Raw genomic sequence first — 102,903 nt, 5'->3', positions numbered from 1 at the left:
GTGGTTGGCCTCCAGGTCATTGAGTAAAATTCCTGGTACTAATCTCTGCCATTCTTAGGTGTTAGTTTCCTATTTTGTTACTTTATGTTCCCCAGATGAATGCAATCTTTCTATGTCTATCCCTTTCTTTCTGAGTCATTTCGCTTAACATGATACTTTCCATGTAGTACCACTTGTATGTAAATTTCATGACTTCGTCTTTTCTAACAGCTACATAGTACTCCATTGTGTAAATGTACCAAAGTTTCTTTAACCAGTCACCTGTTCTCGGGCACTCAGATTTTTTCCAAATTCTGACTATTGTAGAGTGCTGCAATAAACAGACAATTGCAGATGTCACTTCGGCTATACTTTTTTGCCTCTCTGGGATATATTCCCAGGAGTGGTATTGCTGGGTCAAATGGGAGCTTAATTTCTAATTTTTTGAGAATCATCCATACTGTTTTCCAAATCCCTTACTCTTTTTTAATGACCAAATAATACTCCATTCGTGCATTGTGAATTAAAATGGGGCACTACCATCACTTTTCACAAGTTTTCCATTTTCATAGAGTTGTTCACAACTATTGATTACATTCAATATTTCAACACCAATCCCGCCACCAGTATACCTTCCCACCACCATTATTTTGAATTTTCCCATCACCACTCAAGCCTGCCCCACAGGCAGATACTAGATAATTTTGTATTATTATGAATAGCATGAGATGTGGCTCCCGGAATTCTAGAATTTGAAATAATTGGGGTCCGGAGACATCTCTGAGGCGAACTCCTCAGTTCCAAGGTTCATTTATGACTCTGGATCATAGTCTCTAATGCACTTCAATGGCACCTGGAGGCAGTTCGTGGCCATGGCAGCCAGAACCCCAAAGGGGCGGGGAGACGGGAAGGAGCGACCCATCTCTGACCCCTTGAGGCTGGAGTTTTCAGTCACGGGTCCCGGTTACCTGGGTTTTTCATAGGATTCTGGAGGTTTATGGCTGCCGGGATTCATGTGGGGCTGGTGGAAGGACGACGCCTGCTTATGTCTGAGGCACGCTGGTGAAATCGGCCTGGTGCAAGTTCTAGAACATCTCTGGGTGAGTTTCTTGGTTCTGAGATTCATTCGTGAGTCTCTGGATCATGGCTTTCCAGCCACACTGCATGTTAAAAGATCTGTAAACTCTGTGACCTACAGTACAGCCCTAGGGGATTGTGTGTGTGTGTGTGTGTGTGTGTGTGTGTGTGTGTGTGTGTGTGTGTGAGCACCCAACTGAAGTGTGAGCCCCTCTTAAAACTCTGCTTAAAATAGTAATTATGCATTGGTTGGTTGGGGGGGGGGGGGCGGGCACACCCACTTATGCTCAGGGATCACTCCTGTGGTACCAGGGACCAAACAATGGTCAGCTAAATGCAAGCCAAGCACCTTACCCACTGTACTGTCTTTCTGTCCCTGGATTTTTTGGGCTTACTATAAAGTTTAGGTTGACCTTGCAACCACTCACTACTTTCGGACTAGCGATAACACAGCAGGTAGGGTGTTTGCCTTGCACACAGCCGACCCGGCCAACTGGAGTTCATTTCCTCCACCCCTCTCAGAGAGCCCGGCAAGCTGCTGAGAGTATCTTACCTGCACGGCAAAGCCTGGCAACCTACCCGTGGCATATTCAATTTGCCAAACACAGTAACAACAAAGTCTCACAATGAAGACGTTACTGAGCCCACTTGAGCAAATTGATGAATAACAGGAGGACAGTACAGTGTTACAGTGGATCATGGCTGTTAGTACGCTTAAATGGCTTACCATCACTTTAAAGTAACGGCAATACATGTGCGTAGCTGACCATTAGTGGTGATTATCTTAGAGCACCATTTACATCCCACTGATGAAGGTATAGTAGGTTGTGATGTGATTGCCTTTTGCCGATAAAATAGCTGAAAGATGCTGCCCTCATCTTTGCGGCATATCTGAGACAGCCTCTAACTTGGGGTTCCCCCAAACACACTCATCTCCACACTGTTGAATTCTACTTGTGCTGTGAAATGCATTTGTGTGCCCCATCAGTTCTGTGTGTCGAAAGCCCCACTGTGGTATATTTGGAGATGGAGTTTGGAGCTTCTCTCTGTGGTGAGAGGATCCTTGAGAGAGGCCCCAGAACTCTTTTTTGGGGGGTATGTCATACCAGGTGATATACAGGAGTTACTCCTGGCATTGCTCGGGGGGACCATATGGGATGCTGGGAATTGAACCCGGGTTGGCCGTGTGAAAGGGAAACGCCCTACCCACTGTGCTATCTCTCCAGCCTCAAGAGACCCCAGAACTCTTGCTTCCTGCAGCTCTCCTCCACGTGACAACTTTGAGAAGATGGCAGCTGAGAAGCAGGAAGCGAGGTCCCGCTGGGTTCCAGAGCTGCTGCATCTTCATCTTGGACTCAGAGAAATGTGCACAAATATTGTTGTCTGGGCCACCCAGGCTAGGTTGTTTCATTACAGCAGCTGGAGTGAAGTTCCCTCTCTCTCTCTCTCTCTCTCTCTTGCCCATCCCCTCCCTCCCTCTCTCCATCACCCCTTCCCCCAGGACAGTTGATAGTTGATAACTGTTGAGTGTTGAGTGTTGATCATTGTATTGTCGGTGCCAGGACTATGTTCCCATGAATGATTGCAGTCTTAGCATTTACATTTTCACTGTTGGTTTGATAACTCTGAAGAATGTAATACCTTTAAAATATTTATCCAAATGTTTCCCAAATTATCAACAGATTCATGGGTTGAAAGAAACATGTACTGAGGCAGCTTGGACAAAATATCCCTATTGAGATTTCCCTGTTAGAGCGAGGGGTGGGAAGTGGTTAGGCCATAACACTCTCCGTCCTCTGCTGCCCCAGGGTTTCCCCAACCCCCCGCCTGACCCTGACTTGTGCCAAGGTGGGTCTAGGGAGCAGTGGAAATGGGTCAGAGCATATTCATTTTCCAGTTCCTTAACTCGCTGGCACCAGGAATGAGCCCATACTTTTTTTTTTTAATTGAATCATTGTGAGATACAGTTGCAAAGCTTTCATGTTTGAGTTTCAGTTATACAATGATCAAACACCATCCCTCCACGAGTGCACATTCTTCACCATCAATGTCCCAGAATCCAACCCCTCCATTTCCAACCCTCCTCCTGCCTCAATAGCAGACAATTTCCCCCATACTCTCTCTCTACTTTTGGGCATTATGGTTTGCAATACAGATTCTGAGAGCACATCATGTTGGGTCCTTTATCCACTTTCAGCACACGTCTCTCATCCCAAATGATTCTTCCAACCATCATTGACTTATTGATCCCTTCTCTATCCCAGCTGCCTTCTCCCCCCAGCTCATGAGACAGGCTTCCAACTATGGGGCAATACTTCTGGCCTTTGTGTCTACTGTCTTTTGGTGTCAGACTCATATTATGTTATTTTATATATCCCCTCTTGGAGAGCCCAACAAGCTACTGAGAGTGTCCCACCCATATGCCAAACACAGTAACAAGTCTCAAAATGGAGACATTACTGGGCCCGCTCGAGCAAATCAATGGACAATGGGAGGACAGTGTTTTGTTTTGTTTTTATATTCCACAAATGAGTGCAGTCCTTCTATGTCTGTCCCTCTCTTTCTGACTTATTTCACTTAGCATGATACTCTCCATGACCATCCACTTATAAGCAAATTTCATGACTTCATCTCTCCTGACATCTGGATAGTATTCCATTGTGTAGATGTACCAAAGTTTCTTTAACCAGTCGTCTGTTCTCGGAGCCCATAATCTTGCTTAAATACGGCTCACTCTCCTCACCTTGCCTACTTGTGGTTTCCTTAACTCTACCCACACCTTTGTTAGAAATCCTTTTGTGCAGCTTCTCCGTGCCCTGAGTTGCATATGCCATGTTTCCAAGCCCCCAGGTCCCAGGAGAGGCTGATTGACACCCCTTGGTTCAAGGGTGCCACATTCACCAGCCCGTGCCTTGGGGCATCACCACACCAGCTCGTGACCTCCAAGAGAGAACCCTTGGCTTGGAAGGTCAGCTCACTGGTAACTGAGCTGGTATCCACCTGAGTTTCCCCCCCCCCTTTTTTTCATTCAGTGTTGCCAGAGATTGAACCCAGGTCCTCTGTGCACGAAGTATGGGACTTACCATTGAGTCAAATCCTTGTCACCCCAAATACATTTATCATTACTGTAGTGGTATAATGCACATAAAGTATCAACCTTAACATTAACCAGTTAAAGAGTACACAATTCAACGGGCTCAAGTACATTTACGAGGTACATTGTACTTTATGTTGCAAACACCCCTGGACTTTTTCATTTTCTCAAGACTGTAGCCATTAAACATGAACTCATTCCCCGCTCCCTGCAGCGCCTGGTAACCATCATTCTCCTTCCCGTCGTTGAATCTGATTAGGTGCCTCATTAAAAATAAATTTCAATTAGACAAGAGCTTGGTGCATAATATCTCCGCCTCTCCAGATCCACCCTCTACTCCCCTTCAGCTCTGTGCCTGGGAAAGTCGAATTTCACAAACTGCAGGGGTCAGTTCCCTTGCCAGGTCAGTGACCTGTGCTGCAGAGAGAAGGGGTACTCTTTCTCTGTAAGGCTGAGCTAATGAGACACATCCCCCCTCCCCTGCCTCTGTTTCCTTCCTCCCCCACCCTCCCCCATATGCAATCATGTGCAGAGATCACCATTATTATTATTTTGGAGTTTGAAGTCCTCCAATTCTTCCTGACATTGCCACACATACAGATGTAATTTTATATTTTACTTATTTATTTTATATGTTGGTTTTTGGACCACACCTGGTGAGGCTGCAGGCTGACTCATGGCTCTGCACTCAGGAATCAATTCGTGGCAGGTTCAGGGGACCATATGGGGTGCAGGGACTGAACCGGGTTGGCTGTGTGCAAGGCAAACACCCTACCAGGACTGACCCCTAAGTGCAGAGCCAGGAGTAAGCCCTGAGCACTGCTCTGTGTGGTCCTCTTCCCCCCGGAAAAATCCCAGTTTAGGCAAAGTAGAGAGGATTTAAATATATGTGCACTTTATTAAGGGGCCACACCCAGCAGTCCAGGTAAGGAGGTGCGTAGTTAGGCTACTCCTGGGTTCAGTGCTCAGGCCTGGTCAAGGGTGAGGGTGGTGGTATGGATCTGGTATGAATCTCAGACCTCACACGTGCAAGGCCTGTGCACTGAGCTGTCTCCCGGCTCAGCATAGACAGGATTCTCACATATGCTGTTTACACCCTCATGGTTGATTTCATGTGTGTGCTTAGGAAGTCGGCTCTCCAAGATGGGAAGAACTGGTGTCTACACAGGTGGAAGTGTCTTTGGGGGAAGGATTTTGTTACTCTTCTTTCAGACTGGGCGCTCGGTGCTGTGCACACGGTTGGCTGCATTTGACAAGGCATTGGCATGTCCCATGGGATTTGGATTATGGCACTTAAAAATTGGGGGATAGTTGATGGGGGAGATAAAGCGAGACAGTTCAGGAAGTTACAGGGGCAACAGAGCAAACAGCAGTTCCCTTCACCAGGGACGTTGTGTGAAAGGAGAGAGAGATCCAAGTAGGCATCAGGACCAACCAAGTCCCTTGTATTTCCAATTGAATATCAATGGAGTCCAGGTCTATTTCCAGTTAGGCATCAGAATCAATTGACCTGGAGCAAAGGAGCAAGAAGGATCAAAGCACAGTAAGATGCTTGCCAATGGATTTCTAGAAGTTTGTAACTCAAATGCCTCCGTGCCAGAGTTGTTAGATTAGTGCGGAGTCTGTCCATATCGGCCTCTTAGTAACCATATGAATTCTGAAGAATGGAGAGCCCATGGCAAGATGGACTCAAGGGTCCCCAGTGGCCCTTTTCCCCTCTGTGGAAAGGTAGGTATGCTCAGCATCTGGGTACAGTGAGTATGTGAGTGTAATTTGTTGGTCTTGCTCCATTTTGCTGCATTTAGAGACGAAGGCACGTGGCACCAGAGTGCCGTCCCTCCGTCCGTCTTCCCATTTCCTCTTACCCTCACCAGCCTCTTTCCAGGGCAGTGCCAGTTCCTTTCCGTCAGTCTGGAAAGCAGCCACTAGGTGCCATCCTTGCTCTGTGCAAACCTCCTGACGTGGCAGCCAGGAGGCGGCTGGTTGTGCCCTGCCCCGGGGAAAGCCCCACTGTAGTAGGGGTGTCTTTGCACCACTCCTGGGGCTGTGCCCACTCTGGGGTGCTCCCAGCTCTCTGTGGCATGTCCTCACCCAGCAATAGGCTCTCATGATGGGCACAGAAATGAATTCTGAGGGCAGAGTGGGTGGTGGCAGAGGCAGGGACCTCTGACTAGGTGTCGGCTTACTGACCATTGATTGGGCAACTGGGTGGGGATTGAATGACGGGTCAGGGGCTACTCTGCAGTCCTCCTGGATGCAGCCACCACCAATTGGACACAGTGCCCAGCTATGGGAAAGTAGGAGCTGCTTCTGGTCTGCATCTTGGGAATGACTTTTCCCTGGCGTTGCTGTTCCCTGACTCGGTTGCAGTTCCCCGACTTGGTTGCAGTTCCTGGCTCAGTGGGGACAGGCACAAATGGAACCTTTTTGAATCCTTGACCTCAGGTGTCCTCAGACATAAGCAAAGGTTAAGTGTAGCGTCCTTGCTTTGCGGGGGAGCTTCCTTTCCTTCTGAGTTGTACCTGCAAGTCCGTTGTCGATTGTGCGGCCACTGAGACCTAAAGGGGTGTCTGTTGGGGTGTCCCTGGGGCTCTTAGTAGGCGGTGGAGCCAATGGCTGAGCCCTTTCTGGGTGGGGCTCCCCCCTGGGAATGTCTCCTACCCCAGTAGGAGTGGTGGTGTGGGCCAGCTGTGGCTGTACCACCCAGTGTGGGGTTAAACAAGCCCCAGACCCCATAACTTGTGAGTTCAGTGTGAGCTCTGCAGGGTCTCTTGGGTGTGGGGCGGGTGGGGCTGCACCAGGCTGAGCCTGTTGGGCAGAGGCGAGATTGCAGCCCCATGGGGTGTGTCTCACCTTGGGGCTGGCCACTCCCTGCTCCCAGCGTCGGACGCCACCCCCAGCCACCGGAGTCTGTACCGATGTCGAGAGCGCTGGCAGCAAACCCCAAGTGTTGTCGCCTCCTCTGTTTAGTTCCAGGCTGGAGTTTTCTGTCTGGCGCCAGTGTTCTGGGCTGCTGGTCCCACTTCTCTTCCAGCCTCTGCTTCTCTCATCCCCTCCCCCAAGGGAAGCGCTCCTGAGCTCTGGAGGAGCTGCAGTTCATCCCGACCCAACCTTCCCCCAGCCTTGGCGATGCTGAGGCGATGCTGTTCTCTCCAGTGGATTTTCTCTGAGAGACCCCCGGTGGGGAGCCGCAGGTGGGGAGCTTGGGTCTCCTTCCCAGTCACCTCGCCCTCTTCCTCCATAAGCAGATCGGAGATGGATACATCTTTCTGATGACTCGACCTCCGCGTCATTAGGAAATGGCCCTCTGAATGGCCAGCAATTTCTCTTGTCATTACCTAATGTCAATGTGCCCTGTCCAGTTTTCTTGTGCTTATTTGTATTTTATATGATTTATTTGTATTTTATATGATTTGTATTTTTCTGCCCTTTTTAATTTGAATCCCTTGTAATTTGGATTTTGGAGTGGTTTTATTTACATAAAGTGTATGTGTGTGTGTGTGTGTGTGTGTGTGTGTGTGTCTTTCTCTCTCTCTCTATATATATATATATATGTATATATATATTTGGATTACTATTTTTTTTGCTCAAGCGGGCCCAGTAACGTCTCCATTGGAGACTTTATTGTTACTGTGTCTGGCATATCGAATACTCTCGGTAGCTTGCCGGGCTCTCCGAGAGGGGCGGAGGAATCGAACTCGGGTCGGCCATGTTGGCTGCGTGCAAGGCAAACGCCCTACCCGCTGTGCTATCGCTCCAGCCCTACCTTACTATTTTTTTTACCTTTCCCGTCCCTCTGCTGATGTTATGACTGCATTGGCCAAAGGCCACCCCCCACTTGCTGGGGGTGCTTGTACACTTGGTTGTTGTGCTTGTGGGGGCGGGGGGTCACACTCCTTTAGTGGAGCGCTCGAGCACTGGATGGTACCCAGATGTGTTGGTGATGTTCACACACATCTCACCAGCGGCTGTACTCCAGGATTCTTCACCCTTTTGATTGTGCTCACTGGGCAGCTCTGGGGCTTCCCAGGCTAACATCAGCGCAAGTGCTCGAGCCACCGAGCCGTCTCCCAACCCCCTTCTAAGTTGTTTCTTTTTATTTATTCTTTTTATTTATTTATTCTGTGCCAGGAATTACTCCTGGCGGTGCTCAGGGGACCATATGGGATGCCGGGGATTGACCTGGGTCAGCCACGTACAAGGCAAACGCCCTCCCCACGGTACTATTGCTCTGGGCCCTTCAATTCTTTTTTTTTCTAAGTATTTTTTCTTTTGTTTTATTCATTTATTTATTTTTGCTTTTTGTGTGACATCTGGCAATTCTCAGGGGTTGCTCCTGGCTCTGCACTCAGGAATTACTCCTGGCGGTGCTCAGGGATGATAAGGAATGTCAGGGATTGAACCCAGGTTGGCTGCGTGCAAGGCAACACTCTCTCCACTGTGCTATCGCTCCAGCCCTCCAAGTGTTTTTCTTATACGCAGTAGCATATAACTTCTTTAGAGCATAAAAATATATTCTGTTTTCCATTTTATGACTTGCTCCCTTTTGATGTTTGGGCTCCTTGCATTTAACATTGTTGTCATTGTGACTGATTAATAATTACATTTGTGATTCTGCTATTTTCTCTGTGTCTTATCTGTTCTTTGTTTCACCTTTTTCCCCTCTGTGAATTTTGGCTTGGGTATTTCTTTTAAATTCCGCTTTATCTTTGCTATGTGTCATTTTGCTTCACTCTTTAGCTCCCTTCCTTGTTTTATTTCTTGAGAACTGGCTCCAGATTCATGATACAGGCTTGGATTTGCTGCATTCTCCAGCGAATGTCCTGATTATCAACAAGGACTCTGGCTAGTTGGCACATAAATGCTGTGTAAGCTCTGGGGGTCCCAGGGACTTAAATGCTCTCTAATCTCCGCTTACTGATTCTTGGTCGCTTTGACCTTCTTGAATTTCATTCTACGTGAGACTGTCTTGGTATTCAGTAAGACTCAAGAGAACTTGGGAGATTTTTTTTTTCCCTGTGAGCCGATTTTCTACCTGTCTCTCTCCTCGCCAGAGCCCTGATTTCTCCCAACTCCATCTGAATTGGGGTTTCCCTTCCCTGATCCTAGGTCTGGAATGTGTCTTCAAGGAGAAAGCAAGGACTCAAGCAGACCCCACTTTCTCCTCATTGCCTATGCTTTGTCCAGTTCACCTGTCCTTCCTCCTCCTCCTCCTCCTCCTCCTCCTCCTCCTCCTCCACCTCCTCCTCTTCCTTCTCCTTATCTCCCTCTCCCTCCTCTTCCTCCTCCTCTTCCTCCTCCTTCTTCACCTCCTCCTCTACCTCCTCCTCTTCCTCCTCCTCCTTCACCTCCTCCTCTTCCTCCTCCTCCTTCACCTCCTCCTCTTCCTCCTCCTCTTCCTCCTCCTCTTCTTCCTCCTCTTTCTCCTCCTCCTTCTCTTCCTCCTCCACCTCCTCCTCTTCTTCCTCCTCTTCCTCCTCCTCTTTCCTCCTCCTCCTCTTCCTCCTCCACCTCCTCCTCTTCCTTCTCCTCCTCTTCCTCCTCCTCCTCTTTCTCCTCCTCCTTCTCTTCCTCCTCCACCTCCTCCTCTTCTTCCTCCTCTTCCTCCTCCTCTTTCCTCCTCCTCCTCTTCCTCCTCCACCTCCTCCTCTTCTTCCTCCTCTTCCTCCTCCTCTTTCCTCCTCCTTCTCTTCCTCCTCCACCTCCTCCTCTTCTTCCTCCTCTTCCTCCTCCTCTTTCCTCCTCCTCCACTTCCTCCTCCTCCACTTCCTCCTCCTCCTCTTCCTCCTCCTCCTCCTCCTCCTCCTCCTCCTCCTCCTCCCCGCCCGTGTTGCCACTGCTGCTTTTTGGGGCTGACTCTGAGCTCAGGGATCACTCCTGGAATTGCTCAGGGGACCACATGGGGTACCATGCAATGCAGGCATCTTATCCGCCGTTTGATCTCTCAGGCCACTGTTCATTTTTCTAATTACTGATTATGGGAAAGTAAATCTGCTCTATGTCTATTCCAGGTTAGAAGATGAAAACTCATTTCACTTTTGATTATTAATCATTTTTATGTGGCTCCAGCACCTTTATTAGAGTAATTGAAATGTATGTAAATAATCTAGACTCATAGTTGGATACCTTGAAATACAAATCGAAGTACAAAATTAGCCATAATCCATTTTTAGCCCATACTCCTTCCTTCAAGATTGAAGGGAAGTGCATCTGAATCTTTTCTGTGGGGGGGTAAGAGCTTGCCCAAGGGGCCTATCCAGGACTTATTCTTGGCTCTATGCTCAGGGATCACTCCTGGGAGTACTTGAGAGACCATCTGCAGAACCTGGGTTAGCTGCATGCAAGGCAAGCGCCTCATCCACCGTACTATCACTCCAACCCCTGCCTATGAATCTTTAAATGCAAAAATAAGGCCAGGCATTCCCTCCACAATGATTGACGGTGATTGCTGGTTCCCCGGGAATGCAGGAGAAATGGCACCATTGTTCATCTGCGTTATGACATCCCAGGGATTTCACAGGCCCCTCTACTGCCTTTCAGAAACGGTTGCAAGGCTTTGGACTTGAGTCATGTTGTGTGTAAAAGGAAATCATAGTTTTCCTTTGGTTTTTCTTGTTCTGTTTTGGGCTCCAGGGATAGAATCCAGGCTTTGTCTGAAACAAATGCTTTCCCACTGAGCTGTATTTGCCATTCCACAAATGTCAAAGTTTACAAGGGGAATTATTTTATTGAAGCAAGAGAGGAGAGTGGGGTGGTGGTGAAGGAGAGAAAAAAACCTTACGAGGAGCCCAAGGGACTTGTCATCAGATACATTGTTTGGGACAAAGACAAAGAGCTTCTTCATGAATTGTCAGGTTTCCAGAAATTTGGTCAAGTCTGGAATACTTATTATTTACATCTTATTTTTTCCTTTTGGGTCACACCCAGCAATGCTCAGGGGTTACTCCCGGCTCTGCACTCAGGAATTACCTCTGGCGGTACTTGGGGGATCATATGGGATGCTGGGGATTGAGCCCAGTTGGCTGAATGCAAGGCAAACGCCCTCCCCGCTGTACTATTGCTTCGGCCCCACTATTTGCATCTCTTTTTTTATTGGTTGACTTCTACTTTATTTTTATTTATTTATTTTTCTTTTTGGGTCACACCTGGCAATGCACAGGGGTTACTCCTGGCTCTGCACTCAGGAGTTACTCCTGGCGCTGCTCAGGGGACCATATGGGATGCTAGGAATCGAACCCGGGTCGGCCGCGTGCAAGGCAAACGCCCTACCCGCTGTGCTATCTCTCCAGCCCCTTTTTTGCATCTTTTAAAGCCAAAATGGAAACAAATAGAACACTCTGCTAAATAGGTGTGTAAATTAAGACACTGTTGTGCTTAGCCCGGACTTCTCTTCACTGGCCCTTGACTGACCGTACCTTTTCTGTGAAAGAAACAGCATGTGAGAAAACCTCTGGCATTAGAGCAGTGACCACACAGCTTCCGCACTACATTGTGGCCTTTAGAGAATCACTCACCCCCTCCCAGGCTCGATTTTTCCATCCACAAACAGACATGAAGGGCTACTCCGAGAGCAATTGTGCAAGTTAAATAAAGGGTTGTGGATGTGTGACGAGCATCACAGGCGAAACAATCCCCAGAGATGTGATGAAACCAGCTTTAAGGCAAGTACAAGATTGTGTCTTGCTAGTAAGGAAACAGCTGATGGCCAAAAGCATCAGAGCCGGGGGTTTGGTCACAGAACTGAGCTTATCTGGGCGGGAGGTGATTGGGCAGGGGGTGGGGGGCACCTCGGGACAATCGGGCAGGAGGAAATGGCTGTCTGGTAAATGTGTGGCACTGGAATGATGTAGGCATGAGAAGTATAATTAACAGTGTTTTAAATTGATGTATCTCAATAAAAATGGTTTTAAAAAAGTGGTTAAGTCTTCTAACCCTGTGAAGAGAAAGTCATTCCCCACTTTCCTAGCAAATCATAAAGAAAACAGCCTCTTCTGCATCATCGTAGTCTGTTTAGTGGCCGTCATTTCTTCCTCACTGGATAGAAACAGGGCTTGAAATAAAAAGAAAAACAGCCATCATCTGCTTTTAGCCTATAGTTTCCCCTTCCCAGACTGAAGGGAAGTGCATTAAAATCTTTCATTTACTTATTTTTTCAGGAGTGGGGTGGGGGGGGTCTTCATCCATCCCCTCCCTCTTTATTTATTTTTCTGCTTTAAACAATGAAATTGCTATTTTTCCCCCATATAATTTCCCCAATGTAAATTCTAGATGGGACCACCTTGGGTTTTATACTTAAAAGTATGCTCTGCTTTCATATTCTCTCTCTCTCTGTCTCTGTCAGTCTGTCTGTCTCTCGTATATAATATCAACCTTCTCTGAGTCCGCCCATTTTCTCAGGGGTCTGTTCAGAGAGTCATCTTGGTCCCTTCCTCCTCAGCCTCCACCTGTTCTGGGGACACGTCCTCTGGCGTGAGTCCCAGGAGAGCCACTGCTTCTGTGATCACAGTGACTGTGTCAGAGGGTCTCTTGAGTGGGGGTGACCCTACTTTGGGAGAGCTGCGGCCATCTCCAGGCAGGCCCTGAGCTTAGGGAAGAGCATCCAGGCAGGAAGCAGTCTCTGCTCCCTGATCTCCCCTACCTATTGGTGGCAGTTATGAGAAATGTGCGTCTCTTCCATGACGAAGTATGTGTGTGTGTGTGTGTGTGTGTGTGTGTGTGTGTGTGTGTGTGTGTGCGCGCGTGTGTTGGGGGGGGTGTCCTCTGGGTGCAGAGGGCTTTGGAAAGCCCTTGAGATGGCCTGAGGGGCTTTGCAGGGTTCGCTCTGAAGGCTTCTTGGGTTGAGATTTGTCATGATGATCTTCAGTTCTGGTTGGGCCCCCTTTGGAATGGGATGTTATTGGGTTATTGGGGCTGGTTGGGCCTCACAGGGACGCAGAGGCGAGGTGGTCAGCCAGCCATGACCACTTTCCGAAGTGTGGAAGTTAGAAGCTCTGGCCTTTCTGTGGGACAGAGGCAGGCCATGTCCACACGGTCGGGAAAATGAATAGACCCAGAGATCAGAGTCCTCAGGGGACTAGGTTCATGGTAATGGGGTTCTTTTGTTTCCAGGACAAATTAGGTGCAAAAGCAAATGTCAAAAACAGAGGCAGGGTGGGGTGGGATGGGGATGGGGGGTGGGAGGTATACTGGGACCTGGGGTGGTGGGAAATGGGCACTGGTGGAGGGATGGGTACTTGATCATTGTATAATTGAAACCCAAGAACAAAAGTTTGTAAGTCTACAACTGTACCTCATGGTGTCTCATTAATAAAATAAAAAAAAATCCTAAAAGCCCCAAATTTGGGGATCCGTTTGATTGAACCTTGGGCTTTCTTATTATCTGTGACATTCTAAACAATCAAAAAAGTCCCAAAGTCCCATTTGATTGAACCTTAAATTAAATTAAATTAATTAAAGGCCCTCCTGTTGATCATCGATTTGCTCAAGCGGGCCCAGTAACGTCTCCATTGGAGACTTTGTTGTTACTGTGTTTGGCATATCGAATACGTCACGGGGAGCTTGCCAGGCCCTGCCGTGCGGGCGAGATACTCTCGGTAGCTTGCCGGCCTCTCCGAGAGGGGTGGAAGAATCGAACTCGGGTCGGCCACGTTGGCTGCGTGCAAGGCAAACGCCTATCTGCGACATTCTGGACACATGGATTTCCGTGGACTCCCGACCCTTCCCCGGGAGTCAGAGACGAGCTCTTCCAGCAACAATAGCTGCTGGTGCAGAGTGGGCACTTTCCTCCTGCCCTCCACTCTCTTCCCTGTCATTGTTGATGTGCGTGGATCTGAGGCAGGGTGGGGTTGTGACACTTGGCGTGGCATCCGGATCACAGACAGCAGGGCCACCTCCGTCCCACTTAGCGCGTGGGGCAGTGCAGGGGTAGAGCTCCAGGCCTTGTGCACCTGAAGTCAGTTCTCTATCTCAGAGCCATCGGGGCCCCCTAATTTCTTTTATTTTTTCTCTTCCCTTTAATACATCTGGGTTTCCTTGGACATGATTCTTGGCAACAGTTCGAGAACAATAAATGGGGGGAAATTAGAGTTAGGGTCTCCCTCTGAGGGCTGCTCCCACAGATACCTGATCAACGGCAAATTTAGGGGGCTTGTTTGAGGGGCCACACCCTGGAGTGTTGAAAGCCTACTCCTGGCTCTGTGCTCAGGGATCACTTCTGGCAGGGCTTAACAGACCAATTGTGGAGCTGGGGGCAGGGCCTGGGTCAACCCTACCAAGGCAAATGCTTTAAACCTTGTGTTATCTCTTCCTTGTTTTACTAAAGTACCATGAGACACACAATTACAAAGTTGTTCATGATTGGGTTTCAGTCATACAATGTTCCCATACTCATCCCTTCACCAGTGCACAGTTTCCACTCCCAATGTCCCCAGCTTCCCTCCTGCCCTCTTCCCTACACTGCCTCTAAAGGAGACACTTCTCTTTCTCTCTCCGTCTCTCCCTCTCTCTCTCTTTCTCTCTCTCCGTCTCTCCCCCTCTCTCTTTCTCTCTCTTTTTCTTCCCCTCCCTCTCTCTCTCCTTCTAGTAATTATGCTTCCCAATACAGGTACTGAAAGCTTACATTGATCACTTTACCTCCTTTCATCTTTCAGCACTCAGTTCTTTCCACAGTTCTTTCTTGATCATTTCCAAGGGAAAAAAAATCACTTGATCACATGACTCCCCGTTAATTGTCGATTTGCTCGAGCGGGCACCAGTAACATCTCCATCTGTCCCTGTCATGTGCTAGTGTAGCCCAATGGCGTCTGTTCGTTCTAGGAACACCAAGAGCCTCAAACCAATCGTTCATGATCTTGATGAAGAAGTCTGACCATCTGGTAGGTGGGCGGCCACGCGGTCTTTTGACATCCTGTGGAATCCAGTCGGTAACGACTCTAGTCCAGTGTTCGTCTCTAAATCTCATTACGTGACCAGCCCATCTGATTTTTGACACCTTGGCAAACGAGACAGCGTCCCTGATTCTTGATCGTCGACGGAGGTCAGAACTCCGGATTCTTTCTCTTATTTGAGTGAAACGTGATATTCCAAGCATAGCTCTTTCAATTCCTTTTTGGGAGATCCGAATAGCATTCTCCTCCTGTTTGCGTAGGGCCCAGGTCTCTAATGTTCATTGATTTAAAGAAGGGGAAAAAAATAATGTTCCAATTTTAGAGTTTACATAAAGGGACACAGAGATATTGAATGATTGGCATGAGGTTCCAGAGACGGAACTGAACCTCATCCCTGAAGTCCCCAAAGTATGCAGGACTGCATTGGGCCTGGGTCATCTAAACCCAGCTTTCAACCTTAGCCCGACGACTGCCTGCAAGTGCTCTCCCAGGGCTCAGTTCCCTCATCTGCAAATGGGGACAGGGGCTCCCTCCACGTGGGTTGTGCAGCCCCTGGCCTCATCAGACTGTGACATCAACTTAAAAGGAGCCTCCTGGAGGCCCAGGCTCCGGACTGGTATTGGTTCTTTCCTCTGGGCCCTGCAGGAAAGAAACGACGTTTCTGCCTCAAGAGGGAATAAAGGAGGTCACGGCATTCCTCCCTTCTAGAAAAGTCATCAGATCGCTCCTGGGGGCCTGTGCCGTGTGGGCAAGTGCTCAAGCGTGTGCCCAGGGGGCGCCCCAGGAACCCAGTGCCCCCTGTGTCTGCCCATCAGCCTGAGCTTGCTGTCAGTCTGTCTCCGCACGGCTGGAGTTCAGGGAGAGCCTCTTTCTATTCAACTGGCGACTGACAGGCACCCAAAACTGATTTATATCCATGGCAACTGTCACCCAGGGGAACGCCGAGAAACAAGAGCCTTTTCTTCCCAATGACAGCAGACAGAGCCCGAGCCCCTCGGCCTGTTTCTCCCTGCTGCCAGGCCGGGACGGTCCCTTCAGAGGGGACGTATGTACCCGTTCCGCTCCCTCCTGGGCAGGCCTGGCTGGCTGCTCGGGTGGCCTGGAGGCCAGACGGAGACTCCGCGCCCCCTTTCATGCCCCCGGAGCCGGCTCCCCAGGTAGCGTGTGGGGGAGTGTTTGTCTCTCGTCTCCTAGGGGGGTTTGAGATGGTTCTGGAGGGCTCTCATCTGCAAAGGTTTGGACGGGGGCCGGGGAGGGGAGACCCAGCAACTTTCTGATGTGGGAGAGATGCTCTCGATCCCCGGCCCGCAAGCCTACTTTTATATATATTTTTGAATTCCCCCCCAATCTCTTGGAAAGCTTTTCTTCTGCTCTTGCTTCTGATGACTTCTAGAAGAGAGACAGTGATGAGTGTTGGTCTCCACAGACCATCTGGAGAGACAGATATACAACCTGACTCTTGGGGCACATGGAGGTCGGGTTTTCTCCATCTTCCTAAGAAGAAAAATATAATTTGAATAGGGGGCAGGGTGATAGTACAGCGGGTAGGCCGTTGGCCTTACATGCGGGCAACTTGGGTTTAGTCCCTGAGCACTGCCAGGAGTAACTCTTGAGTGCAGAGCCCTGAGCATTGCTGGGTGTCACCCCAAAAGCCATATATATATATGTATATATATATATATATATTTCATCATCATCATCATGGTCCTCCCGTTGTTTATCGATTTTGCTTGAGCGGGCCCAGTAACGTCTCCATCATGAGATTTGTTGTTACTGTGTTTGGCATATTGATACGTCACGGGTAGCTTGCCAGGCTCTGCCGTGCAGGCGAGATACTCTCGGTAGCTTGCCGGGCTCTCCAAGAGGGGCGGAGGAATCAAACTCAGGTTGGCCATGTTGGCTGCATGCAAGGCAAACGCCCTACCCGCTGTGCTATATATATATATATATATATATATATATATATATATTTAATAAAATAATATGATACTTTGTGTTTCTGAAGTAGTTTGGACCATGTGTATATGCGTTTGCTTGTGTGTGTGTGTGTGTGTGTGTGTGTGTGTGTGTGTGTGTGTGTGACGGAGGCTGGGAGGAGTGGTGTACCAGTGGTCAGAGGACCTCATGCATGTAAATCATGAACTCTACCATTTATCTGCATCACTTGCCTTTGAATTGCTTGTGAATTTGATGTCTTGGAAGCTTTGAGACAGGTTCAAATATTATTTTGCAGGCCATGCTCCCTAAAACTCTGGTCCTGAGAAATGATGAATGATTGAAAGGGTCTATAGTCATAATGATTTGCAAATTTCTCTCTAGTCTACCCCACAGGACCATTACAATGCACAGAACATATAGAGATATAGATATATGTGTGTATGTACTGGGGGGAAGGGGCCACACCAGGGGGGACCCATAGACCTCTCCTGGCTTAGGGCTCAGGGGTCAGGGGTCAGGGGTCAGGGGTCATGCAGTGCTGGGGAGTCAACTCAGGCCTCTTGTGTTGTGAAGCATGTTCCAACCTCTTGAGTTCTCCCAATGGCCTTACACAGAACATATGAAAGACCCCCGAGGGCTGGTCCAGTTCAGAAACGAGTTCAGCAATTTTTAAGCACATGCTTTTCATAGATTATGACGTCTTTCTTTTTTTTTTTTAATTTTTGGATCACACCGGCGATGCACAGGGGTTACTCCTGGCTCTGCACTCAGGAATCACTCCTGGCGGTGCTCAGGGGACCATATGGGATGCTGGGAATCGAACCCAGGTCGGCTGCGTGCAAGGCAAACACCCTACCTGCTGTGCTATCGTTCCAGCCTCCGATTTTCATGTGTTTTTTTTCACGTTCACATTTGTTCCATGAGCCATGGCTGGGGCAATGTGTGGACCAGAGATTCCCACCGGCCCTGAGGAAGGTTTGGCCAATTGTGTGGTTCCAGAATGCTGGGATGAAGCGGAGGCAGGGCTTATGTCACCCCTTCTGACAGCTACCTATGACTAAGAGAGCCTGGGAATGGGAGACTGGAGGGGAATGGGGGGCAGCTGGGGCCCCATTATGAATCCTGAACTGTTTCTGTGTGGCTACGCATGTGTCCCCCAGGACGGGGGTGCATGCCGCCTCCTGGGGCGTGTGCGAGACTGCTAGGAGATTCGTCCTCCTGTCTGCTGGACCCATGGGGGCTTGTTATTCCCTTGTGGCCTGAAGGAGTTCTGATTCTCCCTCCGAGCCTCTTTCCTGGTGTCTTTGTTCCTGCTTAGGGTACCCGGTCTATAGCCTTCATGTTCTCCTTTCTCTGGGTGGTCTCAACAACCTTGTCATAGTATGGTGAGAAGAACTGAACAGATGGAACGTTTTCCTCTAGGACCAGAGCCTGATTCCTACCTCTGCTCCAGAGAGGTCGGGGCTGCCCTCACCTGCTCTCTCTCCTCAAGGTGGCAACTCGTGTTAGACAAAGAGTCTGATTAGCCTGTCTGTGACACGCCAGCCCACACCGAGCTTATGATTTGTGTTCGAATGGATCGATTGGATATTGGCTTACAGGCGTGACAGGGCGACTGAAACCTCATGGGAAGGGGGGCGTTCCCGGCTCGTCCTTCACACCCTGCCGAGGTCAGGAGTTGCCCTCCACGAGCGGCTCTCCAGCACGGCCATGGCTCCAGAGCCACAGAAACCAATCTCATAATTATCTGACTCTCGGAAGAAATACTTCCAGGCTTATTAAGTAAAATAGCAGAAATCCAAAATCGTGGCCGTGCAACATCATTTGGTTCTTGTAACCAGCTGTAGAAAACAAATTATTTCACAATGCCTTTTCAGCAGGTCTGATTTGGGGGTGTAAACTCTAAATAATAATGGTGCATCTTTTGTCAAAACAATGAATCTAATCAAAGTAGGTAGAGTGTTAACTAGAATTCATCTGCCTCACAGGCATTGGGAGGGTTGGGAGGGGGAGTTTATTGGGGTTCTTGGTGGTGAAAAATGAGTTCTGGTGAAGGGAGAGGTGTTTGATCACTGTATGACCGAGACTTAAACCTGAAAGCTTTGTAACCTTTCCCACAGTGATTCAATAAATAAAAACAAATAAAAAAAGATATCGGCTTAGCGGGGAAGACTCAGGGACGATTTTTGTTTTTGTTATTCTCAGCACAAGGGTCTTTGATGGGATAAAAAGTCTCCGTGTCCCGGTTGCCTTGTAGTTTAGGAAGCTGTCAATTTAAAGTAAAAGACACCCCCTTTCAAAATATCTTAAATTATAAAGGATTTGGGGAAGGACAAGAGTTGGCTTTCAGCAATAGGGTTCGAGAGTTAATTAACCCAGGGATTCAAAATACCTCAAACTTGTTTTTTGGTGGTGTCTGATTGTGTAAAATGTCCCTGGAACTTTCAAGCCTGGAACTTTCAAGACACTGAAGGTTTGTTCAATTGTAGATGTGGGCCCAGTTAAGGACAATAGCCTATTATATTCATCCATCTTGCTTCTAGTTCCTTCTTCCTTCTTCCTGATGCTTCATGTTTTCTTTTGTGGCTTCCTTTCTTAGTGATGGCTGTCCCTTGGTCATTATTTTAGGACAGGTCTGATGGTGACACTTTCTCTTGAATTACTTAATCTAAAGATGTCTTGCCTTTCTCTTAAATTTTGAAGAAAGTATTTGCTGAGGACAGCCTTTCCTCCCAAGATTTTTTTTTTTACATTTTTATTTTTCTAAACTTTAATTATGATATGCCTTGATGTGGATTCCTTTGGATTTATATTTAATATCTTATATTAAATTCATGGAGTTTTCAGCCGTTATTTCTTTGAATATTTATTTTTAGTCCTTTCTGCTCCATTTGTAGATACTAAATTTTTTGTTGTAGTCGTACATGTCTTCGAGGCTTTGTTTATTATTTTTAGTGCATATTATCTTTGGTTTTTACACTGGGTAATTTCTATGGCTCTGTCTTCAAGACTGTGGATTCTTTCCTCTGCCACATTCATATTTGCACTGAATGATTTACTTTATTCATTATTTGTGTTCCTAGAACGAACAGACGCCATTGAGCTACACTAGCACGCGACAGGGACAAATGGAGACGTTACTGGCGTCCGCTCGAGCAAATTGATGATTAACAGGAAGTCAAGTGATCAAGTGATCAAGTGATTTACTTGTGTTTTTCAGTTTTCAGTTCTAAAATTTCCAGCTGTTTTTCTTTATGTTTCTTCTTTTTGGGGGTGGTGATGGCAGTTTGTTATTCCTTTTTCAAGCATGTTCACAAGTGGCCTATTGAGGCATTTTATTGTGGATATTTAAAAATCCCCATTCGGCAATTCCAATGTTTGTGGCACCCAGCGTTGCATCATATGATCATTTTTCATTTAACTTGAGATGCTCCTTCTGGTAGTAAGAGATCTTTCACTCCTGGATATCTGGGGATTATTGCAAGACTCTAGATCCTATTTAGTCTTTTTCACAAGAAGTGACTGTTCAGGTGTCACTAATCCCAGGGGAGATGATTGTTACACAGGGCTCCACCTTCCAGCAGAAGCTGACCAGCCCCGGCTGCTCTGCTTGACCTCATAGCTGAAGTTCGATAGCTGAAGTCTCACTGCCCACTGGATATTGCTGGGTGGGGCCTTTAAAACAAGAGACAACCACGTAAAGACAGAAATGTGCATGTACCTTAACTACGTGTTCATCACTGGTTTGATAGGCTTTCACAAACTGGACATGTGGCAACATATATTTTCTTGTTTCTTTGGTATGTGATTTTTGTGAAAATGTCATTTTTTCCCCTCTATTCATTCCCAGAATTATTCACTTAAAAATCACTTAACTTCCCGTTAGTTGTCGATTTGCTCGAGCGGGCGCCAGTAACATATCCATTTGTCCCTGTCGCGTGCTAGTGTAGTCCAATGGCATCTGTTCACTCCGGGAACATGAAGAGCCTCAAACCGATCATTCCTGATCTTGACGAAGAAGTCTGACCATCTGGAAGGTGGGCGGCCATGCGGTCTTTTGACATCCCGTGGAATCCAGTCGGTAACAGCTCTAGTCCAGCGGTCGTCTTTAAATCTCATTACGTGACCAGCCCATCTGATTTTTGACACCTTGGCAAATGAGACAGCGTCCCTGATTCTTGATCGTCGACGGATGTTGGAACTCTGGATTCTTTCTCTCATTTGAGTGAAACGTGATATTCCAAGCATAGCTCTTTCTATTCTTCTTTGGGAGACCTGAATAGCGTTCTCATCTTGTTTGCGTAGGGCCCAGGTCTCTGAGGCATATGTTAATGCAGGAAAAACAGTGGAATCAAAGAGATGTGCCCAGAGCCGGAGGTTCTTCATCCTCTTAGCTATTTCTTCGACGTTCTTGAAGGCGTTCCAAGCTGCTCTCTTCCTCCTGCGCAGCTCGGGTGCCAGGTAATTTGTCATGTTGACTTCTCGACCTAGGTACACATAGCTGTTGCATTCGGAGATGGTCGTTCCGTTGAGAGTGAATGGGGCGTCAGGAACGAGGCCGTTTCTCATAAACATTGTCTTCGTAAGATTCAGCTGTAATCCTACCTTTCCACACTCACGGTCAAAGTCGGCCAGCATTTGTGCCGCTTGGCTGATGTTTGGTGTTATTAAAACAATGTCATCAGCAAAGCGGAGGTGGTGTAGTTGCCGACCATCTATCTTCACTCCCATTCCTTCCCATTCCAGTCCTCGCATGATGTTCTCGAAGGTGGCACTGAAGAGTTTCGGTGAAATGGTATCACCCTGCCGCACCCCTCTCTTGACATCAACGATCACTTCTTTGTAGAATGGTGAGATCCTGGTAGTGAATCCGCAATACAGCTCACAGAGGATCCTGATGTATTGGGCTTGAATGCCCTGATTGGCTAGGGCTTCAATGACCGCTTCCGTCTCAACAGAATCAAAGGCCTTCTTTAAATCAATGAAAGTTAAACAGAGCGGCATCTTGAACTCCCGAGAAACCTCAATGAGCTTGGTTATCGTGTGGATATGGTTGATGGTGCTGAATCCTTTGCGGAACCCAGCTTGCTCGCATGGTTGTCCTTCATCTAGTGTTCTGACAATCCTATTTAGGATGACTCGAGTGAACAACTTGTAGATGACAGACAATAGGCAGATCGGGCGATAGTTGCCAATGTCATGGATGTCTCCCTTCTTGTACAGTAGTACAGTCCTGCTGGTTTTCCATTGGGACGGAAACTTGCATTCAGATAGGTAGCGAGTGAAGAGCCGAGCCAGTGTATTGATGAGTACTGACGGCAGGTTCTTCAGGTGTTCAGAATTATTCATTATTTTTAATTCTTTCCCTCACTTTACCTTCCATCTTTCGTTACATTTCTTTTAAATTCCATCAATTTATTTATTCACCTGACTTTACTCCCTCATTTCATCCATCCATCCACCCATTCTCCATCCATTCCTTCCTTCCTTCCTCCTTCCATCCCTCCCTTCCTCCCTCATTCCCTCTTTCTGTCCCTCCCTCCATCCCCCTTCTCTCCATCCATCCATCCATCCATCCATCCATCCATCCATCCATCCATTCACCCATTAATTTGTCCATCAACCCACCCACCCTTCCATCCATATTGAAGGAATAGGCATTTTTTCGCTCCTTTTCTGTGCCTGTGAGCATTAATCTGTTCCTTTCTCTGACACAACCTTTGCGTGGGGAAGGAATAGGGACATTCAGGGTAAGGATTTGGCTTCTCTTGGGAGAAGTCCCAGAGGAAACATAATTGGGGCTTTCTGGTAACTTCTCAGTGTCTGAACACTCCCCCCTGCCCCCAGCCTGCACCTCCCCGGCTCTCACCGGCCAGGCTCTGAGGGGACAGGAGACATGAGTGTCTTATTTGTGGAGGGTGAGTCAGCCCTGGTGCCAGTCTAGAATGGGCGCTGGCTTGCCCCCTCAGTTTCATTTCTCGGTGTGGGAGCGTGTTGGGTGTGTGGAGGGCAGGGAAACTTCCAGTCCTCCTCAGCCTGGAGTAGGAGCCGGAACAGACAGCGCCAGAGAACAAAGGGACCTCGCGGTCACCTCGTACTTATTGCCCTTGCCCTAGAGATGACAGTTGGGAAGCCCAGGGAAGACAGGGCTGGTAGGAAGACCTACAGCAAGGTTTGGGACTGGAACCCACATTCTTGTCTCTTTGTCTGGGTCATGTCGCTAGTCAAGACTCTATCCAGAGAGGGGGAGACTGAGGCAGAGATCAGGGGAGGCCCAGCCTGAGCATCTGCCCCCACCCAGAGACCTTCCTATCACTTAACCTCTGGCCATGGCTAGGGCACTCCTGGCAGGGGTGAGAACTGCCCCGAGCTCTGCTTCGTGCCATCCTGGGGGTCAGGCCTGCTGCTGGGAAAAGCAGATGAGATGGTGGGGAATGAGAATGTCACTTAACCACCTCTGTCCCTTCCTGTGGCCAGGCTTTGTCCCTCACGGCCACCACGAATACTGTCCACTCCTGAGCAGAATAGAAGTCTAGTCCGAGGCATCCTGAGACCTGAGCCTGGTGCATGTGTGAGGGACTAAGTTGCACTAAGGTGCTGAGTGCAGGAAACGGCGGAGGTGAGGGGACAGTGGTGGGGAGACTGAGGGGACGAGGGTGCACATGGAGGGAGCCCTTTGCCCAGAACCAGGAGTGGGGAAGCCTGGGCTGCCACGCCCTTCTGGGTGTTCCCGCCTGAAGCCTCTGCCTTCACCAGAACATCCAGGCATTTTACATTGGATTTGTCCTTAGGAGAGTTTGGCCTGGATGTTTCCGGAAATAGGAGCAGTTTAATTCATTACACAAATCAGCAAGGCCACGAGGACTCACGGTGACATTTAAATTCAGCAAATAGGGTCAAATGTAATCGTCTCCCACTGACCAAGTGCAGCGGTGAGTTAGAGCGGGGGGTGGGGGTGGCTGCATCCTCCCCCTCCCCCAAGCACTTCTCTGTGGCTGTCCCAGGTGCTGGGCAAGCAGTGGACTTAGTCTCTTTCCCAGAGTCCTGCACGTGACCCGTTATTCTGCGCACTCCAAAGAGACTAGCACCAAATCCCCTCATTTCTTCAGTGCTCTGGGGTGGCCTGTGCCTGTCTCTGTCCTGGGCTTTGTCTTCAGAGGACTTCCAGATGGTGGGACATGAACTTGGGGACAAACAAGACCACGGAGAGTTGGTGTGATGCAAAGAAGGGGTGATGGAGGCATGTGTAGAGGACGGCAGGGCCACCGTGGTTAGCTTCATCCCTAGCTCGGTGGGATTAGATCTAAGACCTTCCTGAGGTCTTAGCCAGGAGACACGACCTCAGGCAAAGACCCTTCAGGGGCAGGGTCCACCCAGCCCAGTGTGACTGCGGAGATAGTTGGAGAAATAGGATCCATTTTCCGCCCCGCCTCCAACATCAGGGGCCAAACCCAAGCATCTCAGCTCCCGATGGGCAGTAGAGGCAAAGAAGATGAGTGACCAGGGATATCCTCATCCCACTCAGCTGTTCCCAGGCAGGAGCCGTCAGTGTCCCCTGGACATGCTCCTGGGGCCGTCCTGACAAGGTACCGCACATGGGCAGCTCTGGGGCCCGATGGGCAGGGGCTGTCGCAGAGGACGCTGGGGAAGGATGTGCCTAGCTGCTCTCCTTACTCCGGGCAGTTCCTGGGAGCATAGTCTAGTGAGTCTGAACTTGAACCTGGGCTGAGACACCTCCTCCAGGGGGTCCTCCTCTTCCTCAGCATCTTCCTATTTCCGGAGGAGGTCTGCTGTGGGCACGTGGAAGAACCGGGGGCTGGGAGTCCACAACTCTTATCCTAGTGCTGTGCTTGAATACTAGCCTGTGAATAGCTGGGATGTGAGCCTGTGCATGTAGGTGCTTACGTGTCATGTGTGTGCATGTGTGTGTGTGTGTGCATGCATGAGGCCCTAGGTGTTGGTGGATGTGTCCGTGTGTAACTGCATTTTCCCATGAGGGTATGTCCATCTGTCTCTGTGTAGGTGAACACAGATGTCCATGTGCACACGTGTGGATCTGTCTCTGTGTTTATGCCCACAGGTGTATGTGCATGTGTGTAAGTGTGAGGTGTGTATGGGGGACCCACGTGATCCAGGTGGGGCTTATGTGCTGATACCTAGGCGTGGGTCAGGCTTTGTACAGGTACGTGCCTGGCTGCTGTGCTCTACCAGAGCCTTTTTCCTTTGGAGGACCCTTCTGACCTCCCCCACCCCATCCCCTCCACCAAGCTCGGCCCAAATTTCAAGGGTCTTGAAGCTCAAGCAATTTGGGGGTTTCTTTAAGGGAGAAGACAAAGTTGAAACGAAGGTGGGTATTGATTCTGTTTTTGTTTTGGGCCATACCTGGTGGTGTCCAGAGCTTACTCCTGAGCTCTGTGCTCAGGGATCACTCCTGGAAGGGCTCAGGGACCCCTACGGGGGTGCTGGGGATTGAACCCGGGTTGGCCGCAAGCATAGCAAGTGCCTTACGTTTTGTCCTAACTCCCCTGGCCCCTGAGTGTTGGTCTCTCACAATCAGTCCTCGCGAATTCCTGGGGCCCAGAGTCAAGTCCTCTTCTGGGATCGCCTCATCTGGGTTACCGGAGAGAGCCCAGAGGGCAGAGGCCACTCCTCCCCTCCACCCCTCCGTCCCAGGGGCCGGGCTTGGCCTTCAGCCATTCCAGGAGCTCCGCCCACTGGGCACCTGGCCAGCTGCAGGCTGATGCCACACCTCAGGGCCCTGGGCCCCTCCCCTCCCCTCCTGTAGGGGGCCTGGACAGGGGCCTGGAGCAGTGCCAGGGGGGCCCCAGCAGGGAGGGGAGCTGCCGCCCTGTCCCCAGCTCGGCGAGGGGAGCCAGGTGCTGAGAGCTTGCTTCTGAGCCCAGGTCACAGGGGCCTGCATGGCCAAGTTGGGGCAGAGCGGGCTCCGACCTTGTCACAGGAGGCGCCAGACTGTGTCTGAGCCACCTGCCCGCTTTCTCCCTGCCCTGATGTGTGTGTGTGTGTGTGTATGCATGTGTGTGAGTGTACACGTGTGTGTGCGTGTGTGAGTGTGTGAGCGTGTATGCATGCGTGAGTGTGTACACGTGTGAATGTGTGTGTGAGTGTATGTGTTTGTCAGTGTGTGCATGTGTGAGTGTGTGAGTGTGTGTGTGCATGTGTGAGTGTGTGAGTGTGTATGCATGCGTGAGTGTGTACACGTGTGAATGTGTGTGTGAGTGTATGTGTTTGTCAGTGTGTGCATGTGTGAGTGTGTGAGCGTGTGTGTGCATGTGTGAGTGTGTGAGTGTGTATGCATGCGTGAGTGTGTACACGTGTGAATGTGTGTGTGAGTGTATGTGTTTGTCAGTGTGTGCATGTGTGAGTGAGTGTGGTGTGTGAGTATGTGGGTGTGTGGGTGTGGGAGTGTGTGTATGTGTGTGAGTATGCGTATGTGAACGTGTGTATGAGTGTGTATGAATGTGTGTGTGTGACTGTGTGTGACTGTGTGAGTGTGTATGAGTGAGTGCGTGAGTATGTATGAATGTGTGTGTGTCTGAATGTGTGTGTCTGAATATGTGTGTGGTGAGTGTGTGAGTATGTGTATAAATGTGTGTGAGTGTGTGTGCATGAATGTGTGCGAGTGTGTATGTGAGTGTGTGTGAGTGTGTGAGTGTGTGTGTGGTGACCTCCTGTGTCCCCAGCTTCTGGCCCAGCGCCGGGGCAGGCAGCCCTGGGAAATGCCCCTGCTGGCCCGTCCGCAGGGGCAGGGTGGGGTGGAGCCGACGTGGCCTGGCCTGTCTGGCTTCAGGCTGAAGATCGGCTTTCCGGAGCCCTGGAAGTGGGGCCAGCACTGGCCAGGCCTCTGTTTCCCCGTCCGCCAACCTGGCTTCTTCCTGAGGGCCTTTTGGGGGTCCAGCACACGGCACAGGAACCCCTCTTCTCGCCCTGGCTGCCCTGCTCCTGGCCTCTGCTGCGGGGACGCAGGGGATAGTTTGCTGGCTGGCCCCAGGGGCCCGAGTTGAGCAGGCCGGTGGGCTCTGTGGCCTCTGGCCAGGACCGGCACTCTCTGGGTGGGGGGGGCGGATTTTGTGCTGGGCCCCATTGTCGGTGAGAGGGGCTCCTGGGAGCAGGACCTCTGGCTCTTCTCAGCAGGACCTCAGAGAAGGGGCGAGAACTCCGGGAAAGTTCTGGAAGCCAGGCAGTGGGTTTGCAGCAGAGCCTGGCCTCAGGGGCCCAGTAGACCCGGCCTCCTGGATGCTCAGCTCCTGGGGGCGTGGCGGGGGGCCGAGGGGGCAGGGGGCAGGCCATGGGGGTGGGGCATCCACCTGAGGAGTGCTTTGGGGCAAGTGGCCCTTGGCTGGACCCGGGCTGTGCCCGCCACTTAGACCCTTGGACCCCACCACGGTTGGAAGCGGTGGGCCTGGGTGCGGCTGTCACTAGAGGTGCCAGTCTGGGTCTAATCGGGGAGGAAACGGCCCCAGAGTGCTGCCAGGCTCACGGTCCCTAGAACAGGCTGTGGTGGAGCCAGGCCGTGCTCCCTGCTGCGTGGGTGTCTCCAGGGAAGGCCTGTCGGGGTCCACGGAACTGCAAGTCCCAGGCACCCACTTCATTCCACAGCCAGTGACCCAAGTCCCTCCTCCCCTTATGCCCATTTGATAGAGGAGAAAACTGAGGTCATGGCAGGTTCTGCAGAGGTGACCCCGGAGGGAGGAAGCTGACCCAGAACTCAATCCCTGCGCTGTCTGCTGCCAAGGGCCTGGGTGCGCCCACTCGCTGCCTCCCGCCCCTGGGCCGAACCAGAACAGGGTCCGAGGGGAAAAACAGTGGGCAGTGGCCAGCAGCGGCCTGCAAGGTCCCTCACTGCGGCTACAGCGCAGGGCCGACTCTCTCACTCTCCCTGGCAGTCAGGGCCCCGCAGGATAGGCCGGGGAGTCCCGGAGGCCTTGTGAGTCCCGGAGGCAACGAGGTCTCCAGGCTCCCGGCTCCCCCACGCAGGGCACAGGGCTCCTGGAGAGGCGGTTGCTATGCAGCCCTGTTTATTCCAGGAGCGGCACCGAGCAGGAGAGCCAGCCGCCGCCCGCACCGGCCCGGACGGACGGACGGGAGGCCCGCAGCCCCGGGCACTGGGCGGGCGAGGCCCTGACCTCCCCTCCCTCCCGGGACGCCCGACGGCACTGGCGGTGGAGCGAGCACGGAACCTGGAGTCCTCCGCTGGCAGGGCCCGGCCTCCGGACGGAGAGGCGAGAGGTGATGGGCTGGGCAGGGCAGGAGGGAGGGTGGCCTGGGCCGGAGTCCTCGGTCCCCACCAGGGGCCTATTTGGAGAAGGAAAAAAACGGGTGGCCCCTCCTGTGTGGCCTTCAGGGGCGGTGCCCGGAGAGTGGCCAGCCCAGGCGTCTGTCAGTGCCCTGTATAATGTGTGTGTGTGTGTGTGTGTGTGTGTCTGTGTGTGTGTGTGTGTGTGTGTGTGTGTCGACTCCAGGCGCCAGGGACCCTCCTACAGCCCAGGCCCCCAGACAGGGAGCACTGTGAGTGGGAGCTCCGTGCTACAGAAGTTCTGGGTTCAGATTCTCCCTGCGTTGGGCCCATCCTCTGAACTCAGTTTCCTCATCTGTCCAGTGGGGCTCCCCCAGGCCTCCCCTGGGGCTGCCCCTGGATGCCCCCGTCCCTCCTGTTATTACTGTGGAGAAGGGAGGTGCTGTCGCCATCCACCGCAGACCTGAACCCCGGGGCTTGCAAAACCAACCTTCTGGACAAGGGTCCATGTGGGCCGGGAACCTCTAGGGCTGTTTGTGGCATCTCAGAGGGGCCAACTCTGTGGGTGCGTCCCGGAGATGACATGCAGAGTACAGGGGTGCCCAGCGAGGGCCGGATGGTGCAGTGGCCAGGCACAGGACTAGTTCTGAGTCCGACTCTCCCCCACCCCCAGGCAGGAGGAGGCCCTGCAAGTTTTCCACCCCAGACTGGGTGGCCCTGCCCTGGCTGGACATCAGCTCAGCAGCCTGGGCTCACCAGGGGACACAGGGAAGTTTGTTTTAAAATTTTATGTAGAGAAATGTCAGAGCAATAGTACAGCTGATAGAGCATTTGCCTTGTACACGGAGGACCCGGGTTCGATCCCCAGCCCCACATGTGGTTCCCCAAGCTCCACCAGGAGTGATGCCTGAGCACAGAGCTAGGAGTAAGCCCTGAGCACTGCCTAGGTGTGGCCTCCCCCCTTAAATCCCCAAAAGTCAAACCTGAGTGATTGAAAGAGCACGTACTCCGGAATAGGGCCGAGGCTAGTGCCAAGGGCGGGAACACTTGTGCTGTCTGCAGGAGCTCAGGATTGATCCCTGGTTCTACCCGGTGCCCTGAGCACCAACAGGAGGGACCCCCAAACCCTCAGCTGGGAGTCTCTCCCGAGGACTCTAGAGCCTGAGCCAAAAGCCAAAGGAAAATAAAGCCCAACTCACAAGCAGGTTAATGAAGGGTGAGACGGTCGCCTGCAGCCCCTCGCCCCCGCCTCTCAGCGGCCGGAACACTCCCGGCTGACCTTTGCGTCACGTGGGCATCGTGCCCAGATCTCCTCTGGAGTCTGACCTGTCTGTGTATCGCTTAACCGTTACTCTGTCTCCTGGGAACTTGCCATGAACCGAACGTGACTCCAAGGAGCGTGCTCGGTCCGGCTTTGCCAGTTGAGCGTTTCCCTGCAGGGTCCGATCAGGTGTGTCTCCCTCCACCACCGTGGATTGTTCATGTCCTGACCCTGGTCCACTCTCTCGCTCCATTTCCTATTGGGCATCGGGACGGATTCCAGCTGGGGCTGCGTCTCTCTAGCCCCGGTGTCTGCAAGCTTGGCCGTGGTCAGCTTTAGAGATGACGATGCCCTTTCATTCCGTCTCTCCCTGGCATCTCCCTGATCCCCAGGAGGTCAGCACCTGTCCCTGCCCTATTTCCTCCAAGGCACCGTCTGTGCTCTGGTCTCTACCTGCCGTCAGCCCCGCGCTGTGCTGCTTTGGGACTCCTGTTGGCCCTCTGTCTGGTGCAAAAGCAGTCACACGTTCTCATCTTGGAACTGCAGACTGGTGCTCCAGCAGTCTGGGAGTGAGAGGGTGGGGGGGACGGGGACTGAAGAGGTCTGAGATAAGCACTTTGTCTTGGAGTCAAATGTCTGGTGCTCGGCCCAAGTCTTACTCCTTCCTGGACCATCAATAAAATGATAGGGAGACATAAACAATAAAGTCCTTTGTAGTTTCCCAGATAAAAACTGGTAACTGCTCCAGAGAGATCCACAGGACAAGATTCTCCCCCCCACACACACACCCGAGCAAGGGAGGTTCATTTTCTCCCGGGTCCACAGGGTGAGGAATGGTCTGGTCTCTCCGGTCTGAGGTCTGGAACCTTCCCAGCTTCTGGCCCGGAGACCTCTGTCAAGCGTTCTTTCCTGGAATAGACAGACCTTTAGAAGTGAGGTGTGGGCGAACAGGCCTGCGGAGAATCTGCTCAAAGATGTTCTACTCCTCTCCAGCCCCTCAACACTCTGCTGCCCCCCCCCCCCCCCCCCCCCCGTCCACCATGTTCCCAGACTGCGGCTGCAAGACCCAAGCTCCAGCTCCTGCAGGAGTGGGCCTCTGGACCCCCAGAGCATGCAGAAAGCTTTCCAGGGACAGGGGATCAGGCTACTTAAAACGAAGGTGACCATGATTATAGTATTAAGGCCAGGTGGGCCTCACTCCACGCCAGCCAACGGGCACCACCACCCATGAAGCTCTAGCTGCCTTTGATTCAAGATACCAGTTGGCCAAGCTCAAGGTCTGGCCCTCATTGGTGGGAAATTGGGCTGAGGGTGGGCACAACTATTTTTATTAGTGAAACACCATGAGGTACAGTTGTAGACTTACAAATTTTTGTGCTTGGGTTTCGATTATACAATGATCAAATACCCCTCCCTCCACCAGTGCCCATTTCCCACCACCACGGATTCCAGTATCCCTCCCACCCCCATCCCCCCATCCCATCTCACCCCTGTGGCAGGGCATTCCCTTTTGTTCTCTCTCTCCTTTTGGGTGTTGTGGTCTGCAAAAGAGGCATTGAGTGGGAATCATGTTTGGTTCATAGTCTACTTTCAACATGCATCTCCCATCCTGGGAGGATCCTCCAAACAGAGGGTGGGCACAACTTTCCATGCTCACCTGGGAGTACGTGAATACAGCAGCTCCCAGCCCGGCTGAGGCCCCCCAGTGTGCTGAAGAGTGAGCTGTCACTGTGGGGCAGGCACAGCTGGGGGAGGGGGTGGGGTGGGATGGGCCTCTTCCCGGGAGGAAGAGAGACCTTTCAGCTCCCTCCCTGCAGGGAACCGGGTGAGCCGTGATTCAGCCTAGGGGATGGGCAATGGCTCTGGTGGTCCTTGGGATGTCACTGGGAGTCACTCAGTTGAACCTTCCCAGGGAGCAGCTGTGAAGCTTGCTGACCTCCAGGATCCCTCAGAGGCCCAAGTCTGAGTGCAAAGATTGGGACACCATCCAGCCCCCCCATCTGGTGGGACTCAAGTCCATGACCAGCACAGGTTCTGCTTCCTCTGTTTGTGTCCAGGTCACCCCCCATGTGGGGGCAGGTTCTGACAGGCTGGGCTCTTGCAAACTGAGGTGTATGTGAGGTGCTCTTTGTCCCCAGGGTTGCTGGCTCGCTCGGGCAAGGTGTTTGCTTGAGTTAGAAAAAGATGCCTCTTCTCCCAGGCCCTTGGCCCAGCCTTGGAGGGCTGCCATGGACTCGCAGACTTGTGGGGCAATAGTATGCATGGTGGCCCCGTTACAAGGATGACCTTGTGCAGTGCCCAACCTGGCCAATCGGACAGGGCGGCCCTAATCCTGGCCTTCATTGTCTTTCAAGCACAGCCTCAATGAAACTTTCTCTTCCATCCAGAGGTTTTTGCCCAAGACCAGTGATTGTAGGTGAGATTTCCTAGGTAGTGGTCACGGGGGGGGGGGGGGGGGGGGGGGGAGGAGGTGTTGCTAATGTCGGAGCCGAGACAGGCTCGCCCTCTTCTCTTTCTGTGACAGGGAGAAATTCCCTTCTGTGGTGTTGGCGTCAAGCCGAGAGGCCCTGCGTCCATTGGTCCCTGGACTCAGGGACCGACACTGTCGGAAAGCTCATTGCGCCTGGCGGGCGCTGCCTCCGGCAGACAGTCTGACCCAGAGGGATCCCTGGGAGTGTGTCCCCGTGTGATGGTCATTGGACCGTTCTGAGTGTCCTGTCTCAGCCCGGAAAGCTCAGACGGCTGCACCCGGGGGCCACCTGGCCCCAGCTAGGCCTTTGGGTCTTTTTGTCCCAAAACACACCCCTGGAACATCCGAACACAGAGTGAAGTCATTTCTGACAATAGTCGCCTGGGGCTGCTGTCCACTGACTGGGGCAGAGCTTCTGACACACACTTCCTCTCTCTCTCTCTCTCTCTCTCTCTCTCTCTCTCTCTCTCTCTCTCGATGCATTCTCCATCACCTGGGGGTTGCTGCTGGGACTTAGAAATGTGCCTCTCCGCCGTCGCTTCTTGGTGAGACTGTAGAGATGTGGCTTCATCCGGGCCCATTCGCTGTGCCAAGGTGGCACCCGGAAATCCCTGCAGGCTGGGCGGACCCCCCCTGCCAGCCTGGACCCCAGAGGGCTGCAGGCTGCTTCTCTCACCTGCTGGAACCAGGGGCCTTGGGGGTCAGAGTGAGGGGTTGGGGACCTGTCCCCCCATTTATGGCAGAGGTGGCTCTCAGGACAGCTCTGGGGAGAGGGTGGGGGAGGCCGCTGCGACGGAGGCTTGGTCCAGGTCAGCAGGGAGGAGGCCGGGGCCAGGTTTCGGGGGAAAAAACGGCGCAGTTGGCTGTCCTTGTTCTGGATGGTGCGGCCACCCTGGCCAGTGCTTGGGTGCCAGTCTTTCTGCTCCTTCTGGCCATTTTCGCCTGCCTCATCTCTCCTTCCCGAGCCCCAGAGTCTGAGGCCTGGCCTTCTCCTCGGTCTCCTCGGCCCAGCCAAGCAGTCACACCCGGGGGGCTTGGGTCCTCCCTGCCCTCTGGCAAGCCCGTCCTTTCTCCTCTGACCCTCTGCCCTTGGGGGTTTCTGCTGGGCTCCCTGGCGCCCAGGTGGGTGGGGGATGAGGCGCTACTTGGGATGCTGTCCTTGGGGACCCAGTGGCCTCCCCTGGACCAGGCCCCGCTCGCTCGTCGTTGCCGGTCCCCTTGAAACCAGAGCCCTGCCTCCTCCTGTCTGCATTCCTGTGGGTCTCCAGGGAGCCGGTAGCCACAGCTCTGGAGCGGCACTTCCCAAGTTCTCTAGGCCAACAGGCCCCTTCTCTGGAGACAACAAAACACAGCTTAGCGGCCAGCTTGCAAATGGATCTTCACGTGAATGAGCTGGAAGGGTGCCCCCAGAGCCCCAGTCCATGGGGCGGGGTGGGGGGAGGTTCTACTACGCCCCGCGCCCACACAGCCCTGACTGGTCCAGCAGCCCCATGGCATGGGGCCACCCGCTTTAGGGGATGGACAATGGTCAGTTCCCTTGGGTGCTCCACACCCTGAGCCAGGGAAATGAGGCTGGGTTGGAGGTGCCTGGTTCCACGCACGATTCAGAATCCTGGGGAGCGAGGTCAGAATCCTGGTCCCCAGAACCTAGCGGACAGTGACTTCAGTCTCTACTTGGGACGCAGATCAGTGTCAGGTGTCTCGGACTGTGGTGGTGCACGGCTGGGGTGTGGGGGTGGGCAGGGGGTCGGTCACATGACCTTCAGAGCTTTGTCCACACATGGGTTGGCCTGTCTTCCTTCCTTCCTTCCTTCCTTCCTTCCTTCCTTCCTTCCTTCCTTCCTCCCTCCCTCCCTCCCTCCCTCCCTCCCTCCCTTCCTTCCTTCCTTCCTTCTTTCTTTCCTTTCTTCCCCCTTCCTCACTCCCACTCCCTTTTCTCCTCCCTTCCTTCCTTCCTTCCTTCCTTCCTTCCTTCCTTCCTTCCTCCCTCCCTCCCTCCCTCCCTCCCTTCCTTCCTTCCTTCCTTCCTTCCTTCCTTCCTTCTTTCCTTTCTTCCCCCTTCCTCACTCCCACTCCCTTTTCTCCTCCCTTCCTTCCTTCCTTCCTTCCTTCCTTCCTTCCTTCCTTCCTTCCTTCCTTCCTTCCTCACTGCCACTCCCTTTTCTCTCTCCTTCCTTCCTTCCTTCCTTCCTTCCTTCCTTCCTTCCTTCCTCTCTGCCACTCCCTTTTCTCTCTCCTTCCTTCCTTCCTTCCTTCCTTCCTTCCTTCCTTCCTTCCTCACTGCCACTCCCTTTTCTCTCTCCTTCCTTCCTTCCTTCCTTCCTTCCTTCCTTCCTTCCTTCCTTCCTCTCTGCCACTCCTTTTTCTCTCTCCTTCCTTCCTTCCTTCCTTCCTTCCTTCCTTCCTTCCTTCCTTCCTTCCTCACTGCCACTCCCTTTTCTCTCTCCTTCCTTCCTTCCTTCCTTCCTTCCTTCCTTCCTTCCTTCCTTCCTTCCTCACTGCCACTCCCTTTTCTCTCTCTCTCTCCTTCCTTCCTTCCTTCCTTCCTTCCTTCCTTCCTTCCTTCCTTCCTTCCTTCCTTCCTTCCTTCCTTCCTTTTTTACCACACCTGGCCAAATACCCAGAGATCATTCCTGGCTCTGTGCTTAGGAATTACTCCTGGCAGTGCTTGGGGGAACCCTACGGGATGCTGGATCAAACCTGGGTCGGCCGCATGCATTCCCTAAGTGAGTGATAACTTGGGCCCCAGGTTGGCATTTCTGATTCCACTTTGTGGTAGTTTGGACTCGGTTCTTTACCACAGGGCTCTGGGTCCAGGGGATTTTCCTGAGCAGCTGATACCCCCAGCTCTTCCTGCAGATGGAGGACATGGATGAGTCTCCCATCTGGAAGCAGAAATCACCAGTCTGGACAGGAGATACTGCCCTTTGACCCTTTGATCCTGATGGGTCAGAGGTGTTGCCCTGGGGAGGGGTGGCTGAGCATGGGCTCTGCCCTCTGGGTTGTCCTAGCAAAGGCAGACACAGTGGCTCTGAGGTCCCTTGGGGAACGGGGGAGTGAGGTGACTAAGGTGAAATTTGAGTTGTCTGGTACAGAAGGGCTTTGTTTGCTTGTTTGGGGGTGTTCAGGGCTCACTTCTGGTTCTGTGCTCAGGGATCACTCTTGGAGGGTTTCAGGGGACCATACGGGATGCCAGGAATCAAATCAGGGTCTGCGCTGTGCGAGACAAGTGTCCTACCCACTGTACTATCTCTCCGGCCCTTTCAGGAGGCACTATGGCGTGGAGGCTGTGACAGCATCTTGAGCTGCCTGTCCACGCAGGCCTCTAAAAAATCTCTCTCCTCACTTAGAGAATTGGTCACTTTGGGGAAACCGAGGCAGCAGCATATTCTGACAGCCCGGGATGAGAATAAGGCTGGGGTTTTTATTAAAAAGTGAACCAGGACTACAGCCCAGTGGTCCTCAAGCCTGTTTGAAAGTCAAAGCTCACTCAGGAGTTAAGACAAAACAAGGTCCTGGTGGCCTGTTTCTCAGAAGCCACTTCAGCAAAGCCTGAGGTGAAGCTTGGGATCTGCCATTTTATTTATTGTACTTTAATTATTGAGTTTGTGTGTATGTGTGTGTGTGTGTGTGTTTGCTTCTTGGGTCACATCCAGTGATGCTCAGGGGTTACTCCTGGCTCTGTGCTCAGGAATTACTTCTGATGGTGCTTGGGGACCATATAGGATGCCGGGAATTAAACCCGGGTGGGCCACGTGCAGGGCTCTACCCCTGTACTATTGCTCCATCCCCAATTATTGAATTTTTATGATTGATTTTTAAATTATAGCATAAGCCCACGGGGAAAAGAATGTTAACATTTATGGTTTCAACACACAAGATTCCCATAACCTCCCCACCCACAGCCCCACCCCACTGCCCAAGACCGTGTCCCACCCCCATCACCATGGCGCCTCATGTCCCCTCCAGTCTGCCTCCCCGGAGTCTGCCTCCGCTTGTTCTGTTTGTTTGTTTTGAGGCTATCCCTGGTCATGCTGAGGGCTTACTCCTGACTCTGTGTGCAGGTGTCACTTGGTGCTGCTCGGGGGACCATGGAGGGGATCAAACCAGTGTTGGCTGTGTCCATCACAAATGCCTAAACGCTCCCCTTCTCCTTCCCAAAATCTGTCATTCAAGCCCTTTCTAGGCGATTCGGTGTGTAGCTGAGGCTGAGAGCAGAGGTGGTGATCAAAGGCCTCTTCTTGTACATCCAAGTCTCAGAAACCTGCAGGAGTAGGAGCTTCTGGGGGCCCAGTGTCCCCTGTACCTGCGGCCAGCCTTGGTTTGTTGGCCCCGAACTAGTCTTTTTGCCTGCCTGTCTCTCCCAGCTGACCTGGTCAGGCCTGGGGCCCGTCCCCTGGCTGTGGACTCTCATGGCCATTTCTGGCTGCTGGTTCCTGCCGTGGGCCCAGATCCTTATCACAGTGTTCCCCAGAGGGCCGTGTCCCTCTGCTCTGGTTGTGCGAAAAGTCCTGGGTGACTGAGGAGGTGTGCGGCAGACCTGTCGGGCCAGCTGCCTGGGGCAGCTGCAGGTCGGGACCTCTGTTTGGCCTGCAGGTTGCTAGGCGCGAATCTGCCCTCTGGGGCTGGCTGGGGCTGGCTGGGGCTGGCGGCAGGCTGGGTTCCAGGAGGAAGACAGGGCTCTCACTTCCCGAGTGGGGATTTGGCCTCAGCCACCTGCCTGGTCCCAGGTGCTCTATGTCTTGGGAGCTTTCCAAAGTGAAAGTGGAGCGGGGGCCCCTCCCTGCCTACACCCTCAGTCAGCCCTGCATCTCCACCTTCTGGGTGCTCAGGGCGCCACGGGGCCACCGGGATCTCAGCAGAGGGTTGGGAAAAGTGGGTGACCCAGCAGACTACGCAGAGAGAGTCCCAGTTGGCTGGAAGGAAAACGGCGGTAGGTCAAGGACAAGAGCCGGTGACCGACTCCTGCGGTTTAAGGGAGGCAGGGAGTGACCAAAACTGGACAGTAGATTGGATGGCTGGGGCAGGGGTGAAGGGGTAGGGGGTGGGGGCAGAGGCTAAGGAAGTGACCGGAGGCCGAGGCTGACCAGAAGTTCCGCACTGGGTCTGCAGAAGGGGCTCGGTGGTTTGGAGGAGAAACTCCGCTTTGGACTCCCGCTGGCAAAGTCCAACCTTCTGTGGTCCCCCAGGGTCCATGTCATAGTGACCGCCAGGTCAGTGTGAGCTGTGTATACGACCTGGGTCCCTGGGATCAGGGTGGCAGGCCCCGGGCGGGTGCTGCTGAGTCCGCTGAGCGTTGACTGTGTGGACTGACTTGCCTCTGCCCCGCCCCCCAGGTCTCTGGATGTTCCAAGTGGAGACCCTCTGCACCCCCCGGCCCGGACCCACAGCCGACTCCGTGCCCCCTTCAGGCCCCTTCTTCGCCTAGGGCATGGGCACCCCTGATGCTGGCTCTGAAGGTGAGGGGCCAGGGCTCGTCCCACCTAGCCTGGGCTCAGAGGCCTAGCCTGGGCCTGCCCCACTCCTGGCAGAGGGCTGCTTTGTTGTGTGGGGGTCATGCAGATGGCCCTGCCCAGTCCCTGCCTCTCAGCTGGTGCAGGGTGCAGAACTGAGGTCCTCCGGGGCGCCAGCTGCATGAGCCCAGCATCCTCTGGAGAGTTGGGGGCACGTGGCCTGCGCCAGGGGAATGGGAGAAGACCAGGCCCCAGACGGCTCCCCAAGGCGCGGCAGGGCAGGGTGGGAAACGCTGACACAACTGGGGCTCTGAAAGGAAACGGCCGCACGACCAAGGGCTCCCTCAACTCTGCCGGACAGATTCTGAGAGATCCTAAAGGCTTAAGAAAAATCTAGAACGGGGCTGCAGTGATAGCATAGCGGGTAGGGCGTTCGCCTTGCACGTGACCGACTTGGGTTAGATCCCCGGCAACCCATATGGTCCCCCGAGCACCGCCAGGAGTGATTCCTGAGTGTAGAGCCAGGAGTCACCCCTGAGCATCGCTGGGTGTGACCCAAAAAGAAAAAAAAGTGGGGCCGGAGCAATAGCACAGCAGGTAGGGCATTTGCCTTGCATGCGGCCAACCCAGGTTCGATTCCCAGCATCCCACATGGTCCCCTGAGCACCGCCAGGAGTAACTCCTGAGTGCAGAGCCAGGAGTAACCCCTGTGCATCCCCGGGTGTGACCCAAAAAGCAAAAAAAAAAAAAAAAAGGAAGAAAGAAAGAAAGAAAGAAAGAAAGAAGTAAAATCTAGAACCCTGGGCTCGAAGGAAGAGGTGATGGGCCCTTGGTGGAGGAAAGCGGACACTCAGGGCGGTTGCGGGTTGTGTGCTGGGACATTTGGGGCATGAAGCCCTCGCGGGTTTGTAACTCCAATGCCTACAACGACAAGAACTTAAAAAAATCACATGATTAAGAAGCAGCATGAGTATTACATAAAAAGAAAAGCTGTGAAGGGCTGAGCCTCTGTTCCCACCAGAGCCCTTAGGTTTCCTGACCTGTCCCAAGAGACTGAGTCGCCCAAGGTGACACAGATGACAGAACAGGGACAGACTCCTGGTGTGAGGACCTTCTTCCTGCCAGGACACCCAGCAGGGCCACCCTGGCAGGGCCTCTGAAGTGAACGTGCTGAGGTGTGCACCTGGGGGGGGTGCAGCACCCTGAGAGGAATAAGGGGAGGCCCCCGTTTGGGCCGGCAGGGCCCGAGAGCTGGAGCCGGGGCGGGAGAGAGGCAAGCAGGGGTGTGAGGTGGACGGGAAGGGCAGGGCAGCCCTCAGCTCATGGTCTCTGCTGCCCTCGCCCTCCCCGAGGCCACTCTCCACCCGCTGAGGGCCCAGGGGGCCTTGGCCCTGCCCTCAGGGACTCCCCCGCCTCTGCAGTGGCCACTGGTGTCACTTGCTGGAAGGTGTGGGAAGGTTGCCGGTCAGCGGGGCCTGGCGACTCCAGCAGTGAGTGTCCCTGCCCGGCCAGTGTGGGGAGCCGTGGAGGGCCACCACAGTAGGTGTGACCATGAGCGGTTGGCCCCCGTTCTCAAGGTGGACCAGGAGTCAGTGTGTTGTGATGGTGGAGGGTGGCCACAGGAGGGGACCAAGAGGGCTTGGGGCGGAGGGTTGGAGTGTAGCTAGGAGGGAAGGGACCAATGGAGAGAGGGTGAGGCTGGGGGAAATGGAGGGGTGGGCTTTGGAGGGGGTTGTGCTCTGCCCACCAGCTGGTATGGGCCTGGCTGGGGCCGCTGCCTGGTCCCCTGCCTGGTCTAAACACCCTCCACGGCTCTGTCCCCAGCCAAAGTCCTGGCTCCGGTGGCTGTGTACTGTGGCAGCATCCCCCGGCCAGGAGCCGGGCCCCGGGTGGTCCCTGGAGGAAGCCTCGATGCCAGCCAGCAGCCCCGTGCAGAAGGTGAGCTGGGAGTGCCAGTCCTGGGGGGCACCCTGGAGGAGGCGCCGGCTGGGGAGAGGCCGAGTGTGTATCCCAGCTGCAGGCAAATGGCCTCTGGCATCCTGCCCGGCCTTTCAGTTCTGAGCCTCAGTGGAGACAGGTGGGCAGAGAGGTGCCCGGGAAAGGCCTTCGGGACCAGCTCTCCTAGACACAGCTCAGTCCCAGCCCAGGTCCGGCAGTGACTGTCTCTCTGGAAAGCTGCCCGAGGGTTGACACTCAGGGTCCAGTGACAGGCCGCCTGAGTGTCCAGCTGCTTTAGTGACCTTCTGCCCACAGAGCCTGACTCAGGGCTTGGATGGAGACTCCAATTACCCTGGTCTAGGCCGGTGGCCCAGCGGGTGGAGGCTGGCACCGGGTCTGGTTTGCTGGCACCTGTGGCCTGGCCAGCAGGCTGGGCTCCGGATGGCCGGCCAGGAGGAGAATGTGCCGGAGGCAGAAATGGCTCCGAGCATCTGCCGTGCCGGCCTCTCAGGAACCCGGGGTTCTGGATCCTTCTCGAGGAAGGTGCATGAGGCTTCGGCGGCTGCCTCCTGAGCCATGTGTTGTGTTGGGGACGCGTGCTCTGCTCTGGGTCGTGAGTCCCTTAGAGTCCCTGACCACCTGCTCTTGTTCCCTGGCCGTCCCCAGCTGTGCTCACTGCTCATTGGCTCTTCCCAGCGGCGTCGCGAGGGAGTCTGGGATGGGTGTGGGATGCGGTTTGTTCTCTGTGACGGGGGAGTTTTTCTTTGATGGGGTCACGTGGGCCCAGTGGTGTCACTCCTGGTGGGGCTTGGGGGGCCAGATAGGGTGATCTCAGCTCAGCCTCGCAGGGAAGCACCTTCTCTGGCCCCACAGTTGCCGGGTTTTTGGGGAACTGTGTTTGCAGATGGACCCATTCCCCTGGTGGAGCCTAGGAATGGGGGACATGGGCAGTGCGCTGGACAGGGGCTGTGTTGGAGTTCTCATGGCCTCTGCACGGGGGCTGCATGTTGACCCTCCTTTGCTCCCTGAGTATCTCATGATGGGACTTGCCGGGAGCTGGAATGAATAAGAGGTGATGGTGACTCTGGCTGGCTGGCAGCCACCGGGAAGTGACCGTGGAACCCAGGTGCTGCCTTTGTTTCTTGCAGCCTCCCTCCAGCCCTCTCCCGGTGTCCTGCCGGAGAAGCAGCTGCCTCCTGGCCCCACTGACCCCGGCCACCTCCAGCCTGCTGTATCCCTGAAGGACTGGCCGGCCAGGAATGGCCACCCCAGGAGCCTCGGGGCTCTGCCTCTGGGGCCGCCCGCCCTGGACTGGGAGTCGGAGGCCCACAGCGTGGCCCGGGACACCATCCAGATCAAGGACAAGCTCAAGAAGAGGCGGCTGTCCGAGGGCTTGGCGGCGTCCGCCCGAGGTGAGTCTGGGTCCCCGGGGTCCCGGGGTGCAAGGGCCGCGGTCCTTGGTGGGCACGTGGGGCTCTGCCAGCTCCCACCCTGAGACCCCACCTTGCCTGGGGTTCACAGGACCCCTCATTCCCACCCTCACCAGCTCTACACTGGCCTTAGGGGTCTGTCAGAACACAGGCATGGCTGAGTTTATGGGTGGGCTTGGGCAGTAGAACACCAGTGAGGGGTGCTTGCCAGCATGCAGCAGACCTGGGTTCAACCCCCCGAATCCCCTATGGTCCTCTGAGCACTGCCAGGAGTGATTCCTAACTGTAGAGCCAGGAGTAAACCCTGAGCACCACCAGGTGTGGCCCTGAAACAAAAAAAAAACAAAACAAAAATACCTAGCAAACAAAAAACCCCAAATGCAAAAACAAAACCCCCAATCCCCCCAAACCCAGAGTTCATACCCCGACGTCTGCCTGTGCTCCAGCCTCTGGCCTTTCCTGTCATCCTACTTCTCAGAGGTGGGGTTCAGGCATCACTCTCCTGGGTGGCACCCATTTGGCCTCGACCTTACAGTGGTGCTGAGTTGGCTTCTCTGTGCCCCTGCACAGGTGGGCATGCTGAGGGCTTGGTCTGCACCAGGTTTGGGACCCCTCCTTCCCTCCTTCCCTCCCTCTCCTCGATACCGCAGTAAGACTGACCACAACACACCAGTCTCCAAGGGCCAAGCAGAACCCTTGGAGGGGCTGAGGGGATGAGTAGGATGAGGAAGTCTGGGGCAGAGAAGCTGGTTGGTTTGTGTGGTGTTAGGGGAACACACCTGGCTGTGTTCAGGGGGCTGGCTCCTGGCTCTGCGCTCGGGGTGATCAGCCCTCGGGCCAGCCACGAGCATGGCCAGCACCTCAGTTCTGTGCTAGTTCTTGGGCCCTGGAGAAGCTTATTTGACTCGGCAGTTTTCAGGCAAACACTTGGATGGAGCTGGACTCAGATGGCCCGCGAGAGCTCAGTGGTACCCCTCCCACCCCCAACATCAGAAAAGCCCGTAGTGAACTCTTGACCCAATCCCATGCCTTCCCCCCAGCAGATCGGGAGCCAGGGAGGGGCTTGGGGTAGGGGCTGCCTGTTGGCCACACATGACTAATGGAATTGCTGAAAGCCTCGGGGGGGGGGGTCTGTCTTTAGATGAGGTCTTCCTAATCCAGGACAGTTGCTCCCCAAATGGTCAGGTGCAAGGACAGGGAGGACAGTCTTGCCCCGGCACCACATCCACCAGCACGCCATCATCATCATGGTCCAGAGACTCCAGGGACTGGCCCGAGGTCTTGCATCATCTTGGGGACCAGAACCTGCTGTCCCCACTCCAGGTCCACCCACTGCCCGACCTGCCTCTGAGTTTATTTATTTATCATTATTGAAATTTTTTTATATTTTATTTTCATAAAGTAATTCACAATAGTTCATTGCAGATAATATTCAAACACCAATACACCACCACCGAGCACCTTCCCACCACAATAAGAGGGAAGTGTGTGATGGTTGTTGTATGTTATTGTATTACATTCATTCTGGAGCCATTTAAACCTGGATATAAGAGGATATAAGCAAGTATGTTAAAGCCAAACAAAAGTGTGCGACTTTTGGTACATAAGTGGGCTAGAGTTTAAGAGGTCCAGGAAATTCTGCAGAGAGCTTTGGTTTATAGTCTCTGGATCTTGGTCATTAATGAGATTCCATGGTGTTGGGGACAGTTTGTGGGTGTGACTGCCAAGCTACTGGAAAACCGGGGAGCTGGGGGGAGGAGGCCCAGTCCTGATTTTAGGGGACTTGGAGGTCTCAGTCATGAGGCCCGCATACCTGGGTTTTTCTGCTGGATCCCACTAGGGTAAGGCTCGTCTGAGTGCGTGGAGAGTGGCCTTGAGCATGCGTGCAGTTGAGTTCTGGAGGTTTTCAGCAGCCAGGGTTCTGCTTGGGGCGGGGAGGGAAACTCAACCTGCCCTGCTCCGAGGTGCCCAGGTGAAGACAGCCTGGCGCGGGGTCAGGAAATTCTGCCTCTGAGTTTATTTATTTATTTTATTATTTATTTATTTATTTATTTATTTATGGGCTGGAGCGATAGCACAGCGGGTATGGCATTCGCCTTGCACGCAGCCAACATGGCTGATCCGAGTTCGATTCCTCCGCCCCTCTCGGAGAGCCGGGCAAGCTACTGAGAGTATCTCGCCTGCACGGCAAAGCCTGGCAAGCTACCCGTGCCGTATTCAATATGCCAAACACAGTAACAAGTCTCACAATGTCACTGGGCCCTCTTGAGCAAATGGATGAACAACGGAAGGACAGTTATTTATTTATTTATTTTGCTTTTTTTGGGTCACACCTGCCCATGCACAGGGGTCACTCCTGGCTCTGCACTCAGGAATTATCCCTGGCGGTGCTCAGGGGACCATATGGGATGCTGGGAATCTAACCTGGGTTGGACGCATGCAAGGCAAACGCCCTACTCGCTGTGCTATCACTCCAGCCCCCTATTTATTTTATTTTTATTTATTTATTAATTTATTTTTTGCTTTTTGGGTCACACCCGGCCATGCACAGGGATTCCTCCTGGCTCTACACTCAGGAATTACTCCTGGCGGTGCTCGGGGGACCATAGGGGATGCTGGGAATCGAACCCGGGTCGGCCACGTGCAAGGCCAATGTCCTACCTGCTGTGCTATTGCTCCAGCCCCACTGCTTCTGAGTTTAAATGGGGAACTACAATGGGTGTTTCTGGCCATAGGTGGCAGATGGGGACAGGAGAAGCCGTGTGTGTGCTGGCCGGGTGGGTTGGCCTCAATGCCACTTTCCCGTTACCAGCCACCCCCAGACTTCAGGAACTAACGTCTCCCCTTTCTGCAGTCTCTCTGGAGCCTCTGGGAGGCCCCAAGGGGGTTCCCCTTCGGAGCACCATCCCCCGGGCCACCTCCCAGAGGCTGCTGCGGGCTCCCAGGCCCATGCCTCCCATCCAGAGCATCCCCACCACCCCTGAGGCCACCGCAGCCAAAGAGAAGCCCTTGGACCCGCCGCCTGGCAGCCAGAGCCGTCCTGATGCCCAGGAGGTGAGTGGGCATCACCCCACGCCTCCCCACCTTCCTCTGCTCTCTCTCTCTTTCCCTCATGCCTCTCACGGCCTCTGCCTGAGCCCCGACTTTCCCTGGAGGCACTGGGGAGCCCGGTCAGGTGCAGAGGCCATGACTTCTCCCATCCTGCCCTTGGCCTTCTCTGGGCTGCACCCAGGGCTGGGTCAGATGCTTCCGGGGGTAGCTGTGGGGTGAAAACAGAGAACTCTTGCCCAGAAACTGCCCCCTGGGGATCAGAATAGGGCGGAGTGGATGGAGAGCTGGTGTCTAAGCGCGGGGGGGGGGGGGGGGGGGGGGCAGGGTTTGTGGCTGGGAAGCAGGAAGGAAGGCACAGGTGAGTGCTGAGGGGCCTAGAGGTGCCCCCCCCCAGGGCAGATGTGAACGTAGGGGTCTGCACCACCACCTGCTTTCCCACAGGTGCAGATCTCGGGGCAGTACCTGCACTGCAATGACGAGAAGATGCACAAGTCTCTGGGGAGCCTGGTGATCCCCCCGATCCCCAAGGCTGGGCTGCCCACGGCCTCCTCCTTCTGCCCACCCGGCTCCTTCCCCGCCTTCCTGTCTCCAGCCCAGGACGCCCTCCTCACTGGCCTGAGGGCGCCCTCCACACGGTAAGCACCCCCGGGTGATCGCTGCCTCCTCCCTCCACACCTTCTTCGGTTCCCAGGGCTGCGCCTTCGGGCCAGGGCGGAGTTCTGGGCACCCACCAGGTGAAGGGTAGGGCCCCCACCTGCAGTCACAGACCGGGGGAAGTGCCAGCCGTGTGTCCTGGCCTCTCCCTGCTGGCCGTCCAGTGTCATTCCCTCGCCTGCAGAGATGAATAAGGCCCACTTTAAAAGGTTCTTTTAAAGTTCATGGAACTCACGGTAGCTCTTTGTCACTAGGGATTTCCTTCATGAATGGGTCCAGGAAATAGAGGTGTTGTGGGGTGTGTGTAGCCCGTTCAGCCTGTGGACTTACTTGCAAAGGCACCTCCCTGCTCAGGGCAGATGGGCCCAGTGGGGAAGAGGACCTCAGTGTTGTCATGACGCGCTTGATGGCTGGTCACCAGAGACGCCTCTGCGGGCCGAGGACAGCCCTGTGGCCAGCTTGAATGACGTTACAGCAAGCTTGCTTATATACGAGCACGTGTGAGAGGGAGAATGTACATGTGAGTGAGGGAGAGTGCACGTATGTGTACATGTGTATGTACATGCATGTGGGTGAGAGTGAGTGTGTGGTCGAGAATATGGATGAATTTGGAAGAGTGTGTGCATGTGTGTGTACGTGGACAAAAAGTGTGATGTTTCAGAGAAACATATGGAAAGTGTGCATGCGTGTTTATGTGGGAGAGTGTACATACATGTGCGTGTGGGAGAGTGCATGTGTGTGCGTACGGAAGAGTATGCATGTTGTGCATGTAGGAGACAGTGTAACTCTGGAAGATAGTATATGTGTGTGTATGTGGGAGAGTGCTCGTGGGTGTGTTTGTGGGGAGAGTGTGTCTGTGCATGTGTATGTAAGAGAGTGTATATGTGGGAGCGTGTGTATGTGGGAGTGTGTGTACGTGGGAGAGTGTGCGTGAGGGAGAGCGTGTTCATTGGGAGAAAGCATGCGTGTGTGCACCATGGGTGTGCAGCGCACCTTCCCGCCCTTCTCTGCCTTCCCTCGGGCCTTGGTGACTGGGTCGCTCTCCCTTCTCTCTGGCTCCCTCAGGGCTCCCCTCAGTCCGGCTCTGGCACTGCACCCCAGGCCGTGCACTCCCACCTACACCCCAGGCAGGAGGCAGTGTCCAGGGGCTCCTGGACTTGGTCCCCACCGACAGGAGCCTGGGCAGGACAGGTGCGAGGCACAGATGGACAGACTGTGGGCCTGGCCGCATGCAGGAGAGGGAGCGGGGCCTGAGGCTGCGGGAAGGCCGGAAGGGAGAGTGTGAGCAGCAGGCGAGTGGAGGAGGGAGGAAGGGAGGGAGGGAAGCAGGGGACAGGCAGCGAGACCCCTCATGAGAGCCCTCACTCTTACCGAGAGGCCTCTGGGGGACGGTGGACATTGGAGCAGACGCGGGAGGGAAGTCGAGGAAAGAAGTATTTGGGGAAACTGAGAGCACACGTGGGCCATGGCAGGGCTCACACCCATGAGAAAGACAGTGAAAAGACAACCCCTTATTCCAGCCTGTCCCTAGCCCCAGCCGCATCCCCCTGCCCTGGGGTCTCCTCACCCTCTTCGCCCTCCTTGGGTCGGTTGCATGGAGGGTGGCGCCTCTCCTGCCCCCTCCTCAAACTGACCTTCCCTCCGCCCCCTCGCATTCTCTGACTTGTCCATGGCAGAGGCGGGGCCTCATCCCCCAATCTCAGTGGCCCCACAGCGCTGAGCTTGGTCCCTGGCCAGCGCCAGCCACCATGAAGAGCTGCTCACTGGCCCTCCAGGTCACGTGGATGTCTCAGCTCATTGTAGCTGGCAGCAGGGGACTGAGCGTCTGTCAGCACATCACTCACTCCCTGGTCCCCGCATCCAGCTGTTGGCCCCTCTGCCAGGAGCCTGGCTTCCACCCCCCGCTCAACGGGTCCCTGAGCACAAAGACTAGCCCTCAAGGATTGCAGGTGTGTCCCCTCATGAAAGGAAAGAAAAGGGATTCAGCAGCTAGACGACGCAGAGAGAAAAGCCAAGGAAGTCAGCACCCCCTCACTGCCCATAGCCCCCCTAACAGCCCACAACCTCCACACGCACTGTCCTCCACACCCACTGCCCACCTGCCCTCCCGGGGGCTCGTCCATGACGCTGTGCTGCTGTGGGCAGCCTGACCCTGCTCTGTCCCTCAGTGGCCCTTGGGTTGCCCAGTGCCACAGCGGATGCGCCTGCTGGAGGTGTCCAGCACACCCTGGGGCCCGGTGCCAAGTGTATCGTCAAAGGCCGAGCGCATTCCAGTCACGGCCTGGACCCGGTCAGCCCCAAGGTCAGCCCTGAGGCTCCAGGGCCCCTGTGTTTGCCCCCAGAAGAGGACCATGCACTGAACACAATTGAAGGGCCTTTGTTGGGGGGTGTGGGGGCCCCTTTGCCAGGAAGTCCTCCTGGGGGCCCCTACAGCGCAACGCCAGCCACAGTGGGCGTTTGATGCTCGGCCATCGCAGGATCCCCGTGCTGAGCCCGCGGGAGGGGCAGGAGGCCCGTGTCCTCTTGCTGTTCCTCTTGGCTGCAGATTTCCTCTCAGCAGAAAAGGGAGCCACTGCCCGGGGACCTGGGGAGGCAGAGGATGGTTTCAGCATCCCTAGGCATCCGGCAGCTCTTACGGGCCTGTTGGTGCAGTGTGGCGAGGTCTCACGGGGGTCACCCCGGGGACAGGCTCCAGAAGCAGGACGGAGAGCCACATGTGCCACATAGTCCAGCCTGGACCTGTGTCTCTCCTGGAGCAACCCCCTCCCCTCTGCCCGGCCCCTTTGCTTTTTTTTTTCTTTTGGGGTCACACCCGGCTTTGCACAGGGGTTACTCCTGGCTCATGCACTCAGGAATTACTCATGCCCTCAGGAATTACTCCTGGCGGTGCTCAGGGGACCATATGGGATGCTGGGAATCGAACCCAGGTCGGCCGCGTGCAAGGCAAACGCCCTACCCGCTGTGCTATCACTCCAGCCCCTACCTGGCCCCTTTGCTGCACCTCTGCCTGCAGCCACCCTGCCCGGCCTCTCACACACTGCCGCATCAACATCTCTCACGGTGCTTTTCTCTCCCCGTTCTTTTAAGATTGTCTCGGGACAGCGGGCCTCGGGAGAAGACCCCTAAGTCTCTGGGTATGTACCGTCCATGCTCGGCTCCCTGCCCTGCCCTCGTATCCAACGCCAGGCCCCAGGCTGTGGCCAGGGGGTTCCAAATCGGGATGATTCTGGGTGCGGGAGCTGGTGTCCAGGGCTGGAGGCCTCGTCCAGTCCCCGAGCCTCAGGGTGAGCCCTCCAGGGCCTTCTGTCGCGAGGGGAGCTGCATGGCTGCCGTGCCACATTAGAGCTGACCCCGGCTGTGTCCAGGCCTGCTGCCCCTGGGCAGGGAGGATGTGCTTCCCACTCTGAGGGGGAGGGAGGGACGGGGACACGCAGGAGCTGTCCCTTCTCCTGGGCCAGGAGCAGGCAGGGGTCCCTCTTTGCTCTCAGGGCCATGCATGCCCTCTGGACGCTGGCACGAGGCTTTGGCGTGGGGTTCTGTTTGTTTTTACTGGTGATGGATTGTTTGAACAACTTCACCTCTGAATCCCCATCGAGGCCACCTGAAGTTCACCCCTAAGAGTCCGCCTTGTCCCCCAGCCCCTCTCTCTGCAGCCTGGAAGCTGTGCTGGTCTTGTGGGGTCCCACTTGGATCGGGACCCTCTAATGCTCACACAGCCAGGGTTGCTGCCGGTGGGGGAGGCCAGACCCCACAAAGGCCTGGGTCATCTGGTCTTGGTGGCCAGGGGACAGGCCAGGGAACAGGCCAGGGGACAGACCAGGGGACAGACCAGGAAACAGACCAGGTCAGGGGATGTCCATGCTGGGCAGAGGTCCAGGAGGGACTCAGTCGTGGAGGACTTGTACAGACGATGGCTTGGGCTGGAGGTGCGGGTTAGAGTGTGGGCAGTGGCCAGAGGGCGGGTCCCCGTCCCATTCCAGCCTCCCGGCTCTGGGATGGGCAGGTGTCGTGGCTGGCCCCGGGCAAGGCTGCGTCCTGACAGTCCAGGGCGGCCTCCCCTGTGGCTGTGGCTCGGACCCCGCACGGGACTATGTTCTTCCTGCTCCCTGGCCAGCTGCCCTGGACATGAGACGGGCCCTCACTGTCCCCTCGTCTGCTATCCCCGTGTGCTGCTTCAGACTCATGTAGCAGGCTGCAAGGACAAGCATTTGGGTGTTTTTGGAGGTGGTGCTGGGAAGACACACACCATGCCCAGTGCTCGCGGGATGACCTTCCGGCTCTCAGCTCGGGGGCTCTCGGGGCTGTCTGAGGCCAGGGCTTCCCAATCTGTGGCATTCTTGCATTCTCTGCCTTGTCAGTTGGCATCTGGGCACAGGAGCTCTCTGCCCTGTTTCTTACTTCTGGGTCTGTGCAGGTCCCGGCCCTTGGTCCTCTTAGAGTCTCCTGCAGAAAGATCCTTCAGAGAATGCTGAAAGGCTGGGCAGGAGATGGGGTGACCTGGGGGCCTGGCAGGGACCCCAACCTCTACATGCCCTGCAGTCTCAGACAGCCCCAGATGGGAACCCCATGGTGTGAGACCCCCAGTGCAGCTTCACCCAAAGCCCATGAGCTCCATGCTGTGAGCAGGGAAACCTGACGAGCTCATCTTTCATAAAGCGAAACCAATGAACTGGCCCCATCCAACCTCTAGTCAGACGTGGTACAGGAACAGAAATGATGGATTTGAAGTCCATTGGAAATGAATTTGTGTTTTATCTCCGAGGAGCACCTGAAGGTTGCAGGGCTGCACTGGTTAATAGTATAATAAAAATCTCTGCCCCCTCCGCACATGTCATGGGAGGATGGGAAAAGACGGTGACGTGTTTTAGTTTTTCTTTCCCAGAGGTACATGCTCGGTTGAGATGTATTTCTAGTCTCAGGAAATATCCTCGCCTCTGAGATGATGGATCTGCTCCTGTTTCCAGATGTTTCCTCCCTCCCCCTTCCTTCCTCTGACTTAGAATAAGACATGCAGGAGTTGTGGATAGATGGGGGTGGGGGGCAGGTGGGTGGATGGGTGGGTAGATGGATGGATGGATGGATGGATGGATGGTGGGTGGATGATGGATGGGTGGGTAGATGGATAGATGATGGGCAGGTGGGTGGATGGATGGATAGATGGATGGGTGGGTGGATGGGTGGGTAGATGGATGAGTAGGTGGGTAGATGGATGGGTGAGTGGATGGATGGATGGATGGATGGATGGATGGGTGGATGGATGGGTGGATGGATGGGTGGATGGATGGATGAATGGGTGGATAGGTGGATGGGGTGGATGGATGGGGAGATAGAAGGATGGACAGATGGGTGATGATGAGTGGATGGATAACGGTACAGATGGATGAATGTATGGATGGGTGGGTAGCTGATGGATGGATCCACAGATGGGTGCACAGACGGGTGCATGAAGGATGGACCAATGAAATGAAGAGGATGTTTGTCCTTCAAGAAGAGACATTAGGGAGGGTGGGGGAGGGGGGAGATGGGGCGGGAGGTCCCGTTCCAGGTGTGCCGGTGCTTCTCTGTGAATTGGATTTGTGTTTTTCTCCGTCGGGCATCCACTGGGCAGCAGAGCCCAGGATTGAGGACTTAGGAGTAAAATACCCCCCCTGCCCCCCCCACACAGGGGAACGCAGCTTCCGGGATGCAGCCCGGGGGACAATAGCGCCTCCAGGGTGCTGCTCTTCTCAGCAGCATTCTATTCTTGCCCCTCAGAGCACAAAGCTTTGACCCTTCCTGGCAGAGACAGATCTGCCGCCCCCGAGAAGCCCGCCCTGTCTTCATCCCAGTCTACGCCGACGCTGACAACCTTTGCCTTCAGTCATGCCAAAGACGCCCACGCCCAGCTCAGAGAAGAGGACCAAGGAAATGGTGCCAAGGTACCCAGGCCCCGGGAGGGAGATGGGGCCGGGTGCGCTGCGAGGTGCAGGCCTGTGCCCAAGTGTTTCCATGGCCTTCCGGAGGGGAACAAAGGGAGCCCCAAGCCCAGCACCTCAGGCCAGAGTTGCAGACAGGTGTGCGGAGGCGGAGGGAGGGATAAACTGGAGAGGCGGGTGGGGCTGGGGCAGGAACCAGGTCTGTGTGAGGGGAGATGTTTGTGGGGGGAGGAGGGATGGGGGCAGGAGGTCCCACACAGTTCCGTGTTCCGAAGGAAGCACAGAGGTATTAGGTGAACCCAGCCAAGTCATCTGCACGAGCCCCAAGATAGCCACAGAGGCTTGTGATGTCCCCACAAGCCAGAGAGCCAGAGCCGCTCTCCTGTGGGCTCCTGACTCCTGCTCAGACGCAGAGCTCATTCTCTGCCCTCCCGAGACCCATGCAGTACCTCTACCCGAGAACCATGGGCTCCCTTGGGGGCAGCATAATGTCCAGGAACCACCACGTGCCCTGCCGCCAGGGTGTTAGAATGGGGAGAGGGTGGTAAGGAGGGCAGGGGGGAGGGAGGAGAGGAAGGAATGGGGAGCTGCCGACTAGCTCCCTACACCCTTGGCCTCTGTGGAGTCTGGCCCAGGCCCTGCTCATGCTTCCAGCACTTCTGGCTTGGACCCCCTTTGCTTCTGTTCGCTTCATCTGGCCTCCTCAGGAGTCTGGGGGCCTCCTGGCCTCCAAGGGAAGCGCCTTCACATCTTCCCTGTGTGAATTGGGGACAAGGGGATGTGTCTGTCTGCCTCCCCCACCACACACACAGGCCACCAAATTCAGGATTCTATGGAGAGAGCCCCGTGGTGGTTGGGGTGGGGGGTCACTGCCAGTGGCAGGAGGAAGCGCTGGAGGCCCAATGCCCATGGACTCTCCTCTCCGGGCAGGTCCAGGTCACCATCTCCAGGTCAGCCCAGGAGAAGATGCGGCTGAAGCAGATGAAGGAGATGGAGCTGCTGCGGAGGGCCAGGGAGCCGGACGGGGCACGGGAGCTGGCCGCCCAGGGCCTGGCCTCCCGGAGGACTCTGACGAAGGAAGGTACTGGGTGCTGGGTGCCCCTAAGCCCTGCTGGGAGTGTAAACATGTGGACCGTCACCTTAGCCAGAAGAAAGACTGACCAGTGCCCCAGGCCTGCCCGACTGTCCCCCAGCCTGAGGCTGGACAGGGAACCTCCCCACCTTCACAGTCCACGGAGGGGTAATTCCAGTGGGGAGATGCAAGGGTCTGTTCTAGAACCTTCTCTGCCTCCACAGGCCTCCTTCCCCTCCGCGGCAGCGGGACCCAGTCCCTGCCCACAAGGATGAGCAGTCCCCACAGAAACACCTTCGGGCTTGCTCTGAGGAGACGAGCCAACCGCGCCTCCCTGCCCAGCATCCCCGTGAGCAAGCAGGAGCCCAGCTTCGCCCGCCACGCCTCAGGTGAGGCCCTGGGGACACCAAGGTGACCGTGGGGATGTGGCTGCTGTCTGTGGCCCAGGCAGACCTGGTGGGCACTGAGACAGGGAGAGAGAGAGAGAGAGAGAGAGAGAGAGAGAGACAGACAGACAGACAGACAGACAGGGACAGAAAGAGACAGACAGACAGAGAGACAGACAGAGGAGAGAGAGGAATGAGAGACAGACAGACAGAGAGACAGACAGAGAGAGAGACAGATGGACAGACAGACACAGAGACAGAGAGATGGAGACAGAGAGAGACAGACATACAGAGAGACAGACAGAGGAGAGAGAGAGGAGAGAGAGAGACAGACAGAGACAGAGAGACAGAGACAGGAAAGAGAGAAAGGAGATAAAGTGAGAGAGTGAGAGTGAGGGCGAGAGAGTGAGAGAGAGAGAGACAGACAGATAGAGACAGATAGAGAGGCAGCGAGACAGAGAGAGACAGACACACAGAGAGACAGACACACAGAGAGACAGACAGAGGAGAGAGGAGAAAGAGAGGAAAAAGAGAGAGGAGATAGAGAGTGAGAGAGGGAGAACAAGAGTGAGAGAGGGAGAACGAGAGAGAGAGAGAGAGAGAGAGAGAGAGAGAGAGAGAGAGAGAGAGAGAGAGAGAGATTGTGTCTGGGAGTCCCAAGGGTTGAGGGGCTGGTTAGGGACAGGTGAACGGCAGGTGTGTGTCCAACCTGGAGACGGAGGAGTCTGTGGCACGTGGGGGACAGAAGGATACAACAGCAGTGACCTCAGAAGCCTCTGGAAACAGCACAGGATAAAGAGACACAGAATAGCAGGCGGGAGAGCGCTCTGGAGACCGAAAGGGACTCTCGGACTCTCAGAAGTGGGTGGAAGGACAGGGCAGCTCTGTTCAGGGCAAGCACATGAGGTCCCTGTATTTCTCTGAAAGAGCATTCGGAGGCTTCGGCTGGGTGTGGAGCTGCAGCCCTGTGGGCTGGGGGTGGGGGTGGGGGCGTGTCAGTGATGGTGCTGGGTGCAGATAATACCACCAGCCTGGCTCTCCAGTCATCCTCCGGACTCGGGAGCCTAGGCACCTTCTGAAGGTGTGCAAAACTGGTGTGTGTGTGTGTGTGTGTGTGTGTGTGTAGAGGTTGGTGGCATACTCAGGGATTGCTCCTGGTTCTGTGCTCAGGGGTCTCTCCTGGTGGGGTTCAGGATACCATGTGCAGTGCCAGGAACTGAAGCCGGGTCAGCCGCGCCGCGAGGCCAGCACCCTGCCCGCCGCGCTCCCTTCGGCCCCGCTAAACTGCCCTTTCAACAGAGCTGCTGCTCGTGGCTCGGAACCATTGGACCCTGGCTGTGATTTGACAGCGGGGGTCTGCCGTGTTTTATTTTTCCAGTAAATATTGATCCTTTTTTCATGGCCAAAACTATTACTTTACCCACGGTGGTAGTAGCATACATTGCTCTTTCAAAGAAACGTATGATGGGCATGATGAGGGGGTTGATTAGGAGGGAAGTTCCTTGTCTATGGAAGTAGAGGTGAGGAAGAGCTAGGAGGAAGCAGATCGCGAACACAGTGATGCAGTGATGAAGTGGTTGATGAGCAGGAGATAGTCTCCTCTCTAGCCCTCTGGTCTGTGCTGTTTGAATACAACACACACACACACACACACACACACACACACACACACACACACACGGGAGAATCAAGGTCACACAAGGTCCTGGTGGCCCTAGTGGCTGAGCTGCAGAAGAGAAGATGGGAAGGAAGTCCTGGTGCTGTGGCCTTCAGCAAGGGCTTCCCACAGCCTGGCTTCAGGCACCTCCTGGCGACACCCCTGTAGACTCTGCCTGAGGAGACACACAAGAGCAGAGGATTAGCGGAGGGGAGATGCCGTGGGGAGCACGTCGGGCTGGGGGAGCAGAGGAACTGTGGGTGTGACCTCATTCGGGTCTCTCGGACCTCACCTCTGTGCTGGGGACCACTGTGGAAGGGGGCCTGGACCGTCCCTCCCTGCTCTCGCTGTCAGTGCCATGGTTCTGGCAGGCCATAGGGAAGGAGAAGCCGTGCAGAGGGGTCTGACCTCAGGAAGCTCTCACCGCCCCCTGGATCTGCCCGTGGACCCTTTCCTGCTGGGAGGGGGCTTCCTCAGGGGTGAGGGCGGGGGGAGGGGGAGGAGCTTAAGGCAGAGTCACGCAGATGTCCCACCACGGGGCCTCAGTACACCCCACCTGGAGCGTGCCTCGGGGAGGCACCAGCCGGCCGGGCTGGTGTGGACGGCAGGAGTGCCCCAGCCAGACAGGCTGTAAGGGTCTGGTCAGCACTGGCAGCAATGGGCAGAGGCAGTGAGGGGAGTTGGGGGGCTCTTGGGGGGAACCCAGGGAGTGGAGCCCCTTCTCTGCGTGCCCTGGGCCCTCCTGGCATCAACCTGCCCGTGTCTTTTTCTCCTGTGAGTGCAGCGAACTCGCTACCTGCCGTGCTGACTTTGGGGTCTCCCGAGTGGGAGGAAGAAGAGGAGCTGGAGCTGAGAGGTTGTAAGGAGTGGAGGCCTTTCTCGAACCCGGAGCTGGGGCTGACGGACGCCCTCCAGTGCCTGGACAGCAGTGACTGGTGAGGGTCCACCCGCCTCCCACCCCAGTCCTGGCCCAGGGAAGGAAGGTGGGGGGTCCTGGTAGTGGCTCTGCACACACACACACACACGCACACACACACACACGCACACGCACACGCACATGCACACACACATGCATGTATGCATGTGCTCCTGGGACCCTCCAGGGAGCCCCCTGCACTATCCCCTGGTGTACCAGGGCCAGGCGTGGCCTTCGGGCACTCAGAGCGTCAGGACACTTGATTTCTCTTCCTCATCTGCGGGCATCCTTCCCCTGCTCTGGGCAGACACCCCATCTTCTGGAGAACAGTGAGATCTGGGCCCAGGTCTTAGTGGATGTTGCCCACTCTCAGTGGTGGCCCTGGCTTCCGGCGGCCGGTGCATGGGCATTTGTCCTGGCCTGAGCAAGGCTGAGCGTGAGCTGGGGACCCTGACCTGACTTTCCGGAGACAGGTCGGGGTCTTTGCCCGGTTGTCCTACTAGGGAGTCTCCATGGCACCTGCCGGGGGTGGGCGGAGGGGGTGATGGGGCACCCCAGCTGTGCAGAGGGGTGAGTCCCCGCTGCCTGTGACGGGCCTGAGACAGACCTGCTGCTCCTCAGGCGGACGAAGGAGAAGGGCCTGGTGAGTGTCCAGCGCCTGGCGGCCTGCCACGCGGAGGTGCTCACCGTGAGACTGCACGACGTGTCCTTGGCCGTGAGCGGGGAGGTGAGGCCTCTGACGTGCTTTGACAGCGCCCCCCGAGGGTGGGGGAGGGGAGCTGGAACCTGGTCAGCCCCCGCTTCTCTCAGGGGACCCTCCAAGAAGGGAGGCAGCCCCAACTGCTGAGGCCGGGGCTCCCTCTTATCTCAGGGTATTGCGGGGGAGGTCAGGAGCTCCCGTTCTGTTCCCTGCTTTGTCCTTGGCTCCCTGTGTTGGAGGGTGGAGGGCCCTGGGCCGACTCTGGGGGTCGGTTCGACAGGGTGCGGGGAGCATTGCACAGCCCCCTCCACCACCCCCCAGACGGCCCTGGAGATGCAGGAGGGGTCGTGCTGGAGGATGCACCGTGCCCACTTGGTAGCCACGGTGTTTGTCAAAGGGCCTTGAGGCTCAGGCTGACTTGGGAGGTATCAGTGCGGCCAACTAGGAGGGCCAGCAGAGTAGGCCCCATGGCTCTTGAAACGAGCCTGTTTTGCCCAGGAAAGCGTGAGGCCAGGGCTTCCTTCTTGGGGTGTAGAGGGCAGTTACCAACTGCTGACAGTGGCTGCTGACCAGGGCAGCTGTCCTGGAGGGTGTCCCTCTCCTGTCTCTCCCCAAGGTCACCAACCTCCGCTCTAAGGTGTCCCGCTTGGCCATCAGCACGCTGGGCGACCTCTTCCGGGCCCTGAAGAAGAACATGGACCAGGAGGCCGAGGAGGTGGCCCGCTGTCTCCTGCAGAAGATGGGCAACAGCAGCGAGTTCATCCAGAGGGCCGCCCACAGCTCGCTGGGCGCCATGGTGGAGCACGTGACTCCCGCCCGTGCCCTGGTGGCCCTCACCTCGGCCGGCGTCTAGTACGTGTGTGTGTGTGTGTTGGGGGGTGCTTGTCTGTGGCCAGAGCAGGGGTTCTGCAGTGGGCCTGGGGCAGGGCAGGACAGGGGGATGCAGTGAGAATGTCACATCCTTTGCTGGGGACGACTGTGTCCAGGCTGGGCTATGGGCCGCTGGGGATCCCCTTGAGAGCCGGGGTTGCTCACAGTGGCCTTTGGTCATGTCCAGGAGCCCTGGGGCAAAGAGGCCAGGGCCCGCAGCGCCTGTCCCTCCCGGGAAGGACATTTGTAGAATCCAGTGGCTGGGGCGGGGCGGGGCGGTGACAAATGTGCCCCAGCTCGCCTCAGCGTCTCCCAGGACACTGGCCTTTCTGCAGGCCTGTCTGCTCGCTCCAAAGTGAGGACCAAGAGCGAAAGGGAAACCCAGGGGGCTGGAGCGATAGCTCAGCAGGTAGGGCGTTTGCCTTGCACATGGCCAACCTGGGTTCGATTCCCAGCATCCCACATGGTCCCCCGAGCACTGCCAGGAGTAATTCCTGAGGGCAGAGTCAGGAGTAACCCCTGTGCATCGCTGGGTGTGACCCAAAAAGCAAAAAAAAAAAATGGGAACCCCAAAGTGTTTTCCAGAGCCTTCTCCCATGGGGCAGAGCAGTTCCCACACCCAGTGAGTCAGGGTGGTAACATCCCCGGGGGTGTCGTGACCCCCTGCAGGTGTGGGCACTCTGGCAAGGGGGCGAGGTCCACATCTGGTTATTCGATTGACCTCTTGGGACCTCGGTTTCCTCATCTGTAAAAGGGCATGGATGTGGGCTTGGAGCCGATCCAGGGAAGAGTTCTGGCAGAACCTGCCTCCGTCCTCCATCGGGTCTGTCCTCTGCCTGGTGCTGACCCAGAGGAGTCGGGAGCTCGCTCGCCCGTGTACGATGCTGCAGTGGCACTTGCCAGTGCTCGTGCCCGAGGATGGCTGGGGTCACTGCCTCGGGAGCTGAGTATCCCCAGGGCAGCCAGGCACAGGGAAGGTGGGACTTCAGAGGCTGACCCTGTGCCCCGGAGCCATGGAGAGTCTAGGTCCTCCTTTGCGTTTCTCTGGGGTGGACCCTGGGGGCCGGGGACTGGGGTCGTTTATGGGACTGTGGAACGCAGAGGATCTGCTTGGGGAAGGTGAGGCCGGCGGGTGGGCAGCTGGCGGGGGTTTCTCCCAGGTTTCCTGCCATGCCCCCACCCCACCCCAGGGCCCTGACACTGTCTGTCTCAGTTCTCTCCTCTGTGCTGGGTGCCAGCTACCCAGGGGCACTGGGGTGTGACTGTGCCTCCTCAGGGGGGCCCAGGGGGGCCACTGTGCCTGTGTGTGACCTGCAGGGAGAGTCCAGCTCAGCCGCAGGCTGGGAGGGCAGCGGGAGGCTGGGAGGGCCCTCCTGGAGGGCCGGCGGGGCGCGTTCAAGCCCAGGCAGACCACGTGCTCAGGAGGGCACAGAACGAGTGGGCACGCGGGCCTCTGGGAGCAGGTCAGAAGGCACCTGGGCATCCCCCAGGCTGCGCGCTTCCCACAGACACTCTCCAGGGCTCCAAGAGACAGATTCTGGAGTCCCTCCCGGCGTTAAGTGTGGATGCAGCATCGCAGGGTCACACACACCCCTCTGGGAACTGCCCTCGTTTCCGGCCTGAGCCCTTGGCCATGACGGTGTCCCCTTTCAGCCACCGGAACCCCTTAGTCCGAAAGTGCACGGCGGAGCACCTGTCGGCCGTCCTGGAGCAGATCGGCGCCGAGAAACTTCTGTCGGGCACCAGGGACAGCACCGACATGCTGGTGCACAACCTGGTGAGGCTGGCGCAGGACTCCAACCAGGACACCAGGTAACGAGGCGACACCCCGGCCTGCTCTTCCTGTACCCCCCCACCCAGCACCTGCTCGGTCTCCCACCAGTGCCCCAGCCACCGGCTCTTTCCCGATCTCTGGGGTCCAAGTGTCGGCTCTTTGCTGCTTTGTTGCTTCACTGGCGGGGGGGTCCCTCCCTGCCCCCCGATTGTTAAGGGGTCTGTTTCCCTATCTGCGTGCTAGCCTTGGAGTCAGAATGAAACCTTTCTGGCTGTGCCTGGGTGTATGGGTCATGGGGAGGGACCGCGGTGGAGCAGGGCAACCCCAGCACGGGCCGGAGGTGGGTTTGGGAGGGAAGCCAGGCTGTGGGCAGTCCTTTCAAAGAGGAGTTATGGGGTCGGAGACGTAGAGCAGTGGACAGGGTGCGGGCCCTGCACACAATCAACCCGTTTTCAATTTCCAGCATTCCATAGGGCCCCTGGATCCCTGCCAGGGGGCATCCCAGAGCACAGAGCCCTGAGCACTGCTGGGTGTGTCTCAAAATCGGAAAATAAAAAAAAGTGAAAAACTAGATAGATATATCTTGTATACGCATTCAGATATCAACTAACAAGCACACATATAGAGAAAGCTGCTAAGAGAGTCTGGGGACTGGTTCAGTGCAGTTTCTCTTGGTGATAGATTTCTGCATGTTGCACGGAATCTTTTCTGAGTCTGGCTTTGAGCTGGGTAAGGGTTACTGTCCCGATTCTTTAAGGGGTTGATGGTTTCACACGTCAATGGAAAAACCATTTAAGGCCATGAAACCAATGCCCAATGCATTTTCTTTTCTTTTCTTTTCTTTTCTTTTCTTTTCTTTTCTTTCCTTTCCTTTCCTTTTCTTCTTTCTTTCTTTCTTTCTTTCTTTCTTTCTTTCTTTCTTTTCCGTGAAACACCATGATGTACAGTTGTAGACTTACAAACTTCCGTGCTTGGGTTTCAGTTGTACAATGATCAAGTACCCATCCCTCCACCAGTGCCCATCCTCCACCACCAATGATCCCGGTATCCCTCCCAACCCCACCCCGCCTCTGTGGCAGGGCACTCTCTTTTCCTCACTCTTTCCTTTAGGGTGTTGTAGGTTGCAATAGGGGTCTTGAGTGGCCATCATGTTGCCTGACGCATTTCAATTCTGGACTCTTGCTCTCGCTCCTTCTCCAACGGCAGGTTTTATGGGCGGAAGATGGTCAACATCCTGATGGCAAACAGCAAGTTTGACACGTTTCTGAAGCAGTCCCTCCCGTCACATGACCTGCGGAAGGTCATGGCAGCCATCAAGCAGCGGGTGAGTCATGGAGGACAGGCGGAGTCTGCTGCCCGGCTGGCCCCAGGCTTTCGCCAGCTGAGGCCCCTGCCCAGGGCATGCTGAGTTTTCCACCCCTTGTGCCCAGATCTGGAGCTGAGCAGACCCCAGGAAACGCCTGTGTCCCTTGAGCCTCTCTGGGTGTCAGCCTTTTGCAGTTACAGGGCACGTGCTGTCTGCACCAGACTGCACCACACACCACACACCTCTGCACCACTCCTGCAGGCTCCACTGTGGGCCCAGAAGGCAGTACTGGCACCACATGGTCCCTGAGCATGGCGGGGGGCAGCCTTGGGGGCCCCCAGGGAACCCCTGGGATTGCAGGGTTCGAGCAGCATGACCTCCTGGGACCCCTACATAGACCTGCCGGCTGGGTTGGTGGAGAATTGCCAGTCATTACTCCAGGGCCCCCTGGGGACCACTTGGTAAGCCCAGAAAAAAAAAGTGGCTCAGCCATGCTTGCTGAAGGTCGCCAGATGGAAGGGTGATTCCTCACGTTCCAGTCTTGGCTCCGGGGCCCAGTGGGTCTCGGGGTGGGGTGGGGGGTAGCCCTCCTGGCTCACGTTGCGGGTGTGTCTTCAAGGGAATAGAAGACTACGATGAGCCTCCATCTGCCAAAGGCCACAAGACGTTGTCAAGGAGTCTGGTGTTCGAGAACGGGCTGTCCGGGGAGCACAGGTAAGGCCGCTCCTCTCCCAGAGCCCACACCCCGACTTCCACCAGGGGCTGGGGGCAGTGTGTGGGCTGGGAGGTGGCCGAGACCCAGCCGTGGGAGCTTGTAGGATGCGTCCCCTCAGGGAGGAAGGCAAGCGGGGACTCTGAACATCAACACTCCACTGCACCACTGAACTCATCACTCTAGGGCACACAGGGACCCCCGGCCCCTTCTCAGAGTGATTTCTGACCCTCTCCCCTACACTTTTTTCTTTTCTTTTTGCTTTTTGCGTCACACCTGGTGATGCTCAGGAGTAACTCCTGGCCCTGCACTCAGGAATTACTCCTGGCAGTGCTTGGGGAACCCTATGGGATGCTGGGAATCGAACCTGGGTCGGCCGCGCGTCAGGCAAATGCCCTTCCCCGCTGTGCTGTCGCTCAGGCCCCCACTCTCCCATACTCTCTTCCTGCCCCTCCATCCTCTCTTCCTCTCACTGCTGCGTTTTCCCTGCAGGGCCTGGTTCTGTGCCGGCTGGGCCTAGCACAGGCCTGTTTATCCCACCCGAGTCCATGAGCGCCTGCTCTCCACCACCTTCTCCTAGGTGCTCCCTCTGCCCTTCCCAGACCCCGGCGTGAGAGGTTGAAGCTTCCCCTCAGGCTGGACCCCCGGAGACAGGACTGAGGGCGATGGCTGGATGCCCCCTTCTCAGCCAGAAGGCTCTGCCATCGGCCCCTCCGGGGGGTCTCACCCCTCAGGCTGCACCACCCCTCCGGCCTCCACACGTCTATGGGCAGGAGAAAAGATGCAGGAAGAGAAAGTCCTTCCTCCCGATGTGGGTGTGGGGTCTAGGCCCCACACATTGTTGTCTTTCCCCCTCCATCCCCTTGAGGAAAAGCAGTTTCTGAGGTCTGCCTTGGGGTGAGGGTCCCCAAGTGGGGAGAAGTCGGGGCCAAACTGAACCGCAGGTACCGTCTGCCAGTCTGTGGACTCGGCCTGGGCCAAGGCGCGTGTCCACCCGCCGTGGCTCCTTCCACACAGGCTCAGCTCCCACGGCCCCCCGCTGATGGGGCTGCGTTCCTCCGTGCGGGCCGGCGTGGAGATGGGGGAGGAGCTGCAGGAGCTGACGCGGCTGCTCGAAGCCAAGGAGTACCAGGCCCGGATGGAAGGCGTGGGGAAGCTCCTTGAGCACTGCAGGGCCAAGCCAGAGCTCATCTCGGCCAACCTGATCCAGGTGAGGCCCAGCCCTGGTGGGGAAGTTCAGAGCAGGGCTGGCCCCGAGCTCTCGAGTATGGCCCGTTTCCTGACTCTCCACTGATGCTATAGTGATGGGATGCCTTGGTAATGCTCTGGGGTTTTTGTTTGTTCAGGGGGGGCCACATCTGGGAGTGTTCAGGGGGTTACCCCTGGCTCTGTATTCATCAAGGATCACTTCTGGTGGGCGTGGGGGACTTTAGGGGGCCCCAGGTTAGGCACCTGCAAGATAAGAGTTAGATCTGTCTGGTTTCACTCTCTGTCCGGTCCCTGTAGTATTCTTATTTTTTCTTTAATTTAATTTTATTATTATTATTTTATTTTAATGAATCACCGTGAGATACAGTTACAGACTTAAAAACTTGCATGATTAATGTTTCGGTCATACAATGCTCAAGTACCCATCCCTCTACCTGTGCCCATTCTCCACCACCAATGTTCCTAGTATCCCTCCCACCACCTCCACCCTTCCTCTCCATCCCCTGCCTCTGTGGCAGGGCATTCCCTTTTACTCTCTCTCTCTCTCTCTCTTTCTCCATCTTGGTATTATGGTTTGCAATACAGGTACTAAGTGGCCCTCATGTTTGGTCCATAGTTCTCCCATAGCATTCTAAATCACCGAGAGGCCATGAGGGTGAGACTGTGGTGTCCTGCCAGGTCCGATTGGAGGAAACCATCATCCTGTCAATGGATATGGAGGGGGATGCGGTGAGGGAGGCTGCTCGGGTCTAGTGCACACAGGCCAGTGCTGGCCAGGCCATCAGGCAGTGCTGCTGAAGTGCTGGGACTCAGGCAGCTGCCAAGCCTGGCACACGCTGGCGTCCCGGAGACGTAGGATCAAGGCCTGGAGAGCTGAGTTCCCAGCCTGGCTCCCTCCCTGTGGGTGGTCTGGGATGAGGCCCCTGACCTCTCTTTCCACCTTTTTTTTCCACCTCTCTTTCATAGGGTCCTGATCTGTGTTTCACGAGGGGAACCCACACACCCACCCAGGAGGAGAGAGCAGGGGAGGTCACCAGGCGTTTCCTCATTTCCTCTCCTCATTTCCTCTCCTCCTCTCCTGATAGCTCGGGACAGCCTGGCAGAAGTTGGTTAATTTTAAAAGCTTAGGGACCTGTTGGGGTTAGAATGATAGTACAGTGGGTAGGGCACTTGCCCTGCAAACACACAACCTGGGATCAATCCCTGGCACCCCATATGGTCTCCCCAGCCCAGAGCACAGAGCCAGGAGTAAGCCCCGAGCACTGCCGTGTGTGGCCCCCAAACAATAATGAAAAAAGTCTAGGGATCCTGGCTGAGGGAGGCCAGGCAGGCGAAAGCCCCAGCTGACCAGGGTGTGGCGGTCACCTGGACTCTTGGTCTCTGCCCGTCTCCGTAGGTTTTTGATGCCTTCACCCCAAGGCTTCAGGATTCCAACAAGAAAGTGAACCAGTGGGCGCTGGAGTCTTTTGCCAAGATGATCCCCCTCCTCAAGGAGAGTTTACACCCTATGCTGCTCTCCACACTCATCGCTGTCGCCGACAACCTCAACTCCAGGAACTCAGGGATTTACACGGCGGCGGCCACCGTGCTGGACGTCATGATGAAGAGTCTGGGTGAGCCCCTGCCTGCACCTGGCTCAGCCCTATCAGGCAGCAGCCGTCCCAGGCCCCACACCCAGCCAGGCTTCCTGGGTGCTGGGTGGCGTCAGGCCATTGGAGGCCATTGGCTTTTTTTGAGCGTGGAATACATGAGACTCGCCTTTGAGGAAGATGTTTCTTGGGGCCAGGCTGAGAAGGATTTTGGGGTACTGAGGAGGGGAGGGACGAGGGAGGCGTGGGGGAGCAGGGAGGAAGAAGGGGAAAATAGTGGGAACACCCTTGGGAGAGACAGCAGGGAGGGGCTGGCTCCTCTGTGCCTCGGTAGCTTCACATCTGGGTCACGGACTGTGAGTGTGGGGGTCCTCTTGCTGGCTCCATCTCTGTTCTCTGTTCTATGGGTAGCAGGTACTTGGCACCTGAAGTACTTGGTACTTTCACAGTCTGAAGTGAAAGTTTAGACCTTTGGGTGTGTGTGTGAGGAGGAGACACTCAAGTAAACTAAAGTCCAGACCAGAGCCACGAGCTCCCCAAACCAGTCTTGTCTGCTGAGTGGAAACTGTGACCTGACATCTCCCATCTTTGTCTTCTAAGTCCTGGAGACCGGAGCACTGTCCAGCCATAGGCATTCCCTGGCCATCCCCACAGGGAGGCTGCAGGTCCCCACTGGGCCCCCAGGGCTGGGCCCTCTGCCGTGTCCTTGGCCTGAGCCCTCAGGAAAACGGTTCAGTTACGAACCGCAAGGCTGCCCGGGCCCGTCTCCCTGGCTCGTGAGTTCATAAATATTGTCAATTTCCTCTCTTCACTTCTGAGGGAATTTATGATTTGCTGAGTTTGTGGCTGTAGAACAAACAATATAAATCTAGTTCTAAATTATGGCTTGTTCTCGGCGCTGCTCTGGGTAAGTGAGATTGCTGTAGCCAATAACCAAGGCTCTTGGTAAATCATCGCGGACCCGGGATTTATGGGGCAACTTGCGCCCGTGAAATAGGCCTTCGAGGCTTGGAGAGGACCACACTCTCTAGCCTGAGAGAGGGCTTTTAACTCTTCCCCTCCCGGGTTCACTTTCTCCTTTGGACCATGGTGACAGTTCCCTGGTCCCCAGGGAGCCCTGGCGTTTTTGGTTTGGGGGCCACATCTATGAATGCCCAGAGGTTATGTCTGGTTCTGCACTCAGGAGTCACTCCTGGTGGTGCGTGGGGGGAACCATGGGGATGTCTGGGATCGAACCTGGGTCAGTTGTATGTAAGGGCAGCGCCCTCCCCACTGTCCAGCCCTTAACCCTGGCATTTCTGGACGCGGGTGTCTCTCTGCCCAGGCCCCCTGTCCAGGCTGTGCCCCCTGTGAAGTGACCCTGCTTTTGGGAGTGATCACGCTTTGGTAGGTGGTGGCTTCAGGAAGATGCTCCCCCCCGGGACCGGGCGTCATAGGGAGGGATGGTAAGGCCAGCTGTGGGCCATGACCCTCACCCTCCCTAGAGCCATCAGTAAAAGCCAGTCCAGGGAGAATCTGACGGGTGCTGACTTCCTCTCCGAGAGTTAGGTTGGCACCAGGCTGGAATAGAATGGCCTCTCCGGGAGGGAGGATGCCAGTAAATCCCTAGCAAAAGGTGCTCAAAAAGCAAAACCTGGGGTCTGGTCCCCAGGGGTTGTGTTCATTGGGCCTGGGGCTTGGGCACACCTGGCCTTGTAATGAGCTGTGCCTTCTTAACCCCCAGCGCTCCTCACAACCCCTGCGGGCCAGATCAGCAAGGATTGAGGTGGTCCAAAGGAATGCTCACGGACTGGGGGAGTCCCTGGATGGGTGTGCCAGGGCCGTGTCCTGCCCTGGCATGGCTGTCATCCGCAAACTATGGTCTCAGCTTGAGTGGCAGGCAGTGAATGCCACGTGAGGGGACAAGACCGTAGATGAAGGGGAGGGGGGGAGTGGGAAAGGGAACAGGTACACGTGGGTGGTTGTCTTGCACACAGAGGACCCCAGTTTGATTTCCCCACCCCACGTATGATATCCTGAGCCCCATCCGGAATGATTCCTGGGCACAGAGACAGGAGAAAGCCCTGAGCACTGCCAGATGTACACCCCAAACAAAACAAAAAGAAGTGATCCATACCTTCCTTCCCACATCAGCCGAAAAGATGATCCTTTCCCTTCGGGAGCCTAGTTGGGCTAGGGGGTGTCTCCATGCGGCCCCTGAGTACCTTAGAATACTCCTAGGAGGGGTTTGGCCCCTTTAAAGAGAAGAAGGTTTTTTAAGGGAGAAAGTTGTCACATGCTCACACTCCCACCCTCTCCACAGGTTCTAAGGTTCAGATAAATGCTATGAAGTGTGTGTTTTGGGAAGGGATGGAGCTGGGGCTCAGCCTGGATGTGCTGGGCCCCTGCTCCAGAGACAGGTCAGCCCGATTTTGAGGACAAAGTCCATCGTGCAGCCAGCATGGGACTTGAACCTTCATAGGCGACCTCTGGCTGTGCCCCCGAACTTTGGATCCCAGAGATCCAGATCTGTGGTGACCCCAGAGCTGCAGAGCTGATGCACCATCCCTGGAATCTCTTCCAGACCCTTGATTATTCTACGGAAGTGGGTATGAGGTGGCATGAGCTTGGCAGGAGGGGTTTCTGCCCACGTCTCTTTTGGGGAACAAGGAAAGCCATTGTGGATACCTTTTGTCTTGACCTCTGCGTGTGGCCCCAGCCACTGGGGGACTTCCCCAGCACTGAGGTCACAGGACCCTCCTTTCTACTCTGCACCCAAACCTTCTCATTTCAGGGCACTTATCCTGGAGCTTAAGGCAGCTCCGAGCCAGACAACCTGGTTCTGTCACAGGCTTAGTGATAGCAGAGAAGTCCCTGATGAAAATATCAGGCTGCTGGCAGCTCATCCTCTCCGCATTCAGGCTTCCGAGCTCCCGAAGGAGCACTGCTAATCCCAGCACCCTCAGCCTGGGCTGGCAAAGGCAGATAAGCTTGGAGCAGGGCAGCGCCAGACCCACACAGCTATCGAGTTGTCGGGCTCTGAATTCAATCCCGTTGGTGTTTCATACAGTCAACGCTCTCCTCTTATGGGCTTAGACACTCCTCTGTACTCCTCTGTGGTGCCCTACAAATGCACCAACTGCTCAAAGCCTTCTCTGTGTCCACTCAGATGTCCCTGGTTAGAAACCACGAACCCCACCCCACAGTGCTTCACCCACGAACAACGCCATGCTGCCCACGCACCTGTGGAGTCGCTCGACTTCCATTTGAAAATACACATTTCCACCTCTGTAAGAGTCATGTCATCATTTGTGGAGATGGAAAATAAAAAGCATTCAGAAGGGTGAAAAAAATTTCTTAAAGAAACCATTACTTAAACACATTACTTATTTTTTTTCTTTTTGGGTCACATCCAGCGATGCACAGGGCTTACTCCTGGCTCTGCACTCAGGAGTTACTCCTGGTGGTGCTCAGGAGATCATATGGGATGCTGGGAATCGACACCGGGTCGGCCGCGTACAAGGCAAACGCCCTCCCCGCTGTGCTATCGCTCCAGCCCCAAACACATTACTTATTTTATTTTTAGGTGAGCGATCTTTTCTGTCTACCCCATTGGTGCACAGGGCTGGGACTCTGTCACATGTTCGAATTTGCAGTGGCTTCACCAAGGCAGAGTGGGACCATCTCACACACGAGTCACGTTAGCAACTCTGACAGGAAAGGGACCTTAGCTTGCACTTCTTTTATTTTTCCTGCCACACCCTGTAATGCTCAGATCTTCCTTCTGAATTTGCACTCAGGGATTACTCCTGTGCTCAGGGACCATATGCAGTGCCAGGGATCAAACCCAGCTCAGCTGAGTGCAAGACAAATGCCTTACCCACTGGATTATCTCTCCAGCCCTGTACTTTTCTGATGAGATGAGTCATCCCCAGTTTTCTCCTGTGACAAACAGACCTGCTTTGGTTTTAGTATCCATATAACATTTTGTTTGTTTGTTTTTTGTTTAGGGGTCAAATTGGGTCCCACCCTCTTGACGCTCAGAGACTATTCCTATTGGGGAACAGGTTTTCCCCAATGTGCCCAGACACATTGCACACCGGGTCTAGGCAGACGTGAGGCGAAGGATGATGGGCGTGAGGAGATACCACTCTGGGAGACAACCGATGGCCATTCAGTTTATTGCCAAATGCACACATATTTGGAGCTGGAGCAATAGCACAGAGGTGTTTGCCTTGTGCGCAGTCAGCCCAGCTGAGCTGGGTTCGATTCCTCCGCCCCTCTCGGAGAGCCCGGCAAGCTACAGAGAGTATCGCGCCTGCACGACAAAGCTGGCAAGCTACCCATGACGTATTCAATATGTCAAACACAGTAACAACAAGTCTCAAAAATGGAGACGTTACTGGGCCTGCTCGAGCAAATCAATGAACAAGGGGAGGACAGTGTTTGTTTGTTGTCTGTTTGCACACATATTTTGTAGAGGGTCTCAGTTTAAGAGGATGGTCCAGTCACATAAAGTTCAGCATTACTGACCTGTTCCCTTTCCAACTCTGCTTTGCCCTGGCCTAATCCCCATTAGGGCTAGATGCTGTAGTTAGGAATGACTTGCTAAGCAGAGGCGACAATTCTTGGGGGGTTGGGTGAGACTCAAGGCGGATACCTGGTGCTTGTCAAATGCGCCCAGACACTCCCTACTGGGTGCTCTGAAGGGACAGATCTTATTTGCTATGTAGGGACAGATCTTATCTGCTCCGGTGCTTGTTGCCATGTTTCACATATTCCCAGCTCAGTGCTCAGGAGGGATCCCTGCTGGTGCTTGGGAGATCCTATGTGATGCCCAGGATTGAACCAGGGTCAGTTAGCCCCTGCTCTGGCCCAACATTCACCATCACTGTCCTCCCGTTGTTCATCGATTTGCTCGAGAGGGCCCAGTAACGTCTCCATTGGAGACTTTTGTTGTTACTGTGTTTGGCATATCAAATACGTCACGGGTAGCTTGCCAGGCTCTGCCGTGCGGGCGAGATACTCTCGGTAGCTTGCCGGGCTCTCCGAGAGGGGCGGAGGAATCGAACTCGGATTGGCCATGTTGGCTGTGTGCAAGGCAAACGCTCTACCGCTGTGCTATCGCTCCAGCCCCAACATTATTGTGTGTTTTTACGCTTTGTTTTGTTTTTGTTCTTCACACTTTCTAAAAAGCCCTCTCTGGTTTGCCTGAACATGACCCGATCCGGCCTGATAATCTCAGGAGTTGGCAGAAGCAACCTCCCCTCCATCCCCCCCCCGCCAGTCTGCCCTTGTGGAGAGAGGGCAGGTGAGGGCAGGGAGACAGGATTTCTGGCTGACCAGCCCCAGCTGCATTCTTGGCCTGGAGCATCGTGGCCCAAATCTTTGTGGGCAAGAGCAGGGTGGCCATGCTCTGTGTGTGAAACAGGGGAGGCTCCGACAAACCCCCCGGGCTGGAAGCCTCTTAGCGGGCCCTCCATGTGCTGGACTTGCAGGCAGCGTGAGGGAATGAGAGTAAGGGTAGCAACCACAGTTGCCACTCGTCCCCGTTGTTAGCAGCCAAGGTTCTACCCTGGGTTTACGCATCTCATTCTCATGGCAGCTCTGTGAGGATGGTGGATTAGACACGCAGGACTGTGGTCGAGAGAGGGTGAGCGGCGGGTCCTGCAAGAGATGGAAGAACAGGTGCTCTGGACCCAGCACCCACACCCTTAACCACTCGGCTTTCCTGTCTCTCGGGGCTTTGGGAAACCTGAAAATAAGCCCATACTGAGGAAGGGAGACCAGAACCCTCTTGCTCCTCCCTCTCCCTGAGCGTGGTGCCTTGGGGTCTCTGGATGTGGGCAGACTGAAGTCTCTGCTTTTCCTTTGCCCTGAACTCTGCAAATATTTATTTATTTATTTATTTAATTGGGCTGGAGCGATAGCATAGTGGGTAGGGCCTTGCAAGCGTCCAACATGGCCGACCCACGTTCGATTCTTCCACCCCTCTTGGAGAGCCCAGCAAGCAAATGAGAGTATCTCACCCGCATGGTAAAGCCTGGCAAGCTATCCCTGACATATTCGATATGCCAAACACAGTAACAATTGTCACAATGGAGACGTTGCTGGGCCTGCTCGAGCAAATCGATGAACAACGGGAGGACAGTGACAGTGACAATAATTTATTTAATTATTTATTTGCTTTTTGGGTCACACCCAACACTCAGGGGTTACTCCTGGCTCAGCATTTAGGAATTAGTACCGGCTTGGGGGACCATAGGGGATGCCAGGGATTGAACCGTGGTTGGTGATGTGCAAGGCAAACACCCTACCCGCTGAACTATCGCTCCAGCCCCTGCAAGTATTTATTGAGCACCTGTTATATACTGTGTCCGTGCAGCCTGACCCAGGGTTCTGGATACTCCATTGCAAGGGTGCTCCACTTCCTGGTTTCTCTCTGCAAGCTATGTGCAGGCAGAGTCCTGGCCAGATTGTCGTGAAGGGAGGTGAGGCGGGGTCTTGGCCCCTCACATGAGCTCCTGGTCCATGGGACTAGGAATGCAGAGGAGGGTCGTGCAAACCTGCTCTTCCACCATTGCACCCCGAGATCTTTCTGCTCTCTGCAGCCCTTTGGAGGCTGCCACTCCCTGCATCTCCCAGGTTGGAAGGTCTTGCTGCTGGGCTGTTTCGCAGGTAGATGGTTTATTTTCTCCTCTGTGGCCCTGGCGGGTCCCAGGAGTCATGCAAGACTGCAAGGCGGCAGCAGGAACAAGCGCCCAGCTAGGGCTCATGGGAAAGACCCCTGGGTTGCTCACCTCAGGGGTCTCTGTTGTAGAGAGTAGCTGAGGAGCTTGGGAGAGAAGAACTTGCCCAATGAGACCTCTGACCGGTTTCTAATCTGGGCCCTGCCCAGGGAGAATTGTCAGGCTGGAGATGGTCAGCTCCTGGCACCTCGGGGCATGCTTGTTGGGGTTGAAACTCTCACCTCCCTGACAGGGGCAGGCATGTTCCCCCCCTAAAAGACACACATTTTATGCAAGTGCCCCCCTGGGGTTCTCTTTGATAGGGTGGTTGGAAATCTTAGGGTGAGGCATGTGGGGTCTCCAGTCGGTCTGGCCCAAAAGGGTGTCCTCTGGGACAGCTCCCGTTTGCTCCCCCAACATCCTGTGCAGATTGTGTGGGTGGGTAAGTAGAGTCTGAGAGTCAGAGGTCAGCCGCCTGTGGTACTCTGGGGTCAGTGCCTGGACATGAATCTAGAAATGCAAAGAATGGGGGACAGGGTCAGAGATAGTGCAGTGGGTGGGGTGCTGGCTTTGCATGCAGCCAACCCAGGTTGGATCTCTGGCACCCATATGGCTCCCTGAATAGTGCCAGGAGTGATCCCTGAGCACAGAGCCAGGAGTAAACCGTGAACACCACTGGGGGTGGGGGTGGGGGTGGGGGTGGGAAGACAGACAGACAGACAGACAAACACACACACACACAGAGGGAGAGAGGGAGAGATCTGAAGAATGCGAGTGCATGCCCCACCTGCTCCACCCTCCCATTCCTTTCCCATTCCTTTATTTCCCCAGAGCTTCTTCATACAGCGCCAAAGTCCCAGGCAGCCCACGCAGGTGTGGTTGGGTCACAGGCAGACCTGGGGTTTGGCTGGCAGGGCACAGGCTGGTGGGCAGGTGCAGGGTGCAGCAGGTTAGAAGTTTCCCCTTGGCCCAGGAGCGTGCAGGAGGAAGGCGCTTGCCTTGCATGTGGCGACCTCTGCCACGACCTTGGATCAAACCTCCGGTACCACGTGTGGTTTCCTGAGCATCCCCAGGGCTCACTACTGAGCACAGAGCCAGAAATAGCTCCCGAACACTGCTGGGTGTGGCCCAACCTCCATTCTCGCACCTCCTCCTCCCCCACCAACAAGAGAGAAGGAACCTTTCCTTACTCTGCAGGGTGAGTCGGGGAGGGGAGAGTGCTCTGGGCTCTTCACGTGTTTGGCTGGGCCTCTGGCGACGAGTTCACGGGTACACTCTGGAGGGTTGTGCATCCCGCAGACGCTCCAGTCAGCTCGGTGCTTCTGTCTCTGAGACGTGACAGAGCCTCCTGGTGGGTGGGTGAGAAGGTTCCTGACATGGGGGAATTCCAGTGCTAGAGTGGGTGCCGTCTTGGGCAAGCCAGGAGGGCTTCACCCTAACCCTGGCACTCCTTCCTCCACTCAGTGACACGAGTATGCAGTTTCCAGTGGGGGAGTGTCCACTCCTTGTCAAAGGCATCTCCTGGGGGGGAGGACAGGGAGCAGGCAGGTGGGATACATACGGACCTCAACTCCAGGCCTCGGAGGCAGAAGGCTCCTTGACCCCTGTCCTGTCCTGCTCGCTAGAGGGAGATTTAGGCATGTGAGGGAATTCAATAGTTGAGAAATCTAACCCCAACCCAGTTCACACCTTTACATACTTCCGGTGTGACTGTGCCTCAGTTTCCTCTGAAATCATGTACAGATCTACATCTATCTTTCAGTCGATCTCTATTTTCGTTCTCTCTGTCATATATCATCTGCCTCTATTACTTGTATCCCTGTTACCATCTATCTTTTATCTCTCCATCCATCCATCCATTCATCCATTACCGTCCACCTTGCCATCCACCCACCATCCATCCATCACCCATCATCTCTGCATCCATCTATTATCCACCCACCACCCACGCATGCTTGCATGCACGCGTCCATCCAACCATTACCCTCCTCCCATCCACCCACTATCCATCCATCCACCTCGTCATCCATCCTTGCACCCACTCCGTTCTGCTCTAAGCTCACAATGATTTTGATGACTCACAGATAATATGGGCCAGGTTGTGGGAGTAATTGACTTTCTTAGGAAGCCAGTTTCATGATTCTAGGCCACTTAAGCTGCCCACATATCCCACATCATTTGCTTTTTGAAGTGGCCCGTGGCGACCCGGAGGAATTGATTCCACTCCTCCAACAGCCTCATCCCCCATGGGTGGAAGCAGTGCTGGGCAGTGACCAGCCCTGCCACGGCCTCATGCCCACTGCCCCTGTCTCTTCCAGACAACATCTGCCTCCTACAAGCGTTTTCTGCCCGGGTGCGTTTCCTGAGTGGCCGTGCACTGCTGGACGTCATAGAGCGCCTCTCAGGTGAGCACCCCAAACTCTACCTGGCCCCAGTTCCCCTGTCCAGTTTATCTCTGCTCCTCTTTCCTAATATCTGATTGAATCAACCTTGTCTTTTTGGCTGAAAATAATCAAATAGTCCTTGGGACCAAAAAGCAATTTGGGGGAGGGGGGAGGCTATTTTTCCAAGTCACTCCCACCTTGCCAGATGACAATCTTCAGGTTAATGTGAGGCTGTTTGCTGCAGAATCAAAGAGTTTTTAAAACAATCATCAGGTGGGGGCTGGGGGAGAGGGCTCCCGGAACTGAAACATATATCTTGTATGTGGAGATCCCGAGTTACCAGCCCAAGTAGCACCATCTGTCTGGGTCCGGGCACTGAGTCGCCAGACTGAGACTCACTGGGCGACCTGCAGGTCTCAGCACTGCTGGAGAGCTGAGCCTTACTCCCCCTCCTCCTGCTCCTAGTCCTCCCCCCACACACACACACTTCAGAAGCTGGCATGCATTTCTTCCTCCAGGGGTAGCTTTCTGTGGTCCAAGGAAACAGCCTTTGGAGTGGGTACTGCCTTGTGCTTTGAGTTTGCAGCTGTGAGATTTCAGCCCAGGGCTCGGACCTGCTGCCTTGGCCCTGGAGATGGCAGGAGAAGGCACCACACACTTTGGGGGGACAGATTCCTAGCTACCAGCCCACATGGCTGGGGGTCAGGGGCCTCAGCTCTTTCTCTGTCTTGCACTCCAAGGACCTCCTCTTCCACCAGAAAGGATGCTGGAGGAGGCAGAGGAGGAGGCCTGCTCTTGAGGCCCCCCACCCCAAGGCTCCCCTAAAAGTCCCAGGGTGGGCCGGAGCAATAGTACAGCGGCTAGGGTGTTTGTTTTGCAGGCGGCTGACCTGGGTTCGAGCCTGTCACCTCCAGGAGTAATTCCTGAGTGCAGAGCCAGGAGTAATCCTGAGCATTGCGGGGTGTGACCCAAAAAGCAAAAATAAATAAATAAATAAATAAATAAAAGGCACAGGGTGGTGTTATCCTCCATTTACAGTTTATATCACTGCCACTCCCCAGTGCCCTCTGGGATAGCACCTGGGTTCCCTGATGGGGTCTTTGGGGCCCGTCACTGGCTGGCTTCATTGCGCTCTCACCACCCCAAGTCAGATACACAAACGGAGCCTCTCGTCCACGCAGCGCCCAGTGGAGAGTGTGGGTCTGTGTGGGTCCTTCCTGCGGAATGAGAGCCGTGCTGAGAAAGGCCAAGTGCTTGGGGCCACTTAACCTGGCGGGTCTTCCAGACTCATCCCCAGCAGCCTGTCCCGGAGTCGGCCTGCCCTTGCCCTCTGGGTACCAGAATGCCACCCGCTCCCCACCATCACCTTTGCCTGGGAAGCCCTCCCTCCACCCCCAACCCCGGTGCAGGTATCACCTCCACTCTCTCCCTCTCCCCTCTCTGCCCTGTGAGGCAGTGCTGGTCTGCATGTCCCCACACCTCCAAGCCCCTTCCTCTTGCTTCCAACCCTGGTTCAGTTCTTCCAGTGTTCCCAGAGTGGCCCCTTACCTCCCTTCTGGGTGCTAGGCAAGGGGGGAGACTGAGGCAGGATTGGGGGATCCGTGCAGTGGGGCTTTGTGACCGAGACCACCCTAGCTCCCTGTTCTGGAACTGTTTCTCTCTCAGAATCCCCTTCCTCTGGGGAGAAACCCTTCCCAGCCCCTGGTGAGTGACTTAGACTAGCCATGGACCGTTGTTGTTTCCCGCCGGGCCACAGCCACCTACGTTTCTATACAGCCCTGCTGCCAGCTGTGCTAGCTGGGTGTAAGCTCTCCTGCGAACTGTTCCTCTCTGCCAGGAACAGGGAGGCAAGTTCCAGCTGACAAGAAGCAACGGCTAATTATAGCATGGTTGAACGCCGTAAATCTGGTGCTAAGTACACCGCATGCTCTGAAGCTAGAGTTTTCATGGTTTTTTTTCTTTCTTGTCAGGACTTCTAGAACGGCAGGAGGGGCCTATGGGTCACCGTCTCCTCCCTTTCCCAGGGAGACTGAGTGCTTTCTGCTGAGCGGGCTTCTGCTGCTGGGGCTTGCTGGCAGGGCTCAGGGTGGGGGTGGGGGTGGGGTGGATAACTATCCAGTGTTTCATCACCGTGAAGGTGCAGAGCCTGCCCCTGGATGCCCTGCTGCTCTGCGGTGCGATGAGGCTCCAGACCCCAGCCGTGCTGGGCTCTCCTTTTTTTTTTTTTTTAATTTTTATTAGTGAGACACCATGAGGTACAGTTGTAGACTTAAAAATTTTTGTGCTTGGGTTTCAATTATACAGTGATCAAATACCCATCCTTCCAGGATGGTCCCCCACCCAGATAGCTCATTCCTCTGCTACAGGCTTCCTTAAAGCTGCGTGCACCCCAGGGAGGGTCTGTGGGTGAAAGCCACACCTGTATCATCCAGTGTCTCCCAAAGCAGCTCAGGCACATTTGTTACTCACTTTTTGATGATCTCAAGCGTATTCTCCTCATTCAGCAGGTTGGGAAATAGGGGCAGAGAGGCGGGGTTGCTTACTCAGGTCTCACGGCCCGAAAAGGCGGAATAACAGGTGTCTGTCACCCGCTCTTCCCTGAACTCGGGGGACCCATTGCAGGGGCCCTGAGCCTTGTCATGGGGCCCTGTGCCCCGTTGCCTTCTCATTATCATTCGTCCATATAAATAATCACTGTCACTGTCCTCCCATTGTTCATCGATTTTTGCTCGAGCAGGCCCAATAACATTGTGAGACTTGTTACTGTGTTTGGCATATTGAATACAGCACGAGGAGCTTGCCAGGCTTTGCCGTGCAGGCGAGACACTTGATAGCTTGCTGGGCTCTCCGAGAGGGGCGGAGGAATCGAACTCGGGTTGACCATGTTGGCTGTGTGCAAGGCAAACACCCTACCCACTGTGCTATCGCTCCAGCCCATATATAAATAGTATTGGTGTTATTTTAGGGGTTAGGGAGATAGTACGGGGGTTAAGCCCTTGCCTTGCATATGGCCAACCCCAGTTTGATGCCATAGACAAGCTCCTGAACATTGTCAGAAGTCATCTCTGAGCACAGACCCAGGAGTAGCCCCTGAGCACAGAGGCACATGGCCCCTAAACTCATCTACTCTTTTAAAAATTCTTTTAATGTTCTCCAGTCTACAATTGTACCTCATGGTGTTTCACTAATAAAAAAATTTTTTTTTCTTTTTGGGTCACACCCGGCAATGCACAGGGGTCACTCCTGGCTCTATGCTCAGGAATTACCCCTGGCAGTGCTCAGGGTACCATATGGGATGCTGGGAATCGAACTCGGATCGGCCACGTGCAAGGCAAACGCCCTACCCGCTGTGCTATCACTCCAGCCCCCTCACTAATAAAAATTTAAGAAAAAAATTCTTTTAATGGTCCTGGATGTTACGAGCACATTGCTGGCAGGTGCGAGGTCCTGAGTTGTACCTTGGGCCCTAGAGGCCAACTCCCCACCTGCACTGATGGTCAAACCATTACCAGAAGTGGTCCCAAGTCCCCCCCCATCTCCACTGACCCAGCATTGCTGGATGTGAACTCTCTTTAAAAACTTCATTTCTGACTGCTTGGCACGAACACATCCAGCTCAGTGGTCTTCAAATCTTTGCTTCTGATTTTAAAAGAAATGGAGCATTTGCATGGACCCCTACACATGTCATAAGCCCAAGGAACTGTGACTAATAGACTAAAAGTAGGAAGGGGGATAGCGTGCTGGGCTAATGGTTCTCTCTCTCTCTCTCTCTCTCTCTCTGACCAACAGCGCTGGTGGCCTCAGTTTACCCCCGAAAGCCGCAGGCTGTGGAGCGCTATGTCCTTCCGGTCCTCTGGTACTTCCTGAGCAGCATGTCTGGGACTGGAATCCTGCGTGGCCCAGGGGGGCACATCCGCTCCGTGGCTGTGGCACAGCTAAGTAGGAGCCTTCAGGAGCTCATGGGACCCCGACTGCAGGACTTGGCCGCCTGTCAGCCAAAGCCCATCCTCAAAGTGCTCCAGGAAGTCCTGGATGTGGAGCCCCTGGGAGGCCGCCTCCGGGCCAGCATCCGAGGGCCGGGCACCCACAGCCAGACCATTGGCAGCTCACGCCCCTTTCAGCTGGAATAAAGAGATTGGCAGCAGGCAATCGCTCTTTTTTTTTTTTTAAATCTTTTTTTTAAATTTTTATGATGGAATTATCTTCCGGTTTCCTTTCCCTTAGTGCTCCAGATGTACACAGTCTATTTTGAAGTAGAAATAAAAGAATTACTTATTTTTCTAAGGCTTTATTGTGCCGGTTTTAACCTCGGAACTAGGATTGCGGCGAACAACCCAAACGTGACAACATTGATCAATGTTTAACGGTCGTGAGTGAGACGCAGTATTGGCACCGACCCATAGAGTGCCCCCATCCTGAAACACAGACATCCTAAGTTGGTCATTTGAGCCCAGGAACACATCCCTGGGGACCAGTGACTTGTGTCTCACTCTTCTTGGCCTTGGCATTTGGGCCTCAGGGAAGCTTTTACAAGGAGCAGGAGAAGGCCAGAGAGACAGTAACAGGAGTTAAGGCCTCTGCCTTGCACACAGCCAACTTCCCTGGCACCCCATAGCAGTCCCTGAGCACTTCAGGAGTGATCCCTGAGCACAAAGCCATGAGCAAACCCTGAGCAGTTCTGGGTGTGGCCCCTCCCAAAACCAAATAAATAAATAAAACAGAAAAAGGAGCATGGGCCCAAGGTATGATGCCTCTTCTCTGGACGATGGATTCCGATGATGATGAGTGATGGATTCCGAAGGGAACTGCACACTGTGTCCCACTAGAGAAACAGAAGGTGAGGTGGGTGTTGGGCCATGGAGTCCAACATGTGCCCAGAAGCATCATAGATAGACACGACTTTGGGGTGCAGGGGCCTAGGAAGCTGGCAGAAGAACTTCTAATACGAGCACCCAGAGAATTGGGGTCTTGATCTGAGCAGGAGGAAGTACAGGCTGGAGTGGGTAAGTCTCTGTCTTGTCTGGGGCCAGTGACAGGCTGACGGTGGCGTGACCTGGAAGAACTAGACTCAGGTCATTCACCTCCAACACTCAGATGAGATGAAACATGAAGGACCCATGTCCTGTTCCAGCCAAGGAGCAGCTCTGGGCAGGACCAGTGGCCAAGGCCTCATGACTGCAAGTTCCCCAGCTGGTCTGCCGCCCTCGCCACCGTCAGCCATCCTGGGAAGAACACAGAATCTATGGCACGGTTCAAGGCTGACCCAGAGCAGTATGGGAGCCCCAAATCCACTCGCTCAGATATTCCCAAACCCAGTTGGTTGCCTCTAGCCTAGGACGCCACTTCCCTGCTTCCTGTGTCACTAGGTCTCACCCTCCCCTCCTTGCCTCCTCTCCTCCTTGCAGGTCTAGGCCCTGGGACTTAGAACATGCAGCTTAAGTCTGGATTATTCCAGCCTCTGCTGAGTTGCTTCTCACCTGGTTGTGACCCCAGCAGGGGCTTCCAGCAAGTCCCTAGCTGCTAGGTAAGGAGTTGGTGGCACGTGTGTAAAACTGGACACAATTACTTGTATGTGAGATCTCGGCCCATGTTCTGGGTTTGATTGGGAGATTGAGCCTTCTTGAGCAGGACCCTGTAACCTCTCATTATTTTAGGTTGTATGTTTGTGTGTGTGTGTGTGTGTGTGTGTGTGTGTGTGTGTGTGTGTGTTTTACAAGAATGGCAAGAGTCTTGGGATGTAGAATCTGGCAGGGGCTTTGAAGGAGGATATTAGAAAATAAGAAAAAGAAGCCAGCACTGTCTGGCCTTCTGCCCATCTGCCGTGTTCTGTGTCCAGCCATATGCAGAGGTGTCTACAACAGAAAACAGCAATGAAGCCACGAAGTAGCAACCACACAGGGGTCTTCAGTCCTTCCCCAGGTCATGTTTGAGCCTGTCCCTGCAGCCAGGTGCCTGGGATGGGCCCCTTGGAGGGGCAGCTGACTTATCCCAGGAAAACTGAGTCTCAGGTTTCCAACAAAGGCAGACACGGGAGCAGACCCCACTGGGAAGGCCTAAGAAAACGGGGGAGGAGGGAATCGGGTGGGAAATGAAGATTGAAGATTGTCCTGGAAACCAGCAGAACTGAACTCATCCATTTTTGGCTCATAGCACAGCGGGTAGGGCGTCTGCCTTGCACGCAGCCAACATGGCCGACCCGAGTTCGATTCCTCAGCCCCTCTCGGAGAGCCCGGCAAGCTATCGAGAGTATATCGCCCGCTCGGCAGAGCCTGGCAAGCTCCCCGTGACGTATTCGATATGCCAAACACAGTAACAACAAAGTCTCACGATGGAGACGTTACTGGGCCCGCTCGAGCAAATTGACGAACAACGGGAGGGCCTTTACCTTTACCTTTTAGTGTATGCTTTGGAGAGGCATTTTGGGGTCGAATTCATGGTTCTCTCTCTCTCTCTCTCTCTCTCTCTCTCCCCCCCCCCACCTCACTCTCCTCTCTCCCTCTAACACACACACTCTCTCTCTCCCCTCCCCCCCCTTCCTTCCTCTCTCTTTGCTCTCATCAAAGACTTGCCGGGAGCGGGACCATATTTCTCACTCACCCCTCCTTTCTCAGCAAGTGGAATTGTTGAGCTATTTGGACTTTTCCCCTCCACCCCACCTCTTACCCTGCTTACTCTGCCCTTTTCATCTCCTTCCCTGCAGGAGGAGAAATAGTTCTCCCTTCTCACCGTGCTTTAGAATCATCTCTCTCTCAGTCCCCGGGTAGGTGGTCACAGTTCTTATTCCTCAGCACCATCCTGGCTCTTATCATTGCTGGGGCTCACTCAGATCAGGCTCTGAATTCTGTGTGCTGTCCCCTGGTGTTGCAGTGAGAAAGGAGATGACGTTTGATGGCTGCGTTTGGCTTTAACCAAGACATTCTAATGATGTCTCTGGGGGCTTCCAGCCGTTATTAGTCAAATCACCTTGGGTTCTCCTTGAGACACATGTGTCCAGACAGGGGTCTGGCATTTTCCCAAACAGTAGCTTTCAAATGGTACCAGCTTTAGAAAACATTGTCACTTCCGGCCCCTCCCAAAGGAAGAAGCCAAAAATCAAGAGAGAGGAATAATCTTCAGCAAGTAATCTGTTTTCCTGGGTCTCTGCTTTCCTTCTGTTTCCTGGCTCTGGGTAATAGCCACCAAGGCCAGGACTTGCTTCTGGAGAGAAGTTGAAAAGTCTCACAGTCTCCCGTGTTTCATTTCTCATGCATCTGCCTCTGCCAGGCTGGGGGCTTCACCTTGAAATAGACATGGGGGATTCATGGCCATGTGGTACCAAGATTTGGGGGACTTCCCTATTTTCTTTCATTAAGTATTTTTTTTTTATTGAATCACTGTGAGATATACTTAGAAAACTTTCGTGATTGAGTTTCAGTCATAAAATGATTGAACACCCAGCCCTCCACCAGTGCACATTTCCCACCACCAATATCCCCAGTATCTATCCCTTCCGCCATTCCCACCCCATCCTACCCCATGGCCTCTAGGGCAGGCACTTTCCTTCTTACTCTCCTTCTACTTTTGGGCATTATGGTTTGCAACACAGATACTGAGAGACCGTTCTGTTTGGTCCTTTGTCTACTTTCAGCACATATCTCCCGTCCCAAGTGACTCTTCCAACCATCATTGACTCAGTGATCCCTTCTCTATCCCACCTGCCTCCTCCCCCAGCTCATGAGGTAGGCTTCCAAGCAGTGGAGCAATCCTCCTGGTCCTTGTCTCTGCTGTCCTTGGGGGCTTTCCTCTTCATGCACGCCAGGATAGTTTTGTCTGTAATTGACAGGGAAGGTCAAGAGGGGGACTGAAGTCTGAGTGATTGTTTTTGAAAATTCTCTTGGAAATTCTGTTTTGATTTTCCGGCTAAGCTAGCTTAAGACAGATGGTGAAAATTACAGCTGGACTTTGACAGGATGGGCAAAAAGATCGACTCTCAACTTGTAAATATTGCAGGAAATGAGAAATTTCATCCAAAGAAAATAAGGGGTGGCATCTCCTAGAATTGTTTCTACCTGTATTCCCCTAGGCCCAGTATAAATACTGCTTGCAGGTGATGTTAGAGCAGAGGTGGCCAGGGGCTAGTGGCTTGCTTGGCCACTAGCAAATACCACTTATTATTTTTTTTTTTTTGCTTTTTGGGTCACACCCAGCAATGCTCAGGGGTTACTCCTGGCTCTGTACTCAGGAATTACTCCTGGCAGTGCTCGGGGGGGACCATATGGGATGCTGGGAATCGAACCTGGGTTGACCACATGCAAGGCAAACGCCCTATCCGCTGTGCTATCGATCCAGCCCAAATACCACATTTTTAAAAGATCTTTCTCAGTTTCATTGAGTTTCAGCGATACAATGATAGAACATCCATCCCCCACCAGTATGCATTTTCCATCACCAATGTCCCCAGTATCCTTCCCACCACCCTCTCTCCTCTATGCAGGCACTTTCATTTGTCAAAGTATTAAAAAAAAATGCTGCACTTGCTTTATCTCTTAGAATTCTCTCCTCCACCAAAGATCTAATGGACAATTTTATTTTGAAAAAGCTAAGTCTTCTACTTAGCAAAGATACAATTACTGTGAACTCTGACCTTACGAAGCCCGCCCTTCTGAAGGCACTGAAGTCTTCCCATTGCGTGCCCTGAGACCACCCATGGCTCAACATGGGAATAAACATGAGAGAGTCCGAAGCTTAATTGGTTTTTTCCCCTTTGGTATTTTTCATATCCGTAGTTGTGATTGCAAGCAAAGGGGCTTAAAATCTTTTTTTAACTTTGAGAAGCCCAGAATCCTTCAAAGAAGGGAGTCAATTCTCTTTGAGTTCGAGAGCTGTTTTGAACTTTCTCCAAGGATCAAAGCACAGATCTGGAGGAGGGGGAAGAAATCGCACTGAGTTCTTTTCTTAATCAGGCTCTTCCAAGTGTAGAGATGACAGAGATGAACATTAAAAACAAAAATGAGCCCTAGATGGAGCTCGGGGGGAGGAGGGAGGCATGCTTTGCATGTATGAAAGTTCTATCCCCGGCACCAAAATAGAATAAAATGAAAGTAACCACAGCAGAGGGATTATGACTGCAGTCCCCACAGAGGACTCAAAAAGCTGGCTTAGAAAGGGAAGTTTAGCTCATATCTTGGCTGGCAGGATATATCGGCTGCCGCTGTGGTGGGGGCCAGCAAGACCAGAGATAGAAGTAGCTGGCATCTGCCTCTGGGGTCCTGATGCCAACTATCAGTAGTGTGACGAACTCAGGCTGCCTGGTGACCTTTGTCTTCATCTCTTCCCTCTTTCCACTCTCTGGCTTCCTTCTTCCGTCTCTGTCCTTCTTCCGCCTGGCTTCCTTCTTCCTCCGTCAATTTACGTCCCTCATCAGGGTTGTCTATGGGTACCATCGTCCCAGCCCAAACGTCATTCCTGCCTCAGTCTCTCATCAGGGGTGCTTGAAATGACAATATGGAGAACCCAGCTGCCAGACGAGACTCAGTCTTCATCCCCCAAGGCAGGACCCTTCGGAGAGCTAGGAAGCTCCTTTATCAAAGTCCCAAGTGTCACCAAGCCAACAATATGTCATTGCGTCTGTCAGGTAACTGAATCCGGGCTTCCAATGACAGGGCTATTGTTTGTCTTTGCAGCTGCTGTTTCTCATTTACTTTTGCTAAAAGCATACCTGGTTGGCTTCATGGAACTTTATTTCAACTTCAGGTGGGCACTGGAAGTAAAACATGGCCTGTGAGCATAGGCTTAGTATAGACACGGTTTGATGGCATTTCAATGGAATTTTTGATGTGGAGCTACTGAAAAATCCATGATGCTGTGAAAGGCTTTGCTTGGGAAGACGGCGTGGGTGTCTGAGCCTGTAAGCAGAGAGCAGGCTGGTAGGTCTGTGAGCATCATGTAACTTAGGCTTCATGGCCTCAGTTCTCTGCAACACGCAGAAATGCTGGTTATTTGAGAGAAAGTATTTCTTAAGATCCCTCAATTTTTTTTTCTTTTTAGTTTTTGGGCCACACTTGGTGATGCTCAGTGCTTGCTCCTGACTCCGTGCTCACGGGTTACTCCTGGTAGGGCTCAGTGGACACTATGGGGTGATGGTGCGATGGGGTTGGCCATGTGCAGGACAAGTGCCCTACTCACTGTACTATCTCTGTAGCCCCTTACAACCGCCTTCACTCACATGGCAAAGCCTGACTCAAGGCCCAGCCAGGAAAGAGAAGTCTGTTCAGGCCTGCCTTTGTTCCCCATGTGGATTATTTGGGGTCTGGACTGGGCCTAGGACACGGGGAAGGAAATAGTTCACTTAGAATAAACCATCTCAGACCTGAGCTCTGGGACAAAGTTGGATTGCATCTTGAAGATTATACTTATCCGTGTGAAAAGCCACTACCGTTCACCAGAATATTATATGTGCAGTTTCCCCCTCCCCCCACCTCTGTGAGTCCCCCTGAGAGAACCAGAAAATCATGTTTTTACTCTGGGGTGGAATGGTTTGCTGGGTTACTAAAAATATGTTGGAGAAAGTGCTGACTGAGCACTTTCTTCCTGGCAGTTCTGGGGGTCTTCGTGGTCTCCACAGAGTAGAGGCTAATATTCCCAGTAAGAGCGGACTCCAGTGAGAGGTTAATAGTTGCCCCTGAAATTGCTCTACTGCCCTTTCCCGTCACCTGGTATCCCTTCTTGGCTCCAAACAATGGAGAGAAAGTGCAGACGCTAGTGGGTTAGGTCCATTGGCTTCATTAATTATTAAACAAAACAGAACATCAAAAACCCTGGCGTCCCTTCTTCCTGGAGCAAAGACAGGGCTGGGCCCAGATGGATGAGGAGCTGGGTGAGGCCATGCCTGGGGCAGGTGACTCAGCGAGAAGCCAAGCTTGCCCCCTGGTTCCCAGCAGAGGGGACCCCATGGTACAGTTAAAGCCAAGGGTTTGAAGACAGACTTGGTCTCCAGGTCAACAACTGGTCCACTGGGGCAAGCTTAATGACTTGGGTACAGAGTCCAGTTCACATGTCATTTGGGCTAAGTCCAGGAGAGGGGATGGACACCAAACGGCAAATCTCTGCCTGGAGCAAGCATAGTACGGTTTTAGCCCTTTGACCTTTCCTGCTTGCCCGTATCTTGCCCTTGGCCACTTCTTTTCTCGGCCTTGGTGAGTCTAACTTGCCATCCTCCAGACCTTTGGGTCCCTGTGTAATCTGGAGATAAGAGCAGATCATTGTCCCTCTGGGCCTGGGACTTAGGGCAGGAGCCCAGATTGGGAACGCTCAGCAAAGGCAGACAGTGTCAGGCATGCAGGAGCATCTGCTAGCAGCATCCCTGGAGCCAACTCTGTGCTGAGGCTGTCTGCGGTGGTGCAGGCAGCGACTGCCCACAGCCTAACTTGGGTACAGAGTCTAGAAGGCAGCTCTGGTTCATTCCAGAAACTTCCAGGGCTTCCTCTATGATGCTGACCCTCTCCATGATAGAATATGCTGGCTGATTTCCAACTGCCACCTCCAGATTCCCTTGCCAAAGCTGGATGCTCTCAGCTACCAGCCCACACAGCCCCAACCTGTAAGACCAAGCCCTGGAAGGGCCAGCCTGGACTGGGGATTCTGCCCTGCTTTTCCTTTGGGGGGCTGGGGTGGTGTTTAACTTCCGTTGACTTCCTAGTTCCCGCAACAGAGGACAGGCTTTGCACTGTCCTCTGGCTACACCCCTACTTTCCCTCCGACACCCTTTTCTAGCCTCCCCGCAACTGGAGATGTACTTCATGCTCCGATCCTCTGCCAACGTGGGGGCCTTTTTTGGATCAGTTCTCATCCTTGGGAGTGGTAGTTTTTCACCCTGCTTCCGACGTGCCCTCAGCCTGCTAGTGCCATCCCCGTCTTTCTCCGTGCTGCCCGGGTGTCTGTGGAGCACATCTCTTTCTCCTGACTCCCTCTCACATACCTGGCCTTGTCCCTTCTGGGCATCTGGCCTTCCTCCCACTGCCTGGTCCAGCTGGCAGAACCAGCCCCTCTACTGCCAGAGGTTGGCTCCTGGCATCCATGCAGAGCATATGCAAGCATTGATCCAGGCGTGGCATAAGAGTGCCTGGTAGAAGGTGGGTCGAGGCCCCTTCTAATAGTGTCAACAACTGTTCTCTGACTGCCTGTCACTTCTGTGGGAGTCACTGCCCAGGCCAGGATAAGATTCATGTTCTTGGGGTATGGCTTGCCCCCAGGGGTAGCTGTCTGTAGTCCCCACACCCAGAATGTTCTAATACTATGATCCATTTGATAAGAGCAAATTCCAACACTATACTTTTTCCAACCCGAGTTTGATTCCTCCGCCCCTCTTGGAGAGCCCAGCAAGCTACCGAGAGTATCTCGCCCTCATGGCAAAGCCTGGCAAGCTACCCGTGATGTATTCGATATGTCAAACACAGTAACAAGTCTCACAATATGACTGGGCCTGCTTGAGCAAATCGATGAACAACGGGAGGACAGTGACAGTGACAGTGACCTTTTCCACAACCTAACAAAGTTCAGTGCCAGAGCAATAGTACGGCTGGTAGGGTGCCTGCCTTGCAAATCATTCGACCCAGGTTTGGTGCCCAGCACCCTAAATGGTCTCCTGAGTCTGTCAGCAGTGACCTCAGAGTGCAAAGCCAGGAGTAAGCCCTGAGCACAGCTGGGTGTGGCCCCCGAAAGAACAGAAAATGTCAGCTTTGTGAGGTTGGCCCTTCACTGCACCCCGTGGGGGAGAATTCTTATCTTTTGACAACCCACTGGGCCGGCACTGAATTGCCTGATAACTGCACATCCTTCTCTAAACAGAGAGCCTCCAAGGAAGTCTTCCTGGACCCGCAGCAACCCTCGTGCTCATGGGCAGGAGCGGGTCTCTTGGCATAGACGGCTTCTGCGCTTTGCTCTCGGCTCTGGCAGAAAACAGGCAGATGATCTGGAGGAAAGTTGGCCAGAAGCCACCCCCATTCCCCCCCCCCCCCCCCCCGCCAGGAGATGGGCCTGTGAGAGCATACCCCATGTGCACCCACACCCTGCTGGGAACGGAGAATGGGCCGCCTTGTTTGGGAGGGTCAAGCGCACCCACTCGGGGCAGAGACGCAGCTGCCAGCCCCCAGCCACGAGGAGCAGCTGAGGCAAGGCAGCAGCAAGGTTGGAGTCAGACCTCTGGAGCCAAGCTCGGGAAGGGGGAGTGGAAGGAGGGAGGGGGCCCACGGCTCTCCTCATCTTATTTCCGGAACAATCCGTTTCTAAGCTGAGCGTGAAAAGGGAACTGCAGGGCTGGGACATACTTAAACATCCTGAAAATAACAAAGCTCTGCACGCATTCCTGCCTCTTAAAAAGCTTTAGCCAGATGCAAGGATAGAACAGTCACCCGACGCTGGAGCAATAGCACAGTGGGTAGGGCGTTTGCCTCACACGTGGCAGACCCGGGTTCGATTCCCAGCATCCCATATGGTCCCCCGAGCACCGCCGGGAGTGATTCCTGAGTGCAGAGCCAGGAGGAACCCCTGTGCATCACTGGGTGTGACCCAAAAAGCAAAAAAAAAACAAAAACAAAAACAAAAAAACAAAAAAAAAACAGTCACCCAACAGTGACTCCCCAAGCGTGGTGCCAGGCACATCTGCTTAGGACAAGGGCTGTTCCAGCCTCACCGTGTGAGAGGGCACTTGGAGTGGGGGTGTAGGGCTGGTTTCGAACCTCCAAGGATGGAAGAACACATTCTGCTTGCTTCACGGCAGTGAAAATGAAATAATTTCAAGGCGGAAAAAAACCCAGGAAAAGCACCCAGCCCCCACATCCCCCATATCTCCAGTTTCCCCTAAATTAAGCCCAGTACCAGAAGCATCTGAGAGTGCCAGTGTGTGTGTGTCTGGGGGGGGGGTCTCAAGTCGTAGTTGACCTTTGATCCCCGAACCAGGTCCAGCTCTTGGACGGAAAATGGCCATTGTTTAGAAAGCATGGCACCTTCTAGGCCTTGCCAGGTTGCCCTGACTTTGGTTTGCCTGGCATGGAATAGCCGGTGTGCTCGGCTGTTGTCCATCACATTCAGGGCCAGCTGGCATTCGTGAGATCCCCGGCCCACCAGTCAGGCCCGTTCCTTTGGCCGGGGCTGTGCTTCTGGCGGAGCCTGGGCCCGGTGCAGCCCACGGCCCAGCACGTAGAGCTCAGGGGCCGATGCCGCTCGGCCGCTGCCCTTCAGCTCTGAGGCACCAGGACCATCCTCATGGTCGCTGTGGAGAGAAAGGAGAGAGTGGGTCAAACACACCCTTCTGGGCTTCCTCTCCCTGCTCTCTGCTCTGTCTCCCTGTCCCTCCTGGGGCCCTGGTCTCAGTCTCTCTCATCTTTTGCCCACTGGTGTGAGCTGTGCTGGTGGGTACCCTTGGTAGGGGTGCATACGGGGGGCTCCAAGTTCCTGAGGTCTCTGCTCACAGGCTGAGCCCATTCTCTCAGAGGAGGCCCGGGACAGGGTGGGCACAAGCCTGGCATGTGACCAACCCTGGTTTGATCCCTCGACATTGTTCCCTATCCCTCCCAAGCCCGGGGTTCTGCTGTTCTGAACGAAGCCGAGGGCACAGACTCTGCATTCTGTTTGGGTTCTAAAAGCGCCTCAGGAAGTACCACCACTAAGAACCAGCCCCTAACCCTGCCCTGCCCAGCTGCCACGGCCCCCTGCCCCTGGCAGAGTCAGAGAGAAACAAGCCCCAGGCCTGGCACGTGTTGAGAACTTGGCTTCCCTGCTCCAGATTGGTGCCTGGGGCAGGGATACCCTGTCCCCTCTGGGGCGGTGGGATAGAGGGGGCTCCTGAGGGTGGGGCTCACCAGGAAGCCCTGCTGGCCATGGCAGGTGGCTAGCCAGGGCTGGGCTTCTGCCCTGTGTCTTCTGACCCCCGCTGTGCCCCTGTGGTGTCTTCACGGACCTCTGCCTCTCGCGGTTCCTCTCGGGGCAATGGAGAGACTCTGGCCCTAGCACGAGGATGGTCGGGGCCTCATTCCTACACAGTTCCCAGAACAAATCGGCCCGTGAGCCAGCTCACAAATGGAGCGGCTGGCACACAGGTATGGGTTGGTAGCCTGGTTTCGACGTTCCTGCAGGAGCTCTGGGGACCGTCTCGTCACAGGCGGTCAGTGAGGCCCGGAGACTCCCCAGGACCAGGGTATCTTCCCTGCCTTTTCCATGAACTTCCTCTGTAGGGTAAGCTCATGTGTGTGTTGGGTTCTCTCTCCATTGGGGGAGAAGCTTGATCTTGAGTCCCAGAAGGGGTGGGAGCAGCAGGGAGCACGTGCCTTGCAGGTGACTGGCCCTTGTTTGATCCCCAGTCTCGGCTGGTCCCCTGAGCATTGCGAGGGCAGCTCTGGGAGCCCCCGAGCACTGCGAGGATGGGCCCCCGGGCAATCCTCAGCACTGTAGAGCCTCAGTAGCAGCACTGTATCCTTGGTCTTGATTGGAGGAGAATTCCCAGGAAGGGTCCCCTGGTTCTCCTGAGCTCCACGTAGAAGCCACCCCACCCCCTCCAAATCCCAGCACGGCAGAAATGAGGGGTGCTGGCTCACACCATAGTTTTCAGACAGTGAAGAGTCCCCCCCATCTCCTCCCTGTGGGTCTCTGCCCCCGTCATGGGTGCATGCAGGACCCTGCGTGCTTTCGGGGTGCCACAGCTTCGGCCTCTTCCTGAACCCTCCCGTGGAGCAAGATCATGTGCTTCACTCATGACTTTTTTGGTTGCTTCCCCTCTCAGGGAGCTTGAGAGGTGCATGCCTCCAGGTGAGAGGTGCTCAACCCTTCACCTTATTGATGGAGATTAACCTATCCATGGAGGTTACCCTGTGAGAGGCAGGACGGGAGGTCGACAGCACGAAACGACACACAGTTTGGCCCTAGAACTGGGCCTCCCTAGTCACGGGGTTTAAGCTCAGAGGCCAGAGCAGGTACTTCCTGCTGGCCCTGCCTGTTCCCAGACAAGCTGGGGAGGCCAGCTGCTTGGCCTCATCTAGGAAAGAGGGCGAGGGTCGGGGAACCCTACTGGTCGGTCCCATTGGGAAAAAAAATTTTAAAAGCCTTGCAAGGGGCTAGAGCTATAGTACAGCGGGAAGGGCATTTGCCTTGCATGCGGCTGACCCGGATTCAATTCCTAGCATCCCATATGGTCCCCTGAGCACCACCAGGAGTAATTCCTGAGTGCAGAGTCCGGAGGAACCCCTGTGCATCGCCAGATGTGACCCAAAAAGCAATAAATGAATAAATATACAAACAAATAAAAGCCTGGCAGTGAGAGAGGAGAGTCCCGAGTCTTCATGAATGCCCCAGGGCCCCAGCAGGCTGAGACCAAGGGACTGCGAACTCCGCTAGGGCATTCGACACATAAATAACAGTGACGCTCGGTAGCAGCTTCCTGGGTAAGCCTCCCAGGACTGTTCACTCTCCAAGGCTGAGATGGGGAGGATACACACATCAACAGGCTCAAGGCTCCTGAGTAGGAAATAACTGCCTGAAGAAGGTGAACTCGAAAGGGTTCCAAATTCCTGGGATTAGGAGGTTGATCTCCCCTGAAGGAATGCAGGGTGGAGCCCTCCAACGGGCTTTGTGGATGACCTCTGCCACGATCCTTCTGTTCTATTAGAACTCTTTATTCTTTCATTTGCTCGAATATTTTTAGAAAGACGTTTTGTCTTTGACTGTTGTGATACCGATCGTGCCAGTTCGGCTGGTTGGTTTAGAAGATTAGGCACCACTAAAGAAATTCTATACTAAAAAGTAGGAAAGGGTGGGAAGAAGGAGCTGGTACCTCGCAGGGGCTGATGGGAAAGGGGCCCAGTGCAGGATGCCGGCCAGTTTCTACCGCAAGCCTGGCAGGCTGCCAAGGGTGTGGTTGTCACGCTTCTGTGTGGGGGACAGTGCCTTCCCAGCAGTGCTGGTCCCTGGTGCTGGCTACTGGCTGGTGGCAGAATCCTAGGGAAATCATGCCTAATTCCCTGGGCTGTTTCCTGTCTGCAGGAGGCCAGAGAAAAGGTCCTTGCTCCACAGACCAGCACCCCCGGTGCCCTTCCAGCTGGCCTGAGTCTGTTCCCAGATGTCAACTTTACGGGTTGGGCAGGACACCGGGAAGTGGTCACTCTCCCGTCACGTGCTCCCAGTTACAGCCTGGAATGACTCAGAGGTGAGGTGCTGCCCTTGTGACCTTCTCCGTCACCTTGGAAAGGCTCTGGTTTACCTGTGATTCCTCCTTGCTCAAGTTACAAGGGCTGCAACCCGCCTCTCCGCCCCACCCCCATGTCTCCAAGTACTGAGATTCAGGACATAAAACAACCTTTTAGGCGTCCCCGTTCCGAGGAGAAGCCTGTGAGAAGGGCATTACTTTCTTCTTGAACAATTTTATGTGGCTTTATGATTGCGCCTGCTGTTTTCAAATGTTAGTGTTTTTAATTAATGTCATTTTATTGTCCCGTCCTCTCGGGCTCTTCTGTGGAAGGGCCCCGTTTCAGCGATCTAATAACGGGAAGAAGTGGCTCGCGTGAGGGATGGCGCATTAACATTTATAGAGGTTCTCCGATGAAAGGCACCGAGCAGCAGGGAGCGCGTTGGAGATTTAAGAAAAGAGCCGCGTTATGTTCGGATTCTTGCAAAAATAATCAATATTTCATTTCTTTCAAGTGGCGGGGGAAGTTTATGTAATGATCACGATGCCCAACTTGCCTGAGATTGTATGCTTCTTTGAAATGGACTGCCCAGGACTTTGTGAAAGAAAAAAACCAAAAGCTCATTTATGCCAGGCAGAGCTGGGAATAGCAGGGTTGGCGGGGTGGGGTGGGGCGTATGCATCAGGGTCTGCAGGCAGAAATTAAGTGCTGCTCTACTCCCCCCTGGGTGAGGCCTGCTCTTGGGAGAGATTTCCCATCTGATTCCAGACCTGTGGATATGGCAGGGTCGACTCTAAAGTGTAACAGCCTGTTCCCTGCAGTCTCCTCTTTATCCCCTTCCTCTGTTGCCACAGTGACAGGACAGACTGTTTTCCACAGGCTCTGTAGCACAACTGCTTGGGCGGAACCTTCCAGATGCTCAGGCTTCCTTTGATTCACAGCCTGTGGCCTGTGGCCTGTGGCCTGTGGCGGCCACTTGGGTCAGGCTTCCGCATAACAGGGTCAGTGTGGCTCCTGGGTCTCCCTCATGACAAATCCTTGAAGCCAAACCTCCAAGGGCCCAGGATGGCGGCCCTGAGGCCTGGCCTCTGGGACTCGGAGCTCTGGAAGCCTTTAATACTTATTCTATAGAGTGGGGGACTGCAGTGAGGTGAGGCAGGGTGGGTAAAGTGTGTGTGTGTGTGTGTGTAGGCGTGTGATGGAGATGGTGAAGATGTCTGTGTGTGTGTGTGTGTGTATGTGTGTGTTGGCGTGTGATGGAGACGGTAAAGACATTCTCAAGGTGTGTCCCCTGGTCCCCTTCAGAGGGACTAAGAGAGCAGCACTCTTGCATAGCAATCAGAAGATCTTTTGTGTCTTGCTCTCCAACTTTGCTGGCCGGGGGATATGTGCTGTCCCAGAGCCCAGCCACAGAAATGTACTGAGAATCCAGCTGTCTGTCTGTGTGGCCAGATGTCACAGACATTTGCAAAAGAGCAAAGGAATGTCATTCTTCTCTCTACACAAGTTTTCTCCCTACCCATGTGAAAAATAAAGTAGCTTTTCATAGGATGCATTTATATTAATCAATGACAATAATTTTTCCCACAGGTAGCACTGTAGCACTGTCCTCCCATTGTTCATCGCTTTGCTTGAGTATGCCCAGTAACGTCTCCATTGTGACACTTGTTACTGTGTTTGGCATATTGGATACGTCATGGGTAGCTTGCCAGGCTTTGCCTTGCAGATGAGATACTCTTGGTAGCTTGCCAGGCTCTCCGAGAGGGGCAGAGGAATCGAACTCGGGCCGGCCAGGCCAGCCGCATGCAAGGCAAACGCCCTACCGCTGTGCTATTACTCCAGCCCCTTCCCACAGGTAATACAGTAAAACACTTCATATTATACTCAAATGCTAACAATACCTACATATATAAAGGCATTTGAAGTATCAAAATAAATTTTTGGGAGATGGGCCCACCTAGTAACAACAAGTCTCAAAATGGTGACGTTACTGGGCCTGCTCGAGCAAATCGATGAACAATGGGAGGACAGTGACAGTGACAGTGGGCCCACCTGGCAGTGTTCAGGGGCTACTCCCAGCTCAGTGCTCAGGGGTCATGCCTGGCCATGCTCAAGGGACCGTGTGGTGTAGGGGATGGAACCTAGGCCTCCAGCACACAGACAAAAACAGATGCTCTAGTCCTTTGGGACATTTCTAAGACTCTAAAGGGATCTGGGCATATCTAGAGTTTGCAAACGCCCCACCCAGATGCTGTTGTGTACATCAGAAATGACCAAAACCAGAACAGCAGGTGTGTGGCATGTGTGTGAGTGATTTCTCCATGGCTGAGTCACTTCGTCTGGGGCCCTGGCCTGTAAAATGAGAAGCCTGCGTGTTTGGACAAACCTGATTTTCATAGACTTTGTATTAGTTGTTTAGGTTTCTGGGGCCACCCAAATGGTGCTCAGCTGCCCGGGGCCACTCCCAGTGACCCTTGACTCTCGGGGCCAGGTGGTTCAGTGCTCAGGTCTGAGGTGTGGAGCTGCCGTAGGACGGCAGTGTGGGGACCACAAGGGCCACAGCTGGTGGCGCCTGGGTTGGGAGGAGCCACGTGGTATCAGAGTTCAAAGTCAGGTATCAGGGTTCAAAGTCAGGTCCCAGAGCCTCTGAGCCTTCTATATACTTCAGTTTTGTCAGTTTGTTTTTTTTTGGGGGGTCACCCGCAGTGGTGCTCAGGGCTTACTACTGGAGACCATATGCAGTGCCGGGGGTTAAACCCAGGTCTGTCACACATAAGCCGTGCCCACTGTGCTACGGCTCCAGCCCTAGGATTCCCCCCTTCACTCCCCCCCTAATTTTTTTGTTTTATTGAATCATCATGAGATAGAGCATTACAAAGCTGTTTCCATTCCTCTGCCAGTGTAATTTCCAAGCACCAGTGTCCCCAGGTTCCCTGCCACCCCTCCAACCAACCCCCCACCCCAGCCTGCCTCTCTTATGACAGGCACTTCTCTCTTTCTCTAGACGGTCTCTGTCTCTCTCTTTCGGTTTTTGGGTCACACTTAAGTGATGCACAGGAGTTACTCCTGGCTCTGCACTCAGGAATTAGTCCTGGAGGTGCTCGGGGTGGGGGTGGGGCATATGGGATGCTGGGAATCAAACCCGGGTTGGCCGCGTGCAAGGCAAACGCCCTCCCTGCTGTGCTACTGCTCCAGCCCCTATAGTTGGTTGTTAATGGAGCAGATCTCTGTCACTGTAATAGTCCTTGGGAGTCCGACACGTACAACTGATGAAAGCACAGTGACTCGAGGCTGGGGGGAGGCGGGGCGGTGAGGAGAGATACTGCAACCCCCTGCAAGACCAGCAGTTTGTAAACTACTGACCAAGACCACCCTAGGGCACCTCAATCTACTGCAGTGACCGCAGGTCCAGGGTTCTCCTTACCTGCTCTGGCCTAGCTGGGGTTCACAGGCGAGGCGGGGTGCCCCTGAGACAGGCGGCAGAGAGTGGCCAGCTGGCCGGCTGTCAGAAGCTGTTCTTCTGATGAAAGGCTGGCCCGTTCCCCTCTGGGGTGCTCCCCGGCTGCTCCTCCAGCTTCCCGGGGGGCTCCCAAGAGGCGGTGTTGGAGGGGAGAGCGGCTGAGCTTCAAACAGAGAAGGGGTGACCGGGCAGAATACGGAACGCGTGTTCCCAGGTCCTTTCGCCTGGGACGCTAGGCTCTCTGCAGAACTCCTTGCTTCCTTGTGCCCCTGGGCAGGGGACACTGGGGGCGATGGCGACGGGCCAGAGGAAGGGGGACTCGCTTCTGTGCTCTGGCTGGAGGCGCCTGGGGTCTGGTGCCCGGTGGGCGGGCTCACCGGGGGAGGACTGCACGGCCTGTGTTGTGGGGGAGGGAAAACTCTTTTCTCTGTTCTTGGGGGGCTAAGCACCCTGGGGCTTGCCAGGGGGCAGAGTGGTGGGCTTGGGGAGGCAGACAGAGGGGGGACACTTGTCCGGGCAGCTCTAGAAGAGGACGAACCGGGGTGCTTCTGGACCTGGGGGGCTGTCCACGTCCTCCTCGTGGGAGATGCCTTCCTGGCGCCTGGGGGGCTTCTCTCTTGGTCCTGTGTTGGGGTCTCAGGAGAATGTGGCCGTGGAGCTGGCCGGCCTGGGCTGGGTCCTGAGGCCTTGGTTTGCACCCGCGGGTGGCCTGAGGGGTGCCAGGGCACTGCCAGCCTGGCCTGCTTCCACACACCTGCTGCTCTTTCGGCCCGGGCCTGGCGTTGTGCCCGGCTCAGCTTGGGCCCGGGGGGTTGCCTGGCGGCAGGGGGAAGGTGGAGGTCCGCTGCTGGGAGCTTTCGGGGCCTGCAGCTGCTCCTGCCGCTACCCAGTCCTGTGCCCTGGGGCTTGGATGGGTTGGCCGCAACTCTGCGGGAAGGGAGGATGGAGGGGCTCCGTGAGGTCCCAGAGCTGTGGACAGGGCCAGCCTCTCCCAGCCCTACCATGGGAGACCCCTCGGGGGAGCGCCCTGCCAGCTCACAGCTCTCTGGGGCCTCCAGGGAGGTGAAGGATGTGTCCATGAGGACTTCCAGAGGCGGTGGAGGGAGCAGCTCTGGGCTCTCCATGGGCTCCATGCCAACATTTCCTCTCTGGGAGGGGCTTGCTGCCAGCAGCGGGGGGAACACGGGCATGTAGGACCCCTGGCCCCGGCCCGCCTGGGGAAATTCTCTGCCTGCTGGAGAAATTTGGGGCTTTGGATACAAAGGGGCAAGCCCCCTGTAAATGGGAAACCTAGGGGGTAGGCTGGGGACACCCCATTTCCTGCGCCTGGGCCGAGGCCCCGAGTCTGGGGGTCCCTCAGGGTGACTGAACGTCTCAATGAGTTTCTTGACTGATGCTCTGGGGAGAGGAGCCACAGCGGTCTCCTCCTCGGCCCCAGGCATCTCCCTGGCCTTGGTACCTGGTGAGGTGCCTGGTGGAAACCCCACAGCTCTGCCCCACCAGGGCTGGGCCCCCTCAGGCCGGGGACTGTGTTGTCGCAGGACGTTCCTGTCCTGACTGGGCAGAATGCTGACGCTCTTGGTGAGGGAGGCCTTCAGCTTGCTCAGGGCGCTGCCCGGGGCAGCCACGTGGCCGACTGGCTTCTGGGCTACAGCTCTGGTCTGCTGTGGACCCCACTCCTGGCTCTGACCCTGCCCCTCTGAGCCCAGGGTCTGAAACACATCCAGCCTTAGGCTCAGGTCTCTCTGGACCCTCATCAACTGCTGGAACGTGGGGTCCCTGATGTGGGTCCTAATGCACGGCTCTGATTGGGGTCTCCTGTGCTGGGCAGGGCCCCCGCTGCTGCCACTCCTGGTGCTGGGTTGCGGGGGCTCTGCCGTTGTCCTGTCCTTTTTCTCCTCTTCCTCTTCCTCCTCTGCCCAGTCTGGGTGTCCAGAGGGTGTAGGGACAAACTTGATCCGCTCACTGATGGCTTCCTGCATCTTCAGGACCATTTCCTGGGCCTGGGGGCCCCTAAGCCTCCTGGGCTGTGTCTGCCACAGGCTCACTGAGCTCACGGGTGAAGACCTGGGCCTCGGGCGGAAGACATTCTCTCGCCGCTGTGCATCAGGGCATACACCACTCCCCTCATCTCCTACCTCCTCCGGGCTGCTGTCGCTTCCTTCAGTGAGGGATGGCGAGTCCCTCCACAGGGAGCTGCTTGGAAGAGGTGCTGGGGCAGAGGTCACCAGCCCTGGAGAATCCTGGCGGGTATCTGGGTGCCACCCTAACAGCTGTGGGGGACCCATTTCTGGAACTGAGCTGGAGACTCCTGGGCTCCCCGATGTCTCCTCTGGTGTTGGCTGGACCTTTGCCCCCTGAGTCCTGGAGAACGGACAGTTCTGGAAGGGACATGGCAGCTGGTCAGGTCCTGACGCCCTGGGCCCTACTTGGGGTAAAGCCACTGACTCTGGGGCTGCCGCCTCTGGCACTGAGTCGCAGCTGCCTTGCTGGCCCAGCTTGTCCCGTGCTGGCCCCGGCTCAGCGTCCACACCAATGCCACTGTCCTCGGAGCACAAGGGCAGCCCCTGCCCGCTGGGGTCCCTGTGGCCACTTGCCAAGTCCTCCAGTTGGCCCAGCGTCCTGAGGAGGTGCTCCTCCACGCCCCTCTTGGTGCTCAGCTTCTCCCCCAGGTGGCCCTCTGCGGCGCGGAGGCAGCCACAGGTGCCGAGAGCGAGGCCGCTGGTGAGTGAGGCGGCCGCGAGCTGGAGTGCCCGCAGCTTGCTGACCGTGTGCTGCAGGAGCTGCTGCAGGAGATGGGGCTGCTCCCTGGGGTGCCCTTTCTCCCCGGGCCATGCCAGCACCCGCTCCACGTCCCGCAGGAGCACGTCCCCCTCCCCCGAGATCTCCCCCAGAAGCCGGTTGACCTCCTCGGAGCACTGGAGCAGAAAGCTGACCATGGGCTGCAGCAGCTCCTGCGTCTGGGACGCCCGGTGTGTGAGGTCCAGGATGGCCTCGTATCTGGAGAGGCTGGAGTTCAGGTAGGTATAAGCCTGCCGGTGGGCCTTCACCAGGGGCTCGGGGAAGTCCACTTGGCCTTGGGGCCTGGGAGCAGAAAGGATTGTGTGGCAGCCATGGGTCCATGTGTGGCCTGGACCCTTCAGGTTCTGTATGGAGGTCTCCTGGGCTTTCCTTTCTTCAAAGTCTTGCTCAGGTGCCACGGTTCCCCAGGAGCTCTGCATCTTGAATGGATTGCCTCGAGCCAGGGAGCTTTGTGATTTGTTTAGCCGAGATAGGGTGGTTTTGGATTCTGGGATCAGCGTTTCTAGATCTTTCCTTTGGATTGCAACGAGATCTCTTGAGAGCCCACCAAGACCTTCAGCTGTGGTTTGCATCGTCTCTAAATCCAAGGGCTCATCCACCCACGTTTGTCTCTCGAACAAGCCCCCACCAGAGTCATAGCAGGTGAAGTTTTGAACCGATGAAGGGATGGAATCTCTCTCACTGTTCCCGCAAGGTCCTGGCAAAATCCCTCTGGGCTTTTTAAACAACTGAATGCCGCTCTTTGTAAGGCTGTGTATGACTTCGGTGTGGGAAGGTGTGCACCCCATGGTCTCAGCTGGTGTTCATCTTCCACAGGCAACCTCCACCATTCTCTGGGATCCAGATGGGAGATCACCCCAAAAGGGAGTTTTATGGGTCTATCCAGGTTGATTTCCAGGCTGGAGTCCTCTGAAGGTCACACAGCACCGTGCCATGCTCCCGAGGTCACTTCCTCTCCTTCCCCAGCCCCCTGGCTCGGGGGCAGGGGTGCCTGGTGTCCTGTTGTCCTTCTCAGTTTTGAACTCTGCTGAGAGTGAACACAGGGGAAATTCTAAGTGACCTCAGGATTACTGGCCTGGGCTTTGCTCGCATCTTGACAGCTGTGGATGGCAAGGGGGCACTTTAAGCCTATTAGGTTAATCATGCTCCAGCCTGTCAGCACTCAGTGTGCTAATATAGAACTCCTCAGCATTTACTATCTTGGGAAGCGGATTATTTTTGCACGTGCTCATGCTCTTAGTTCAGTGCAGACGCCTGTCTTAGGAAAGCCAGAGAAAGGAGTGATAATTGCAAAAGGCCCTGGAGGAAACTCCAGTGTGGATAGAAGCTGGGGTCACCCATTACTGATCTGGCAAAGATGTGACCCTCCCTGTTTCATAGAGGCAACTTGCTTGCTTATCTCAAAGACCCCCAGGCCCCCAAATTGGAGCAAAACATAATGTCCCAAAGTAGAGAGTGAGTACTGGGGAAATTATCTGCTATGGAGGCAGGGTGAGGACTGGGATAAGAGGGGGGTGGATATACAGGGGGCACTGGCGGTGGAAAGTGCGTGCTGGTGGAGGGATGGGTGTTCCATCATTGTACGACTGAATCTCGAATATGAACGCTTTGTAACTGTGTTTATGGTGATTCAAAAAGAAAAATGTCATGTAGAGTTCATGCCCAGTTCAATCAGCTTAATCAATGGCTGAATAAATAGCAGTACTTCTACATTTAAAAAAAAAATCCCCAGACCCAAAGGAGATGGACATTGGGGCAGTACGTGTTTGTTTGTTTTCTGATAAGGCCACCACATCTCTGAGTTAGAGAAGTCTCTGCAGGAGTCAGGGCTGGTGAAGGGCAAGGGGTTTTCATTATCACTAAAAGGAGAGAGAGAACAAAGGGGAATGCCCTGCCACAGAGGCAGGGTGGGAGGGGGGGTGGGGGGATATGGGCACTGGTGGAAGGATGGGTATTTGATCATTGTATGACCGAAACTCAGGCACAAGGATTTGTAAATCTACAACTGTACCTCATGGTGCTTCACTAATAAAAAAAAAAATGCAAAAAAAAAAAGTGACTAAGAGAGCAGCAAAGCCATTCTCCTTGATTTGGAAGAGCAAAGCAGGAAATTCGTCACCTAGAAAGTTCACAGCTGGTGGCTGTAGCCCCGGAGGTCAAGTTCATAAGGAAGGGCACTCAAGGGGCAGAAGACTTCCCTTTTCAAACACTACTCAGTGTGGACGTGGTGCTTCTGCCCGTGGCTGGTGGGACAGTCACTCATTCTAAACTGCCCTTTGCACTTTATTTACTCTCAAGAGGGACAGGGGCCTGGCTGGGCATAGGGAGGAGTAGGTTTAAACCCAGAGCTCTCCTTTCAGCTAAGGGCCTCTAGCAGCTCTCTGCCTCCCCCAGTGCGGCTTTGAAATGAGGACAGTGGTACCCACTTCATGAATCTGCCCTGAAGGTGAAGTCAGTGTAAACCTGCCATGGAGTTGGCCCAGGGTCTGTCAGGGGGCAGGGGACTAGAAACGGTGAATATCAGAACTTCTTGGCCTTGGCAGGTATGCCACTTAGCATTGTTGGGAGTTGGCAGAAAATTCACGAGTTTGTCCCAAGTCAAGCTCCTTTTCTTTTCTCAAGGGGTCTGGAAAGAATTGTCTCCCAGCTGGTTTTCTGGTGCCTGGGCCCCGGCAGAATGGCTTGTTGAGTGCACTGCTGCCTGGAGTTTGTCTCAGGCTGCTGTTTCTCTGTTCTTCTGCACGCAACATTCCCCAGGAAGGCTGTTAGGGGTTAGAGCCATTTAGCTTGTGGCTCATTTGAAAAAACATACTCTAAGCACCATGATTTTACAGTATCGGTAGGGGCAGAGATTCAGGTAACACCACATCCTCCCCCAGAGCCTCAGCTTCCCTCCACGTCCCAGTGTTCCCCCACTCTAGCCCCTACCTTACTATGCCCATATGCTTCTGATTAAAAATTGCATTTCAGTTTCTCTAGCCTTTCTTCTTTCTTTCTTTCTTTCTTTCTTTCTTTCTTTCTTTCTTTCTTTCTCTTTCTTTCTCTCTTTCTCGCTTTGTCCCTCCCTCCTTCCCTCCCCCTCCATTCCCCATTCTCCCTCCCTCCCTCTCTCCCTCCCTCCCTCCCTCCTTCCTTCCTTTCTTCCTTCCTTTATTTTCTTTTGGCTTTTTGCGTCACTCCTGGCAATGCTCAGGGCTTACTCCTGGCTCTGCACTCAGGGATCACTCCTGGCAGTGCTCAGAGGACTATATGGAATGCTGGGAATCCAATGTTATTTCTTTACAATATGTTATTTCTTTACTCTACGTACTATATAGGAGAGGGATCATTCTGTATCTGTCCCTCTCCCAACTTAACTCAGCGGGCTCCTCTCTCCAAATCTGTCCCCATAGCTGCCAATTGCATGATTGTGTCTTTTATTACAGCTGCGTAGTAATTCCACTGTCGCTCTTTTTTTTAAAAAAACTTTATTTATTTATTTTTATAAAGCTGTTCATGCTTTATTACATTCAATCTTCGAACACCAATCCCACCACCACTGCACCTTCCCACCACCGTTATTTCCAGTTTTCCAAAGCCCCTCTAAAGCCTGCTCCTATAGGAGGCTCCAAAAAAAGATTATCTTATATTGTTAGCAGCAAGTCATTCGCTAAACACGATAAAAAAAAATTTCCTTAGAAGAAAATGTGTGAATATTTGTTGCATCTCACCTTGGGGTGGCTCATTTTTAACTTTCCTCATTATCACTAGAAGATTATGGTATCTTAGAATATTATGGTATCAAGTATCTCCTGAAGTTGCTGAGATTTGAATTACATTCTGACTCACAGCTTTCCAATTCCTATACCCTGTCCACGCAATAGAAAACAACACTCAGGGTGTGTGTTTGTGTGTGTGTGTGTGTGTGTGTGTGTGTGTGTGTGTGTGTGTAGGAGGCGGTGGTCAGCATGGCTGCAGAAGTTGAAATGAATTGGACTCAGGGCTCCTTTGCCCCCAGTGAACTGCAGACATACTGCTGGGTTGCAGTGCTGTGGAGCGAATGCCCTCCCAGCCGTGGGCCCCAGAGTGCATAATTAATAAGTTCTCGGATCTGTTTATTTGAAGCAAAACTCCAGGGAAGCACCCAGCTGACTCAGTGCCCCGGGCGAGCTGTGTTAAGCATCAAGGAAGTGTTGCATTTGCCACAGCCCTGGGCTTCGCAGGAGATAAACAAGCCTACCTCCACAGAAGGTTTTCCTCTGTTGTGGGACAGAGCATGGCAGGCTCTTCTGAAAGTTTCTTGATGAAAGTTCTTTTCATTTTGGGATTGGGGACCCCGGCTTGAGTCATCTTGTCAAAGCCTTTGATGGAAGTGGCTAAAATGATTTCCAAGCCAGTGATCAGCAGAAAGCATTTGCCTGAGGACAGGCAGCCAGAGAGCTTGTGCCTGGCAGACAGGTTTCCTTTGACTCTCCCTAGTAATTTATGGGGCCCTTTGTTCATTGCCTCTCATTCCCCTTTCAGATTCACTTTCTTTTTTCTTTATACTCACTGAGTTTGCTGCAAATGAAAAGAAAGATAAAGATCTCCCATACGAGTGGGAAATGGAAAATGAACAAGCGATTTTGGAAAATTGTTGACAAACATTCAACAGTCAAGTCCACTCCTAAGAATTTACCCAAGAGTGGCTGGAGAGATCATACTGTGGGTAGGGCACTTGCCTTGCATATGGCCAACTGGAGTTCAATCCCTAGCATCTCTTTTGGTCCCCTGAACCTGCCAGAAGTGATTCCTGAGTGCAAAAACCAGGAATAAACCCTAAGCAATACTGAGTGTGGCAAAAAAGCATTTACCTGAGTATTGAATGCAGAAGATCACAAAAGGGATCAGCATAAAATATTCATAGCAGATATTTTCATAATGCTCCCAGCTTGAAAAAAATCCTAATGCCCATAATAAGAAAATTAATTTGGCATCATTGTATCCTGCATCATATACCACTATAAGGAAATGTCTGAAGCATCTCACAACATAAACTTAAAAATGATGATGCCGAGTGAAAGAAATCAGTGTTCTGAGTCTGTGCTGAATAACTCCCTTTCTAGGCAGTTTGAGAACACACAGCGCTGAGCCAGAGTAATGGAACTCAGAAAAGTGTCTCCTTCTGGGAAGCATCACTAATTAGGTACGGGCATGAGGGAATTTCTTTGGATGATGGTAATGTTCCATATCTCGACCTGGGTATCTACACAGGTAAAAATTCCTTGAGTTGTGCACTTAAGTTGTGCACTTCATGTAATTTAACACACCAGCACACCTCCAATTAAAATGCAATTTTGGCTCTAAAATAATTTCAACTGGAACGTTCCTGATCTTCGAAAATAGTCCCTTGTAGTAGTTGTCTACTGCTGGACAACGAATTATCTCCAAGTGTAGCATCTAAAAAATACCCAAATAGCTCACTGTGAAGATAAACATTAAGTTTCTGTGGGTCAGTAGTTGCTTCTTGGGCAGTGTTGGTTAAGGGTCTCTTCAAAGGTGACTCTCTCCTGAAGAGTTGATAGGCTGGTTAATTTACTTCCAAGAGTCCCCATTCACATGGCTGGTGACAGAACCCTCTTTCCTTGATGGATGCTGGCCAGAGGCCCTGTTTCTCTCATCTGGACATTTCTTTTCTTTTTTTTGCTTTTTGGGTCACACCTGGTAATGCTCAGGGGTTACTCCTGGCTCTACACTCAGGAATCATTCCTGGTAGTGCTTGGGGGACCATATGGGATGCTGGGGATTGAACCCGGGTCGGCCGTGTGCAAGGCAGAGGCCCTATCCGTTGTACTCTGTCCCTCATGTGGACATTTCTAAAGGGCTTCTTGAGTGTCTTTACAACATGGCAATTAACTGCTTTTCGAGTGAGTAGTCCACGAGAGATCAAGAAGGAGGAGGTCCCTGGTCCTCATTTCAGAAACTTTGTCAAGTTTCCAGGCCAAAATAATATAAAAAAGGATACAAAACAATATCTTTATTGAGAAAAATGAACAAAATTCTCCTTGACTCATCTTTTTTAATTTATAGCATAAAAATTAAATGAGACCAGCTTTTGCAAGATCTTAAGAGCAGCAATATTTGAGATTAACTTAGTTTTTACATTTCTCTTTGACTCATTTAGAAGAAAAATGTTTTCATAATTCTATTACTGACATTCTAGAAAACATTTGCATTACATAGGCAATGAGGAAGAAAATAAGATTTTCATTTCAGTCTCATTTCTTAGGGCAGTATTTCCAAGTTGGTGGTCAGCATCCAACTTTGACTTGTTTATTGTCTGTATTAAATATTCTGAGATTTGAACAATTTCTCTTAGAAGTGACCAGCAAATCATCCAAGGCTAGTTATGTGAACTACTACCCAAACATTTAAGTGTCTATAATCTTGATTCATACAACAGTGTGAATTAATCTTATTGATGAAGAGAAAATTGCAATGTATATACAGCACAATTACATTATATACAAAATTCTAAACAATAATCAAAAAGAGATAAATAATAGTTAACAAGAGTTGGGACAGGAGAAATGGAAGAAAAGTATTTATTTAAGGGGCATAAGGAAATACTGAGAGGTGAAGGATACATTTATTATCTTGATTATGGAAATACAAATATGCTTATGAGTTTATACATGCATGTGTATGTACTTATGTGTATAAAAGAGATAGCACAGCGGGTAGGGCGTTTGTCTTGCATGCAGCTGACCCGGGTTTGATTCCTCTGTCCCTCTTGGAGAGCCTGGAAAGCTACCGAGCATATCCTGCCCACACGGCAGAGCCTGGCAAGTTCCCTGTGGCGTATTTGATGAAAAAACAGTAACAACAAGTCTCACAATGGAGACTTTACTGGTGCCTACTCGAGCAAATCGATGAACAATGGGAAGACAGTGCTACAGTGCTACTTCAAAATATATCAATTATACATTAATACTTTTGTAAAGGGGGAAATACTAGATATGCAAAATTGATATACAATGTTTAAATGAGCCTCTAATAATAGTGTCTTCTATTTATTTCTGCCTAATGTCTGAACAGATAAATGAAGGGTCATTTATATACAACTGGTAAGATGCATGCTGATGGGTCCAGGTGTTTTTGTGAGTGGTCCTTTTAAAACATTAACTTTAATGTAACTTAGGATCTGCAGAGATCGAGTCTCTGTTCTCTATAGATGCCAAAAATAAATTAAGCTAATCCAGAGGTCTGCTCCTCTCCTGATGACATTGTTTTAATAACACCAAACATCAGCCAAGCGGCACAAATGCTGGCCGACTTTGACCGTGAGTGTGGAAAGGTAGGACTACAGCTGAATCTTACGAAGACAATGTTTATGAGAAACAGCCTTGTTCCTGACGCCCCATTCGCTCTCAATGGAACGACCATCTCCGAATGCAACAGCTATGTGTACCTAGGTCGAGAGGTCAACATGACAAATGACCTGGCACCCGAGCTGCGCAGGAGGAAGAGAGCAGCTTGGAACGCCTTCAAGAACGTCGAAGAAATAGCTAAGAGGACGAAGAACCTCCGGCTCCGGGCACATCTCTTTGATTCCACTGTTCTTCCTGCATTAACATATGCCTCAGAGACCTGGGCCCTACGCAAACAAGATGAGAACGCCATTCAGGTCTCCCAAAGAAGAATAGAAAGAGCTATGCTTGGAATAACACGTTTCACTCAAATGAGAGAACGAATCCGGAGTTCTGACATCCGTCGACGATCAAGGATCAGGGACGCTGTCTCATATGCCAAGGTGTCGAAAATCAGATGGGCTGGTCACGTAATGAG

The 102,903-nt window shown here is 54.0% G+C and overlaps 1 protein-coding gene across 2 annotated transcripts; it reads left to right on the top strand.

The window, feature by feature from the left end:
- Nucleotides 1-16,137: 16,137 nt before the first annotated feature.
- On the top strand, nucleotides 16,138-75,821 carry TOGARAM2 (TOG array regulator of axonemal microtubules 2). 2 transcript variants are annotated; one of them, XM_056129854.1, is made up of 20 exons: nucleotides 16,138-16,193; nucleotides 37,296-37,418; nucleotides 39,237-39,350; nucleotides 40,499-40,762; nucleotides 43,635-43,834; nucleotides 44,273-44,466; nucleotides 47,573-47,619; nucleotides 50,240-50,403; nucleotides 51,331-51,481; nucleotides 51,697-51,861; nucleotides 54,300-54,450; nucleotides 55,053-55,158; nucleotides 55,748-55,983; nucleotides 57,655-57,813; nucleotides 58,982-59,099; nucleotides 59,701-59,795; nucleotides 60,811-61,003; nucleotides 62,399-62,615; nucleotides 71,617-71,703; nucleotides 75,472-75,821. In XM_056129854.1, exons 2-20 carry the CDS (start codon nucleotides 37,391-37,393, stop codon nucleotides 75,810-75,812), a joined length of 3,030 nt encoding a protein of 1,009 aa, XP_055985829.1. In that variant the 5' UTR covers nucleotides 16,138-16,193; nucleotides 37,296-37,390; the 3' UTR covers nucleotides 75,813-75,821. The 2 variants fall into 2 exon arrangements, with proteins under 2 accessions (XP_055985829.1, XP_055985823.1); XM_056129848.1 differs by lacking the exon at nucleotides 16,138-16,193 and adding an exon at nucleotides 28,121-28,221.
- Nucleotides 75,822-102,903: the final 27,082 nt, after the last annotated feature.

The sequence above is a fragment of the Sorex fumeus genome, unplaced genomic scaffold (genome assembly GCF_029834395.1).
Source record: "Sorex fumeus unplaced genomic scaffold, SorFum_2.1 ptg000006l, whole genome shotgun sequence".
Classification (NCBI taxonomy): Eukaryota; Metazoa; Chordata; class Mammalia; order Eulipotyphla; family Soricidae; genus Sorex; species Sorex fumeus.
Note: the sequence above shows the minus strand (reverse complement) of the source record. Positions and strands in the feature narration are given on the sequence as shown.

Bases quoted from the DNA above. Each gene is read 5' to 3' on its own strand.
- TOGARAM2 (XM_056129854.1), top strand. From the start codon at position 37,391: ATGGGCACCCCTGATGCTGGCTCTGAAG. The intron at 55,159-55,747 runs GTGAGGCCTCTG...TCTCTCCCCAAG, and splicing joins CCTTGGCCGTGAGCGGGGAG to GTCACCAACCTCCGCTCTAA. The intron at 59,100-59,700 runs GTGAGTCATGGA...TGTGTCTTCAAG, and splicing joins TGGCAGCCATCAAGCAGCGG to GGAATAGAAGACTACGATGA.